This window comes from Salmo salar, chromosome 09 (assembly GCF_965601325.2).
Source record: "Salmo salar chromosome 09, fSalSal1, whole genome shotgun sequence".
NCBI lineage: Eukaryota > Metazoa > Chordata > Actinopteri > Salmoniformes > Salmonidae > Salmo > Salmo salar.
The window spans coordinates 18,478,281-18,622,459 of record NC_138299.1 but is presented as its reverse complement, the minus strand read 5'-3'; the positions used below and the strand labels follow the sequence as shown (position 1 = coordinate 18,622,459).

The window sequence follows — 144,179 nt, the reverse complement described above, 5'->3', positions numbered from 1 at the left end:
TATTTTGATCTTTGGGGAGGATGTGGATGTATCTTTGGGTTTTTATGGAAGTGAAAAGAGCATACTGGATGCAGGAGGATTGGGAGTATTTTTACATCATACAGTGGTTGGTCTGCTCTATGGGGCAAGGTGTTGATGATGGGTCTGGGACACACAATTCAGTGAACTGAGGTTGTCATCCTCGCAAGTCATTCAGCTCTACCGCCATCGAGTCTACATACCTCTCTCTCTCTCTCTCTCTCTCTCTCTCTCTCTCTCTCTCTCTCTCTCTCTCTCTCTCTCTCTCTCTCTCTCTCTCTCTCTCTCTCTCTCGACAAAATCAGAGTGAATTACACTGGAAGATTTCAGACTCCCCTCTTACAGTTATCACAGTCAGCCAACAAATCAGCCCATCAACCCTGTAGGCCAGAGCAGCGCTCCTCTGAACTGTTCCTCTCTGCATGGCTTTGAGGAGGAGTCATGTTCCCTGGCTGAGAATGTAATTGTGCCAGGCTCCTATGGTATATGAACAGCCCACCGCCCGCTGCCCCCGTCAAGCCAAAGAAAACCCTGTCTCGCTCCCTTCGCCCAGAGACTCATGACTCCTCATCTGATTGCAGATGATTAACATCATTACAGGTCGTTAGCAGGAGTCACTAACTGCTGAGCTGGCCCTGGCCTGGAGGGTGGGGTCTGGGATGGGGAAAGGGGAGCGGGGTCAGAGTAGAGACAAGCACCACTCTCTCATCCCATCCCTGCTGCTTAAATGAAAGCATTATGATCTACGAACGGCCAATCCGCCCACCCACCCCCACACACCCCCACCCACCCACCCACCCACCCAAACACACACCCAAACATACAAACGCACACGGTTCGCTGTAGCTAGTTGATACCATCAGAGAAAGTCTCCAAAGCAAACCCTCAATGTGTGTATTAGCAGGGCCTATGATCACAGGGCCTTTGGGTACTGTAATGGATTAGCACACTAACACACTGAACTCTGAGCCAAGCTGGGCCCACTCTCAGAGAGAACCCCACAGTGAAATTATAACACACACAGTAGGAAAACAACTGATGATTTATATTTCAATAAATGATTCATTTTCTTTTACTGTGTTTAGAGTCCGTTGACTGGGACTGGCTAGGGTTGGGGTTAGGGTTAGGGTTAACCCTACCCTCAGTCAAACAGGTACGCATCATAAAGCCTCAACACACAGGTGCACTAACTCATGCATGAGCCTTTCCACCTGGGTTATGGCTGCCATGTGACAGCTGTAATGTCAGAGGATTTTCTCTCCAAGGCTCTGGACTGTGCTGAATAGCATGCTTTGACAGCCGCTGTAGCTGGTGCAGGAGAGCGGATCTCTTTGCTGTAAGCCATGAATAATAGATGCTGTTTATGAGTGTATGTTTTCAATCTGACCCCTGGGTCTACTGTGAAAACTGCAGCAGGCCTCTTAAGGGGGGCAGAGTGACGAATGACGTCCGCCCGGGGAGGTGACAGGTCGTTTGCTACCCAGGGACCCCCCCCCATCAGCCATCAGTGACATGTTCAATCACAGCTGCTAATGTTACACACATAAAAACACCCCGTGCTGCTGGTAGAGCATGCTCTTAGTGCTGCTTTTACACACACTGACAGACAGACAGACAGACAGACAGACAGACAGACAGACAGACAGACAGACAGACTGACTGACTGACTGACTGACTGACTGACTGACTGACTGACTGACTGACTGACTGACTGACTGACTGACTGACTGACTGACTGACTGACTGACTGACTGACTGACTGACTCACAACATACTGCTGATAGAAAATGCCATCAGGGCTGCTTTGACAGACCTACTGTAAAAACATGACACACACACTAAAACAAGCTCTGAATGCTGGTACTAAACCCTGATATTAGAACATGCTATCGATGGTGCTCTATATCACACAATCCAATTGAAACAACACTGCTGATGAGAGCGGTTGGTTTGGAGTGTATCGTGTCTATGGAAACCCAGGCAAAGTAAGAGAGAGAAGACCGGCGTCGTTGCCTCATAAACACAACGTCGCCATCATTAAAAGCCACAGTGGTCCCCTCCAGTGAGTATCCGGCTGCATTAAGGCCTGGGTGAGAGGCTGCTGCGGTCACTCTAATGATGTTCATAGTCCTGCTGCAGGTTCTGAGGCCCATGCCTGCCCGGTTAACCTGCCTTCCAGACAGAATTAGCCAGCACTGGTTAAGAGACTGCAGGCCCGCAGTACAGGCCCACAGCTAGCTGCATTCAGGGCTCTGGGTCTGGGCCTGGGCCTAGGGTTGGGTCTGGGCCTAGGGTTGGGTCTGGGCCTAGGGTTGGGGCTGGGGCTGGGGGAGGAGAGGCGCGGAGGATGCTTCGCACAGTGTTGTGTTTAATGAAAGCGCCAGAGTACTGTAGGAGTGCATGTGTTTTATGAGGGTGGTCACGGTCTTTGAATCCTGACAGGATTTTCAGATGCCGTTCTGGGGTTTGCGTTCGTGATCAGAGCAGAGTAAGGGATGGAAACAGAGGGGTCGTCATGGGCCTGGTTCACGGAGGAAAGAGGGTTTAACTCATGGTGCTCCACACCCTTATCATTTAGACTTCTATGTCACAACTGAATTCAAAATGTTAACCATTTTAAAAAATGAAGTCATTGTCTTGTCACTGAATGTGATTCTCTAGGTCAGACAATAGAACTAGATGCCAGCTGATAACAAAAGAAACAGCTCAAATACACCTAGAAGAGGTTCTCTTGTTGCTCTGTCTACCACCAGGTGGCGTGGTCACAGGGTAAAACACACACACGCACGCACACACGCACGCACGCACGCACACACGCACGCACACACGCACACACACGGTAAATCACTCAGTTGCAGTGAAGCATCAGAAGGCAACCACAGTAGAATGTTCCATATGAGATGCAGCATTTAGATGGATTATCTTCATACACACATACGCTCACTGAGTAAGCAATTCTGATATGATGGGTATTTTCCTGAACCATGACAAGATAAACAAAACTGATAAGCTTCTTTGAGTCAAACTCAGCACATGAACAAAAAGTCAAGGACATTATGTAAGTGCTTAGCCACATTTGATTGCAAAGCTCAGTAATGAAACATGAATTTCAGGGATTTTTTTCCACTTGTTTTGCGCAATCAACATAATTTGCCCATGTCATATAACGATATGAAAGGACGTGGCATATCCATGCAAAATCCCACTGTCAACAACTCTGGGCCAGTGGCATGTAAAGCTGGGCAGTTTGTCAGTGTGCTGTCTCAATGGTGTTTTTATCAGTGCCTTTTGAGAAGTGTAACTCAGTCAAAAAAATACGCTTGATTTCAACTCATTTTAACACTAGCAAAGATATAAATGATATAGCTGTCGGCTATATTAGCCACGCCTTCTAGTTCTTTGTGCAGCTTCAAATGTCGAACAAAGTTCGAAATTGTTGCGCCTCCGTCTGTAATTTTCTTCCCGCATGTTTTGCAAGTTGCAATCAGTTTTTTGTTGATACAGCGTAGTCTTTATATCCGTAAATAATAATTTGGGGTATCATCTTTCCAAGGGCTCCATCTGAATTCACCCGCCGACGTTCCTCTGCACTGCCACGCGCAACTTTTTCTCAGCTGGCACAATTTAATTGGCTGCTGTCCTATTCAAACTGTAATCTCTTAATTGAAGAGTTGATGCGCTGCACACTTTTTTAATAGCATCATTTTTAATATCTGGGCTTGGGGAGGGTATCAAGTCAGTTCGAGTCAAAAGGCTCAAGTCCAAGTTAAGTCACGAGTCATTGGTGTTAAAGTCAAAGTCGAGTTGCAAGTCATCATATTTGTGACTCGAGTCTGACTCACCGCAGCTGTTCACCCCATGTTAGTAGGCAAATGGGCGTCGTTAAATAAAAACCCAACCTTCAGTTAGCTATTGTGAAGCACGGACGTTCCAAACTCCGTTTAAGACGAGACTGACTTTATGACCAAAATTATCCTATGTACACTTTAGAGTCCATTTTGACACTAGAATAACTGTTTCTGACTCATATCGATGCAACATAGGCCGTTTTCAAAGGCATTTGTTGCTTTTTAAAGGCAGTCGCTCTTTAAAATGAGGGACAGACGTAAATGAATCACTTATATCATGAAATAAATGACATTTTGTGATTAAGTTGGTTAAAATCTGTCAAAATGCAGAATTTTGGCACTTCAGCAAGCCTTTATTCATATTAAAAACTCAGATTTATTGAATTCTCTATGTGGTTTATAATAAAGGGCACTTCATGTTCCAATGGTGGAACAAGCTCCCTCACGACCCCAGGACAGCGGAGTCAATCACCACCTTCCATAGACACCTGAAACCCCACCTCTTTAAGGAATACCTGGGATAGGATAAAGTAATCCTTCTAACCCCCCCCCCCCCCCCCAAAAAAAGATATAGATGTACTATTGTAAGTGGTTGTTCCACTGGATATCATAAGGTGAATGCACCAATTTGTAAGTCGCTCTGGATAAGAGCGTCTGCTAAATGACGTAAATGTAAATGTAAATGTAATATAACAGGCTTTTAAAATTCAATATTGGTGCACAATTTCTACTTAAAATGTCAAAGGGATGCAAAAGGCCCTCTTTTCGTGGAACGACCCAAATGGTATTGAGTGAGAGAAAAGGGCAAAGGTTAAAAGAGAAAGGGAAATTGAGCAGATAGAGAGAGGGGCCACTCAAAGGTCAAAGGCTAAAAGAGAAAGGGAGATTGAGCGTGATAGAGAGAGGGTCACTGAAAGGTCAGGCTCACAGTGTGTGGAGTGTGTGTGATCACAGTTTTAAGTTTGTGAATAATTCAGTGTGTTTTGGACGGTCCCCCTGTGCTAACAATAACACTAACACTAACGGAGAGGGCCATTAAAAATCCATGTGGAGATCATTACAGGCACCCCCGTGCCCCTCACCTCCCCGCTGAAAACTGCACTTCCCTGGGGCAACAGCAGCCCCCTCACCCCCTCTCGGAACACAGCAGGCCGCACCATGATCTCACTGCCACGGCCCATGCTCAGATTGGACTAAGGGTCAGAGGTTAGCCAAGCAAAGACTTGACCCACAGCACTAATGCACTTGTAACACTTTAAAACACATTGGAGAGAGTTAAACAGAACAAGCTCTCAAGGATTACACAGAGGGGCTGCCGTCTAGTTCTCTCTCCTTTTCTCTTCCCCTCTTCTGAACTGCTCCTCAGACCAAGGCCGTTTTATTTCAAATCAAATCAAACTGAAACTCACTTTCTCTCTCTTCAGCATGCCAAGACATAGTCAAATCCTCCCTCAATCTTTACTATAGATTATGGTCACTGTTTTTGATTGTTTGTGAACTGGTATGTACGGTATACTGTACACAATACTTTTCCCACTCAAATGCATGTTTACAGTAAATAACAGAACTGACCCAGTGAGCAACATTTCACATGTCCATTCCCTTCCCTGACCCTCATTCTATCTGAGGACCCCAAGTGTTTCCGTGTCATCTGAAACCACTGGAGTGGACCGGGGCTGGGGCGCCTAACACACTGCTAGTCAGCAATTACCTCACATTTAAGGTCCCCCTGAGCAGCAAATCGAATCACCTCAGGCTATCACTGGCTGTCTTGTCTCACTGCAGCATCGCTCAGTGGAGTAGTGTTCCACAGTTCCCCTTATAAAACACATCTACGACAGATCCAATTTAGATCAGCTGTAATCGGGTTGGGCTCAGAAACTCACTTTTCCATATATTTGTTTGGTAATACAGAGCTCTCTGCTCTCTTTAATGTGTATTGAGATGTGGAGCTGGAAGGAATAGGGAAGGAGAAAACAAAGGGTGTTTCTCAATGTGCATACTACTGTGCTCCACACTCCCATGCTCCAAGTGCATTCTCCGAGGACGTTTTCTTGAGTACGTTCTTGTGAGGATGAGAGCGTGGAGAACGCATAAAACATTACATTTGAGAAGCCCTCACACTCCCCCTACTGTATTACCTCACGCTGCATCTCCCCATTCACTGAACCGTATTCCAGCCACGACAATGGCAACAATAGAGACTAAACAAGATATACACAAAGCAAAAGTTTTACTTCATAACTATCAGCTAGCTACTGTATTTGTGAATAGTAATAATGCTAACCAGATAGTATAACAGGCAAAAATGACCTAAAACCAATGTTATCCAAGGTATACGTCCATTCTTCGTGGGTAGCTAACTAACAATTCTTTGTGGCAAAATGGCTAGCTAACAGTAGTAGCTAGCCAGTTAGCTCTATTGATTTACTATGGGCGTGCAATCTACGCACACTACCGTGGGAATTAAGGGCAGGTAACCATGCCAAAATTAACACAGCATGTATTTATTAACGTATCAGGTTAAAATGTTGTAGTTAGGCAACATATGAGAAGTGAATGGGCATCATTGAATTCATGATTGATACATCATTGAGTGTATTTTCTCTCGCTTCTGCTCAGCCATTGATTTCAAGAAAATGTGTGTAATTTTTGACGTGGCTGCGTCATATTTTTTTGCATACTTTACGTTGAAGCATGCTTCGATATATGCTTCAAATATGTACAAATGGGGACCGCATTCGAGAAGTGCCTTCCGTGCTCCGTTTCGCATACTTGCATAGATTTGGACTTATACTCAGACCCTCCCGTGCTCGGAGCATGGTAGTATGCATTTTAAGAAACACCCAAAGGATGGCCTTTGGTATTTAGACTAGAGTGCCATTGTGACTGACTATGTGAGCAATGTTTCCTTAAATGGCATTCAATGGCATTCTATATGAGTAGGTGCCCTTACAAAAAAACAACATGAAAAAAATCACGAACACTTGTGAACAATTCAAGTGAGGTGAAACATGTTATTCTCCTCACATGTGAAAAGGTGGTGTTAACATATGAACTGAAAATGTAATACATGAGAAAATATGATTTCACGTGAAATTTAAGCTCAACATGTGAAAATAGCTATTTCACATGTGAAACTGCAAATTTGCACATGTTTTTTTTGTAAGGGTGGATTGCAGTTCAGTGAGATATCGAATCAACTCCACAGTCAACGTATATTAGTAGTTCCGTCAACTTGGCCTGAATGCAAGATGATGAGTGGAAGATTGCTGTTCTCCCTGTTCCTCATGTGGAAGTCCTCCAATGGAGGTCAGCGACATTTCCTGTTGGAGATGGGGTTTGGGGTCAGTTCTAGAGTGGCAGCTGTCATCTACGCTGATGATTGATGTCCCTTTTACTATCTGAGTTGCCAGGACAACGGTCATATTTGTGTGTTGGGGGGTGCTGGTAGTGTGGAGTGTGTGGTTTGTGAAAAGGTCATTGGTGGAGTAGTGATCTGGAGCCAGCCACCACGGGGCTCTCAGCCTCATCTCAGCCTCCATGGACAGTCCAACAGCACTGATAGATAGTGGGCATTATAATATGTTAAGTGCCCCCTTTGCCTCTGGTCAGGAACACTTAACATGGCCTGTGGTCACTAAACGGCGGGTGTATTGCCGGTAGCAAGGTAAAATATTCATTGTTGAGGAGTGGTGGTTTTCCTCTGCAGTAACCCTAAAAGCCTGGCCTGGTTTTTGGTGTTTTTAATCAGGCCCTAAAACCAGACCGCATAGGGACTCCATTTTATTGGGCTGGACAGTAATGCATCTCTACAGTATGGGTTTAGTAACCTTATCACCATACCACTGGAACTCACTGACCATATCACCCACAATGCAGATGCAACTACCAAAGCACTAAGTGATAACAAATTCAACAGTATCTATTTATTTTATGTAATTTAATTGAGTATTTTACAGTATTTCACAACATATTTAGAGGAAGTATGTATTTTTATTTTAGAATATGGTCTAGGCAAACATTGTTGTTTATGACATACTTCATTGTGTCAAATTGGAATAGTAAGAAATAAAAGGTCCCAAACAGTCATTTTGATTCCCATGTAAAATAGCCTTTTGAGTGACTAAAACATCACCCATAATATTTTCCCAACATTATCTCGTATAAAACTAGCAGGAAGTCTGAAAAGGCAGGGAGCTCACCTTGATTGGCGGCTCTTTGAAAACACCTATTTCAAGCAACATGGACGCAGTGAGCAGTGTTGCAGTGAGATCACCTCAAGTAAATTTGCTGATCAACAAAGCAACTCAAACATTGAAATTGCATGCACAGGGGGACAAAGATCGTACTTTTTGGAGAAATGTCCTCTGTTCTGATGAAACAAAAATAGAACTGTTTGGCCATAATGACCATCGTTATGTTTGGAGGAAAAAGGGGGAGGCTTGCAAGCCGAAGAACACCATCCCAACCGTGAAACATGGGGGTGGCAGCATCATGTTGTGGGGGTGCTTTGCTGCAGGAGGGACTGATGTACTTCACAAAATAGATGGCATCATGAGGGAGGAAAATTATGTGGATATATTGAAGCAACATCTCAAGACATCAGTCAGGAAGTTAAAGCTTGGTCGCAAATGGGTCTTCCAAATGGAAAATGACCCCAAGCATACTTCCAATGTTGTGTAAAAATGGCTTAAGGACAACAAAGTCAAGGTATTGGAGTGGCCATCACAAAGCCCTGACCTCAATCCTATAGAAAATTTGTGGGCAGAACTGAAAAAGCGTGTGCGAGAAAGGAGGCCTACAAACCTGACTCTGTTACACCAGCTCTGTCAGGAGGAATGGGCCAAAATTCACCCAACTTATTGTGGGAAGCTACCCGAAACGTTTGACCCAAGTTAAACAATTTAAAGACAATGCTACCAAATACTAATTGAGTGTATGTAAACTTCTGACCCACTGGATGAAAGAAATAAAAGCTGAAATAAATAATTATCTCTACTATTATTCTGGCATTTCACATTCTTAAAATAAAATGGTGATCCTAACTGACCTAAGACAGGGAATTTTTACTAGGATTAAATGTCAGGAATTGTGAAACTGAGTTTAAATGTATTTGGCTAAGGTGTATGTAAACTTACGACTTCAACTGTATGTATATATATGTATATATATATATATATATATATATATATATATATATATATATATACATATATATATATATATATACACTACTGTTCAAAAGTTTGTGGTCACTTAGAAATGTCCTTGTTTTTGAAACTAAAGCAAATTTCTTGTCCATTAAAATAACAGCAAATTGATCAGAAATACAGTGTAGACATTGTTAATGTTGTAAATGAAATAAAAATAATCCGTTTCCAGCTAAAATAGTAATTTACAACATTAACAATGTCTACACTGTATTTCTGATCAATTTGATGTTATTTTAATTGACAAAAATGTGCTTTTCTTTCCACAACAAAGACATTTCTAAGTGACCCCAAATTTTTTGAATGGTAGTGTTTATGATTACAGATTTGCACACTCTTGGCATTCTCTCAACCAGCTTCATGAGTTAGTCACTTGGAATACATTTTAATTAACAGGTGTGCCTTCTTAAAAGTTAATTTGTGGAATTTCTTTCCTTCTTAATGTGTTTGAGCCAATCAGTTGTGTTGTGACAAGTTAGGGTGGTATACAGAAGAAAGCCCTATTTGGTAAAAGACCAAGTCCATATTATGGCAAGAACAGCTCAAATAATTAAAGAGAAACGACAGTCCATCATTACTTTAAGACATGAAGGTCAGTCAATACGAAACATTTCAAGAACTTTGAAAGTTTCTTCAAGTGCAGTCGCAAAAACCATCAAGCACGTGGCGGTGCTTTGCTAGTGACACTGTCTGTGATTTATTTAGAATTCAAGGCACACTTAACCAGCATGGCTACCACAGCATTCTGCAGCGATATGCAATCCCATCTGGTTTGCGCTGCGATACGCCATCCCATCTGGTTTGCGCTTAGTGGGACTATAATTTGTTTTTCTATAGGACAACGACCCAACACACCTCCAAGCTGTATAAGGGCTATTTTACCAAGAAGGAGAGTGATGGAGTGCTGCATCAGATGATCTGGCCTCCACAATCCCCCAACCTCAACCAAATTGAGATGGTTTGGGATGAGTCGGACGGCAGAGGGAACGAAAAGCAGCCAACAAGTGCTCAGCGTATGTGGGAACTCCGTTAAGACTGTTGAAAAAGCATTCCAGATGAAGCTGGTTGAGAGAATGCCAAGAATGTGCAAAGCTCTCATCAAGGCAAAGGGTGGCTATTTGAAGAATCATAAATAAGTTTAGGAATAAAAATACGAGTCACATAATAAGTTACATGGACTCACTCTGTGCAATAATAGTGTTTAACATTATTTTTTAATGACTTCCTCATCTCTGTACCCAACATATACAATTATCTGTACTTTTGTTTATCCCACCGGTAACTCTGTGTTGTTGTTTTTTGTCGCACTGCTTTTCTTTATCTCGGCCAGGTTGCAGTTGTAAATGTTCTCAACTGGCATACCTGTTAAATAAAGGTAATTTGTTTTTTAAAAATATTTATTTTTTAAATTATAATAATAATACAAATCTGTAAGGTCCCTCAGTCGAGCAGTGAATGTCAAACATAGATTCAACCACAAAGACCAGCGAGGTGTTCCAATGCCTAGCAAAAAAGGGCACCTATTGGTAGATGGGTAAAAAAAGGAAGAATACTTTGAATATCCCTTTATTATTAATTACACATTGGATGGTGTATGGGGCGGCAGGTAGCCTAGTGGTTAGAGCGTTGGACTAGTAACTGAAAGATTGCAAGATCAAATCCCTGAGCTGACAAGGTAAAAATCTGTTGTTCTGCCCCTAAACAAGGCAGTTAACCCACTATTCCTAGGCTGTCATTGAAAATAAGAATTTGTTCTTAACTGACTTGCCTAATTAAATAAAGGTAAAATAAATTAAGAAATAATAAAATCAATACAGGCATCCTTCCTAACTCATTTCCTGGAGAGGAAGGAAATTGCTCAAGGATTTCACCATGAGGCCAATGGTGACTTTAAAACAGTTTGAGTTTAATGGCTGTGATAGGAGAAAACTGAGGATGAATCAACAATGTTGTAGTTACTCCACATTACCAACCTAAATGACAGAGTGAAAGAAGGAAGCCTGTACAGAATAACAATATTCTAAAACATGCATCCTGTTTGCACTAAAGGTAAAACTGCAAAATAATGTTGCAAAAAAATGAACTTTATGTCCTGAAACACAGCACATTATTGAGTACCACTCTTCATATTTCTAAGCATGTTGGTGGCTGCATCATGTTATGGGTATGCTTGTCATTGGCAAAGACTAGGGAGTGTTTTTTAAATAAAAATACATGGAATAGAGCTAAGCACAGGCAAAATCATAGAGGAAAACCTGGTTCAGTCTGTTTTCCAAAAGTCACTGGGATACAAATGTACCTTTCAGCATGACAGTAACCTAAAACGCAGGGCCAAAAATACACTGGAGTTGTTTACCAAGATGACATTTCATGTTCCTGAGTGGCCTCGTTACAGTTTTAACTTAAATCGGCTTGAAAATCTATAGTAAGACTTCAAAATGGCTATCTAGCAATGATCAACAACCAACTTGACAGAGCTTGAAGAATTTTTTAAAGAATAATTAGCAAATATTGTACAATCCAGCTGTGCAAAGCTCTTAGAGACTTACCCAGAAAGACCCACAGCTGAGAAAGACCCCTCACTGCCAAATGTGATTCTAACATGACTCAGGGGTGTGAATGCTTATTTAAATGAGATATTTCTGTATTTCATTTCCAATAAATTTGAGGATTTTTTTAAAAAACGTTTCCACTTTCACATTATGGGGTATCATGTATAGATAGATGGGTGAGAAAAAAATATATTTAATCCATTTTGAATTCAGGCAGTAACACAACAACATGTGGAATAAGTCAAGTCATATGAATACTTTCTGAAGGGACTGCAACTAGCCAGTTACCAGCTAACACCAGACACAGATGAAAGCGGAAACCTTTAAGTATGTCTGCCTTAGCTGAATAGAGGAACACTCAAACTATATTTGCTGACATGCTGCAGTCAAATTTTGGCACCACTTTGGTAGTTCTACTTTCATCTGTTTTCATTAAAATATCATCAAATTGAATGAAAAACATGATTGTGAATGTTCTGTTTTTTTCACTTTTCTAAAGAAGCCTACATTTGATCTAGAAATCTAGACAATCAGATTTACAAAATCAATTACTCGGAGGGTTGCATGACCATTTTGGGGGAAATTCCTTAGAGCAAGAAAAAAGTCCTGGGAAAACCACTGAATGACTCATCCTCACCTATGGTGCATTCAGTTTGGGAGATGTTGTGCTGCAACCAGTAACCTTTATGGTGATGGTCACATGACAATGGGGGGCTTTCCACAAGACTTAACACCAAACCTGTCACCAAACCACAGGACATCAAAATGAACCTGAATGCTCTGCATGATTTTCAAGCAGAATGCATAGTATTGTCCCGATTAGGGCAGTGAGTGTCTATCATTAAATTGCTGGGTTATGACTGAATCAAACTGGAGTCATACATCAATAATTCATTTCAGTTGTGCCAGAACATCCGGAGCTGTGGTTCCTCGCACTCAGTGTGTTAGCCAGAAGCCTTGCAGCTTCTGCCTAGCTTCTGTTGGAACTTTAAAGATCTATAAATGACAAAGAAATCAAACAAAGACTGGTCCTCCATTTTCTTTTTTATGGGGTCAACAGAGGAGCTCCCACCTGTGGTTAGTCTGGTATTTAGCACATAAACGAAGAGACCTTTTCTCTGTTTCCTCTCTCTCTTCTCTCTTTTGCAAGCACATGCACATACACACTTCTCGCTCTTTATAATCCTGTATTAATGTGTTTGTTTCTGCGTCACCCCTGTTTTGGCTTAATCCGAGAATGGCTGGGCTGTGGGTCTACACCCAGCTAGCACATAACATTCTGAGAACCGTATGTTTCTTAGAGCTTTTGGAGAGTGTGGTTGTCCTATGGTTATTTTGCATATGAATCTTCCCACAAGGTTCTGGGAATGGTCCAGGATACCCAGCTAGCACATAACGTTCTGAGGACCATATGTTTCTTAGGTGGGAATGTCAGTACTTAGCATAACGTTTCCTTATGGTTCTATTAAAAGGCATGTTCTCAGAACATTAAGAAAACCTTCCATGAAACCACAAGAAAACATTAGCACGAGTAAGAATGTTATTTAAAAACATATACATTCCGTTCTCAGCGTCAACAAAAGTCTCTCTATCCTCTATCTTGTTAAGTGTGTTCAGGTGTGTTGGCTGCGACCACTAATTGGCCACACCTGATCTTAATGAGTGCCTGTTTCCTTTGAAATGGGGTCTGTTTGAATAAACTAAAATGAACAGCTTTGTATGAGTTGAAAAAACATGGCATGCTAGCCCCATCCTGGTGGTGCAGTGGACTAATTCCATGGATAGAGAACACAAGATTATAGGTTTGAATCTCACTGATGCTGTACCACAATAAAAAATAAATGTGTTTGCATGATTAATTAATGCATAAATAAATGTCCATGTGTCCTATATGTGCTTGGAGTTCAAAACAGTTAACCTAAGCTAACAGTGTTATTAAAAGTATTTTGACGGGTAAATTCTATATATTAATAATGGCCCTTACAGCATGAGTTCTTTTTGCATGCGGTACCAGAATTCCATGCTGCTGTTCTAGAATTTGATTGTTGCATTTTGCAGCTATTCTCTGCATCAAGACCGCATTGTCTGCTAGGCTAGGCAGTAGGCGTGTATATGAGGTGATAATCTATGAGGTGATAACATTTTATTTGCTTTGTGAATTGTCAAAAACTGTAAACTACATTTTAAGTCATCTGCTCCGGTTCTTGTATACACAGTAACAAGCACATCGAAGATTTGTAATATGCTGAAAAGTGGCAAAACTAAGTTGATTTTATTTGGGCAATGGGCACAGCCATCTTTGACTTTGTTTATTTGCATTTTATAGTGAATGCCATTCTGGGATTAGGGAGTTTTTCCTTGTCAAACATAAACAAACATGGCTGCCATCATAAAGAATTTACCCGCTCATAACTTAGCTGACACGTATCTCTTTTCTGAACAATGTTACATTTCTCCCTTCTGCTCACCAGAGATGTGGTACGTTGTAAACAAGTCTAGCTGTTAGGTCGCTTATTTATGTTTCATTTTTTTGTCAGCGAAACCTGTTATTTGGACTGGTTTATGGAATGAGTTTGGCTGTGGATGTGTTCCATGTGATGCTCGGATGATGAAGTTCGCATTTATCTTTCACAATAAAAGGAGAAATTGAGGAATACAATTGTGATGACCTTATAGTCGTTTAGATGCTTTTCAGACAACACTGCTATTTAGATGCGTTTGTTGCGTCATATGTAGACGTTCTGTTTCTACCGTTCCAATCACCTCATTTTTGATGGTACGCTGCAGGGACCACTCAACAATGATCACAAATATGTGATCGTACATGTCAAAAGGTTAATAAAACCTACCAGGAAAACTTTCAGGGAACCATAGTTAAACATTCTCAGAACCTCCTTGCAACCTAAAGATGTATGTTCCCACAACGTCCAAGGAACTAAATGTGCTAGCTTGGCACCGTGTCAGAGGACCACAGAACCCTACGAGGCACAGAGTGGTTTCCCCCTCAGCTCCTCTTTTTGGTTGCCTTGTCGGGAGAGCTAGACTGGTTGGTGGCATGATAGATCAGCCTGGTCACAGTGATGGAGGAGATGGGTTGAGGGAAACTAAGCTCTAGCCATGCTGTGGCAGGTGTGGCTAAGGGAGATTCACCGCTCTGGAGACGACAGCCACCCCATGCTGCTATCACATGATGAGACAGTCTCTTACACACACATCCATTGTGAAAGTCATGTGCATCAAAATACAGCATAGCCAAAACAAGTTAACACAAATGTACAGCGAAGTTCAACACAATACGGTATATGTAACGCATACTTCTTCAAGATTGACTACTAATACTTCTTTATAATACAAAAGCATGGCAATGGGGGCTGAGCTTATGGAATGAGTAGTAAAGCCTGATTCTCTTTTGGTGGATATGTGTTCTTGAGAGACAGTCAAGGACATCCAGTAGATATGTTACTCGCCTCAATCACGGTCTGACGAGGAGGAAGGATATAGAACACAGAGAGATGGATAGAAATTGAAAGCAGAAACAAGCTCTCGGTATACACTGAAAAAAAGGAGATGCAGAGAGTTGGGATGAAATTCCATCTGTGTTTTAAAAGATACTTTCCCTCCATGAAACCCGGCACTGACCCGACAACCGCGAGAACGCCAGGGTCAGCGAGCGACCGCCATGAGTTTGCAGTTACTTTGTGCTTATTTGCCGAATATTTGTTAATGATCAATTGTCATTAGCTTCTCTCTGCGATGCAGAAACCAAGACCAGACCATTAAAACCTCAGAGTCCATCTAACTGGGGGTCAGAACCTATTAAACCTCTATAACAGGCTGAATCCACAAAAACCTCTGAAGGAGGGAGGGAAGCCTGCCTGGGCTGCAGCCAGTAAAACCTCTATTGTTGTTGTCAGAATCCACCAAACCTGGCTGCTAGTACTGTAAGACTCCACTAAAGCCTCTCTGGTCAGATAACTTGTAAATGTCTGTTTGGAGCATGCCACCCTCTGAGAAGAGACAGAGTAAAAGTGAAGGGTGGAACGGTGGGCTGTCGTAGTCAGGTGAGACCTGCGCCACTGTTTCCATGGTAGCAGACGACAGTAACACAAGTCTCTGTGGTTCGCATATCTCTGGTTGGGTCCCTGCTATTGTTGTTGCTGATGTATGTATTTATGGCCCCAGACGCAGACAGAAAGATGTGACGCCTGTCCGTATCCCTAGCACTTACCACTGATGGCTGTAAGATATGGGGCTTTCACAGACTGGTGCACTGCAGTGTGTGTGATATATTTTGATTGCAGACGAAATCAACAGCAGAAACTGCATCTAAAATGTGATGAGGTCAATAAGGAAGTGAATGAGTCTTAGTGCTTGGATGTAGACATCAGCAGACTGGTCATCTGTGTTGATCGGTGTAATCAATGCTCTTTTCCCACGCCTGCAGACCATGTCCCTCCACTGGTACGGAGTGACATGAAACCACGTTGATTGCCATCAAAAAACCAATGACTTCCTCAGTCGCCTGCTTGCTTCCACTTCTGCGCCTGTAACCTGCCGTCGCCATGGTTCCTGGCCAGCGTTCGCGTGAGAGCTTCTCAGACAGTCGTCTGGGTTCCGTGGTCACAGGAAAGCGTCGGTCGCACTTCTAAACCGTTTTTCACTTCTGCTTTCGAGATTGGGGAAGGCTGGTGAAACAAACACACAATGAGCCGTCTGTGGTTTTCAACTCCCCGAACTATATCGCTGTCTGAACAAAACAAATAATATTAATGCTGATATGTACAGTGTGAAGTCAAATGTGATGATTCATGTCTAAGAGTGCTGTCTGCTGCCACCAATTACAAAGTGAAAACTCTAGAACAACCCCCAAAAAGTACAAATGATATCTGTTCAATTTGAACTTCCCCATTTAAAAAGTTGCCGAAATTATTATTTTGAACTTTTTTTCCTTCTTAAGATTGACTGGCATGACTGCAGTTCAATTATATTCTGAAATCATTTCCAGTCTCATCAGCGCTCATCGTCAGCTCTGATTACGGAAAGATACGTGGATATTGGATATTCTTCTACCACAGAATGACTGTCTACAGAAGCTTGTCACTGAGTCAGTCTGGAGGGATCACATCATAGTGTTTGGAACAGGATCTGTTTTACTCATTAGCATAATGGAAACATGCACCTAAGGACTGAGACATTCAGAAGACCACAAGTGATGGATGGAGTGATTCATCACCGCTCTCTCTCTCTCATCTCGCTGTTGACCGTTTGGTCTTTCAACGGTTATGTAAACCATGAGTCATCCAGCTATACTTGTCAGACAGTGAATAAATCCAAAAGTCGTCAGAAGCTCAATGAATCGCCAATGTAGCTAAATGGCTTTATGACACAAGACATGTTGGTCCAGTAATGTTTTTCTGTAGTTTTCTCAGCTGAAGGGTAAAGACAGGCTAGGACACGGATTGTAATATGTCTGATTCCTGTGAAACGTTGACCTCATGTTCAAATGTTGGTCACCTACAGTATGTGGCTGAGTACCACTGGGAGAGAAATGGGTAGAATCCCTCTGATGACCGTCTTACTAAGGGAAGAGGTCAGTACTGCACGCTGTGGCGAAGAGATGATTGAGAGCACAGCGAGAGACGATTGTGTGTGTGTGTGTGTGCGTGCGTGCGTGCGTGCTTGCGTGTTTGTGTTTGTGTCTGTATGGACGAATCCAAGAGGATATTGTATGACTGAGTGCATAAGTAGTATATAGTGAAAGGTCCATGCAACCATAAAGTGGCCTCTGGTCTTCAGCTGGAGTGAGAAAATACACAGCATGTCTGTTGCATGGTTTTTTCCTTCACAGAGTGTGGTCAAAAAGCAAGAAAGGAACACCATCCACTCATACAGGAACCGGTCTGCGGCCGGGCCGGGGCAAAGCATTCTCATGCCAACCTCTGAATGCACAGATCAAACAAGCAGAAAGATGTATTCTCTATGAACCACAACGCAGAAGAGCGTACAGTAGAACACACAGCAGTAGACCCATGGTGACACATTATTATAACGCAATGGTACAGTAGTGTACTGCACTATAACAAATAATATTATGGCAGGATACTTCACTAATAATGATAACAATAACGTAGTCAACTATGTATTTGACTAGTTAGCGCTCACCTGGTCATGAGCACCATACTGTTTTGTGTCTGTTTTATACCAAGGTCAACTGTTTGACTGATCCCCAGTTTATTATGCAACAGGCTGTATCATTGTCATACCCACATGAATCACAGTGACTGATATATCTGTGGAAGTCTAATGATTTGATGTTGCAGTGGGTTGCACAGGTTATGCTGTGGAAAGTCAATGTGTGTGAACCAGAGTATGTGTGAGTCTCTATGAGTTTAAGCAGGCTGAAGTTCAGTGAGTCAGATCATGAGCAGTGGTTTGTGTGGGGGTGAATGCAGACCTTTTGATACGTCTACATGACTCATCTGAGCAGAACCTGGCCAGGACTTCTGGGTAAGAGGGTTTCTAACCAAACCTGTGTGAAACTCAGAATCTCCACTTCAGATACATGTTGCCGTTATGGCATCTCATTGCAATTCCAATTCATTCCGTTGTGACGCAAAAAATGGTCATCTTCATATCGTCATATTAGCCTGTAAACTACTGTAGTTTAATAGACCCACTATGGGGAATTCATGTCTTTAGATATTGTGCCTTGGTGTATGCCCACAAACCCTGCCTGGGCCCAGCACTCATTCATCTCTGGCATCTGTCGCCATCAGTGGTGGCTCCTCTACCAGAGCAAAGCCCACAGGAAAAACAGACAGGGGCCCTTTAAACCTCCTACTTGCACCAGTAGTTAGCTTTGTAGTGATTCTACAACAACAACAATGCAGCACCAATATTATTATAGTAGCAGATTACAATATGGTTCCAGTGTTCCAGTGTGGGTCCTCAGGACCCCTTGACAGTGTTTGGTCCTATATGTGAAATCAGTTTGTTTCTGTAATGTTTACATCGTCTTGTATCTGTAAAGCCGGTGGTAATACAATAGCTTCACTTCAGAATGGAATCCTGCATATTGAGGAGGCCTTCAGGACTGACATTTAGAAGCCAGTTTTAGAGCACTCTTGTTCTAATGTAGCTACATGCTTAACAGCACATACAAACACACACACACACACACACACAGACACACACACACACACACACACACACACACACACACACACACACACACACACACACACACACACACACACACACACACACACACACACACACACACACACACACACACACACACACACACACACACACACACACACACACACCATTGGCGGAAACTAAACCTCAGAGTCTTGTCACGAAAGCCTCTTGTCTGACAGGCAGGTGATGTGGAATGGTGCTTAGGGTACACTGCAAGCATTCTGTTACTGCCATACACACGCACCAAAAAAGGTTAAGCAGAAAAACAAAAAGAGACAGTTCCCTCTGGGTTGTCTACAGAGCAGTGAAGCCGAGCAGCCAGCAAGCCACTGACCGCAACCACAATCCCCAGTATGTCAGCAAGCACCTGGCTACAATCTCTCCCAGACAGACACACATGCGACATACTGCACGCAAGTTGCACAATTTGGCTCTTTCCTGAAATTATGAGGAAGAAGATGCACCAAGCACCTGCTGCCAGCAAGGCATGAGAATGAGGCATTTGAGAATGAAGTGCTGCATGGATTGTCGTGGCTGTGCTCCAATTTGTGTGTGTGCGTGTCAGCGAGTGTGTCAGTGGAACCCACCGGCTTGTAGGCCTATTTAAAGCAGTGAGCGTGGGAAACTACCCTAAACATGATGCTTGAAGTTAGAAGTGTTGTGAAGCACATTACCCTGCATGCGCTGTTGCTTAAATGTACATACAGTATATCTGTTCCTTATCAAAGTTTACATTAACAATTTAGATGCTATTTTGATAAGCTGAATAGGTGCTTCACACACACACACACACACACACACACACACACACACACACACACACACACACACACACACACACACACACACACACACACACACACACACACACACACACACACACACACACACACACACACACACACACCTAACTGTATAGCTAACCTTGTTGGGACACACAATTCAGTTCAATTCAAAATCATATTTTACCTAACCCCTAACTCTAACCCTTACCCTAACCCTTACCCTAACCTTAACCCTAACCTTAACCCCAAAACCTAACCTTAACCCTAAACCTAACCCAAGCTCCTAACCTAATTCTAACCCTAACTCTTACCTTAACCCTAAACCCCCTAGAAAAAACAGAATGTCCCCACAAGTATAGTTAAACACACACACACACACACACACACACACACACACACACACACACACACACACACACACACACACACACACACACACACACACACACACACACACACACACACACACACACACACAGAGAGAGAGAGAACTCTAAGGAAAGAGTTTGGGCAGACAGATAGGATTTGGGCAGAGATTCAGAGGAAGCGTTGTACTTTGGTAGCGTGGAGATAAGAAAGGACAGAGGCCCACACATCAATGCTAGGGACGGTAGACCCCTTCCTTATTGTTTATATCTAGATTTGGATATGTAGGTTTTCTGTTGTCCCATATGCCCTACAAACCATGAACCCCACCACCAATACCCACGTGATTTTGTCATCAGTTAAATGAAACAAACTCAGAAACCATTATCTTTGCTACTGCCCATGCAATAACTGTGTCTGATATTAATACTGTATAGTAAACAGTAGCAAACAGTCTCGAAGGTGTGAATTTCAGTCTTGGTCTGTACTGTACAACCCACTACAGCACTGAAGACCTAGGTGTTAAAACCACACTCACACTCAGTGCTCTGTAGCTGTCTCCTTTTCCTGTAAAGCAGTTGCAGTTAGACACACTGAAACACAAGGGACCTGTCAATCACTACAGTACTGTATGTCTCAAGGTCAATGGTAAACTGTTACCCCTTCTTCCCTTTTACATTGTGCTCCTATGTCCCGGCTAATCCCTTCTACCAGCCCCCAGCCCCCCACCAGCCCCTCGTTGACTGACAGATCATAGTCAGTCCAGTCCTCTCCCAGAGCCCCCTGACACCCAGAGAGCCCATCCACTTCAAACAGTCGTCTGAGGAGGAAAGGCATTAGGGGCCATCTCAAGGCGGTATTTGACACCCGGCAAAGTGTTTATGTCTCTAAGTTGAAAAAGAGAGGTGGAGGGAGGTGGTTTCTCTACACTGTTCCAACACCATGCGTACATGTATATATCTGAGCACCCCATCCGTCCAGGGGGGTTGGAACGCATTAGAGGCCAAGTGAAAACCTGCCCTGAGTGGTCTTCATTAGGGGCAGGCCCTGCCTCCCTCTACCTCCCTTCCTCCTCCAGGGTCACAAAGGCAGCGCTGTCTCCCATGCAGAATAAAAGACAGCCGAGGTCCATACATCAGCCGCACCGTCTGGAACTACAAGCAATGAAGGACCGTATGAGCCAGGGGATTCAGGATCGTACAAATCTGTATCAAGGTTGACAAAGAGCGATGAGCTCCAATATTACAGAGCAGAGGAATAGAGAAGAGAGAGAGAGAGAGAGAGAGAGAGAGAGAGAGAGAGAGAGAGAGAGAGAGAGAGAGAGAGAGAGAGAGAGAGAGAGAGAGAGAGAGAGAGAGAACCATACAGGGGGTATTAGAAATGGGAGTCTGGGGAGTTGAAAGGCCTCAAAGAGCCGTTAGGGGCCATAGAGCGCCCCGTGTCACCATCACCTCATAAAACATCCTAATGGACGCTGCTCTCATTTGTCAGAGAGAAATGAAAGAGAGAGAGAAAGAGAAAGAGTGTGAGGGGGTGAAAGTGAGAGCGACATTCAGAGAACAACCAGTCATATTGTTGGTTCTCAAATGGGTGCACGTCCCCTGATCTTAGGGTTCAATCACAAAAACACAAATGTGCATACGTACACACACACACACACACACACACACACACGCACACACACACACACACACGCACACACGCACGCACACACGCACGCACGCACACACACACACACAGTGCATTCGGAAATTATTCAGACCTCTTGACTATTTCCACATTTTGTTATGTTACAGCCTTATTCTAAAATGTATAATATAGTTTTTTCCCCCCATTCATCTACACACAATACCCCATAATGACAAAGCAAAAACTGTTTTTTAGAAATGTATCACATTTACATAAGTAGTCAGACCTTTTGCTCAGTACTTTGTTAAAGTACCTTTGCCAGCGATTACAGCCTCCAGTCTTCTTGGGTACGACGCTACAAGCTTGGCACACCTGTATTTGGGGAGTTTCTCTCATTCCTCTCTGCAGATCCTCTCAAGCTCTGTCAGGCTGGATGGGGAGCGTCGCAGCACAGCTATTTTCAGGACTCTCTAGAGTTGTTCGATTAGGTTCAAGACCAGGCTCTGGCTGGACCACTTAAGAACATTCAGAGGCTTGTACCAAAGCCAGTCCTGTGCTGTCTTGGCTGTGTGCTTAGGGTCATTGTCCTGTTGTAAGGTATATGTAAGCCCCAGTCTGAGGTCCTGGAGCTGGTTTTCATCAAGGATCTCTCTTTACTTAGCCCACTGTTCCCCGATAGGCTGTCATTTTAAATAATTATTTGTTCTTAACTGACTTGTCGAGTTAAGGGATGGAATAAGAATATGTACATATAAATATATGGATGAGTGATAACTGAGCGGCATAGGCAAGATGGTACAGAATACAGTATATGAGATGAGTAATGCAAGATATCTAAACATTATTAAAGTGACTAGTGATCCATTTATTAAAGTGATTTTGAGTCTGTATGTAGGCAGCAGCCTCTCTGTGTCAGTGATGGCTGTTTAACAGTTCTGATGGCCTTGAGATGGAAACTGTTTTTCAGTCTCTCGGTCCCAGCTTTGATGCACCTGTACTGACCTCACCTTCTGGATGATAGCGGGGTGAACAAGCAGTGGCTCGGGTGGTTGCTGTCCTTGATGATCTTTTTGGCCTTCCTGTGACATCGAGTGCTGTAGGTATCCTGGAGGGCAGGTAGTCTGCCTCCGGTGATGTGTTGTGCAGACTGCACCACCCTCTGGAGAGCCTTGCGGTTGTGGGAGGTGCAGTTGCCGTACCAGGCGGTGATACAGCCCAACAGGATGCTCTCAATTGTGCATCTGTAAAGATTTTTGAGGGTTTTAGGTGACAAGTCAAATTTATTCAGTCTCCTAAGGTTGAAGAGGCGCTGTTATGCCTTCTTCACCACACTGTCTGTGTGGGTGGACCATTTCAGTTTGTCCGTGATATATATGCCGAGGAACTTAAAACTTTCCACCTTCTCCACTGCTGTCCCTTCGATGTGGATAAGGGGGTGCTCCCTCTGCTGTTTCCTGAAGTCCACGATCATCTCCTTTGTTTTGTTGACGTTGAGTGAGAGGATGTTTTCCTGACACCACACTCCGAGTGCCCTCACCTCCTCCCTGTAGGCTGTCTCGTCGTTGTTGGTAATCAAGCCCACTACTGTCGTGTGGTCTGAAAACTTGATGATTGAGTTGGAGGCGTGTATGGCCACGCAGTCATGGGAGAACAGAGAGTACAGGAGGGGGCTGAGCACACACCCTTGTGGGGCCCCAGTGTTGAGGATCAGCGAAGTGGAGATGTTGTTTCCTACCCTCACCACCTGGGGGCGGCCCGTCAGAAAGTCCAGGACCCAACTGCACAGGGCGGGGTTGAGACCCAGGGACTCAAGCTTAATGACGAGCTTGGAGGGTACTATGGTGTTGAATGCTGCGCATTCTTACATATGTATTCCTCTTGTCTAGATGGGATAGGGCAGTGTGCAGTGTGATGGCGATTGCATTGTCTGTGGACCTATTGGGGCAGTATGCAAATTGAAGTGGGTCTATGGTGGCAGGTAAGGTGGAGGAGATATGATCCTTGACTTGTCTCTCAAAGCACTTCATGATGACAGAAGTGAGTGCTACGGGGCGAAAGTCATTTAGTTCAGTTATCTTTGCCTTCTTGGGTACAGGAACAATGGTGGCCATATTGAAACATGTGGGGACAGCAGACTGGGATAGGGAGAGATTGAATATGTCTGTTAACACACCAGCCAGCTGGTCTGCGCATGCTCTGAGGACACGGCTAGGGATGTTGTCTGGGACGGCAGCCTTGCGAGGGTTAACACGTTTAAATGTCTTACTCACATCGGCCACGGAGAAGGAGAGGGGGGGCCCGCAGTCCTTGGTAGCCATGTCGGTGGCACTGTATTATCCTCAAAGCGGGCAAAGAAGGTGTTCAGTTTGTCTGGAAGCAAGACGTCGGTGTCCGTTTTCTTTTTGTAGTCCATAATTGCCTGTAGACCCTGCCACATACGTCTCGTGTCCGAGCAGTTGAATTGTGACTCCCCTTTGTCCCTATACGGACATTTCGCTTGTTTGATTGCCTTGCGGAGGGAATAACTCCACTGTTTATATTCAGCCATACTCCCAGTTACCTTTCCATGGTTAAATGCAGTGGATCGCGCTTTCAGTTTTGTGCAAATACCGCCATCTATCCACAGTTTCTGGTTAGGGTAGGTTTTAATAGTCACAGTGGGTACAACATCTCCAATGCACTTCCTTATAAACTCACTCACGTAATCAGCGTATAAATCAATGTTATTTTCTGAGGCTGCCCGGAACATTTCCCAGTCCACTTGATCAAAACAATCTTCAATTCCGATTAGTCAGACCAGCGTTGAATAGTTCTAGTCACGGGTACATCCTGTTTGAGTTTCTGCCTATAGGACGGTAGGAGCAAAATGGAGTCATGGTTGGATTTCCCGAAGGGAGGGCGGGGTGGGCTTTGTATGCATCGTGGAAGTTAGAGTAGGAGTGATCTAGTGTATTCCCCACACAAGTGTTTGGCCGGCAGGGATGTCCTTGTCCCATCGTGCTCTAGGACTCCTGTGGCGGGCCGGGCGCATGCACACTGACACGGTCACCAGGTGTACGTTGTTTCCTCCGACACATTGGTGTGGCTGGCTTCCGGGTAAAGCAGGCATTGTGTCAAGAAGCAGTGTGGCTTGGTTGGGTCGTGTTTCGGAGGACGCAAGGCCCCCTTTAAGTCTATCAAAAGTGTGCAAGTTTGAACATGTGTCCATTAGGCCTATGGATGTTTTTGTTTTATCCGCATAAATTAGATTGAGCAATAAATGCCCCACTTTTATTCCATAGGCTGAGATCTGCACTGTGCAGCTGTTGCGAGAGCGCATTTTTCACTGGCTGTCCACTGGTTTCAAAAACATTGATTGATAGGCAGCTTAAACTTCTTGAATTCAACCATTATTGGGTTCAAATATATATTTAGATTTGTCAACAGCCATCCAGAACAACCACAATCCGTAAGGAGCAAATAGCTAAATGAGAGAGCAGCAGTGTGATTCACATCAATGCGTGATATCAATAATAAGTGATATCCGTATCGCCGTAGACTACACCGCTGATGTCATCCTTACCGCCAAGCGTTTATTCAAGTTGGATAATCTTTGGATACCGACAGCAGTCGCACTATTGGAAGACATAGTTTGGTCTGTAGCCTACAAAAGCCAATTCTTGCTCTTTTCCCGCGATTGATCAAACACATTTGGTGTGTCATCATAGTGGTCTCTGACTTGTGGTCAGACTCGTTCAGGTGGAACAAACTTAAACTTGCGCCTTTTTTCAATGCTCATTTGAATGTCATTGAGAAAACAGAGACGTGTCAAAAAAATGTTTTCGCAAACGTCCTTTCTGAATTTAAAAGTAATCCTCGAAGGAATCGTCACATTTTTCTGAAGTATATGTAATATGATTACAATATTTTAGCTGGTATTATAACGGATTACAGTCACCATTTTTTTCTAATCCCTTACAATGAAGGGGAGTCCTCATTTCTGTTGAAACCTCAAACGCCATTGTCATTCTGGGTTGTCACTTCCAAAGGTGTGCGTTTCGACATTGTATACTGTGGACTTTCTCACAACGCAAAATGCATCCCATTTAGACTATAGACTCAACATGTGCAGCTGTAGACCAGTCTATGAACACCGCTCCTGGACTAGAAGAATGTTTATCATTTCAAACCCTGCTGAATACTCATTTAAATAAGGTATCTGTTTTTATTTGCATTATGTCAGAAAATCTGTTTTTGCTTTGTTATTATGGGGTATTGTGTGTAGATTGATGAGCAAAATGTTTTATTTAATCTATTTTAGAATAAGGCTGTAACGCAACAAAATGTGGAAAAGGGGAAGGGATCTGAATACCTTACCGAATGCACAATACATCTGAGTCCCTCCACCAGTTGTAGGTCAGTAAAACCATCCTGAGTACAGAGATGAGTGTGGTGACACAGTTCTGACAGGTGGGGTGGGGGGGGGGGGCTGTCCTAAAAGTAGGTCGTGCCCACATACTCTACCACAGAACACACACTCTGCCATAGAACACACACTCTACCATAGAACACACACTCTACCATAGAACACACACTCTACCACAGAACACACACTCTACCATAGAACACACACTCTACCATAGAACACACACTCTGCCACAGAACACACACTCTACCATAGAACACACACTCTACCATAGAACACACACTACCACAGAACACACACTACCACAGAACACACAATCTACCATAGAACACACAATCTACCATATTACACACACTCTGCCACAAAACACACACTCTGCCATAGAACACACACTCTGCCATAGAACACACACTCTACCATAGAACACACACTCTGCCATAGAACACACACTCTGCCATAGAACACACACTCTGCCATAGAACACACACTCTACCATAGAACACACACTCTGCCATAGAACACACACTCTACCATAGAACACACACTCTGCCATAGAACACACACTCTGCCATAGAACACACACTCTACCACAAAACACACGCTCTACCACAGAACACACACTCTACCACAGAACATACACTCTATAGTGGAAAACAGATCCAGAGAAGTTTGACCATTGTGGTGACAACATGACTCACCTTTCTGAGAAACAAAAGAAAGTAGTACCAAAACACCTTTCCTCTGAACAGCTACTTTATCGAAAATGCTGCTTTTTCTTTTCATGTCAATGCATGTGGGTGCGACAACAATAACAAAAAAGATGCTAAACAATTTTTCTTTAGAATCAGAGAGTGATTGCAATATCTAAAATATTCTCAGGGTAGGCTATGCTAAATGCACACAGTGCCTGTGATTTTTAAACTGTTTCTACATAGCAAAACATGTATTTTTCTGTATGTCTGTTCTCCAAATCAAACCATGTGCAGTGCAGGGAGAGTTAGGGTGGCTCAGGGTAAGGCAGGGACAGGCCTGGTTTTAATAGTGAGAAAACATCAGTGGTCCTGTAACAGAGACCTACAGACGATTAAGCGTTATTGTGCTTTGAAATGATAAACATTCTGCTAGTCCAGGAGCGGTGTTCATAGACTGGTCTACAGCTGCACATGTTGAGTCTATAGTCTAAATGGGATGCATTTTGCTTTGTGAGAAAGTCCACTGTATACAATGTCGAAACGCACACCTTTGGAAGTGACAACCCAGAATGATAATTCTGTTTGAGGTTTCAACAGAAATGAGGACTCCCTGCAATAAAAGAGAAAAAGACAAAAGCCAACTGCCTCCACTTGAAACTGGGAGGAGAAACTGATTCTCTCTAAGAAGCACACACACACACACACACACACACACACACACACACACACACACACACACACACACACACACACACACACACACACACACACGCGAGCTGTGTGTGCAGTGGCCCTTGGCACATAGCTACATGCAATGCCACTGCAACAGTTTCCTGGTGTTATCACCTCTCTATCTTTCTCACAGACGCTGGTACAATGATCCTCTCACACCAGCCTGTCTTCTTATCAGCCCTGCCTGAGTCTGAACCACTATCAGATCTCTGCTGAGAGATGGAGAAACTGCCAACCAACTGATTATGCTGTTTGTTTACACATGTTGTATAATCCACATCCACATCACATCTAATAAAGGGAATTAAGGCAGTGTAGTATTCCGGAGTGGGCTGCAAGTTTAAAGAACGACAGGTTATTCCCAGAGGATTTAGAATGATGGGTATTAGACTATATAAACTCAGCAAAAAAAAGAAACGCCCCTTTTTCAGGACCCTGTCTTTCAAAGATAATTCGTAAAAATCCAAATAACTTCACAGATCTTCATTGTAAAGGGTTTAAACACTGTTCCCATGCTTGTTCAACGAACCATAAACAATTAATGAACATGCACCTGTGGAACGGTCGTTAAGACACTAACAGCTTACAGACGGTAGGCAATTAAGGTCACAGTTATGAAAACTTAGGACACTAAAGAAGCCTTTCTACTGACTCCGAAAAACACCAAAAGAAAGATACCCAGGGTCCCTGCTCATCTGCGTGAACGTGCCTTAGGCATGCTGCAAGGAGGCATGAGGACTACAGATGTGGCCTGGGCAATAAATTGCAATGTCCGTACTGTGAGACGCTTTACACAGCGCTACAGGGAGACAGGACAGACAGCTGATCGTCCAAACAGTGGCAGACTACATGTAACAACACCTGCACAGGATCGGTACATCTGAACATCACACCTGCGGGACAGGTACAGGATGGCAACAACAACTGCCCGAGTTACACCAGGAACGCACAATCCCTCCATCAGTGATCAGACTGTCCGCAATAGGCTGAGAGAGGCTGGACTGAGGGCTTGTAGGCCTGTTGTAAGGCAGGTCCTCACCAGACATCACTGGCAACAACGTTGCCTATGGGCACAAACCCACCGTCACTGGACTAGACAGGACTGGCAAAAAGTGCTCTTCACTGACGAATCGTGGTTTTGTCTCACCAGGGGTGATGGTCGGATTCGCGTTTATGGTCAAAGGAATGAGCGTTACACCGAGGCCTGTACTCTGGAGTGGGATCGATTTGGAGGTGGAGGATCCGTCATGGTCTGGGGCGGTATGTCACAGCATCATCGGACTGAGCTTGTTGTCATTGCAGGCAATCTCAATGCTGTGCGTTACAGGGAAGACATCCTCCTCCCTCATGTGGTACCCTTCCTGTAGGCTCATCCTAACATGACCCTCCAGCATGACAATGCCACCAGCCATACTGCTCGTTCTGTGCGTGATTTCCTGCAAGACAGGAATGTCAGTGTTCTGCCATGTCCAGCGAAGAGCCCGGATCTCAATCCCATTGAGCACATCTGGGAAATGTTGGATTGGAGGGTGAGGGCTAGGGCGATTCCCCCCAGAAATGTCCAGGAACTTGCAGGTGCCTTTGTGGAAGAGTGGGGTAACATCTCACAGCAAGAACTGGCTATTCTGGTGCAGACCATGAGGAGGAGATGCACTGCAGTACTTAATGCAGCTGGTGGCCACACCAGATACTGACTGTTACTTTTGATTTTGACCCCCCTTTGTTCAGGGACACATTATTCCATTTCTGTTAGTCACATGTCTGTGGAACTTGTTCAGTTTGTGTCTCAGTTGTTGAATCTTGTTATGGTCATTCAAATATTTACACATGTTAAGTTTGCTGAAAATAAACGCAGTTGACAGTGAGAAGACGTTTCTTTTTTTGCTGAGTTTAGTTATATGGGCGATTCCAGCGTTATGGACATTACATTCGCACGCAAATTCACAACTTTAATGTCTTACAGAATGGACCCTTTACTCAGTACTTTGTTGAAGCACCTTTGGCAGAGATTACAGCCTCCAGTCTTATTGGGTGTGACGCTACAAGCTTGGCACACATGAATTTGGGGAGTTTCTCCCATTCTTCTCTGCAGATCCTCTCAAGCTCTGTAAGGTTAGATGTGGAGCGCCGCTGCACAGCTATTTTCAGGACTCTCCGGGTTGTTAGATCGGGTTCAGGTCCGGGCTCTGGCTGGACCTCTTAAGGACATTCAGAGGCTTGTGCCGAAGCCGCTCCTGCGTTGTCTTGGCTGTGTACTTAGGGTCGTTGTCCTGTTGGAAGGTATGCCTTCGCCCCAGTCTGAGCGCTCTGGAGCAGGTTTTCATCAAGGATCTCTCTTTACTTTGCTCCGTTCACCTTTCCCTCGATCCTTGTCTCCCAGTCCCTGCTGCTGAAAAACATCCCCACAGCATGATGCTGCTACCACCATGCTTCACCGTAGGGATGGCTTCCAGGTTTCCTCCAGAAGTGATGCTTGGCATTCAGGCCAAAGAGTTCAATCTTGGTGTCATCAGACCAGAGAATCTTGTTTCACATGGTCTGAGAGTCTTTAAGTGTCTCTTGGCAAGCTCCAAGTGGGCTGTCATCTGCCTTTTACTGAGAAGTGTCTTCCGTCTGGCCACTCTACCATAAAGGCCTGATTGGTGGAGTGCTGCAAAGATGGTTGTCCTTCTGGAAGGTTCTCCCATCTCCACAGAGGAACTCTGGAGCTCTGTCAGAGTGACCATCGGGTTCTTGGTCACCTCCCTGACCAAGGCCCTTCTCCCCCGATTGGTCAGTTTTGCCGGGCGGCCAGCTATAAGAAGAGTCTTGGAGGTTCCAAACTTCTTTGATTTAAGAATGATGGAGGCCACTGTGTTCTTGGGAACCTTCAATGCTGCAGAAATTTTTTGGTACAGTCCTAGATCTGTGCCTCGACACAATCCTGTCTCGGATCTCTACGGACAATTCCTTCGACCTCATGGCTTATTTTAGGTCTGACATACACTGTCAAATGGGGAACCTTATATAAACAGGTGTGTGCCTTTCCAAATCATGTCCAATCAATTTAATTTACCACAGGTTGACTTCAATCAAGTTGTATAAACATCTTAAAGATGATCAATGGAAACAGGATGCACCTGAGCTCAATTTCGAGTCTCATAACATAGGGTCTGAATACCAGGGTTGGGTAGGTTACTTTCTAAATATAATCTGTTACAGTTACTAGTTACCTGTCCAAAATTGTAATCAGTAACGTAACTTTCGGATTACACAAACTCAGTAACGTAATCTGATTTCATTTAGTTACTTTAGATGACTTTCCCATTAAGAGGCATTAGAAAAAGACAAAAATGTATGTTACCAATTGAACGACATCTATTGCAGGATAAATCAATGTTAAAGTTTACATAGCTGGCCATATATGGATGTAACATTTTCCTTTATGGGTTGGTTATGTAGGCTTCTTCTAACCCATCGCTTTCTACTACATATAATAAGACGATTAAAGTATAGCTTTACATTAAAAACCAAAGTATATCAGAATTCCAATCAATGTTATACCCCTTGATCTTCAAGAATAGGACTTTGAAATATGGAAGTATAGATTAGCCAAATTGTGTTACCTGAGCATAACCCCAAAACTAAGGACTTATTAGCTAACCCTACTCTGTTGTTAATGGTTTGTTGTCATGGAGGACTGATTGGGTTCACTGATTTGAGTTGAAAAATAAATGCTGCGCTCATGGAATGACATGCTTTGAGCACTACCTAAAAGTGATATTTACATGTGAAAAATGAATGCCATAAACTGCATTTGCTAAAGGCCTATTGTTTACCTTTTGGTTGGTGACACTGATATCTTGATAATATGCAGCTGTTTAAAGAGCAAATCCACAAATGAAACAATAACTCAATCATCGCCCCGTCTCTGTTTGGCAAAAAGGTGAGGGATGGACATGGAGAAATGTAACCACTAAATGTAACCACTAACGGATTACAGTTACCATTTCTTTGTAATCCCTTACAATGAAGGGGAGTCCTCATTTCTGTTGAAACCTCAAACACCATTATCATTCTGGGTTGTCACTTCCAAAGGTGTGAGTTTCGACATTGTATACAGGAGCTTTCCATCACACATAAACAAACCATTAGCTCATTTACAGTGGACTTTCTCACAAAACAAAATGCATCCCATTTAGACTATAGACTCAACATGTGCAGCTGTAGACCAGTCTATGAACACCGCTCCTGGACTAGAAGAATGTTTATCATTTCAAAGCACAATAACGCAATAATACTCCTCAACCCTGCTGAATACTCATTTAAAAAAGGTATCTGTTTTTATTTACATAAATGTCAAAAAATATGTTTTTGCTTTGTTATTATGGGATATTGTGTGTAGATTGATGAGCTAAAAGTTTTATTTAATCTATTTTAGAATAAGGCTGTAACGCAACAAAATGTGGAAAAGGGAAGGGGTCTGAATACCTTACCGAATGCACAATACATCTGAGTCCCTCCACCAGTTGTAGGTCAGTAAAACCATCCTAAAAGCAGGTCGTGACCACACACTCTACCATAGAACACACACTCTAACATAGAACACACACTCTACCATAGAACACACACTCTACCATAGAACACACACTCTACCATAGAACACACACTCTACCATAAAACACACACTCTGCCATAGAACACACACTCTAACATAGAACACACACTCTACCATAGAACACACACTCCACCATAGAACACACACTCTACCATAGAACACACACTCTACCATAAAACACACACTCTACCATAGAACACACACTCTGCCATAGAACACACACTCTACCATAGAACACACACTCTGCCACAAAACACACACTCTGCCATAGAACACACACTCTGCCATAGAACACACACTCTACCATAGAACACACACTCTGCCATAAAACACACACTCTGCCATAGAACACACACTCTGCCATAGAACACACACTCTACCACAAAACACACACTCTACCATAGAACACACACTCTACCATAGAACACACACTCTGCCATAGAACACACACTCTACCATAGAACACACACTCTACCACAAAACACACGCTCTACCACAGAACACACACTCTACCACAGAACATACACTCTATAGTGGAAAACAGATCCAGAGAAGTTTGACCATTGTGGTGACAACATGACTCACCTTTCTGAGAAACAAAAGAAAGAAGTACCAAAACACCTTTCCTCTGAACAGCTACTTTATCGAAAATGCTGCTTTTTCTTTTCATGTCAATGCATGTGGGTGCGACAACAATAACAAAAAAGATGCTAAACAATTTTTCTTTAGAATCAGAGAGTGATTGCAATATCTAAAATATTCTCAGGGTAGGCTATGCTAAATGCACACAGTGCCTGTGATTTTTAAACTGTTTCTACATAGCAAAACATGTATTTTTCTGTATGTCTGTTCTCCAAATCAAACCATGTGCAGTGCAGGGAGAGTTAGGGTGGCTCAGGGTAAGGCAGGGACAGGCCTGGTTTTAATAGTGAGAAAACATCAGTGGTCCTGTAACAGAGACCTACAGACGATTAAGCGTTATTGTGCTTTGAAATGATAAACATTCTGCTAGTCCAGGAGCGGTGTTCATAGACTGGTCTACAGCTGCACATGTTGAGTCTATAGTCTAAATGGGATGCATTTTGCTTTGTGAGAAAGTCCACTGTATACAATGTCGAAACGCACACCTTTGGAAGTGACAACCCAGAATGATAATTCTGTTTGAGGTTTCAACAGAAATGAGGACTCCCTGCAATAAAAGAGAAAAAGACAAAAGCCAACTGCCTCCACTTGAAACTGGGAGGAGAAACTGATTCTCTCTAAGACACACACACACACACACACACACACACACACACACACACACACACACACACACACACACACACACACACACACACACACACCCCCCCCCCCCCCCCCCCCCCCCCCCCTTTCAACACCCCTCATTATCACATGTATACACGTGACCACTCACACTACAGACTACTGAATAAACACACACCATTGTTAATTGTATTTACTTTACATCAGTTAATAAGTATGTTTTGTTATTCTTTATCTCCACGTTGTCTCCCTTTTTGTTACGGGCTTCGAGCCGGTTCATGACATTGGGGTCATTGTCCAATTTGAAGACCCATTTGCGACCAAGCTTTAACTTCCTGACTGATGTCTTGAGATGTTGCTTCAATTTATCCACATAATTTTCCTATCTCATGATGCCATCTATTTTGTGAAGTACACCAGTCCCTCCTGCAGCAAAGCACCCCCACAACATGATGCTGCCACCCCCGTGGTGTTCTTCGGCTTGCAAGCCTCCCCCTTTTTCCTCCAAACATAACGATGGTCATTATGTCCAAACAGTTCTATTTTTGTTTCATCAGACCAGAGGACAATTCTCCAAAAAGTACGATCTTTGTCCCCATGAGCAGTTGCGAACAGTAGTCTGGCTTTTTTATGGCGGTTTTGGAGCAGTGGCTTCTTCCTTGCTGATTATATCGATATAGGACTCGTTTTACTGTGGATATAGATACTTTTGGACCCGTTTCCTCCAGCATCTTCACAAGGTCCTTTGCTGTTGTTCTGGGATTGATTTGAACTTTTCGCACCAAAATACATTAATCTCTAGGAGACAGAACGCGTCTCCTTCCTGAGCGGTATGACGGCTGCGTGTTTATACTTGCATACAATTTTTTGTACACATGAACGTGGTACCTTCAGGCGTTTGGAAATTTTTCCCAAGGATGAACCAGACTTGTGGAGATCTACCATTTTTTTTCTGATGTCTTGGCTGATTTCTTTTGATTTCCCCATGATGTCAAGCAAAGAGGCACTGAGTTTGAAGGTAGGCCTTGAAATACATCCAGAGGTACACCTCCAATTGACTCAAATGATGTCAATTAGCCTATCAGAAGCTTCTAAAGCCATGAGATCATTTTCTGGAATTGTCCAAGCTGTTTAAAGGCACAGTCAACTTAGTGTATGTAAACTTCTGACCCACTGGATTTGTGATACAGTGAATTATGAGTGAAATAATCTCTGTTAACAATTGTTGGAAAAATTACTTGTGTCATGCACAAAGTAGATGTCCTAACCGACTGGGCAAAACTATAGTTTGTTAACAAGAAATTTGTGGAGTGGTTGAAAAGTTTTAATGACTCCAACATAACTGTATGTAAACTTCCGACTTCAACTGTAGGTATATGGGCGATTCCAGCGTTATGGACATTACATTCGCATGCAAATTCACAACTTTAATTTCTTACAGAATGGTCAAACAAAATAGAAATGATACTTTGGATGTGTGTGTGTCTATAGTACCCTTGGGGGGGTAAATTCAAGAAATCGGACTTCAAAATATTGGCATGTAGGAGAGAACGCAAATAAGAAGAGTGATGTATGGTAGATGAACTGGACAATCTTTGTGGTGAGATTGATTTAAAGGTCAGCAGAAGGCTGAATAGTATAGAAGGCACGTGTAATGAGTGCGCTGAGAGTCGGGAAGCAAGTTCAGGGAGTGAGTGTTTTAATAAATAAAAGAAACAATGAACATGAAACACAAACAACGCACCGACATGAAACAGAGTCAATAACACCTGAGGAAAGAACCAAGGGGAGTGACAGATATAGGGAAGATAATCAAGGAGGTGATGGAGTCCAGGTGAGTGTCAAGAGGTGCAGGTGCGCGAGACGATGTGACAGGTGTGCGGGATAATCAGCAGCCTGATGACCTAGAGGCCGGAGAGGGAGTATACGTGACAGCAAGGCACCGCACCCTAAACATTATTTTTTTTCACTTTATGTATCAAAATTAACATTTACCAGTTGAATGTAGACACAAATAAAAGAGTTTTTTGTAATACAATTTTTCGGAAATATTGTAACAAAATTTCGCAAATGATACAATGTGCCTATATTGCCAATCCACTTGTCTGGACACTGGATGAAGTTGGTATACAGTGCAATCTGAAAGTTTTCAGACACCTTCCTGTTTTACACATTTTGTTACGTTACAGCCGTGTTCAAAAAAATGTATTAAAACTAAAAGAATCCTCATCAATCTACGCCATAATGACAAAGCGAAACATTTGTCAGCGACAGGGACTGGGAGACTAGTCAGGATTGAGGGAAAGATGAACGGAGCAAAGTACAGAGAGATCCTTGATGAAAACCTGCTCCAGAGCACTCAGGACCTCAGACTGGGGCGAAGGTTCACCTTCCAACAGGACAACAACCCTAAGCACACAGCCATGATAACGCAGGAGTGGCTTCGGGACAAGTCTCTGAATGTCATTGAGTTGCCCAGCCAGAGCCCGGACTTGAACTTGATCTAACATCTCTGGAGAGACCTGAAAATAGCTGTGCAGCGGCGCTCCCCATCCAACCTGACAGAGCTTGAGAGGATCTGCAGAGAAGAATGGGAGAAACTCCACAAATACAGGTGTGCCAAGCTTGTAGCGTCATACCCAAGAAGACTCAAGGCTGTGATCGCTGCCAAAGGTGCTTCTACGAAGTACTGAGTAAAGTGTCTGAATACTTATGTAAATGTGATATTTCAGAGTTTAATATGTTATGAATTATCAAACATTTCTAAAAAGGAAATAAAACAATTTAATCAATTTTAAAATAATGCTGTAACCTAACAAAATGTGGAAAAGTTGAGGGGTCTGAATACTTTCCGAATGTACTGTATATCCTAATCTGTCTTTGGTTCAGGTCACGTTGTTCTTCACAATAACTGTCTCTGGTGAACACACACTATATCAAATAAAATCTATGTTTATTTGTCACATGCACAGGATACAGAAGGTGTAAATGGTACAGTGAAATGGATACTTGCATAGTAGCAATATCAAAAAAAGAAAATGTCCAGATAAAAATATTTTATAATTATTAGATCACGTTTACCCAGACACACTTGTCTAAATTGATGGGTCATGTGAAGGAAATGCTATAACCCCCGGGAACATCTAACTGAGTGGCTGGGTCACTATTTTCTAGACATATTCATGAACTACAATAGATGGGCGTAATCACCCCCAGACACACCTGGCTAACTTGATGGGTCATGTAATCATCTGGCAAGGTGGATTCTTTTGTTTAGACATGTAGCTAGCTAAACAATGAACCAGCATAATCCCAACTCACACTAATACCAATACAAACATTGTCATAGCTGTAGTATAAATCTGCAGTTAGCTAAAGCTAACCAACTAGGTTCAATGTTAGCTAGCTAACATTAGGCTATAACTAGCAAATGCAAATTGATTTCTGATTCAAATAATAGTACTACACAGATCATACACGTAATGTTAGCTAGCGAGCCAGCGAGCTAACGTTCGTTAGCTAGCGAACAATACACTTTAACTTGCATTGAAAACGACTTTCTGACAAAATTAGAAATGTATAATATCTGAACATTTAGCTAGACTCTTACCTGTATATATGGATGAACGCTTCACGGCAGACTGGAACAATTTAACTCCGTTTTGTTTCTAGCTACATCTTGTTTGGCTAGCATTGTGTCAAGTCACTCCGGTTCACACTGACCGTTGCGTGTGCAGAAAGTAGCCCATTACAACTTTTTCCAACTGATCTGTCGATAGCACCTGCTAAATTCGGGGCATCAATGTTGTTGAGAAAAGTAGCAAAACTTTTGTAGTTCTCGATGGCTAATGTTATATCTTTCAAAAATGCCAAGGTAGAAAGGACACATGCTGAGCAGCTCACGTTATAGACAGAAGCATACTACATGGCAGACCAATCCAAACTCATCGACCGGCATGTCCAGCCCATCCATTAACTCAGCCAATCATGGCTAGAGGTAAGGTTCCTGCTTTTTTCCGTGACTAAACCAACTAGGCACGTCATTTAACAATTTTATTTGTATATACAGATGTAATACAAGTTTGTTATTAAGGCACATGAAAGTTTACATGTTCCAGAAGGCATTTCTGCCAAAAAACACATTTAAAAAAGAAGAAAAAAGATGCTCAAATGACGTGCGACATATGCCTAGCTTCCTGAAACGGGTCACATATGGTCATAATTTGAACTGGCTAGTCAGATAGCTAGCTAGCGAACGTTAAGTTAACAAGCTAGAAACGAACCAAAACATTGTTTAGAAAGTTGCTTTTAGTTGCCTAGTTTGCAAGATTGACACATACTAAATTAATTTTTAAACGGATGGGTTTATTTTGGACCATCAGGCTACTGATGTCATGCAGCCTGTAGATTTTGTGTTTATTCTTTTTCATAAGGACAATGATAAGTTTGATCATGACGTCCCTGTGACAACTGTCTACAGACATGTCGATAGACCTAGTTTAAACCAGCCTTTAGTGTTGAAATCTTTGGTTGTTTAGTACACTACCATACTCACTCTGTTTAGCACATGGCCTCACATGTGAATCCTTAAAGAAATGGGTGGGGCTAAGACAAGAGGGTGTGAACGATGCTGAATGGGTGTAGACAAAGAAGAGCTCTGCAGTAGGTGTTCCAAAACAGGGACATTTTCTCAAGATTGGGGTTAAAGGTTTATCAACTTTCAAAGCAGAATGACTTTCCCATTGTTCCTCAGCTGTAGTGTATGATATACCATTCTCTAACTTTGAGTCTCTACTTTTATCGAACGTAAAAAACATAATTTCAGATTTTGCTACATAAGACCGAATCGAGCCGGTTGGTCACATATGATTGACTGAAAAGCCATTTTTGAGACTTGGCCTCCTACTCTGAAATGGCCAAAATTCATGCAATTTCCTCCTTAAACTTTTCATATAAAGCATGAACTCCAGCATATAGACCTTAAGGATAAATGTAAACATGGTTACATTTTGGAAATGACCAATTACTAAATGACTTTATTTGGGCATGCTCAGGTTGACCTTCCCACAGAAAATCCCACATCTGATCATGACAGTTTTCTGTAACTGCAACTGAAAGTGACACCTGAAGTTTATTCTGTTTTACACATCACCGTTGTTTGTGTGAATGGCACCAGGCTCTGCCATACATGCAGAGCTTGACTTGGGCAGGAGCTCACCGGAGCTGAGTACCGGCACCTCAAATGTTCTACTGCTCGGGCTCCTGTTCCTCTTACAGAATATTAGAGCAAAAGTATTGTGGAGCTCCTGCACCTGAATATAAACAGTACCAGCACCCAAAATGAGTACCAGAACCTATTTCAGTCCAAGTCAAGCACTGTATACATATGAAAGAGTACAGGCAGTACGTGCACACACACGCACGTACACACACACGCACGCACACACACACACGCACGCACGCACACACACACGCACAGACACAGAAAGTAAGTCACCGTGCAGCTGTCTGTGCACTAATAGAGTAGCTAGCGTGGAGCAGCATCCTGCCTCCACAGACAGACGAGCGTGTGAGCAGACCAGTCTATCACATCCAAACCTCTGTCTGAACCACAGGAAACACACACACACACAGAAACACACACAGGTAATAAAACATGGTCGGCCTAAATGACTTAGTAACTGTGTAAAACAAACGCTCTGCCAAAACCTCCCTGCAAACAGACATACAGTGTGCAATTGACATGAGTTACATGCAGCTGGAAAGACAGAAACAACAATCATGTAGAAGAAGTGTTTTGATGCAAGTGCGCAACGTCGCAGCAATGTTTCCTCTGTGTTTCCTGGCAGCATTGTGAGGTTGGTGGGAGAGCAGCTGGGTTGATGGTAGACCGTAGTCTGGTCTGGGTTAGGTCTGATCTGGGCTGGGCCTGGCCTGGCCTGGTTTGGTTTAGGGAATGTGTGCTTGGTGTTTAGGGTGTTTGAGGTCTTGGGGTTGCTGGTGATTTTTGAGAGGCTCCGGTGCTTATCGACTGTAAGAGATGGAAACCTCACAGAAGGCAGCTCCACCCCCTCAGCGCCCATCAATCAATGTTGCCGCCAGTGAAGAGAAACCGACGCTGACACACACACAGCCATTTTCTGTCCCACGTACAGCTGCAGTATCACCGTGGCACCCATAGTATGGTACCCCACGGTGTCGTTACCATCACACTGATGGTTAAACCAAAACAAATCAAACTCTTTCCAAATACACGTGCGATAGCACAACTTCATACAATGACACCCGTTTTATATTTTTTAAGTCACAATCCAAAGTGTATGCATACTGTGAATGCTTTGGCGGCTCGTGAGAAGCAGAGAGTTTAGTGTCTCGGTTGGCACGTTGTGTCTGAAAAACAGGAAGAGTTAGGGTAAAGCAAGCGAGGAGGGGGGGTGCACCACAGAACCAGAAAATAGTAAAGAAAAGAGATTGTAACACAACTAATCTTCAAAACTCTGTTTTATAATTCCACCATCAGTATTGTACTTTATCATACCTATTTTCAACACAAACTATATCAGAGTGTATTAGTTTGGATCCTCTAAAGTTCCCCTCTGCTAAGTCCTACTGCTCCACCACAACATAAAAACCTGGCTTGTCTTTAAAGAGTTTCTCCTTCTATCCCTACAGTATGTTCCCCTGACAGTGGTCTCCCAGAGTTCCGGCCCTGCCTGCAGGGTCTGCTGTGCAGGCCTGGCTGCCACAGGGCAGAGCTCCCCTACGGTGTGCAATAGAGTGTAGCGACACGACGGCCTGCTCTGCTCTCTGTGGGCTCACCACAGTCTCTATGTCTGCTAGAGCCAATAAATAAATAATGGGCAGAGTGATCACTTCCAACCATGATACTGAATTCTCAACCACTGCACTGCATCTGGGAGTGCCTTGCTTTAGCAAAAACACACTAGGCCTGGTGGCCTAGGGCTTCTGCTCAGTTTGGGATGGTATAACTGCAGTCACAGTGCTTCACAAGGCTCTCAATGAGTTCAGGAAATGACTGGGTCTGACAGTTTGGCTGTGTTTTTAACAGTATGTTATTTTCGAATTTTCACACGTTATCATTCTTTTACACATGGTGGCACACCAACTTCCACCAACTTCCTCCTGGTGAGGGTTCTGGAGGTGCCACAACTGGGAAAAATAGAGAGAGGGAGAGAAAGTTTAGAATTTCCAAGAAAGTGTCTGCTTTACAAAAGGTCAAAATAACTGATTCCAAATGGTATTTTGGATTGTACATCATTTGCAGTGTTAAAATGTGTCCCAGATCAATCCTTAATAACAACCTGTGTACAAACTTTATATGCACAGAAACATATAAAAGTAACATGCACTCACATCTATTTTCTACAATTCCAAATGGGCAGTATTGGTATAGCAAGAGAAGACAAGGTGGTTGTGAACAGTAAGGATACTAAGGCTGACTATTGTCCAAATCCAATCCAAGCCCAGGACCAGTGGACAAAAGGGCGGCCCATATCCCCGCCGGCGTTTGATGCAATGACGGCCACTTCATTATAAAAGCCTCCTCAAGTCCCACACTGCATTCCACGTTTATGGGGAACATATGGGGAAGCCTGCAATTTTTAGACCACAAAATAAGACCCTTTGCAGCTGGACGCACGACCGCACTCGGCCCTTTTTGCCTCCCGAGCCACACCCGAAAGGCGTAGGACCACTGACAGTGATTAAACCACCACAGTTTTCTCAGCAAAACAGGAGTTATATTGAGCTTAAATACAGGGGCTTGATAAACAAGGCATGGGCAGCAGAAAAAATGATCCAAAAGACCACAATGATCTTCTGACCATTTCTCTCACGGTCATGGGCAGTGCAGCCGGGATGCATTTCAAAACATGAAACAGATGTTTACCTAGACAAAGAGCAAATACAGAGAGAAGAGAGGACAAAGACAAAGCCTTGAATCCACTCAGTTGAATTCCTGATTTAGCTGGGGCAACTAGATGGACAGAGCCAATGATATTTATTGCTCAGCAACAATAATGGTCACATGTTGTATAACTACTGTAAGAAAAAGGCTGGGGATGATTTTCTATGTCCCCCCACGGAAAATCCAGATGCAATTTCTTCACACACAGCAACAGCAGAAAAGGAAACTGTTGATTGTCTGAAGCGCTTTTCTTCTTGTAAACTTCCAAAATACCAAAATATATTTGAAAAGGAATCAATTAAATGTGAATAAGTAATATATCATTGACATGCCACCAACAACAATATTTCAGTTATGCATAGAAACCACATACACTGTTGTTCCGATGGAAAGCTTCAACATTGTACACCACTTCTGCTACACCCAACCGTATTGCCACAGACCTAGCCGGCAAAGCCCCTGCTGTCAGACCAATGATCCTGTTACGATTCTCCACTACTGATCTCTGGTCTCCCCCACCATAAACACATACAGATGAAAAAAAACAGGAAGCCACAGAGGCCCTCCATTCCAACACCTCAGGAAAAGAGGAGAGTAGTAGAGGAGAGTAGTAGAGGAGAGTAGTGGAGGAGAGTAGTGGAGGAGAGTAGTGGAGGAGAGTAGTGGAGGAGAGAAGTAGTGGAGAGTAGTGGAGGAGAGTAGTGGAGGAGAGTAGTAGAGGAGAGTAGGTGAGGAGAGTAGTGGAGGAGAGTAGTGGAGGAGAGTAGTTGAGGAGAGTAGTAGAGGAGAGTAGTGGAGGAGAGTAGTAGAGGAGAGTAGTAGAGGAGGGTAGTGGAGGAGAGTAGTGGAGGAGAGCAGTGGAGGAGAGCAGTGGAGGAGAGCAGTAGAGGAGAGCAGTAGAGGAGAGCAGTGGAGGAGACTAGTGGAGGAGAGTAGTGGATGAAAGAAGTGGAGGAGAGTAGTGGAGGAGAGTAGTAGAGGAGAGTAGTAGAGGAGAGTAGTGAAGAGTAGTAGAGGAGAGTAGTAGTGGAGAGTAGTAGTGGAGAGTAGTAGTGGAGAGTAGTGGAGGAGAGTAGTGGAGGAGAGTAGTGGAGGAGAGTAGTGGAGGAGAGTAGTAGAGGAGAGTAGTAGTGGAGAGTAGTGGAGGAGAGTAGTGGAGGAGAGTAGTAGAGGAGAGTAGTGGAGGAGAGTAGTGGAGGAGAGTAGTAGAGGAGAGTAGTGGTGGAGAGTAGTGGAGGAGAGTAGTGTAGGAGAGTAGTGGAGGAGAGTAGTAGAGGAGAGTAGTGGAGGAGAGTAGTGGAGGAGAGTAGTGGAGGAGAGTAGTGGAGGAGAGTATTGGAGGAGAGAAGTGGAGGAGAATAGTAGAGGAGAGTAGTAGAGGAGAGTAGTAGAGAGTAGTGGAGGAGAGTAGTGGAGGAGAGTAGTGGAGGAGAGTAGTGGAGGAGAGTAGAGTAGGAGAGTAGTAGAGGAGAGTAGTGGAGGAGAGTAGTGGAGGAGAGTAGTGGAGGAGAGTAGTGGAGGAGAATAGTATAGGAGAATAGTAGAGGAGAGTAGTAGAGGAGAGTAGTGGAGGAGAGTAGTGGAGGAGAGTAGTGGAGGAGAGTAGTAGAGGAGAGTAGTGGAGGAGAGTAGTAGAGGAGAGTAGTGGAGGAGAGTAGTGGAGGAGAGTAGTGGAGGAGAGTAGTGGAGGAGAGTAGTGGAGGAGAGTAGTAGAGGAGAGTAGTAGAGGAGAGTAGTAGAGGAGAGTAGTGGAGGAGAGTAGTGGAGGAGAGTAGTGGAGGAGAGTAGTAGAGGAGAGTAGTGGAGGAGAGTAGTGGAGGAGAGTAGTGGAGGAGAGTAGTGGAGGAGAGTAGTAGAGGAGAGTAGTAGAGGAGAGTAGTGGAGGAGAGTAGTAGAGGAGAGTAGTGGAGGAGAGAAGTGGAGGAGAGTAGTGGAGGAGAGTAGTGAGGAGAGTAGTGGAGGAGAGTAGTGGAGGAGAGTAGTGGAGGAGAGTAGTGGAGGAGAGTAGTAGAGGAGAGTAGTAGGGGAGAGTAGTGGAGGAGAGTAGTGGAGGAGAGTAGTGGAGGAGAGTAGTGGAGGAGAGTAGTGGAGGAGAGTAGTGGAGGAGAGTAGTGGAGGAGAGTAGTGGAGGAGAGTAGTGGAGGAGAGTAGTGGAGGAGAGTAGTGGAGGAGAGTAGTGGAGGAGAGTAGTGGAGGAGAGCAGTGGAGGAGAGCAGTGGAGGAGAGCAGTGGAGGAGAGCAGTGGAGGAGAGTAGTGGAGGAGAGTAGTGGAGGAGAGTAGTGGAGGAGAGTAGTGGAGGAGAGTAGTGGAGGAGAGTAGTGGAGGAGAGTAGTGGAGGAGAGTAGTGGAGGAGAGTAGTGGAGGAGAGTAGTGGAGGAGAGTAGTGGAGGAGAGTAGTGGAGGAGAGTAGTGGAGGAGAGTAGTGGAGGAGAGTAGTGGAGGAGAGTAGTGGAGGAGAGTAGTGGAGGAGAGTAGTGGAGGAGAGTAGTGGAGGAGAGTAGTGGAGGAGAGTAGTGGAGGAGAGTAGTGGAGGAGAGTAGTAGAGGAGAGTAGTAGAGGAGAGTAGTGGAGGAGAGTAGTGGAGGAGAGTAGTGGAGGAGGAGGAGTAGGTGGAGGAGAGTAGTGGAGGAGAGTAGTGGAGGAGAGTAGTAGAGGAGAGTAGTGGAGGAGAGTAGTGGAGGAGAGTAGTGGAGGAGAGTAGTGGAGGAGAGTAGTGGAGGAGAGTAGTGGAGGAGAGTAGTGGAGGAGAGTAGTGGAGGAGAGTAGTAGAGGAGAGTAGTAGAGGAGAGTAGTAGAGGAGAGTAGTAGAGGAGAGTAGTGGAGGAGAGTAGTGGAGGAGAGTAGTAGAGGAGAGTAGTGGAGGAGAGTAGTAGAGGAGAGTAGTGGAGGAGAGTAGTGGAGGAGAGTAGTAGAGGAGAGTAGTAGAGGAGAGTAGTAGAGGAGAGTAGTGGAGGAGAGTAGTGGAGGAGAGTAGTGGAGGAGAGTAGTGGAGGAGAGTAGTGGAGGAGAGTAGTAGAGGAGAGTAGTGGAGGAGAGTAGTGGAGGAGAGTAGTGTAGGAGAGTAGTGGAGGAGAGTAGTAGAGGAGAGTAGTAGAGGAGAGTAGTGGAGGAGAGTATTGGAGGAGAGAAGTGGAGGAGAGTAGTAGAGGAGAGTAGTAGAGAGTAGTGGAGGAGAGTAGTGGAGGAGAGTAGTGGAGGAGAGTAGTGGAGGAGAGTAGTGGAGGAGAGTAGTGGAGGAGAGTAGTGGAGGAGAGTAGTGGAGGAGAGTAGTGGAGGAGAGTAGTAGAGGAGAGTAGTAGAGGAGAGTAGTGGAGGAGAGTAGTGGAGGAGAGTAGTGGAGGAGAGTAGTGGAGGAGAGTAGTGGAGGAGAGTAGTGGAGGAGAGTAGTAGAGGAGAGTAGTGGAGGAGAGTAGTGGAGGAGAGTAGTGGAGGAGAGTAGTGGAGGAGAGTAGTGGGGAGAGTAGTGAGGAGAGTAGTGGAGGAGAGCAGTGGAGGAGAGTAGTGGAGGAGAGTAGTGGAGGAGAGTAGTGGAGGAGGTAGTGGAGGAGAGTAGTGGAGGAGAGTAGTGGAGGAGAGTAGTAGAGGAGAGTAGTGGAGGAGAGTAGTGGAGGAGAGTAGTGGAGGAGAGTAGTAGAGGAGAGTAGTGGAGGAGAGTAGTGGAGGAGAGTAGTAGAGGAGAGTAGTGGAGGAGAGTAGTGGAGGAGAGTAGTGGAGGAGAGTAGTGGAGGAGAGTAGTGGAGGAGAGTAGTAGAGGAGAGTAGTGGAGGAGAGTAGTGGAGGAGAGTAGTGGAGGAGAGTAGTGGAGGAGAGTAGTAGAGGAGAGTAGTGGAGGAGAGTAGTGGAGGAGAGTAGTGGAGGAGAGTAGTGGAGGAGAGTAGTGGAGGAGAGTAGTAGAGGAGAGTAGTGGAGGAGAGTAGTGGAGGAGAGTAGTAGAGGAGAGTAGTGGAGGGAGTAGTGGAGGAGAGTAGTAGAGGAGAGTAGTGGAGGAGAGTAGTGGAGGAGGTACTGGAGAGTAGTGGAGGAGAGTAGTAGAGGAGAGTAGTGGAGGAGAGTAGTGAAGGAGAGTAGTGGAGGAGAGTAGTAGAGGAGAGTAGTGGAGGAGAGTAGTAGAGGAGAGTAGTGGAGGAGAGTAGTGGAGGAGAGTAGTGGAGGAGAGTAGTAGAGGAGAGTAGTGGAGGAGAGTAGTGGAGGAGAGTAGTAGAGGAGAGAAGTAGAGGAGAGTAGTGGAGGTGAGTAGTGGAGGAGAGTAGTAGAGGAGAGTAGTGGAGGAGAGTAGCAGTGGAGAGTAGTGGAGGAAAGAAGTAGAGGAGAGTAGTGGAGGAGAGTAGTAGAGGAGAGTAGTGGTGGAGAGTAGTGGAGGAGAGTAGTGTAGGAGAGTAGTGGAGGAGAGTAGTAGAGGAGAGTAGTAGAGGAGAGTAGTGGAGGAGAGTAGTGGAGGAGAGTAGTGGAGGAGAGTAGTGGAGGAGAGTAGTGGAGGAGAGTAGTAGAGGAGAGTAGTAGAGAGAGTGGAGGAGAGTAGTGGAGGAGAGCAGTGGAGGAGAGTAGTAGAGGAGAGTAGTGGAGGAGAGTAGTGGAGGAGAGTAGTGGAGGAGAGTAGTAGAGGAGAGTAGTGGAGGAGAGTAGTGGAGGAGAGTAGTGGAGGAGAGTAGTAGAGGAGAGTAGTGGAGGAGAGTAGTGGAGGAGAGTAGTGGAGGAGAGTAGTGGAGGAGAGAGTGAGGAGAGTAGTGGAGGAGAGTAGTGGAGGAGAGTAGTGGAGGAGAGTAGTGGAGGAGAGTAGTAGAGGAGAGTAGTAGAGGAGAGTAGTGGAGGAGAGTAGTGGAGGAGAGTAGTAGAGGAGAGTAGTAGAGGAGAGTAGTGGAGGAGAGTAGTGGAGGAGAGTAGTGGAGGAGAGTAGTGGAGGAGAGTAGTGGAGGAGAGTAGTGGAGGAGAGTAGTGGAGGAGAGTAGTGGAGGAGAGTAGTGGAGGAGAGTAGTGGAGGAGAGTAGTGGAGGAGAGTAGTGGAGGAGAGTAGTAGAGGAGAGTAGTGGAGGAGAGTAGTGGAGGAGAGTAGTGGAGGAGAGTAGTGGAGGAGAGTAGTGGAGGAGAGTAGTAGAGGAGAGTAGTGGAGGAGAGTAGTGGAGGAGAGTAGTGGAGGAGAGTAGTGGAGGAGAGTAGTGGAGGAGAGTAGTGGAGGAGAGTAGTAGAGGAGAGTAGTGGAGGAGAGTAGTGGAGGAGAGTAGTGGAGGAGAGTAGTGGAGGAGAGTAGTGGAGGAGAGTAGTGGAGGAGAGTAGTGGAGGAGAGTAGTGGAGGAGAGTAGTGGAGGAGAGTAGTAGAGGAGAGTAGTGGAGGAGAGTAGTGGAGGAGAGTAGTGAGGAGAGTAGTGGAGGAGAGTAGTAGAGGAGAGTAGTGGAGGAGAGTAGTGGAGGAGAGTAGTGGAGGAGAGTAGTGGAGGAGAGTAGTGGAGGAGAGTAGTGGAGGAGAGTAGTAGAGGAGAGTAGTGGAGGAGAGTAGTGGAGGAGAGTAGTGGAGGAGAGTAGTAGAGGAGAGTAGTGGAGGAGAGTAGTGAGGAGAGTAGTGAGGAGAGTAGTGGAGGAGAGTAGTAGAGGAGAGTAGTGGAGGAGAGTAGTGGAGGAGAGTAGTGGAGGAGAGTAGTAGAGGAGAGTAGTGGAGGAGAGTAGTGGAGGAGAGTAGTGGAGGAGAGTAGTGGAGGAGAGTAGTAGAGGAGAGTAGTAGAGGAGAGTAGTGGAGGAGAGTAGTGGAGGAGAGTAGTGGAGGAGAGTAGTAGAGGAGAGTAGTAGAGGAGAGTAGTGGAGGAGAGTAGTGGAGGAGAGTAGTGGAGGAGAGTAGTAGAGGAGAGTAGTAGAGGAGAGTAGTAGAGGAGAGTAGTGGAGGAGAGTAGTGGAGGAGAGTAGTGGAGGAGAGTAGTGGAGGAGAGTAGTAGAGGAGAGTAGTAGAGGAGAGTAGTGGAGGAGAGTAGTGGAGGAGAGTAGTGGAGGAGAGTAGTGGAGGAGAGTAGTGGAGGAGAGTAGTGGAGGAGAGTAGTGGAGGAGAGTAGTGGAGGAGAGTAGTAGAGGAGAGTAGTAGAGGAGAGTAGTAGAGGAGAGTAGTGGAGGAGAGTAGTGGAGGAGAGTAGTGGAGGAGAGTAGTGGAGGAGAGTAGTAGAGGAGAGTAGTAGTGGAGAGTAGTGGAGGAGAGTAGTAGAGGAGAGTAGTAGAGGAGAGTAGTGGAGGAGAGTAGTGGAGGAGAGTAGTAGAGGAGAGTAGTAGAGGAGAGTAGTGGAGGAGAGTAGTAGAGGAGAGTAGTGGAGGAGAGTAGTGGAGGAGAGTAGTAGAGGAGAGTAGTGGAGGAGAGTAGTGGAGGAGAGTAGTGGAGGAGAGTAGTAGAGGAGAGTAGTGGAGGAGAGTAGTGGAGGAGAGTAGTGGAGGAGAGTAGTGGAGGAGAGTAGTAGAGGAGAGTAGTGGGAGAGTAGTGGAGGAGAGTAGTGGAGGAGAGTAGTGGAGGAGAGTAGTGGAGGAGAGTAGTGGAGGAGAGTAGTAGAGGAGAGTAGTGGTGGAGAGTAGTGGAGGAGAGTAGTAGAGGAGAGTAGTGGAGGAGAGTAGTAGAGGAGAGTAGTAGAGGAGAGTAGTAGAGGAGAGTAGTAGAGGAGAGTAGTAGAGGAGAGTAGTAGAGGAGAGTAGTGGAGGGTAGTGGAGGAGAGTAGTGGAGGAGAGTAGTGGAGGAGAGTAGTAGAGGAGAGTAGTGGAGGAGAGTAGTGGAGGAGAGTAGTGGAGGAGAGTAGTGGAGGGAGAGTGAGGAGAGTAGGAGGAGAGTAGTGGAGAGAGTAGTGAGTAGTGAGGAGAGTAGTGGAGGAGAGTAGTGGAGGAGAGTAGTGGAGGAGAGTAGTAGAGAGGAGAGTAGTGGAGGAGAGTAGTGGAGGAGAGTAGTAGAGAGGAGAGTAGTAGAGGAGAGTAGTGGAGGAGAGTAGTAGAGGAGAGTAGTGGAGGAGAGTAGTGGAGGAGAGTAGTGGAGGAGAGTAGTGGAGGAGAGTAGTAGAGGAGAGTAGTGGAGGAGAGTAGTGGAGGAGAGTAGTGGAGGAGAGTAGTGGAGGAGAGTAGTGGAGGAGAGTAGTGGAGGAGAGTAGTGGAGGAGAGTAGTGGAGGAGAGTAGTGGAGGAGAGTAGTAGAGGAGAGTAGTGGAGGAGAGTAGTAGAGGAGAGTAGTAGAGGAGAGTAGTGGAGGAGAGTAGTGGAGGAGAGTAGTGGAGGAGAGTAGTGGAGGAGAGTAGTGAGGAGAGAGTGGAGAGTAGTGGAGGAGAGTAGTAGAGGAGAGTAGTGGAGGAGAGTAGTGGAGGAGAGTAGTGGAGGAGAGTAGTGGAGGAGAGTAGTGGAGGAGAGTAGTGGAGGAGAGTAGTAGAGGAGAGAGTGGAGTAGGAGGAGAGTAGTAGAGGAGAGTAGTGGAGGAGAGTAGTGGAGGAGAGTAGTGGAGGAGAGTAGTAGAGGAGAGTAGTGGAGGAGAGTAGTGGAGGAGAGTAGTGGAGGAGAGTAGTGGAGGAGAGTAGTGGAGGAGAGTAGTGGAGGAGAGTAGTAGAGGAGAGTAGTAGAGGAGAGTAGTGGAGGAGAGTAGTGGAGGAGAGTAGTGGAGGAGAGTAGTGGAGGAGAGTAGTGGAGGAGAGTAGTGGAGGAGAGTAGTGGAGGAGAGTAGTGGAGGAGAGTAGTGGAGGAGAGTAGTGGAGGAGAGTAGTAGAGGAGAGTAGTAGAGGAGAGTAGTGGAGGAGAGTAGTGGAGGAGAGTAGTAGAGGAGAGTAGTAGAGGAGAGTAGTAGAGGAGAGTAGTGGAGGAGAGTAGTGGAGGAGAGTAGTGGAGGAGAGTAGTAGAGGAGAGTAGTGGAGGAGAGTAGTGGAGGAGAGTAGTGGAGGAGAGTAGTAGAGGAGAGTAGTGGAGGAGAGTAGTGGAGGAGAGTAGTAGAGGAGAGTAGTGAGGAGAGTAGTAGAGGAGAGTAGTGGAGGAGAGTAGTGGAGGAGAGTAGTGGAGGAGAGTAGTGGAGGAGAGTAGTGGAGGAGAGTAGTAGAGGAGAGTAGTGGAGGAGAGTAGTGGAGGAGAGTAGTGGAGGAGAGTAGTGGAGGAGAGTAGTGGAGGAGAGTAGTGGAGGAGAGTAGTGGAGGAGAGTAGTGGAGGAGAGTAGTAGAGGAGAGTAGTGGAGGAGAGTAGTGGAGGAGAGTAGTGGAGGAGAGTAGTGGAGGAGAGTAGTAGAGGAGAGTAGTGGAGGAGAGTAGTGGAGGAGAGTAGTGGAGGAGAGTAGTGGAGGAGAGTAGTGGAGGAGAGTAGTGGAGGAGAGTAGTGGAGGAGAGTAGTGGAGGAGAGTAGTAGAGGAGAGTAGTGGAGGAGAGTAGTGGAGGAGAGTAGTGGAGGAGGAGTAGTGAGGAGAGTAGTGAGGAGAGTAGTGGAGGAGAGTAGTGGAGGAGAGTAGTGGAGGAGAGTAGTAGAGGAGAGTAGTAGAGGAGAGTAGTGGAGGAGAGTAGTGGAGGAGAGTAGTGGAGGAGAGTAGTGGAGGAGAGTAGTAGAGGAGAGTAGTGGAGGAGAGTAGTGGAGGAGAGTAGTGGAGGAGAGTAGTGGAGGAGAGTAGTGGAGGAGAGTAGTGGAGGAGAGTAGTGGAGGAGAGTAGTAGAGGAGAGTAGTAGAGGAGAGTAGTGGAGGAGAGTAGTGAGGAGAGTAGTGGAGGAGAGTAGTGGAGAGTAGTGGAGGAGAGTAGTGGAGGAGAGTAGTGGAGGAGAGTAGTAGAGGAGAGTAGTGGAGGAGAGTAGTGGAGGAGAGTAGTGGAGGAGAGTAGTGGAGGAGAGTAGTGGAGGAGAGTAGTGGAGGAGAGTAGTGGAGGAGAGTAGTGGAGGAGAGTAGTGGAGGAGAGTAGTAGAGGAGAGTAGTAGAGGAGAGTAGTAGAGGAGAGTAGTGGAGGAGAGTAGTGGAGGAGAGTAGTGGAGGAGAGTAGTGGAGGAGAGTAGTGGAGGAGAGTAGTAGAGGAGAGTAGTAGAGGAGAGTAGTGGAGGAGAGTAGTGGAGGAGAGTAGTGGAGGAGAGTAGTAGAGGAGAGTAGTGGAGGAGAGTAGTGGAGGAGAGTAGTGGAGGAGAGTAGTGGAGGAGAGTAGTGGAGGAGAGTAGTGGAGGAGAGTAGTAGAGGAGAGTAGTGGAGGAGAGTAGTGGAGGAGAGTAGTGAGGAGAGTAGTAGAGGAGAGTAGTGGAGGAGAGTAGTGGAGGAGAGTAGTGGAGGAGAGTAGTGGAGGAGAGTAGTGGAGGAGAGTAGTGGAGGAGAGTAGTGAGGAGAGTAGTGGAGGAGAGTAGTGGAGGAGAGTAGTAGAGGAGAGTAGTGGAGGAGAGTAGTGGAGGAGAGTAGTGGAGGAGAGTAGTGGAGGAGAGTAGTGGAGGAGAGTAGTGAGGAGAGTAGTGGAGGAGAGTAGTGGAGGAGAGTAGTGAGAGAGTAGGAGAGTAGTGGAGGAGAGTAGTAGAGGAGAGTAGTGAGGAGAGTAGTGGAGGAGAGTAGTGGAGGAGAGTAGTGGAGGAGAGTAGTGGAGGAGAGTAGTGGAGGAGAGTAGTGGAGGAGAGTAGTGGAGGAGAGTAGTGGAGGAGAGTAGTGGAGGAGAGTAGTGGAGGAGAGTAGTGGAGGAGAGTAGTGGAGGAGAGTAGTAGAGGAGAGTAGTGGAGGAGAGTAGTGGAGGAGAGTAGTAGAGGAGAGTAGTGGAGGAGAGTAGTGGAGGAGAGTAGTGGAGGAGAGTAGTAGAGGAGAGTAGTGGAGGAGAGTAGTAGAGGAGAGTAGTGGAGGAGAGTAGTGGAGGAGAGTAGTGGAGGAGAGTAGTAGAGGAGAGTAGTGGAGGAGAGTAGTAGAGGAGAGTAGTGGAGGAGAGTAGTGGAGGAGAGTAGTAGAGGAGAGTAGTGGAGGAGAGTAGTAGAGGAGAGTAGTAGAGGAGAGTAGTGGAGGAGAGTAGTGGAGGAGAGTAGTGGAGGAGAGTAGTAGAGGAGAGTAGTGGAGGAGAGTAGTGGAGGAGAGTAGTGGAGGAGAGTAGTGGAGGAGAGTAGTGGAGGAGAGTAGTGGAGGAGAGTAGTGGAGGAGAGTAGTAGAGGAGAGTAGTGGTGGAGAGTAGTGGAGGAGAGTAGTGGAGGAGAGTAGTGGAGGAGAGTAGTAGAGGAGAGTAGTAGAGGAGAGTAGTAGAGGAGAGTAGTGGAGGAGAGTAGTGGAGGAGAGTAGTAGAGGAGAGTAGTGGAGTAGTGGAGGAGAGTAGTGGAGGAGAGTAGTGGAGGAGAGTAGTGGAGGAGAGTAGTAGAGGAGAGTAGTGGAGGAGAGTAGTGGAGGAGAGTAGTGGAGGAGAGTAGTGGAGGAGAGTAGTAGAGGAGAGTAGTGGAGGAGAGTAGTGGAGGAGAGTAGTGGAGGAGAGTAGTAGAGGAGAGTAGTGGAGGAGAGTAGTGGAGGAGAGTAGTGGAGGAGAGTAGTGGAGGAGAGTAGTAGAGGAGAGTAGTGGAGGAGAGTAGTGGAGGAGAGTAGTGGAGGAGAGTAGTGGAGGAGAGTAGTGGAGGAGAGTAGTAGAGGAGAGTAGTAGAGGAGAGTAGTGGAGGAGAGTAGTGGAGGAGAGTAGTGGAGGAGAGTAGTAGAGGAGAGTAGTGGAGGAGAGTAGTGGAGGAGAGTAGTGGAGGAGAGTAGTAGAGGAGAGTAGTAGAGGAGAGTAGTGGAGGAGAGTAGTGGAGGAGAGTAGTGGAGGAGAGTAGTGGAGGAGAGTAGTAGAGGAGAGTAGTGGAGGAGAGTAGTAGAGGAGAGTAGTGGAGGAGAGTAGTAGAGGAGAGTAGTGGAGGAGAGTAGTGGAGGAGAATAGTAGAGGAGAGTAGTGGAGGAGAGCAGTGAGGAGAGTAGTAGAGGAGAGTAGTGGAGGAGAGTAGTGGAGGAGATTAGTAGAGGAGAGTAGTGGAGGAGAGTAGTAGAGGAGAGTAGTAGAGGAGAGTAGTGGAGGAGAGTAGTGGAGGAGAGTAGTGGAGGAGAGTAGTGGAGGAGAGTAGTGGAGGAGAGTAGTGGAGGAGAGTAGTGGAGGAGAGTAGTAGAGGAGAGTAGTGGAGGAGAGTAGTGGAGGAGAGTAGTGGAGGAGAGTAGTGGAGGAGAGTAGTGGAGGAGAGTAGTGGAGGAGAGTAGTGGAGGAGAGTAGTGGAGGAGAGTAGTGGAGGAGAGTAGTGGAGGAGAGTAGTAGAGGAGAGTAGTAGAGGAGAGTAGTGGAGGAGAGTAGTGGAGGAGAGTAGTGGAGGAGAGTAGTGGAGGAGAGTAGTGGAGGAGAGTAGTGGAGGAGAGTAGTGGAGGAGAGTAGTGGAGGAGAGTAGTGGAGGAGAGTAGTGGAGGAGAGTAGTGGAGGAGAGTAGTAGAGGAGAGTAGTGGAGGAGAGTAGTGGAGGAGAGTAGTGGAGGAGAGTAGTGGAGGAGAGTAGTGGAGGAGAGTAGTGGAGGAGAGTAGTGGAGGAGAGTAGTGGAGGAGAGTAGTGGAGGAGAGTAGTAGAGGAGAGTAGTGGAGGAGAGTAGTGGAGGAGAGTAGTGGAGGAGAGTAGTGGAGGAGAGTAGTGGAGGAGAGTAGTGGAGGAGAGTAGTGGAGGAGAGTAGTGGAGGAGAGTAGTGGAGGAGAGTAGTGGAGGAGAGTAGTGGAGGAGAGTAGTGGAGGAGAGTAGTGGAGGAGAGTAGTGGAGGAGAGTAGTGGAGGAGAGTAGTGGAGGAGAGTAGTGGAGGAGAGTAGTGGAGGAGAGTAGTAGAGGAGAGTAGTAGAGGAGAGTAGTAGAGAGTAGTGGAGGAGAGTAGTGGAGGAGAGCAGTGGAGGAGAGCAGTGGAGGAGAGCAGTGGAGGAGAGCGGAGGAGAGTAGTGGAGGAGAGTAGTAGAGGAGAGTAGTAGAGGAGAGTAGTATAGGAGAGTAGTGGAGAGTAGTGGAGGAGAGCAGTGGAGGAGAGTAGTAGAGGAGAGTAGTGGAGGAGAGTAGTAGAGGAGAGTAGTGGAGAGTAGTGGAGGAGAGCAGTAGAGGAGAGTAGTAGAGGAGAGTAGTGGAGGAGAGTAGTGGAGGAGAGTAGTAGAGGAGAGTAGTGGAGGAGAGTAGTGGAGGAGAGTAGTAGAGGAGAGTAGTGGAGGAGAGTAGTGGAGGAGAGTAGTGGAGGAGAGTAGTAGAGGAGAGTAGTAGAGGAGAGTAGTGGAGGAGAGTAGTGGAGGAGAGTAGTGGAGGAGAGTAGTGGAGGAGAGTAGTGGAGGAGAGTAGTAGAGGAGAGTAGTGGAGGAGAGTAGTGGAGGAGAGTAGTGGAGGAGAGTAGTGGAGGAGAGTAGTGGAGGAGAGTAGTGGAGGAGAGTAGTAGAGGAGAGTAGTAGAGGAGAGTAGTGGAGGAGAGTAGTGGAGGAGAGTAGTGGAGGAGAGTAGTGGAGGAGAGTAGTAGAGGAGAGTAGTAGAGGAGAGTAGTGGAGGAGAGTAGTGGAGGAGAGTAGTAGAGGAGAGTAGTGGAGGAGAGTAGTGGAGGAGAGTAGTGGAGGAGAGTAGTAGAGGAGAGTAGTAGAGGAGAGTAGTAGAGGAGAGTAGTGGAGGAGAGTAGTGGAGGAGAGTAGTAGAGGAGAGTAGTGGAGGAGAGTAGTGGAGGAGAGTAGTGGAGGAGAGTAGTGGAGGAGAGTAGTGGAGGAGAGTAGTAGAGGAGAGTAGTAGAGGAGAGTAGTGGAGGAGAGTAGTGGAGGAGAGTAGTGGAGGAGAGTAGTGGAGGAGAGTAGTAGAGGAGAGTAGTAGAGGAGAGTAGTAGAGGAGAGTAGTGGAGGAGAGTAGTGGAGGAGAGTAGTGGAGGAGAGTAGTAGAGGAGAGTAGTAGAGGAGAGTAGTGGAGGAGAGTAGTGGAGGAGAGTAGTGGAGGAGAGTAGTAGATGGAGAGAGTGGAGGAGAGTAGTGAGGAGAGTAGTGGAGGAGAGAGTAGAGGAGAGTAGTGGAGGAGAGTAGTGGAGGAGAGTGTGGAGGAGAGTAGTAGAGGAGAGTAGTAGAGGAGAGTAGTATAGGAGAGTAGTGGAGAGTAGTGGAGGAGAGCAGTGGAGGAGAGCAGTGGAGGAGAGTAGTAGAGGAGAGTAGTAGAGGAGAGTAGTGGAGGAGAGTAGTGGAGGAGAGTAGTGGAGGAGAGTAGTAGAGGAGAGTAGTGGAGGAGAGTAGTGGAGGAGAGTAGTGGAGGAGAGTAGTAGAGGAGAGTAGTGGTGGAGAGTAGTGGAGGAGAGTAGTGGAGGAGAGCAGTGGAGGAGAGCAGTAGAGGAGAGTAGTGGAGGAGAGTAGTGGAGGAGAGTAGTGGAGGAGAGTAGTGGAGGAGAGTAGTGGAGGAGAGTAGTAGAGGAGAGTAGTGGAGAGTAGTGGAGGAGAGTAGTAGAGGAGAGTAGTAGAGAGTAGTGGAGGAGTAGTGGAGGAGAGTAGTGGAGGAGAGTAGTAGAGGAGAGTAGTGGAGGAGAGTAGTGGAGGAGAGTAGTGGAGGAGAGTAGTAGAGGAGAGTAGTAGAGGAGAGTAGTGGAGGAGAGTAGTGGAGGAGAGTAGTAGAGGAGAGTAGTGGAGGAGAGTAGTGGAGGAGAGTAGTGGAGGAGAGTAGTAGAGGAGAGTAGTGGAGGAGAGTAGTAGAGGAGAGTAGTAGAGGAGAGTAGTAGAGGAGAGTAGTGGAGGAGAGTAGTGGAGGAGAGTAGTGGGGAGAGGGGAGAGTAGTGGAGGAGAGTAGTGGAGGAGAGTAGTAGAGGAGAGTAGTAGAGGAGAGTAGTAGAGAGTAGTGGAGGAGAGTAGTGGAGGAGAGCAGTGGAGGAGAGTAGTGGAGGAGAGTAGTGGAGGAGAGTAGTGGAGGAGAGTAGTAGAGGAGAGTAGTGGAGGAGAGTAGTGGAGGAGAGTAGTGGAGGAGAGTAGTGGAGGAGAGTAGTGGAGGAGAGTAGTAGAGGAGAGTAGTGGAGGAGAGTAGTAGAGGAGAGTAGTAGAGGAGAGTAGTAGAGAGTAGTGGAGGAGAGTAGTGGAGGAGAGCAGTGGAGGAGAGCAGTGGAGGAGAGCAGTGGAGGAGAGCAGTGGAGGAGAGCAGTAGAGGAGAGTAGTGGAGGAGAGTAGTGGAGGAGAGTAGTGGAGGAGAGTAGTAGAGGAGAGTAGTAGAGGAGAGTAGTATAGGAGAGTAGTGGAGAGTAGTGGAGGAGAGTAGTGGAGGAGAGTAGTGGAGGAGAGTAGTAGAGGAGAGTAGTAGAGGAGAGTAGTGGAGGAGAGTAGTGGAGGAGAGTAGTGGAGGAGAGTAGTAGAGGAGAGTAGTGGAGGAGAGTAGTGGAGGAGAGTAGTGGAGGAGAGTAGTGGAGGAGAGTAGTAGAGGAGAGTAGTGGAGGAGAGTAGTGGAGGAGAGTAGTGGAGGAGAGTAGTGGAGGAGAGTAGTAGAGGAGAGTAGTGGAGGAGAGTAGTGGAGGAGAGTAGTGGAGGAGAGTAGTGGAGGAGAGTAGTGGAGGAGAGTAGTAGAGGAGAGTAGTGGAGAGTAGTGGAGGAGAGTAGTAGAGGAGAGTAGTAGAGAGTAGTGGAGGAGAGTAGTGGAGGAGAGTAGTGGAGGAGAGTAGTAGAGGAGAGTAGTGGAGGAGAGTAGTGGAGGAGAGTAGTGGAGGAGAGTAGTGGAGGAGAGTAGTGGAGGAGAGTAGTAGAGGAGAGTAGTGGAGGAGAGTAGTGGAGGAGAGTAGTGGAGGAGAGTAGTGGAGGAGAGTAGTGGAGGAGAGTAGTAGAGGAGAGTAGTGGAGGAGAGTAGTGGAGGAGAGTAGTAGAGGAGAGTAGTGGAGGAGAGTAGTGGAGGAGAGTAGTGGAGGAGAGTAGTGGAGGAGAGTAGTAGAGGAGAGTAGTGGAGGAGAGTAGTAGAGGAGAGTAGTGGAGGAGAGTAGTGGAGGAGAGTAGTGGAGGAGAGTAGTAGAGGAGAGTAGTGGAGGAGAGTAGTGGAGGAGAGTAGTGGAGGAGAGTAGTGGAGGAGAGTAGTAGAGGAGAGTAGTAGAGGAGAGTAGTAGAGAGTAGTGGAGGAGAGTAGTGGAGGAGAGCAGTGGAGGAGAGCAGTGGAGGAGAGCAGTGGAGGAGAGCAGTGGAGGAGAGTAGTGGAGGAGAGTAGTGGAGGAGAGTAGTGGAGGAGAGTAGTGGAGGAGAGTATTGGAGGAGAGAAGTGGAGGAGAGTAGTAGAGGAGAGTAGTAGAGGAGAGTAGTAGAGAGTAGTGGAGGAGAGTAGTGGAGGAGAGCAGTGGAGGAGAGCAGTGGAGGAGAGCAGTGGAGGAGAGCAGTGGAGGAGAGTAGTGGAGGAGAGTAGTAGAGGAGAGTAGTGGAGGAGAGTAGTGGAGGAGAGTAGTGGAGGAGAGTAGTAGAGGAGAGTAGTAGAGGAGAGTAGTGGAGGAGAGTAGTGGAGGAGAGTAGTGGAGGAGAGTAGTGGAGGAGAGTAGTAGAGGAGAGTAGTGGAGGAGAGTAGTGGAGGAGAGTAGTGGAGGAGAGTAGTAGAGGAGAGTAGTGGAGGAGAGTAGTGGAGGAGAGTAGTGGAGGAGAGTAGTAGAGGAGAGTAGTAGAGGAGAGTAGTGGAGGAGAGTAGTGGAGGAGAGTAGTGGAGGAGAGTAGTAGAGGAGAGTAGTGGAGGAGAGTAGTAGAGGAGAGTAGTGGAGGAGAGTAGTAGAGGAGAGTAGTGGAGGAGAGTAGTAGAGGAGAGTAGTAGAGGAGAGTAGTGGAGGAGAGTAGTAGAGGAGAGTAGTGGAGGAGAGTAGTGGAGGAGAGTAGTAGAGGAGAGTAGTGAGGAGGTAGTGGGAGTAGTAGAGGAGAGTAGTGGAGGAGAGTAGTGGAGGAGAGTAGTAGAGGAGAGTAGTAGAGGAGAGTAGTGGAGGAGAGTAGTGGAGGAGAGTAGTGGAGGAGAGTAGTAGAGGAGAGTAGTAGAGGAGAGTAGTGGAGGAGAGTAGTGGAGGAGAGTAGTGGAGGAGAGTAGTAGGAGAGTAGTGAGGAGAGTAGTAGAGGAGAGTAGTGGAGAGTAGTGGGAGAGTAGTGGAGGAGAGTAGTAGAGGAGAGTAGTAGAGGAGAGTAGTGGAGGAGAGTAGTGGAGGAGAGTAGTAGAGGAGAGTAGTGGAGGAGGGTAGTGGAGGAGAGTAGTGGAGGAGAGTAGTAGAGGAGAGTAGTGGTGGAGAGTAGTGGAGGAGAGTAGTGTAGGAGAGTAGTGGAGGAGAGTAGTGGAGGAGAGTAGTGGAGGAGAGTAGTGGAGGAGAGTATTGGAGGAGAGAAGTGGAGGAGAGTAGTAGTGGAGAGTAGTAGAGGAGAGTAGTAGAGAGTAGTGGAGGAGAGTAGTGGAGGAGAGCAGTGGAGGAGAGCAGTGGAGGAGAGCAGTGGAGGAGAGCAGTGGAGGAGAGCAGTGGAGGAGAGCAGTGGAGGAGAGTAGTGGAGGAGAGTAGTGGAGGAGAGTAGTGGAGGAGAGTAGTGGAGGAGAGTAGTGGAGGAGAGTAGTGGAGGAGAGTAGTAGAGGAGAGTAGTAGAGGAGAGTAGTAGAGGAGAGTAGTAGGAGGAGAGTAGTGGAGGAGAGTATGTGGAGGAGAGTAGTAGAGGAGAGTAGTAGAGGAGAGTAGTATAGGAGAGTAGTGGACAGTAGTGGAGGAGAGTAGTGGAGGAGAGTAGTGGAGGAGAGTAGTAGAGGAGAGTAGTGGAGGAGAGTAGTGGAGGAGAGTAGTGGAGGAGAGTAGTAGAGGAGAGTAGTTGAGGAGAGTAGTAGAGGAGAGTAGTGGAGGAGAGTAGTGGAGGAGAATAGTAGAGGAGAGTAGTAGAGGAGAGTAGTAGAGGAGAGTAGTAGAGGAGAGTAGTGGAGGAGAGTAGTGGAGGAGATTAGTAGAGGAGAGTAGTAGAGGAGAGTAGTGGAGGAGAGTAGTGGAGGAGAGTAGTAGAGGAGAGTAGTGGAGGAGAGTAGTAGAGGAGAGTAGTAGAGGAGAGTAGTAGAGGAGAGTAGTAGTGGAGAGTAGTGGAGGAGAGTAGTGGAGGAGAGTAGTAGAGGAGAGTAGTAGAGGAGAGTAGTATAGGAGAGTAGTGGAGAGTAGTGGAGGAGAGTAGTGGAGGAGAGTAGTGGTGGAGAGTAGTGGAGGAGAGTAGTAGAGGAGAGTAGTAGAGGAGAGTAGTAGAGGAGAGTAGTGGAGGAGAGTAGTGGAGGAGAGTAGTGGAGGAGAGTAGTGGAGGAGAGTAGTAGAGGAGAGTAGTGGAGGAGAGTAGTAGAGGAGAGTAGTAGAGGAGAGTAGTGGAGGAGAGTAGTGGAGGAGAGTAGTGGAGGAGAGTAGTGGAGGAGAGTAGTGGAGGAGAGTAGTAGAGGAGAGTAGTGGAGGAGAGTAGTGGAGGAGAGTAGTGGAGGAGAGTAGTGGAGGAGAGTAGTGGAGGAGAGTAGTGGAGGAGAGTAGTAGAGGAGAGTAGTGGAGGAGAGTAGTGGAGGAGAGTAGTGGAGGAGAGTAGTAGAGGAGAGTAGTGGAGGAGGGTAGTGGAGGAGAGTAGTGGAGGAGAGTAGTAGAGGAGAGTAGTGGAGGAGAGTAGTGGAGGAGAGTAGTGGAGGAGAGTAGTGGAGGAGAGTAGTAGAGGAGAGTAGTGGAGGAGAGTAGTGGAGGAGAGTAGTGGAGGAGAGTAGTGGAGGAGAGTAGTGGAGGAGAGTAGTAGAGGAGAGTAGTGGAGGAGAGTAGTGGAGGAGAGTAGTGGAGGAGAGTAGTGGAGGAGAGTAGTAGAGGAGAGTAGTAGAGGAGAGTAGTGAGGAGAGTAGTGGAGGAGAGTAGTGGAGGAGAGTAGTGGAGGAGAGCAGTGGAGGAGAGCAGTGGAGGAGAGCAGTGGAGGAGAGCAGTGGAGGAGAGCAGTGGAGGAGAGTAGTGGAGGAGAGTAGTGGAGGAGAGTAGTAGAGGAGAGTAGTGGAGGAGAGTAGTGGAGGAGAGTAGTGGAGGAGAGTAGTAGAGGAGAGTAGTAGAGGAGAGTAGTGGAGGAGAGTAGTGGAGGAGAGTAGTGGAGGAGAGTAGTGGAGGAGAGTAGTGGAGGAGAGTAGTGGAGGAGAGTAGTGGAGGAGAGTAGTGGAGGAGAGTAGTAGAGGAGAGTAGTGGAGGAGAGTAGTGGAGGAGAGTAGTGGAGGAGAGTAGTGGAGGAGAGTAGTAGAGGAGAGTAGTGGAGGAGAGTAGTGGAGGAGAGTAGTGGAGGAGAGTAGTGGAGGAGAGTAGTGGAGGAGAGTAGTGGAGGAGAGTAGTGGAGGAGAGTAGTAGAGGAGAGTAGTAGAGGAGAGTAGTGGAGGAGAGTAGTGGAGGAGAGTAGTGGAGGAGAGTAGTAGAGGAGAGTAGTAGAGGAGAGTAGTGGAGGAGAGTAGTGGAGGAGAGTAGTGGAGGAGAGTAGTAGAGGAGAGTAGTAGAGGAGAGTAGTAGAGGAGAGTAGTGGAGGAGAGTAGTGGAGGAGAGTAGTGGAGGAGAGTAGTAGAGGAGAGTAGTGGAGGAGAGTAGTGGAGGAGAGTAGTGGAGGAGAGTAGTAGAGGAGAGTAGTGGGAGAGTAGTGGAGGAGAGTAGTGTAGGAGAGTAGTGGAGGAGAGTAGTAGAGGAGAGTAGTAGAGGAGAGTAGTGGAGGAGAGTAGTGGAGGAGAGTAGTGGAGGAGAGTAGTGGAGGAGAGTAGTGGAGGAGAGTAGTAGAGGAGAGTAGTGGAGGAGAGTAGTGGAGGAGAGTAGTGGAGGAGAGTAGTAGAGGAGAGTAGTAGAGGAGAGTAGTATAGGAGAGTAGTGGAGAGTAGTGGAGGAGAGTAGTGGAGGAGAGTAGTAGAGGAGAGTAGTGGAGGAGAGTAGTGGAGGAGAGTAGTGGAGGAGAGTAGTGGAGGAGAGTAGTAGAGGAGAGTAGTGGAGGAGAGTAGTGGAGGAGAGTAGTGGAGGAGAGTAGTGGAGGAGAGTAGTGGAGGAGAGTAGTGGAGGAGAGTAGTGGAGGAGAGTAGTGGAGGAGAGTAGTGGAGGAGAGTAGTGGAGGAGAGTAGTAGAGGAGAGTAGTAGAGGAGAGTAGTGGAGGAGAGTAGTGGAGGAGAGTAGTGGAGGAGAGTATTGGAGGAGAGAAGTGGAGGAGAGTAGTAGAGGAGAGAAGTGGAGGAGAGTAGTAGAGGAGAGTAGTAGAGGAGAGTAGTAGAGAGTAGTGGAGGAGAGTAGTGGAGGAGAGTAGTGGAGGAGAGCAGTGGAGGAGAGCAGTGGAGGAGAGCAGTGGAGGAGAGCAGTGGAGGAGAGCAGTAGAGGAGAGTAGTGGAGGAGAGTAGTGGAGGAGAGTAGTGGAGGAGAGTAGTAGAGGAGAGTAGTGGAGGAGAGTAGTGGAGGAGAGTAGTAGAGGAGAGTAGTGGAGGAGAGTAGTGGAGGAGAGTAGTGGAGGAGAGTAGTGGAGGAGAGTAGTAGAGGAGAGTAGTGGAGGAGAGTAGTGGAGGAGAGTAGTAGAGGAGAGTAGTGGAGGAGAGTAGTGGAGGAGAGTAGTAGAGGAGAGTAGTGGAGGAGAGTAGTGGAGGAGAGCAGTGGAGGAGAGCAGTGGAGTAGAGCAGTGGAGGAGAGCAGTGGAGGAGAGTAGTAGAGGAGAGTACTAGAGGAGAGTAGTGGAGGAGAGTAGTGGAGGAGAGTAGTGGAGGAGAGTAGTGGAGGAGAGTAGTGGAGGAGAGTAGTGGAGGAGAGTAGTGGAGGAGAGTAGTGGAGGAGAATAGTAGAGGAGAGTAGTGGAGGAGAGTAGTAGAGGAGAGTAGTAGAGGAGAGTAGTAGAGGAGAGTAGTGGAGGAGAGTAGTGAGGAGAGTAGTGGAGGAGAGTAGTGGAGGAGAGTAGTAGAGGAGAGTAGTAGAGGAGAGTAGTAGAGGAGAGTAGTGGAGGAGAGTAGTGGAGGAGAGTAGTAGAGGAGAGTAGTAGAGGAGAGTAGTGGAGGAGGAGTAGTGGAGGAGAGTAGTAGAGGAGAGTAGTAGAGGAGAGTAGTGGAGGAGAGTAGTGGAGGAGAGTAGTAGAGGAGAGTAGTGGAGGAGAGTAGTAGGAGGAGAGTAGTGGAGGAGAGTAGTGGAGGAGAGTAGTGGAGGAGAGTAGTAGAGGAGAGTAGTGGAGGAGAGTAGTGGAGGAGAGTAGTGGAGGAGAGTAGTGGAGGAGAGTAGTAGAGGAGAGTAGTGGAGGAGAGTAGTGGAGGAGAGTAGTGGAGGAGAGTAGTGGAGGAGAGTAGTGGAGGAGAGTAGTGGAGGAGAGTAGTGGAGGAGAGTAGTGGAGGAGAGTAGTGGAGGAGAGTAGTGGAGGAGAGTAGTGGAGGAGAGTAGTGGAGGAGAGTAGTGGAGGAGAGTAGTGGAGGAGAGTAGTGGAGGAGAGTAGTGGAGGAGAGTAGTGGAGGAGAGTAGTGGAGGAGAGTAGTGGAGGAGAGTAGTGAGGAGAGTAGTGGAGGAGAGTAGTGGAGGAGAGTAGTGGAGGAGAGTAGTGGAGGAGAGTAGTGGAGGAGAGTAGTGGAGGAGAGTAGTGGAGGAGAGTAGTGGAGGAGAGTAGTGGAGGAGAGTAGTGGAGGAGAGTAGTAGAGGAGAGTAGTAGAGGAGAGTAGTGGAGGAGAGTAGTGGAGGAGAGTAGTGGAGGAGAGTAGTGGAGGAGAGTAGTGGAGGAGAGTAGTAGAGGAGAGTAGTGGAGGAGAGTAGTGGAGGAGAGTAGTAGAGGAGAGTAGTAGAGGAGAGTAGTAGAGGAGAGTAGTGGAGGAGAGTAGTGGAGGAGAGTAGTAGAGGAGAGTAGTAGAGGAGAGTAGTGGAGGAGAGTAGTGGAGGAGAGTAGTGGAGGAGAGTAGTGGAGGAGAGTAGTGGAGGAGAGTAGTAGAGGAGAGTAGTAGAGGAGAGTAGTAGAGGAGAGTAGTGGAGGAGAGTAGTGGAGGAGAGTAGTGGAGGAGAGTAGTAGAGGAGAGTAGTGGAGGAGAGTAGTGGAGGAGTTAGTGGAGGAGAGTAGTAGAGGAGAGTAGTAGAGGAGAGTAGTAGAGGAGAGTAGTGGAGGAGAGTAGTGGAGGAGAGTAGTAGAGGAGAGTAGTGGAGGAGAGTAGTGGAGGAGAATAGTAGAGGAGAGTAGTAGAGGAGAGTAGTAGAGGAGAGTAGTGGAGGAGAGTAGTGGAGGAGAGTAGTGGAGGAGATTAGTAGAGGAGAGTAGTAGAGGAGAGTAGTGGAGGAGAGTAGTGGAGGAGAGTAGTAGAGGAGAGTAGTGGAGGAGAGTAGTAGAGGAGAGTAGTAGAGGAGAGTAGTAGAGGAGAGTAGTAGTGGAGAGTAGTGGAGGAGAGTAGTGGAGGAGAGTAGTAGAGGAGAGTAGTAGAGGAGAGTAGTATAGGAGAGTAGTGGAGGAGAGTAGTGGAGGAGAGTAGTGGAGGAGAGTAGTGGAGGAGAGTAGTGGAGGAGAGTAGTGGAGGAGAGTAGTGGAGGAGAGTAGTAGAGGAGAGTAGTGGTGGAGAGTAGTGGAGGAGAGTAGTGGAGGAGAGCAGTGGAGGAGAGCAGTAGAGGAGAGTAGTGGAGGAGAGAAGTGGAGGAGAGTAGTGGAGGAGAGTAGTGGAGGAGAGTAGTGGAGGAGAGTAGTGGAGGAGAGTAGTGGAGGAGAGTAGTGGAGGAGAGTAGTAGAGGAGAGTAGTGGAGGAGAGTAGTGGAGGAGAGTAGTAGAGGAGAGTAGTAGAGGAGAGTAGTGGAGGAGAGTAGTGGAGGAGAGTAGTGGAGGAGAGTAGTGGAGGAGAGTAGTGGAGGAGAGTAGTAGAGGAGAGTAGTGGAGGAGAGTAGTGGAGGAGAGTAGTGGAGGAGAGTAGTGGAGGAGAGTAGTGGAGGAGAGTAGTAGAGGAGAGTAGTGGACGAGAGTAGTGGAGGAGAGTAGTGGAGGAGAGTAGTGGAGGAGAGTAGTGGAGGAGAGTAGTGGAGGAGGGTAGTGGAGGAGAGTAGTGGAGGAGAGTAGTAGAGGAGAGTAGTGGTGGAGAGTAGTGGAGGAGAGTAGTGTAGGAGAGTAGTGGAGGAGAGTAGTACAGGAGAGTATTGGAGGAGAGAAGTGGAGGAGAGTAGTAGAGGAGAGTAGTAGAGGAGAGTAGTGGAGGAGAGTAGTGGAGGAGAGTAGTGGAGGAGAGTAGTGGAGGAGAGTAGTGGAGGAGAGTAGTGGAGGAGAGTAGTAGAGGAGAGTAGTAGAGGAGAGTAGTAGAGGAGAGTAGTGGAGGAGAGTAGTGGAGGAGAGTAGTGGAGGAGATTAGTAGAGGAGAGTAGTAGAGGAGAGTAGTAGAGGAGAGTAGTAGAGGAGAGTAGTGGAGGAGAGTAGTGGAGGAGAGTAGTGGAGGAGAGTAGTAGAGGAGAGTAGTAGAGGAGAGTAGTGGGAGAGTAGTGGAGGAGAGTAGTGGAGGAGAGTAGTGGAGGAGAGTAGTGGAGGAGAGTAGTAGAGGAGAGTAGTGGAGGAGAGTAGTGGAGGAGAGTAGTGGAGGAGAGTAGTGGAGGAGAGTAGTAGAGGAGAGTAGTGGAGGAGAGTAGTGGAGGAGAGTAGTAGAGGAGAGTGGAGGAGAGTAGTGGAGGAGAGTAGTGGAGGAGAGTAGTGGAGGAGAGTAGTAGAGGAGAGTATTAGAGGAGAGTAGTAGAGGAGAGTAGTGGAGGAGAGTAGTGGAGGAGAGTAGTGGAGGAGAGTAGTGGAGGAGAGTAGTGGAGGAGAGTAGTGGAGGAGAGTAGTAGAGGAGAGTAGTGGAGGAGAGTAGTGGAGGAGAGTAGTGGAGGAGAGTAGTGGAGGAGAGTAGAGTAGTAGAGGAGAGTAGTGGAGGAGAGTAGTAGGTAGTGGAGAGTAGTGGAGGAGAGTAGAGTAGTAGAGGAGAGTAGTGGAGGAGAGTAGTGGAGGAGAGTAGTAGAGGAGAGTAGTGGAGGAGAGTAGTAGAGGAGAGTAGTGGAGGAGAGTAGTGGAGGAGAGTAGTGGAGGAGAGTAGTGGAGGAGAGTAGTAGAGGAGAGTAGTGGAGGAGAGTAGTAGAGGAGAGTAGTGGAGGAGAGTAGTGGAGGAGAGTAGTAGAGGAGAGTAGTAGAGGAGAGTAGTGGAGGAGAGTAGTGGAGAGAGTAGTGGAGAGTAGTGGAGGAGAGTAGTGGAGGAGAGTAGTGGAGGAGAGTAGTGGAGGAGAGTAGTAGAGGAGAGTAGTAGAGGAGAGTAGTAGAGGAGAGTAGTGGAGGAGAGTAGTAGAGGAGAGTAGTGGAGGAGAGTAGTGGAGGAGAGTAGTGGAGGAGAGTAGTAGAGGAGAGTAGTGGAGGAGAGTAGTGGAGGAGAGTAGTAGAGGAGAGTAGTAGAGGAGAGTAGTGGAGGAGAGTAGTGGAGGAGAGTAGTGGAGGAGAGTAGTGGAGGAGAGTAGTGGAGGAGAGTAGTAGAGGAGAGTAGTGGAGGAGAGTAGTGGAGGAGAGTAGTGGAGGAGAGTAGTGGAGGAGAGTAGTAGAGGAGAGTAGTGGAGGAGAGTAGTGGAGGAGAGTAGTGGAGGAGAGTAGTAGAGGAGAGTAGTGGAGGAGAGTAGTGGAGGAGAGTAGTGGAGGAGAGTAGTAGAGGAGAGTAGTGGAGGAGAGTAGTGGAGGAGAGTAGTGGAGGAGAGTAGTGGAGGAGAGTAGTGGAGGAGAGTAGTGGAGGAGAGTAGTGGAGGAGAGTAGTGGAGGAGAGTAGTGGAGGAGAGTAGTGGAGGAGAGTAGTGGAGGAGAGTAGTGGAGGAGAGTAGTGGAGGAGAGTAGTAGAGGAGAGTAGTGGAGGAGAGTAGTGGAGGAGAGTAGTGGAGGAGAGTAGTGGAGGAGAGTAGTGGAGGAGAGTAGTAGAGGAGAGTAGTGGAGGAGAGTAGTGGAGGAGAGTAGTGGAGGAGAGTAGTGGAGGAGAGTAGTAGAGGAGAGTAGTGGAGGAGAGTAGTGGAGGAGAGTAGAGGAGGAGAGTAGTGGAGGAGAGTAGTGGAGGAGAGTAGTAGAGGAGAGTAGTGGAGGAGAGTAGTGGAGGAGAGTAGTGGAGGAGAGTAGTGGAGGAGAGTAGAGGAGGAGAGTAGTGGAGGAGAGTAGTGGAGGAGAGTAGTAGAGGAGAGTAGTGGAGGAGAGTAGTGGAGGAGAGTAGTGGAGGAGATTAGTAGAGGAGAGTAGTAGAGGAGAGTAGTAGAGGAGAGTAGTGGAGGAGAGTAGTGGAGGAGAGTAGTGGAGGAGATTAGTAGTGGAGAGTAGTAGAGGAGAGTAGTAGAGGAGAGTAGTAGTGGAGAGTAGTGGAGGAGAGTTGTGGAGGAGAGTAGTGGAGGAGAGTAGTGGAGGAGAGTAGTGGAGGAGAGTAGTAGAGGAGAGTAGTGGAGGAGAGTAGTAGAGGAGAGTAGTAGAGGAGAGTAGTAGAGGAGATTAGTGGAGGAGAGTAGTGGAGGAGAGTAGTACAGGAGAGTAGTGGAGAGTAGTAGAGGAGAGTAGTGGATGAAAGTAGTAGTGGAGAGTAGTGGAGGAGAGTAGTAGAGGAGAGTACTGGAGGAGAGTAGTGGAGGAGAGTAGTGGAGGAGAGTAGTAGAGGAGAGTAGTAGAGGAGAGTAGTGGAGGAGAGTAGTGGAGGAGAGTAGTGGAGGAGAGTAGTGGAGGAGAGTAGTGGAGGAGAGTAGTGGAGGAGAGTAGTGGAGGAGAGTAGTGGAGGAGAGTAGTGGAGGAGAGTAGTGGAGAGTAGTAGAGGAGATTAGTAGAGGAGAGTAGTAGAGGAGAGTAGTGGAGGAGAGTAGTGGAGGAGAGTAGTGGAGGAGAGTAGTAGAGGAGAGTAGTGGAGGAGAGTAGTAGAGGAGAGTAGTGGAGGAGAGTAGTGGAGGAGAGTAGAGGAGGAGAGTAGTGGAGGAGAGTAGTGGAGGAGAGTAGTAGAGGAGAGTAGTGGAGGAGAGTAGTGGAGGAGAGTAGTGGAGGAGATTAGTAGAGGAGAGTAGTAGAGGAGAGTAGTAGAGGAGAGTAGTGGAGGAGAGTAGTGGAGGAGAGTAGTGGAGGAGATTAGTAGTGGAGAGTAGTAGAGGAGAGTAGTAGAGGAGAGTAGTAGTGGAGAGTAGTGGAGGAGAGTTGTGGAGGAGAGTAGTGGAGGAGAGTAGTGGAGGAGAGTAGTGGAGGAGAGTAGTAGAGGAGAGTAGTGGAGGAGAGTAGTAGAGGAGAGTAGTAGAGGAGAGTAGTAGAGGAGATTAGTGGAGGAGAGTAGTGGAGGAGAGTAGTACAGGAGAGTAGTGGAGAGTAGTAGAGGAGAGTAGTGGATGAAAGTAGTAGTGGAGAGTAGTGGAGGAGAGTAGTAGAGGAGAGTACTGGAGGAGAGTAGTGGAGGAGAGTAGTGGAGGAGAGTAGTAGAGGAGAGTAGTAGAGGAGAGTAGTGGAGGAGAGTAGTGGAGGAGAGTAGTGGAGGAGAGTAGTGGAGGAGAGTAGTGGAGGAGAGTAGTAGAGGAGAGTAGTGGAGGAGAGTAGTGGAGGAGAGTAGTTGGAGGAGAGTAGTAGAGGAGAGTAGTGGAGGAGAGTAGTGGAGGAGAGTAGTGGAGAGTAGTAGAGGAGAGTAGTAGAGGAGAGTAGTAGAGGAGAGTAGTGGAGAGTAGTATTTGGTATTGTATTAGGATCCCCTTTAGCTGTTGCAAAAGCAGCAGCTACTCTTCCTGGGGTCCACACAGAACATTAAATATAATACAGAACATCAATAGACAAAAACAGCTCAAGGACTGAACTACATACATTTTTTTTAAAGGCATACGTAGCCTACATATCAATGTTCACACGCAAACTATCTATGTCAAATAGGGGGAGAGACGTTGTGCTGCGAGGTGTTGCTTTATCTGTTTTTTTAAACCAGGTTTGCTGTTTAAATGAGCAATATGAGATGGAAGGAAGTTCCATGCAATAATTGCTCTATATAATACTGGACACTTTCTTGAATTTGTTCTGTTTTTGGGGACTATGAAAAGACCCCTGGTGGCATGTCTGGTGGGATAAGTGTGTGTGTCACAGCTGTGTGTAAATTGACCTATGCAAACAATTTGGGATTTTCAACACATTCATGTTTCTTCTAAAAAGAAGAAGAAGTGATGCAGTCAGTCACTCCTCAGAGTGGATCAGGCCTGACTGAACACCTCTGTGTTGAGGGCTGTGTGTACAACACAGAAAGGGTCTTCCCTAGAGTTGGAATCCATATAGCATACAACCTCTTCACATAACATGTCAAATATGTCAAACTCCTACCCAGGATGTCTTACCCAGGATGTCTTACCCAGGATGTCTTGCCCAGGATGTCTTACCCAGGATGTCTTACCCAGGTTGTCTTACCCAGGATGTCTTGCCCAGGATGTCTTACCCAGGATGTCTTACCCAGGATGTCTTACCCAGGATGTCTTACCCAGGATGTCTTACCCAGGTTGTCTTACCCAGGATGTCTTACCCAGGATGTCTTGCCCAGGATGTCTTACCCAGGATGTCTTACCCAGGATGTCTTACCCAGGTTGTCTTACCCAGGATGTCTTACCCAGGTTGTCTTACCCAGGATGTCTTACCCAGGATGTCTTACCCAGGTTGTCTTACCCAGGATGTCTTACCCAGGATGTCTTACCCAGGATGTCTTACCCAGGATGTCTTGCCCAGGATGTCTTACCCAGGTTGTCTTACCCAGGATGTCTTACCCAGGATGTCTTACCCAGGATGTCTTACCCAGGATGTATTACCCAGATTGTCTTACCCAGGATGTCTTACCCAGGTTGTCTTACCCAGGATGTCTTGCCCAGGATGTCTTACCCAGGATGTCTTACCCAGGATGTCTTACCCAGGATGTCTTGCCCAGGATGTCTTACCCAGGATGTCTTGCCCAGGATGTCTTACCCAGGATGTCTTACCCAGGTTGTCTTACCCAGGATGTCTTGCCCAGGATGTCTTACCCAGGATGTCTTACCCAGGTTGTTTTACCCAGGATGTCTTACCCAGGTTGTCTTACCCAGGATGTCTTACCCAGGATGTCTTACCCAGGATGTCTTACCCAGGATGTCTTACCCAGGTTGTCTTACCCAGGATGTCTTACCCAGGTTGTCTTACCCAGGCTCTCTGGTCCAGTACATAACAGTTCCACCGGGCTGTAATCCCCTGGTGGCCTGGCACAGCGCGGGCTGCAGAGGTGTGAGAAGGGGAGCCTGTGCTGTGGGTGTGAGGTTTTGTCGGAGGCCTGTAGTGGCCCGAGGAGAAGTACTGAATAAAGCCCTGGAGCCGTGCTGTGACCTCAGCCTTCGGCCACAGTCCCCGACGCCGTGTCATTTTCCCGTCCCCGCGTTGCCGCCTAACCAACGACAACTGCTCATTTACAGGGCAGTGTGGGCTCTGAGGCGCACAGACACACTAACACACAGACCAGAGCATGGAGCGTTACAGCCCTGTCCAGCAATTAGCACATGAGCACGTGCAGGTCACGAGTCATACATCACACATAAACAAACATGGCTATGAGTCAGACACCCAAAATGTTGCAAATCATAAAATGATATACAACAATACTCACATACGCATACAAACTCACAAGTACCATATATAGATACATGTGCGGACACACACAAACAAACACTGGTTGCCCAGGGTAACCGTAGGTCACATGACTGTCCAGACAGTGGTTGTGGGTCCTGTTGTCCAGACATGGTTAGCGTGACTGAGAGCGAGAGAGAGCGAGAGAGAGCGAGAGAGAGAGAGAGAGAGAGAGAGAGAGAGAGAGAGAGAGAGAGAGAGAAAGAGAGCGAGAGAGAGAAAGAGAGCGAGAGAGAGAGAGAGAGAGAGCGAGAGAAAGAGAGCGAGAGAGAGAGAGCGAGAGAGAGCGAGAGAAAGAGAGAGAGAGAGAGCGAGAGAGAGCGAGAGAGAGAGAGAAAGAGAGAGAGAGAGAGCGAGAGAGAGAGAGAGAGAGAGAGAGGAAGTTTGGGCAGCTTGGCTAGCTAAGGCACACCCAATTACAGTATGACTCGCACATGCAGTGTCTAGTACTTCAGAGGACACTGTCTGTCTGTCTGTCTGTCTGTCTGTCTGTCTGTCTGTCTGTCTGTCTGTCTGTCTGTCTGTCTGTCTGTCTGTCTGTCTGTCTGTCTGTCTGTCTGTCTGTCTGTCTGTCTGTCTGTCTGTCTGTCTGTCTGTCTGTCTGTCTGTCTGTCTGTCTGGTTTGCATCTTGTATTCCTCCATTTTAGATTATAAATGATAAATTAACATACACTGAGTGTACAAAATATTAAGAACACCTTCCTAATATTGAGTTGCACCCCTTTTGCCCTCAGAACAGTCTCAATTTGTCAGGGCATGGACTCGCGTTCCACAGGGATGCTGGCCCATGTTGACTCCAATGCTTCCCACATTTGTGTCAAGACGGCTGGATGTCCTTTGGGTGGTGGACCATTCATGATACATATACACTGTTGATGGAGAAAAACTCAGCAGCATTGCAGTTCTTGACACAAACCGGTGCGCCTGGCACCTACTATCATACTCCGTTCAAAGACACTTCAATATTTCATCTTGCCCATTCACCCTCTGAATGGCACACATACACAATCCATGTCTCAATTGTCTCAAGGCTTAAAAATCCTTCTTTAACCTGTCTCCTCTTCATCTACACTGATTGAAGTGGATTTAACAAGTGACATCAATAAGGGATCATAGCTTTCACCTGGAAGTAAGCATTTCATGGTAAGGTTGTATTCGGCGCAGGTGACATAAAATTTGATTTGATATGATTCACCTGGTCAGTCTACGTCATGGAAAGAGCAGGTGTTCTTAATGTTTTTTATTTTTATATTTTTTAAAACCTTTATTTAACTAGGCAAGTCAGTTAAGAACAAATTCTTATTTACAATGACGGCCTACCAAAAGGCAAAAGGCCTCCTGCAGGGACGGGGGCCTGGGATTAAAAATAAAACAATATATAAAATATAAATATAGGACAAAACACACATCACAACAAGACAGACAACACAACACTACATAAAGAGAGGCCTAAGACAACAACATAGCAAGGCAGCAACACATGTTTCGTACACTTGTGTAGTTATGCAATATATCAAATGTAGGGCTCTACAGGCTTCTCTTTTTAGAGCCCTGACCAGATTGTGTTTTCTGAAAGTGTCAAAACCACAATCAGGTTAAATCCGGTTGAGATATTTGATGGGGGGAAACTCTGACATACCCACAACACACTGGAAAATATGCAATTCACTGTCAGGCTGTGCTTAAAGCCAAAATGCTTTTTAGTTATGTAGTAGTGGATCTAGGTTTATATACTGTATTTTCTACATATTTCATCAACTTTTGTGTATTGCTCATTTGTCCCGTATTACAGGTGTGAAATAAATATTCCCAAATAATTGTATTGTGTGATAGGAAAGAATAGACTTGGTGAGAAGCAGAGTGAAAGGGACAGTGTGTGAGAGAGAGGTAGTAAGAATAGAGGGGACAGCAGAGCAGAGCAGAGCAGCACTGCAACTAAGATTACGATACTATCAAGCGGTAAGTGAGGGTGGAGGGTTGGTTTTCCAGGCCCAAAACCACCAGCTCTTACAAACACAGATGCGCAGTGAGTCAGACATACACACACAAACACATACATACACACAGTCTCTCTCTGAAAGCGCTCAGAGACAGAACTCTCTCTACTCTGCTCTGCTCCTTTCCACTCTCTGTGCGGCGGCAAGCCCCCGTCTCCACAGTCAACTCTCTCTCTCTCTCTCTCTCTCGGTCTCTCTCTCTCTCTCTCTCTCTCACTCTTCCTTCTCTCATTTCTATTTCTCTTAATGCGTGTTCAATTCTTTTCTGGTTGTTCGCATTGGGTTTCGGCGCCCTCTGAAAGCCTCACAGACTTTGAATGGCGTAGGCCACTGCCTGGTTTGAACTTAAAGAAAACAGAACATTTCCAAAACTTGGCCGACCAATCAAAAGAGAGAGAGAAAAGAGAGAGGGAAGCAGAGCTGAAAAAGTAAAAGCAAAGAGGAAAAAACAAGCTACACCGAGTAAGAGCGAAAAGAGAGAGGGGAGGGGAGGAGAGGCCCTGTGACCTCATGTGACATGTGACGTGGTCTCCTCCACTCACGGAGGGGAGTTGGAGGATGGCGAGGACGCAAAGAGAGCTGTGGCTTTAGCCGGCGCTAGCTAACACTGACGCTCCATTCAGGCCACCACCGTGGGACACCACGTCTCCTGACAGAGAGAGAGAGAACCTGGCTAATCTCAGAGCCCCTGCCCACTGACGGACCGGACCAGCACCACACCTCCCTGCCACCCCACCCTGGCCTGCTGACAAGACGTCCAGACCCGATACAACAACGGTGAGTCCATTGGAAGGCCAGAGTCCTGGAGAGGGATGGTACCACTGCATCTCAGTGTAGCCACACTCTCCCTCTCCCTCCCAACCTGCCATTCTCTCTCCCTCTCCCTCACCCTCCCAGCCTACCATTCTCTCTCCCTCTCCCTCACCCTCCCAGCCTACCATTCTCTCTCCCTCTCCCTCACCCTCCCAGCCTGCCATTCTCTCTCCCTCTCCCTCCCAGCCTGCCATTCTCTCTCCCTCTCCCTCACCCTCTCAGCCTGCCATTCTCTCTCCCTCTCCCTCTCCCTCTCCCTCTCCCTCCCAGCCTGCCATTCTCTCTCCCTCTCCCTCACCCTCCCAGCCTACCATTCCCTCTCCCTCTCCCTCACCCTCCCAGCCTACCATTCTCTCTCCCTCTCCCTCACTCTCCCAGCCCACCATTCCCTCTCCCTCTCCCTCACCCTCCCAGCCTACCATTCTCTCTCCCTCTCCCTCACTCTCCCAGCCCACCATTCTCTCTCCCTCTCCCTCACCCTCCCAGCCCACCATTCTCTCTCCCTCTCCCTCACCCTCCCAGCCTTTCCATTCTCTCTGCCTCTCCCTCTCCCTCACCCTCCCAGCCTACCATTCCCTCTCCCTCTCTTTCACTCCCTCTCCCCTATCATTCCCTCTTCCTCTCTTTCTTTCTGAATGTCTCATACCCCTGGTGCTGCATACTTATTCTGCTCTCTTTGCAGGCTTGTGGCAAGGGATTCCTGCGGTAGTTACAAACCCCAAATTCTTGGTTGCAAATGGGCTCCGAGTTCCAGGATCTATCCTTCTCCCTCGCTCTCCTCTCTCTCACTCTTTCGTTCTCTATTTCAACCACCGTTTCTCTCCAAGGTTGGTCGTTATCGACTGTAGAGAGGGCTGACGACGGCTCTGGCACCACTTCAGCCACGAGGACATGGCTTCCAACAGCATCTTTGACTGCTTCGGAAACTACGGCCCCACTCTACTGAGAGGTAAGCACTCTCTCCTCCCCTCTATACTCTCTCTCTCTCTCCCTCTCTCTCCTCTGTCATGTCTGTGGCTCGAGGCGTCAGAGAGAGAATGATATTGGCGGCTCTGGCGGTCCACTCGCTCCCAGTTGTTTAAAATGTGTGGCCTCGTCTGTTTGGCAACACGAAGGAGTGTGAGGGTGTGTGCGTGTTCCAAAACAGCAGGGACAGCAACACTTCTAAAAGAGAGACTTTGTTTTGGTGTTTGAGTAGACCCTCTCTGAAAGGATCGTACCACACACGCTGAATGCCCTAATGTTCCTATTAAATGGGTAAAAGGAGGCATGGGTCCATACAGTAGCCGAGGCCGTTAGTGACAGGGCCCTTACAGCTGTGGGCCTCAGGGCTGCATCTGATGTAGTCTTGATGGAGCACACCCATAATGGGCTTCTCACCACAGCCATCAAGAGGGAGTTTTTCTAGCTCTCTGGGAGAATAGAAGGAAGGAAGGCTCCATCGGACCGGCCTTTACTGGAACACAGTGATACGATAAAACAAAAAGAGAAAAAACATTGGTCTGTCTCCTTCACTACTTACAGGAGGTACTCTTGGCCTGTGTGGTGAGGTGAGTGCATTACACTCAGGCTAAAGACTGCTCTTAATGAAGGAGCCATTTTCTTCCATGGTTACCTCAATCCTGCAGTACTTGGATTAAAGCCTAGATTGAATTCAAGTTTAGAGAGAATTTTCCCGCTGATATAATAAAACAATAAATTATAAGATTATGAAATAACAATGTACTAAATTAGATTACATAAAGTGATAGAAGCTTCAATTGTGTTCAATTTAGATTAATAGCAAAATGATACAAACAAATTTTCAAGCAGCTAGAAAGTGAAGAAACCATGTAAAACTTCTGTTCTGTTTGTCACAGCGGAATATCAGACTTCCACTCTAAATCTAACTGTTGAAAACTCTGAATGAACTGTATAAACTGTTGGCTAAGTTTAGAGAGAATTTTCCCGCTGATATAATGAAACAATAAATTATAAGATTATGAAATAACAATGTACTAAATTAGATTACATATAGTGATAGAAGCTTCAATTGTGTTCAATTGCAAAAGGCCTTAGCCAACAGTTTATACAGTTCATTCAGAGTTTTCAACAATTAGATTTAGAGTGGAAGTCAGATATTCTGCTGTGACAAACAGAACAGAAGTTTTACATGGTTTCTTCACTTTCTAGCTGTTTGAAAATGTGTTTGTATCATTTTGCTACTAATCTAAAAAGTCCCCAACATGTCATTTTATCGAGAGCATGTTGCTGTGAGAGTATTAATCTGAGGAGGTCTGGGAGATTGGTTCCCTACTACATAAAAAAAAAACGGCACAGAAAATCTACCCTCGATTACGGCCTGGTTGCTGTGGTAATTAGAGAGCCACAGGATAAGCACTACCAGCTCCTAATTGTCTGCAGAATAAATCTTAAAATCTCTGGAGCCCAGTTTCCCCCTCTATAAACATGCGCCCACACACATCTGCCGCTCATATGAGAACACGACTCTGATATCCCTACGGGAACCACAGTGAGCAGAGTGACAGAGGACGGTGTTTCAGTGTTCTCACAGCTCAGACAGATACTCAGTCATTTAGAGTTTCCTCTCGACAAAGCCGCATCTCTGCACTATATCTTTCTCTCACTCTCATTCTTACGCATCACTAAATGCTTCTCTCCCGCTCTCTTATTCATCCTTCGTTGGTTATTATCATTCAGACTGGAGCACGAGGTCTGGCTGCTGGTTGATTATTCTCCTTTAAAGCACTACGGCCTTATTTAGTGTGCAACCCTCTAATGTCTGACTAAGAACTGAGTTGGGATCAGATCTTACACTTTGCGGGCCTCTTATGTAAAGCGCTTCGGATGCTTGAATTTGTATTTTGACTGTTGCGAGAAGGGAAAACCAACGTGCATGCCAAAAAAATAGGATGGAAAAATAGAAGAGTGTTTAAAGCTGTAATCGCCATTGGAAATCATTAATGAATATGCAATATCCTTTTACAATTTATTCAGTCGAGAAAATGAATGCAAACTGCAACAGAACAAAGGCCAAAAGTAATTCAATCCTCCAGTTCAATTTGAAAGCATTTCAAATAGACTACCTCACGTGAGTGAAATACTCTGGCCGTTAGTTTAACAACTTGCATTACACAGGCAAAGCAGTTTGGAAAAGAGAAGAAAAAAAATGTGACCGAAATTAAGAGGTACGGGTCGAAAGAAAATCAAAGAGGCCGTTTAATGTTTGTGGATATTGTATGTTTCCAATTCCTGAATTTAATGCTATGGAAATGTGGATGTATAAATGTCATAGTGTTACAGTTAAACTCTGCCTACAGATTGTGCTTCTAAAGTACATTTACATTTTATTTAGCTGGTAAAAAAAAAAGTTAAATCCCAAACATCTATATCTAATGATTAGCAACTCAAGAGAGATAGGCTACCCATAGATGAATATGCATTCAGACACAATCATCTGAATACATAAATACAAGTAGACAGGAGCCCTGTCCATTAGCAAGTATAGAATGATATTCTTAGCTCCATCACATTAAGCAGCAGTATATCTCATGCTGAGATGTGAACACACGCGTGCACGTGATGTGCAACACCTGACACGCTTTCTGTGAGAAAAGAATGTGCTTCGCCTCAAAAACCTCACTCCTGTAGCACAGAGAAGAGGAGAGAGAAAAGAGAGAAGAGAGAAGAGAAGCGAGAGAGGGACACTGAAGCTCTCACGCTATTTGTAATGAGAAAGAGAGCACCTCCAAAAACAGTTGCGAGGCCCTGACAGTTAGCACACTAGGGCAGGCCGTATGTGAGATGGAGATGCTCTCTAAAGGCGCTAATCTGATGCAGACTAAGAGAGCTCCTGCCTTTCCCCGATAACCACAATGAGGTTACACCTGCTCCTCTCTCACAACAGACCAATTATCCAGACACACACACACACACACACACACACACACATCTGAGGTACGCTAAATACTCACAGAACTAACATTAGCAGCTTGGTATCCCAAATTCTTGATACGAGTGAAATACCAGGTGATACGAGTGAAAATAGCAACTATTTCACTCTGTGGAGAAAAATGTCTAAACTTTTATTGGGTTACAAACCTGCCACTTTTGCTGTCTTCAGCGTTAGAGTCAGGTGAGGATCCTGGTTTACAGTGAGTCTGATTGGGCATGGGTACTGGGTCATATCCTTGGCTTGGTTCCCTGACCGCTTTTCCTCATAGCTGGGGGGGGGGGGGGGGGGGGCATTTTAGAGTGTAACGCTCATGGGAGCCAGTTCCCTTTGTGGCAGAAAAAAGGCCCCACTTTATTAGGGTGGGAATGGTTTTATATGTTTGGCTTGTTGCACTGTATGAATGAAAGTTAGGGTTTCTGTGTGAGAAACACGCCATGCTTCGCCACAGTAGTAGTGAGTTTATTTTTGGTGGATTCTGGGAGGTGGTCTGGTTAGTTCTACAACTCGGAAATAAAAAGCTAAAAGACTCACAACTGTTAGAATTGTATGAGAAAAATAAACTTTGGGTAAAACCCTCAAATGAATTCTCTCACATTACAGATAAGCCTCAAGATGAATTTAACAAAAGGATCAGATCTTTGATGTTAAAACATATATTACAACAAAGTTGTTGTCACAAAGTCAAGTTAATATACAGTAGCTTGTGATCAAAAGTTTTGAAATTCACCCAAAAATTCACCCTCCTAAATTAATCAAATACTTAATTGGAAGCCAGTCAAAGCCCGATGCCAAACCATGGAGATTGGCTGAAATCTGTAACCAGATATTGAGTTTCGATATTCAAAAAGAAAGGGAAATAATACAAAACTCATGACAGCCACGGAGTAGCGGAATCCTGTCTCCAATTTAGCAGAGTATAATATCTATTTATAAAACTCTGAGGGCACATTGGATGGTAGCAACGCTCTGGACTTTATTAGCATTGTAAACGTTTGAGGTACTTATTTGGTCCGCCTCGTCGTTTTCACCGTCTGTCAACACCTGTTGATGGGTAACACCTTCAGGGGTCGCCAACAAGATGGCTTCCAGGTAGAGGAAGGGAGGTGGCATATGCTGATTATGTGGTCAACCTATTTCCAAACCCTGTCTCCCATAAATCGTTTGGCTGAGCACGCTAAACTCTATGAAACGTTGGTCAAGGTTAAAGTTGTGCTAAGTGTTGTAGTAAATAAAATGTTCTGGTGGTCGACCGGCAACCACAAGAGCCAGATTCTCTGGAGCTGGTCTCCAATCTGATAATGTGGGTATTTCCTGTATTGGTCCCTTGGTACAAATTTAGTTTGGACAAGTAATTGTTTCGGAAGGGCGGACAACTTTCTATCGACAAACAGCACTGGACAGGTGATCAACATATGTTTCTGAAATTCATCTTGAAAACAAACTAAAGGTAGACTTTGCGTAGTATGGCATGGCTGGTGTGTATAGTGAATATGATCTGATGCTGGTTCTGAGGCAGTAGGCATTGTGCCAGACTGGATGAAGCATTAAGAAAGCTCTGTGTGGTGTCTCAGCCCCTCTAGCACAGTTCATCAAGAGTTAGACTTCACATTAAGAGCAGCTCTCTGATTGCCTATGGCAGTTCTGAGGGGACTGAACTCTGTGAATTTATGGTAAATACAGTACCACTGTCACGCCCTGACCATGGAGAGCCCTTGGGGTTCTCTATGGTGCAATAGGTCAGAGCGTGAATAGGGGGTGTTCTAGTCTAGAATTTCTATGTTGGTGTGAGTATGGTTCCCAATTGGACCAGCTGATGATTGTTGCCTCTAATTGGGGATCATACTTAATGTGGTCCTTTTCCCACCTGCATTTGTGGGATATTGTTTCGCTTTGGTTTAGTGCTATGTGCGCTACGAACTTCACGTTAGTTTATTCTTTGTTGTTTTTTGAAGGTTCACTTTAATAAATATGTGGAACTCTACTCACGATGCGCCTTAGTCCGCTCATTATGTATACGACGAACGTGACAACCACACCTCCCTCAGACAAGCAAAAAGGAGAAAATACATATTATGCCCTTACTTAATAATTACGGAGTGGCAGAATGAAATAATTGGTATGGTGAGAGACACAAATCCAAGTTTGTCATGATACAATGCACTGGGATGTCAGCGGAATTCATAACGTCTAGACAAGCTATTTTAACTGGGACCCTCCGATGTGGAAAATAAATATCGGAACAGGAACGCTAGCATGCAGGCAGGAAAGTACTCAGACGACAAAAGTATTTGGATAACTGGACAAGGAGATGGAAATGATCACAATATAATTATTATTATTTTTATTTTTTTTAACGTCTTACATCTACTGTTTATAGTTACAATATTCCGATGAGTCATTTCTTTACGCTTAATTACGTTCTCTTATGAGATGATCATATTTCATTAGGCCCTTACTGTGGTATTGATTAAATCACTGCTATCATGCTTTTAATAACCTCATCCCTTTTGTCTGAGAGAATTGAATTATGAACAAACCCAGGCTTGTAATGTTTTCAATCACTTATCATGCAGTTGTATAACAGCTGCCCCTGAACCACAGCTAGTTTCATACACTGAGGCAGCTGACAATTAGGGACAAGCAACAGTCTAATACCACCAGTGATTATGCATGGTGACCTAAGTTTGGCAATAATTAAGTTACAGGAAGCTTATATAAGTGTTATTAAGTAATTTTGCCATGCCATAAAGTGTTAATTACCATGTGATTAATTAACTAAATGAGACTCTAGTTGTACTAATGAAGGAGATAATAGATCAGATTACAACCAACAACGAATTTACGGGAAATTAAAGAATGAAAATGAAGATCCTTCTTGAAAAGAAATGAATTATATATTCTTTTTTTTAACTATCTTGTCTATCAAAAGAAGCCAACACTAGACAAACAGAGTCCATTTGAAGTGAATTTGAAACTTCGACAGAATGTTGTTGTTTTTCATAAGGCATGACCCCTCCCTGCTTAGTAATACCGTTAAACAGATGTTTCGAACAACATCCGATCTGTAGACACAACATAAAGAAGAATCATCCCATTTTTAGCATAGCGTATGAAAACTATTTCAGCATAGTTTTATTTTCACATGCAGCTAATTTCAGTTGCCTATATACAGTATGGCACATCTGGTTTTCAACGTGGAGACATCGAACAATTCAACAGCAAAACAGCTCAACAAGCCAGAATGTGAAACTGAACTAAAGACTGAAGCCTCTTCTTCCTTCATTACGATAAATCTTTAATCATGCTCAAAACGTCCATAGCCCATCCCTCTTCCCAAAAGCAATAAAGAAAAAAGTTAATTACGGTGGAGGAAAAATGCAGATAATGATAGGATATATAAGCTGCAGGCTATGAAATTGTTTTTGATACTAATTTTTCTCAGTTTTTCCCCGAAAAATCTCAAGTTGTTTGCATTAGTTAATTATCTTTGGTGCAATAAAACACGTTTTAGGGACGAGACAACCTTCCCAAAAAGTAGAAAAAGTTATTTCAAGAGATGATCATTTCAGAAATGGGAAATGACTACTTGACTTTTTTTACAACTTGACTTTTTGGACATAGGCAATTTTATGAGATCACGTTTTCGAAAAACATTTTAAAAATCTGCTCCAAATTATGATTGAAAGATGTCTGCAGAAAGAATAAGGTGTCAGCTATGACATGACACCCTGGGTTTACCCTGGGTTTATTATTTTGGTTATTGAACTACAGTAAGTGAAGTGGATTAACACCTGGATTACGGTAAAGGAATTTCATCATGGGTCCCTTATCTGTGCTACTCAGAAATGCATAGTTATGGAGATGAATGCCATTCTCTTCATGGTCTTTTTGTTGTATGTGTGATGTAAGTGCCTTAATGTGTTTGGACCCCAGGAAGAGTAGTTGCTGCCTTGGCAGGAACTAACGGGGATCCCTAATAGATACAAATGGGGATGTATCCTAAATAGGTACACAAATATAGAAATATGCAATATCCTCCTTTGCATACTTGGGTATTATTCTACACACTGGCTATTATTTTAATGAGCTCTTCCCCCAAACAAGACCACATTTGGTTGGTCCGGACCAAATCTGAACGAATCATAGACATATCTATGTTTCACAGATTTGGACATCAAAGTACAGCACAGTAGAGTACATTATAGTAAAGTAGATTATAGTTCAGTACAGTACAATACAGTACATTACAGTAAAGTAGTTTATAGTTCAGTACAGTACATTACAGTAAAGTAGATTATAGTTCAGTACAATACAGTCAATTACAGTAAAGTAGATTAAAGTTCAGTACAGTACAATACAGTACATTACAGTAAAGTAGATTATAGTTCAGTACAGTACAATACTGTACATTACAGTAAAGTAGATTATAGTTCAGTACAATACAGTCAATTACAGTAAAGTAGATTATAGTTCAGTACAGTACAATACAGTACATTACAGTAAAGTAGATTATAGTTCAGTACAGTACAATACAGTACATTACAGTAAAGTAGATGCTTTTTTCAATCTTTACTAACAACATGCCACTGGCTTTGAGTAAGGCCAGTGTGTCTATGTATGCAGATGACTCAACACTATACACGTCAGCTACTACAGCGACTGAAATGACTGCAACACTTAACAAAGAGCTGCAGTTAGTTTCAGAATGGGTGAAAAGGAATAAGTTAGTCCTAAATATTTCTAAAACTAAAAGCATTGTATTTGGGACAAATCATTCACTAAACCCTAAACCTCAACTACATCTCGTCATGAATGATGTGTAAATTGAGCAAGTTGAGGTGACTAAACTGCTTGTAGTAACCCTGGATTGTAAACTGTCATGGTCAAAACATGTTGATACAACAGTAGCTAAAATGGGGAGAAGTCTGTCCATAATAATGCACTGATCTGCCTTCTTAACAGCACTATCAACAAGGCAGGTCCTACAGGCCCCGGTTTTGTCGCACCTGGACTACTGTTCAGTAGTGTGGTCAGGTGCCACAAAGAGGGACTTGGGAAAATTGCAGCTGGCTCAGAACAGGGCAGCATGGCTGGCCCTTAAAAGTACACGGAGAGCTAACATTAATGACATGCATGTCAATCTCTCCATGGCTCAAAGTGGAAGAGAGATTGACTTCATCATTACTTGTTTATGTAAGAGGTATTGACAAGCTGAATGTACCGAGCTGTGTGTACTACACACAGCTCGGACACCCATGCATACCCCACAAGACATGCCACCAGAGATCTCTTCACAGTCCCCAAGTCCAGAACAGACTATGGGAGGCACACAGTACTACATAGAGCCATGACTACATGGAACTCTATTCCACATCAGGTAACTGATGCAAGCAGTAGAATCAGATTTAAAAAGCAGGTAAAAATACACCTTATGGAACAACGGGGACTGTGAAGAGACACACACACAAAGGTACAGACACATGCATATACACACATTGTGATATTGTTGTATGGTGGTATTGAACATTTTGTGTTGTGGATATGTGGTGGTGTAGGGATGTTACAGTTGAAGTCGGAAGTTTACATACACTTAGGTTGGAGTCATTAAAACTCGTTTTTCAACCACTCCACAAATTTCTTGTTAACAAATTATAGTTTTGGCAAGTCGGTTAGGACATCTACTTTGTGCATGACACAAGTCATTTTTCCATCAATTGTTTACAGACAGATTATTTCACTGTATCACAATTCCAGTGGGTCAGAAGTTTACATCCACTAAGTTGACTGTGACTTTAAACAGCTTGGAAAATTCCAGAAAAGGATGTCATGGCTTTAGAAGCTTCTGATAGGCTAATTGACATAATTTGAGCCAATTGGAGGTGTACCTGTGGATGTATTTCAAGGCCTACCTTCAAACTCAGTGCCTCTTTACTTGACATCATGGGAAAATCAAAAAGAAATCAGCCAGCTTTACCAGCCACAGGATTTTAGAAATTTTTACATGCATAGTATGTATACTGAACAAAAATATAAATGCAACATGTAAAGTGTTGGTCCCATGTTTAATGAGCTGAAATAAAAGATCCCAGAAATGTTCCATACGCACGAAAAGCTTACATCCCTGTTAGTGAGAATTTATCCTTAACCAAGATAATTATTTCACCTGACAGGTGTGGCATATCAAGAAGCTGATTAAACAGCATGATCATTACACAGATTTGTCATACAACACAATGCCACAGATGTCTCAAGTTTTGAGGGAGCGTGCAGTTGGCATGCTGACCAGAGCTGTTGCCAGATAATTGAATGTTAATTTCTCTACCATAAGCCACCTCCAACACGTCCAACCAGCCTCACAACCGCAGACCATGTGTAACCCGCCAGCCCAGGACCTCCACATCCGGCTTCTTCACCTGCGGGATCATCCAGGATGAAACTGTGGGTTTGCACAACCGAAGAATTTCTGCACAAACTGTCAGAAACCGTCTCAGGGAAGCTCATCTGTGTGCTAGTCATCCTCACCGGGGTCTTGACCTGACTGCATTTTGGCGTCGTAACCGACTTCAGTGGGCAAATGCTCACCTTTGATGGCCACTGGCACGCTAGAGAAGATTCACGGGTGTATCAGCGTGTATGGCGTCGTGTGGGGGCAAGCAGTTTGCTGATGTCAATGTTGTGAACAGATTGCCCCATGGTTGCGGTGGGGTTATGGTACGGGCAGGCATAAGCTATGGACAACGAACACAATTGCATTTTATCCATGGCAATTTGAATGCAATTTGAAAACACAGAGATACCGTGACGAGATCCTGATGCCCATTGTCATGCCATTCATCCACCGCCATCACCTCACGTTTCAGCATGTCGCAAGGATCTGTACACAATTCCTGGAAGCTGAAAATGTCCCAGTTCTTCCATGGCCTACATACTCACCAGACATGTGACCCATTGAACATGTTTGAGATGCTCTGGATCGATGTGCACAACAGCATGTTCCAGTTCCCGCCAATATCCAGCAACTTCGCACAGCCATTGAAGAGGAGTGGGACAACATTCCACAGGCCACAATTAATAGCCCAATCAACTCCATGCGAAGGAGATGTGTCACACTGCTTGAAGAAAATGGTGGTCACACCAAATACTGACGGGTTTTCTGATCCACGCCCCTACTTTTTAAATTATTTATACTTTACCTCCTTTTTCCCCCAATTTCGTGATATCCAATTGTTAGTTACGATCTTGTCTCATCGCTGCAACTACCCTACAGACTCGGGAGAGGCGAAGGTGGAGAGTCATCCAAAACACGACCCTGCCAAGCCGCACAGCTTCTTGACACACTGCTCGCTTAACCTCGAAGCCAGCCGCAACAATGTGTCGGAGGAAACACCGTACACCTGGCGACCGAAGTCATTTGTATTTGTGACCAACAGATGCATATCTGTATTGCCGGTCATGTGGAATCCATAGATAAGGGCCTAATGAATTTATTTCATTTGTCTGATTTCCTTAGATGACCTGTAACTCACTAAAATCTTTGAAATTGTTGCATGTTGCGTTATATTTTTGTTCAGTGTAGTTACCATGGCAAGGCACAGTTTTTGTTAAAAGGGTAGTTAAAAATGAACAACAATGCTTGCATACTGAAACATAATACTGAAATGCCCATTGACAGTAAACATGACAAGATTACTACGAATGACAAGAATTCTAAAAAACAATGTAATATGAGTTGTGCAGAATGAAATATATGAATACATTTCCCCCCCTAAAAGACTGACCTAAGGTAACCTTAGTGTGGATCTGTTGCTGTACTTTCTCTCCAGCTGCTCAGTTCTGTAAAAACTCAGCAGAAAGCCCTACACGAGGGAATCCCCTCTCGGCTATGGAGCAGAAGTGGTCTCTCTATCCCTTCCCATTCTCTCTCCCTTCTCTGTCTGGTTCTAGGTCACTCCGTCTGGCTCTGAAAGTCTTCTCACGGACACACACACACACACACACACACACACACACACACACACACACACACACACACACACACACACACACACACACACACACACACACACACACACACACACACACACACACACACACACACACATACATACACAACATACAGACACACACACATACAGACTGTGAGTCAGAGAGGAGTGCTGTACAGTGTGTCAACGTGATGACCATATCATTCTCTCTCTCTCTCAATCCCGTCTGACCTCAGTGTAATAGTCTGTAAGAGATCACAGATGGCCTCCTGCTGCTTTTATCACAGTCAAGGACAACCAACAATTGGAGTAAACGCAGACTTGAAATGACTAATACTGGTGTAGTAAATTTACAAACAGAATTTTTTAAAACCTTAATTATAACAGAGACTTGATTGTACATGCATATTTATTTCGTTTTGTTTGCATTGGAAAAATACAGGTTGTATTAATGTGATGGAAACCGTCCTCCCTGGCAGTGGTGAGAAATCAGGTACCTCTTATATGCTGTCATACACAAACCAGACCATCACCAGAGAGTTAAACCACTGAGATGTAAAGCCTCACAAACCAGACCATCACCAGAGAGTTAAACCACTGAGACGTAAAGCCTCACAAACCAGACCATCACCAGAGAGTTAAACCACTGAGATGTAAAGCCTCACAAACCAGACCATCACCAGAGAGTTAAACCACTGAGACGTAAAGCCTCACAAACCAGACCATCACCAGAGAGTTAAACCACTGAGACGTAAAGCCTCACAAACCAGACCATCACCAGAGAGTTAAACCACTGAGATGTACAGCCTCACAAACCAGACCATCACCAAAGAGTTAAACCACTGAGACGTAAAGCCTCACAAACCAGACCATCACCAGAGAGTTAAACCACTGAGATGTAAAGCCTCACAAACCAGACCATCACCAGAGAGTTAAACCACTGAGACGTAAAGCCTCACAAACCAGACCATCACCAGAGAGTTAAACCACTGAGATGTAAAGCCTCACAAACCAGACTCCTCTTTTTGCGACCACACAACCTACACTGAACCTTAATTTCACCATCAACACAAAACCTCTTATCTTCACACCATCTCATCCACCATCCCCTTGGCTTTCACGCACGATAAAGACTACTGCAGGGTTACCTCTGCTAACTTAACCAACCCAGCAGAAAGACGTGTGTTACATGTAGCTAGGGACCGACCGAGGCTCCTTTAATCAGCATAATGACACAGCGAACAATCAACCAGTCAGTCAGCGGACTAGAAGGCTGTTAGCGAGCGTTTGATCAGGCTAATCACCACACGACAAGCCAGACTCTAGCCTCCTGATTTGGTTTATAAACGCTCCTTGTCGTCGTCGTTAGCCTGTCGTTAGCCTGGCCCGCCCTGGCGCTGAGGAGCCCGAGGGGCCAAACACAGCAATCAGAGGATTAGTGAGCAGTTAGGGCTCCTCAGAGGCTCTGAGTCACAGAGAGAGTGAGGAAAGTACGCTACATTGCACTGCATGGGGCAGGGTGCTAACCACTCATGGGCAACATCACTAGTGATTAGTCACAAAGATTATGAGAGGAAACATTCAGCCACATGGACACATGGAACTCATAGAGAGACAGAGAGAGCTGCATGCAATGGAGAGAGATAGTGTCCGTCTGTCCGGACACAGTAAAAGTTCAGAGAAGAGACGAGAGTTCAAGTAAAATCACAGTGATGACAGCTGGTCTCGTCTCTTCTCATGATTTCCTTCAAACTCAATTGGGCTCAATTTGATGATTGACAGTAATGATTTTGTGTTCAAAAGAGTGGTTTTATTGCAGGTGATGAAAATAATTTCTGTCTGTGAGACTCTTTAAACTCTCTGACTGAGAGGAGCCACGCCCTTCCTGCATCGGAATGAAAGCCTTCAGGCGCAGTGCAGTCGCTCGCTGCTTTCAGAGTTGTCTCACGTCTGCAGTGGAAAGTACCATGGACAGTTGTCTGGAAACAGGCGCTGGGTCACTGTTTTATTCTAGTCTCGCTCTCCAGTGAGCCAGACAGGGCCGAGGAGATTGAACTCCAGTGAAGAGAAATACATGCGACTTCAATATCTAGAAATGCTTTGAGGCGTCTTTACACTTGAATGTGTGACAGAACCTGGGATGACCGCCGTTAAAAACCCAAACAAGGATGAAGGAGTTTAACAGGGCAGGGTAGCTGCATAGACAACGAACGAGCGAGCGAGCGTGCGTGCGTGCGTATGCGCGTGCGTGCGTGTGCGTGTGTGTGTAGACAGTACAGTCAGTGGTGGAAAAAGTACCCAATTGTCATACTTGAGTAAAAGTAAAGATACTTGACTCTAGTGAAATTGAAAGTCACCTAGTAAAATACTACTTGATTAAGAGTCTAAAAGTATTTGGTTTTAAATATATTTAAGTATTAAAAATAAATATCATTGCTTCAAATATAAAAAAAACCTTATATTAGGCAAACCAGAATGCATTTTTATTTGTTTATTTGCAGATAGCCAAGGGCACATTCCAACACTCAGACATAATTTACATTACTTAAGTTATACTTTTAAGTATTTTTACTTAAGTATTTTACAGTAGGCAACAATGCGTGAGTGTGTTCTGAAGGCAAAGGGGGGGGTGGCCAGTTTATGGTCCAAAATGTATTTAACAACGTGAACCAAAGATGATCATATTGGCACAGTCAGGATTGTTTGGTGAATTCCTCACCAGATAGCCTTTTTCTTCTTAGCAGTCATACCACTCATACGTGACATACCTTGTCTTGTTCCTTCATATTTCCATGGGGACAGCCTATACGCTACAAAAAAATAAAAACATGTGGCTTTTGTTGCAGGAAGGAATGAACAACAGCATTCCGTGAGTAACCACATGAAAGGTTCCTCTGGCCATGAAGGCAGGCTCCCCTGCCTCCTGCTGACACGACTGTGACTAATTAACTAGAGAACAGAACTGACACTCCACTCTATACATCCTCTTTCCTCTCCACCTCTCCTCCCCTTTCTTCTGCTCTCCTCTCCCCAATCTCCATCTTTCTTCTCATCTCCTCTCCTCTGCTCCCCTCTCCTCATCCACACTGTTTAATTGTACAGGGCTCCTCTCTGGGTTCCGGCAGAGGGGACAGCCACACACGAGCACAAAGGGGCATTGTCTGCTGGTGAAAATGTGGTTAACAGGCCCAGCTATAATGGCTTGGCGGCTGTTGGCAGCCATGCACACTTCCTAATATTCGGTTCACATGCGATTTCATTTGGGAAAACACTGAGTTATGGGGCTTTGCCTTTGTGCGAGAGGGACGCCTCAACTTATTTTCAGAGCCGGCGGGCTAGGGTTCACCCCTTGCTGGGTCTCTCATTGCGCTTCTATATTTGTGTGCGATGTCGAGCTACAGGATCACAGACAGACTCCCATTTTGGCAGGGGGAAGGGAAAAAATGTCTCTGTTTGCCAGTCAAACGTGTTTGGCTGTCAGACTGAAAGGCTTCCAGAGCTCCGAGCTGTCTCCTCTTCTCGTCAGGGTGACACGTTTGATCTCTCAGAGACCATTTAATACACAGAGGGAAGTTCAACTGCTGGGTGGTTTGATAGGCAGTGCTGTGCAGCAGGGCACCAGGCAGCAGTTCAGAGAGGAAAGGGTTGCTCACCTCACTGTGGATAGTCTGGATGTAATCACAGTGTCTGTACACTGAATCTATAAATGTCTCATGGCATTACTTTTGTCCCTGCCCACCATAGGTGTGTGGTTACCCAGTGTGGAGTGTGAGGAAGTGCAGCATCAGTGAGCTAACATGTCTTGGGGCTGTGTTGGGTACAGGGGTGGTGATGCAGTGCGTAATGACTTCGCAAACATGGGCCACAGTCGAGCCACAGTTACACATCGAGAAGCTGTTTGTTGGATTGGTGAAATGGTGGCCAATCACACATAGCAAACCAGCGTGGTGGAGTGTCAGAGTGGTGGAGTGTTAGAGTGGTGGAGTGTTAGAGTGGTGGAGTGTTATTGTGGTGGAGTGTTAGAGTGGTGGAGATTTTGAGTGGTGGAGTGTTCGAATGTTAGTGGTGGAGTGTTATTGTGGTGGAGTGTTAGAGTGGTGGAGTGTTAGAGTGGTGGAATGTTAGAGTGGTGGAGTGTCAGTGGTGGAGTGTCAGAGTGGTGGAGTTTTAGAGTGGTGGAGTTTTAGAGTGGTGGAGTGTTAGAATGGTGGAGTGTTAGAGTGGTGGAGTGTCAGAGTGGTGGAGATTTAAAGTGGTGGAGTGTCAGAGGGGTGGAGTGTCCGAGTGGTGGAGTTTTAGAGTGGTGGAGTGTTAGAGTGGTGGAGTGTCAGAGTGGTGGAGTTTTAGAGTGGTGGAGTGGTAGTGGTGGAGTGTTAGAGTGGTGGAGTGTTAGAGTGGTGGAGTGCTAGTGGTGGAGTGTTAAGAGTGGTGGAGTTTTAGAGTGGTGGAGTTTTAGAGTGGTGGAGTGTTAGAGTGGTGGAGTGTTTGTGGTGGAGTGTTTGTGGTGGAGTTTTAGAGTGGTGGAGTGTTAGAGTGGTGGAGTGTTAGAGTGGTGGAGTGTTAGAGTGGTGGAGTGTTAAGAGTGGTGGAGTGTTAAGAGTGGTGGAGTTTTAGAGTGGTGGAGTTTTAGAGTGGTGGAGTTTTAGAATGGTGGAGTGTTAGAATGTTAGTGGTGGAGTGTTAGAGTGGTGGAGTGTTAGAATGTTAGTGGTGGAGTGTTAGAGTGGTGGAGTGTTAGAATGTTAGTGGTGGAGTGTTAGACTGGTGGTGTGTTAGAATGTTAGTGGTGGAGTGTTAGAGTGGAGTAGTGTTAGAATGTTAGTGGTGGAGTGTTAGAGTGGTGGAGTGTTAGAGTGATGGAGTGATAGAGTGGTGGAGTGTTTGTGGTGGAGTGTTAGAGTGGTGGAGTTTTAGAGTGGTGGAGTGTTAGAGTGGTGGAGTGTTAAGAGTGGTGGAGTTTTAGAGTGGTGGAGTTTTAGAATGGTGGAGTGTTAGAATGTTAGTGGTGGAGTGTTAGAGTGGTAGAGTGTTAGAATGTTAGTGGTGGAGTGTTAGAGTGGTAGAGTGTTAGAATGTTAGTGGTGGAGTGTTAGACTGGTGGTGTGTTAGAATGTTAGTGGTGGAGTGTTAGAGTGGTGGAGTGTTAGAATGTTAGTGGTGACGTGTTAGAGTGGTGGAGTGTCAGAGTGGTGGAGTGTCAGAGTGGTGGAGTGTCAGAGTGGTGGAGTGTTAGTGGTGGAGTGTTAGTGGTGGAGTGTTAGAGTGGTGGAGTGTTAGTGTTGGAGTTTTAGAGTGGTAGAGTGGTGGAGTGTTGGAGTTTTAGAGTGGTAGAGTGGTGGAGTGTTGGAGTTTTAGAGTGGTAGAGTGTTGGAGTGTTAGAGTGTTGGAGTGTTAGTGGTGGAGTGTTGGAGTTTTAGAGTGTTGGATTGTTAGTGGTGGAGTGTTGGAGTTTTAGAGTGGTAGTGTTGTGGAGTGTTGGAGTGTTAGAGTGTTGGATTGTTAGTGGTGGAGTGTTGGAGTTTTAGAGTGGTAGTGTGGTGGAGTGTTGGAGTGTTAGAGTGTTGGAGTGTTAGTTGTGGAGTGTTGGAGTTTTAGAGTGGTAGTGTTGTGGAGTGTTGGAGTTTTAGAGTGTTGGATTGTTAGTGGTGGAGTGTTGGAGTGTTAGAGTGTTGGATTGTTAGTGGTGGAGTGTTAGAGTGTTGGATTGTTAGTGGTGGAGTGTTGGAGTTTTAGAGTGGTAGTGTTGTGGAGTGTTGGAGTGTTAGAGTGTTGGATTGTTAGTGGTGGAGTGTTGGAGTTTTAGAGTGGTAGTGTTGTGGAGTGTTGGAGTTTTAGAGTGTTGGATTGTTAGTGGTGGAGTGTTGGAGTTTTAGAGTGGTAGTGTTGTGGAGTGTTGGAGTGTTAGAGTGTTGGATTGTTAGTGGTGGAGTGTTGGAGTTTTAGAGTGGTAGTGTTGTGGAGTGTTGGAGTTTTAGAGTGTTGGATTGTTAGTGGTGGAGTGTTGGAGTTTTAGAGTGGTAGTGTGGTGGAGTGGTGGACGATGGCTTGATAAACATGCATCAACAGCCCAGCCACATCCCGAAGCAGCAGACATATCTACCTTTATCTGACCTTAGCTCGATTCACAGAATTCCTCACCAGTGGCTCAATTATGCCTATTAACAATAATTAAGCAAAGCAAATTTTAAGGAAAATAACAAAAGGGAATCCGTTCGCAAGAATAACTATCAAAGAAACAGAAAATCGGTATGTTCATAATATCCTTTTAGCCTATTTGTGCGATGCGCAACAAAACACATTCTGAATACTCTACCACACAGACATAGAATTGGAGCTGCCTCCCTGTCCCTGGCCTCAGCCTGCGTGTGGTAGCTGAGGCTAGCTAGAGCTGTGATCTGGCTCTGGCAGGGCTCTGGCAGTGGTGTGGTATGGCAGTTAAACTGTCACTGGGAGGAACTATAAATCTGCTGCTGAAGGTGAATGTAGCGTGATGCTGCTGCTGCTGCCACAGGTGTGCTGCCTGCCAGTTAGTTCCTCTGTATTCTACAGCCGTCTGTCTACCGTATCTCCCCCATCCAGAGGAGGCTGGGATCACGGCTCCTGTAGCCGGACACAGTTGGCTGAGGCTAGCCGGAGTGAGTCAGCCAGTCGGGTGTGTGGGTGTGTGTGTGTGTGTGTGTGTGTGTGTGTGTGTGTGTGTGTGTGTGTGTGTGTGTGTGTGTGTGTGTGTGTGTGTGTGTGTGTGTGTGTCTGTGTGTTGGGGGTGGGGGTGGGGGTGGGGCTGCTGTCATTTTGGCAATGCCGAGGCACATATTGCAGCGATTACCACAGCGGAAAAATGTTTTTCTGCAACATGCAATTACTACAGATTACAGATTGCCTTCCTTGCATCAGAAGAACTCACCAGAGAGAGGAAGAAACACTGGGATGGGGTGCCTGCACAGACAGACAAACTTATAGACAGACAAAGAGACAAAGAAAGAAGAGAAATGATTACACGTCATACTAAAAACCTCAGAGGCGGATGAGTTGGTGCATTCATGAGACACATTTAGAGACTAAGGTCATGGACAGTTAGGGCCAAGTAAGGATCACTCTAAATACAATCAGCTACTTCACCATGAAGCAAAATATTCCTATTGGAGGATAAACAAGTCTCTTCAAGTTTGCAGAGTGCACAAGTTGAAGTGTATGATTTACCAATTACAAAATGACGTCAATGTATACCAAACATGGTTCAAAGCCTAATCAGACGTGGCAGCATAAGGGAGTTGATGAGGCAACCTTCAGGTCAGGTCAACAGTCTACTGCCCTCAACAATACATCATACTGGATCCGCTCGCTCGGCAAGAAAGGGCCCACAACTCACACGCAACCAACTAGAACAAAACTCAACCAAACATGCTCCTAAAATAACACAGCTCTTTTTGTGACTTTCTCATCCAATGGTACTCTTAGTGGCTTTCCAATGAATAAACACCACGCATAACCACATCACAGCCTTCTAACTGTCATCGTGGAGCGAGTGTACCCGACAGATGATGTGTGAGGGCGGACCAATGGTGACATGAGAGTTCACAGAGAGAGTCCTCAGGGCAGGCCTGGAGTTGTCCCCTTGAACTGCTACTAAGGACAGGGGTGACAGGGGTGACAGGGGTGACAGGGGTGGGGTCTAACCACGGAGTAAACCCTACACCCTCATCTAAACCTTTAAATCAAACACGCACGACTTGAAACTATTTCTTACACATCATCTTTGATCTGCTATTGATAAAGCATGTCAATTTGAGGTCACACTACCAACAAATCAATTGATCTTTGTATACCTATAAATTTCATGCTACCTAATTGAATTATTATGCAATAGTTATGGTGTAGTACTTTTTTGTCTGGTTTAGTGCAGCCTTTAGAAGAATTGGACACATACTAGGGCATATCAGAAGGAGAGTATATGAGTACTACTACAGGAGAACATACAGTACAGTCACCTCACCCCGAGTCACGTCTGCAGCAGCCCCCTCTAGAGGAGAGGCTCTCTCTCTCCCTCTCAATTCAATTTAAGGGCTTTATTGACATGGGAAACATATGTTAACATTGTCAAAGCAAGTGAACTAGATAATAAACAAAAGTGAAATAAACAATACAAATTCATAGTAAACATAACACTCACAAAAGTTCCAAAAGAATAAAGACATTACAAATGTCATATTATGTGCAAATAGTTAAAGTACAAAAGGCCAAATAAATAAACATAAATATGGGTTGTATTTACAATGGAGTTTGTTCTTCACTGGTTGCCCTTTTCTTGTGGCAACAGGTCACAAATATTGCTGCTATGATGGCACACTGTGGTATTTCACTCCCATAAATATGTGAGTTTATCCAAATTTGTTTTGTTTTTATAATTCTTTGTGGATCTGTGTAATCTGAGGGAAATATGTGTCTATAATATTGTCATACATTTGGCAAGAGGTTAGGAAGTGCAGCTCAGATTCCACCTCATTTTGTGGGCAGTGTGCATATAGCCTGTCTTATCTTGAGAGCCAGGTCTGCCTACAGCGGTCTTTCTTAATAGCAAGGCTATGCTCACTGAGTCTGTACATAGTCCAAACTTTCCTTAAGTTTGGGTCAGTCACAGTGGTCAGGTATTCTGCCACTGTGTACTCTCTGATTAGGGCCAAATAGCATTCTAGTTTGCTCTGTTTTTTGTTAATTCTTGCTAATGTATCAAGTAATTATCTTTTTGTTTTTCACATGATTTGGTTGGGTCTAATTGTGTTGCTGTCCTGGGGCTCTGTGGAGTCTGTTTGTGTTTGTGAACAAAGCCCCAGGACCAGCTTGCTTAGGGGACTCTTCTCCAGGTTAATCTCTCTGTAGATGATGGCTTTGTTATGAAAGGTTTGGGAATCATTTCCTTTTAAGTGGTTGCAGAATTTAACGTCTCTTTTCTGTATTTTGATAATTAGTAGGTATCGGCCTAATTCTGCTCTGCATGCATTATTTGGTGTTTTACGTTGTACACCGAGGATATTTTTTCAGAATTCTACATGCAGAGTCTCAATTTGGTGTTTGTCCTATTTCTCTCTCAAGTGCTGAAAGTTAAATGTCAAATGTCTCAGAGAATGTTGATAACAGTGATCTGATTGGCCTCTTCATTGCGACCAATGTCTTCACTCAGTTACTGTAGCTAGCTGTAGCGCCCAGAGACAAGACAGAGACAACCCCAACCGCCATTATTTGACTTTAATAAGCCCTTGGCTACACTCCGCACCTTTTAAAACATGTAGGCTGTGGATTAAAGATGCATGAGCTGAATGTGCTGGTTGTCTACCTCTGTGACTGCACTATTTCAGCTCGTCATGGTTACATAGTAATTAGCTGCTGGTTTTGGAGATGTTACAGACTCATTCATCATTTTATGGGATATATATTCTGACTGCCTAAACGAATCCCCAATAAGACCGTGACTTTCTCATGCATCACATGCATATACTCAAGTGAAGGCCTACAGTATTCAATTTGTGATTTACCCCAAATTAGTTTAAAGTCACTAGCAAAGAAAGATTGTGTAATCTCAATAAAGGAGTTGTGGTGCTCGTATCTGAAGCAGCTAAATGGAACATCATATGATGAAGTAGTAATTGGCTAACACTTTAGATCTGAGAAGGTATGATAAAAAACTAGAAACGTGGCTCCTATTTGCTGGTCTACATCATAATGGACAACAATGACCACCAACTGCAATGTGCTGACACATTATTTAATCATCATTTGAGAAAACATCAGCAATCGGAGCTCAGAATCCCCATACAAAATGAAACAATCCTTACCCAGTTTCTCTGTGAAGGATTACTTCTAAAAGTCTCTCTATAGTCTGTGTGTAAACATCCAAATGCTACAATATGATTTGGCTTTGGGACGAGGGACAGAATGCTTTGATGACTTACGTCATGCTTGGAAAACTAATCCCTGACGCTCTTGTCATATCAAGCAGCAGAAGTCCATTTCATAGCAAACTGCGTTTCAAAAACGACAGCTCTGGCATTTCAAGTATACCACAGAATTCATTATTGGTCCCAAAAAATACCCTGATCCCAAATGTAGAGCTCATTTAATCCGAGAGGAATAAATCGCCATTTCATAGGAGTCGTCCATTCAGAACACTCATATTTCCACTGAGCAGAAAACCCCCGGCTGAAATTCGAGCAGTCACTTTTCGGAAGGAATGCATTCGGTGGGTTGAGGGCCAGACTCGCCCTGTAATTTGTGAATGTACAGAAATGTGCGACCGCCACAGCCGCTAAAGATAGAAATCTTTGTCTTATGTCATCATTTAACCTCAAACTATTTCTAATTGCCCCATAGCCCACTTTTTCAAAAGAAAAGATCCCCTCCAATGGCACATGTGCACACGCCTGAAAATAGCTCATGTGTTTATGTGGTTATTCATATACATATTTAGAATGAACATTTCACTTTTGTATCTCCTCACATATCTGAAAGTGTCTCCCCATCAAAGCCTCTTTAAAGTGACATCAGCCATGGGAGATATGGCTGGGTGGCGGGCATGATAGCATCGGGTATAGGTTTACACCTCAAAGGCTTGTATGGGTTTCTCAGCTAATGGGGATGATATTCAAACTATTAGCTTTTACATTCTGTCTCATTATTAGCCAAACCATATGAAAATGGAGAGGAAGAAAACTTTGCCACTCCCCTTGATCTTCCATGGTTTCGGGGTGTTGGTTGGCGACTGCAGGGCAAGGCAGGCCTGAGTACGCTCGTTTGAAACCATGCCTCAAGTGGGAATGAAAGGGCTGAAAGTGTGTGATGCTTTCAAAGGCTTGTGCTTTCTCTTTTGAAAACCTTGAAGGTAATTTGGTCCTAAGTTCTTGAAAACAAAGGGGGACAGAAGGGCTGGAGGTTTATATGCCAGTGCACAGTAAGAGTTAATATGATTTAAAGGAGGAAACTTAAATAGGAATCTATTCATTTTGGTTGGAGCTCTCGCTAACCTTTCTTACTCTAACCCCCAAAACTCTTTCCAAACTGGAGGCATGTAGTGTTTTGACTGGGCCTATAGAGGCTAGTGCTGAAAACTCTGGGTTTTAAAAGTAGAGGGTAAAAACGAGTCTATCTTCTGTGTGAGGTGGGTCTGGGGTTAGACATCCTCCAGGAGTTCTGCGTTCGGTTGAGCTGAACCCACTTAAAACTATAGAAACTGAGTGTTGCAATGCAGGAGTATAAATATGACGGGAACCCGAAGCGCATGTTACCACTGCGCAGGGTAGCTGGTCGTGTGGTCATATATTAATAATAAACAGAGGCAGGAGGACGACTGAAATGACGCCAATGTCATTGTCCCACTTTAGTTCTTTCATTGGCTCAAAATAGCGGACAATGATAGGCAGACATGAGGTCCTGAAATATGCACCCTGCAGCTTCAGCTAATAGCATTTAGCCTACATTGTAAGATCATATAGCATTTACATTTTAAGATCATATTATTATAGTTATTATTATATTCAACAGTTGGTTGAATAGTTACTTTCTAATTACTCAGATATAAACTCAGAAGATATTAGGCATATGACTTTAGAATTAGAAGAAAGACCTGTTTTAGACAAAATGTCCCTTGTTCTCCAAAAGCCACACGCCTTGATCTTTGAGGTCATTTAGCGTGGTTGTGGCAATTAAGACTTTTCTCTCTTCGTAAAGAAACAGGTTTGCTGACAGCTCACCCGGTTGAGGTCTCACATCACTATGCAGTCTGCACTCTAGACAACCGCCTAGCAGAAGTGCCTTCAGAAAGTATTCAAACCCCATTTTGTTGTGTTACAAAGTGGGATTCAAATGGATTTAATTGTCATTCTAACATTTGTAAAAAAAATATATATGAAAAATAAAACACTAATATATCTTGATTAGACAAGTATTCAACCCACTGAGTCAATACATGTTAGAATCAGTCTTGCTGGGCAAGTCTCGAAGAGATGTACAATGTACAATATTTGCACATTATTCTTACAAAAATTCTTCAAGCTCTGTCAAGTTAGTTGTTTATCATAGCTAGACAGCCATTTTCAAGTCTTGCCATAGATTTTCAAGACAATTTTTTTTTTTAAACGAGTCCACTCAGGAACATTCAATGTCATCTTGGTAATCAATTCTATTATATATTTGGCCTTGTGTTTTAGGTTATTGTCCTGCTGAAAGAGGAATTTGTCTCCCAGTGTCTGTTAGAAAGCAGACTGAACCAGGTTTTCCTCTAGGATTTTGCCTGTGATTAGTTCTATACCGTACATTTTTATCCTAAAAAACTCCCTAGTCCTTGCAAATGACAAGCAGACCTATAACATGATGCATACACCACCATATTTGAAAACATGAGCAGTGGTACTTAGTTATGTGTTGTATTTGCCACAAACATAATGCTTTGTATTCAGGACATAAAGTAAACTTATTTGACACATTTTTTTGCAGTTTTACCTTAGTGCATGTTTTGAATATTTTTATTCTGTACGCAACGTTTCCCAAACTCGCTCCTGGGGACTCCAAAGGGTGCACGTTTTGGTTTTTGCCCTAGTATTACACAGCTGATTCAAATAATCAAAGCTTGATGATGAGTTCATTATTTGAATCAGCTGTGTAGTGATAGGGAAAAAAACTATACGTGCACCCCTTGGGGTCCTGAGGACCGAGTTTGGGAAACACTGCTGTCCAGGCTTCCTTCTTTTCACTGTCATTTAGGTTAGTATTGTGGAGTAACTACAATGTTGTTGATCCATCCTCAGTTTTCTCCTTTCACAGCCATTAAACTGTATCTGTTTTAAAGTCACCATTGGCCTCATGGTGAAATCCCTGAGCTGTTTCCTTCCTCTCTGGCAACTGAGTTAGGAAGGACACCTGTATCTTTGTAGTGACTGGGTGTATTGATACACCAGCCAACGTGTAATTAATAACTTCACCATGCTCAAAGGGATATTCAATGTCTGCTTTATTTTTTACCCATTACCAATAGGTGGCCTTCTTTGCAAGGCATTGGAAAACCACCCTGGAATTTGTGGTTGAATCTGTGTTTGAAATTCACTGCTTGACTGAGGGACCTTACAGTTAATTGTATGTGTGGGGTACAGAGTAGCAGAGATGAGGTAGTCATTTAAAATATCATGTTAAACACTATTATTGCACACTGAGTGAGTCCAAACAACTTACTATGTGACTTGTTAAGCACATTTTTACTCCTGAACTTATTCAGGCTTGCCATAACAAAGGGGTTGAATACTTATTGACTCAAGACATTTCAGCTTTTCATTTTATATTAATTTGTACAATTTTCGAAAAACATAATTACATTTTGACATTATGGGGTATTGTGTGTAGGCCAGTGATAAAAAAAATCTAAATGCAATCCATTTTAAATTCAGGCAGTATGTAACACAACGAAATGTGGAAAAATTCAAGGGGTGTGAATACTTTCTGAAGGCACTGTATAGACAGGCTATGGCTGTGTGATAATTGTTATCAATGTGTTTGACGCCAATTCGTGTTGTTAAAATATGATTTAAATGGCTTCCCTCCTAACGGTCTCGGCCTTGGCAGGCGTGAAGAGTGTATAATTTTCTCATCCCATCTCCCTCGCCACTCTACCCGCAATACTTTGGCTTCGTATCTGTCTGACTGACATCAGTATAATGAAGAAAATGAAGGGTACATCTAAACCCACTCCCATCCCTTCCTTACCACAATTTCCTTACTATCTAAAATAAACAACAACAGAAGAAACGTACACGCGCGCGCGCACACACACACACTTAGTATATTGAACATAAGTGTGAAAAATACATTTAAATGTATATTTAAATAGTGTAATTATGAGTAGTCAAATTATTGTCATGCATAATTATATATCAAACACTATTAACCTACATTAGTAATCGCATTGGGAATTAACTTCAATAACGCAATAATATATAGCCTACTGCCTGCAACTAAACAGTATTTGAAAAAATTGAAGGCGAATAAATTGACCTTAGATCCCCACTTTGATAGGTAAATTGACCTTAGATCCCCACTTTGATAGGTAAATTGACCTTAGATCCCCACTTTGATAGGTAAATTGACCTTAGATCCCCACTTTGGTAGGTAAATTGACCTTAGATCCCCACTTTGGTAGGTAAATTGACCTTAGATCCACACTTTGGTAGATAAATTGTAACAGCCTGCATCAATGAATCGTTGCAAAGCATTATTCCATCCCTGGATGTGTTTTGTGTTATTCATTTCTGACATAATTCTGATGGGAGCGGTTTTTAATATCTTTGTGGTTGGTGTGCATCTATGGATCATTTAACACCACAAAGTAGCCCCAACAATCAAATACCTCTTGATTTAATAAACAAGTTATCCACAAATATTTGACATTTAATTTTAATTTTGGATTTGGATTAATATGTACTCTAGGGCTATATCGAATGTAATTGTAGGTAATCGCCATAATGTTTTTTGCTTACTTTTGTATGCTTACTAAATAACTGTTATTTGATATGTGGGCTATACAGTCATATCTTTGTTTATTCCACCATTTATTGTGCGTTGGACAAAATGGTAAATATCCCTCCATACACCTGCGGTGGAAAAAAAGTCAAATTTCTAAAACAAAATCCACGTCCTTAATCGAAATGATAGGCTATGGGAGTAAAACAACACATTTATTCATAACTTGATTAGAAAGAATAAGATGACATTAAACGAATAAAGCTTGAGTGATTTTTACTTCCCCCTAGAAGCCTATAATTCAATTCAGAAAATAATGTAAATATCATTATTTGGGATCCCGAGTACAATTTCTGATGAATTTTCAACAACTAAAAAAAGTTCGACACAGGTGATAATAGGTCGTCTATGACTCACATTTTCTCGTCTCGGTGCAGGTATATAGTATATATGTTGTTATTTCTAATTTCTCTGATGGTATAAATGCCGTTTCTCTCTCCAGACCCCCTCTGTACTGAAGGCAGGTCCACTTGACAAAGACAAATTGCGCCAACTAGCGCCTGAGAGCCATCATTGCCTGAGAAGGAGAGAACAGGGTGTCGTTTCTTGTGCAGTACATAGTAACCTTGATGGAATTCCAATTAACAATTGCCTGTGGTTACTGTACTTGGCACAATTGTAGTTGTTATGTAAGCCTATAAGTTTCAATTTGGCGTGATCGAATGAAAGTGATAAGACAATGATATATAATTATATAGGCTATATTTACAAAGATCCACCTACTATGCATATTGTGTAAAATGGAGGCCAATATTATTTATTTATAGTACTCATCATTAGCCTAATTCAGCCCATTTCCTTGGATATGGTAGTAACAAATAATATTTTAAAAGGAAAAGAACGAGAACAAAAAGTATATTGCTAATTCCACATATTATGTCAATAGGTCTCTAACCCTAGCAGCACTACGGTTCATTTAATCTAGCCCAAGTCTATTACTTTATATTACATAATACTAAACAAAAAACATTTATCCATAGAACACTTTGATGTTCTCTGAAAAAGCAGGAGTGAATTGCAGGGACAAGGATGGGAAAATCATATCAAATTCACAATTCATATTGATCAATAAACCATATGTCATTTGAAAGGTGCATGAACTCCTGACATGATAAATAGCACATTGCAGTTGATTGACAATTCTGCATTCAGAAGTAGCAGCCTATTCATTTTATTAAAACCACATTTTGCTAATAGTGAGTATAGGCCCATAAAAATACCATAAGTAGGCCTACGCTACATTATATGACTGGCCTACTTCTCATGAAATATTAATGGTATATGTTTCCCTAAATGTCTCTTCTGCAGTCACCAAATAAATGCGCCAGATTGAATTATTGTTTTCTTTTCACACTGTATGTAAACACACTGCGGTGATGTGCTAATATAATCATAATGCATTATGTGATTCTATTTCTTCGAAGGTAGTAGCTTATGTCATTTTGCATGTGTCATATATATATAGGCATAAAGAAGGAAGACTGATCAATCATAACACGACGTGTTTAAATCTTCAATTAACAAACAGGCCTAACTTTTATTTAGCATTATAACTTCACCATTCAGCCGCGATGCCGGATGTAATTCCAGCACTCTAATGAATGCATGAGAAGAGTTGCTGTAATTTTAAGTATACATGTAGCCTAACTAAGCACAAGATACGTAGCCTGTCAACAACATCGTGTGCGTATGACAGAGTAAGGAGAGAGCGCTTTCACTTCGCTTATATTCCGGAGACGTTGATTGGTCTAATGAAAGAAAGCCCAACCCAGGCGACTCATTGGTCGAAGTCATCCGCACACTCCAACCACTAAACAGTAAAATGACTTGAGTAAATAATACCACGGCAGTCTTCACTCTCGCACCACCACTCAGTCAAGCGCCTATTTCAACCTAGAGAGAGAATAGTTCACAAGAAAATAGTTTTGGGATCTCGACTTACTTTTTTAGCTTCATTAAGGATAATATGTGGCAAGTGGCAGGACATTTGATACCGAGGAACAAAAATCATTGAATATAAAGTCAGTTCTTCACTTGACGTCCGCGTGTAACCATCGGACTTCTGCGTCGAGAACTCTGCGTCGAGAACTGTGAATTACTGAGTACACTGTAGCCTACTTTGGCGAGACTCGGTGAGCATAATTCAATTGAAGGAGCTCATTCAGTCACCGAGGGTGAAACAAGATTGAGAAAATTCTGCTGTGAAGTTGAAGCGCAAACAAGCAGCACTCGAATCGTCAGCTTCCGTGAATATTGCAAAAACGACTGGATTTTATAGTTTGCCTTAGACCTTTATTTTCTAATATGCGGCCAAAGTTGTAGTGTGGAGGGGCGTCGCATCAAGTGCTGAATAGTGCAGAATAGAAAGTGAGCCATAGCATAGGCAACCAGAACAGAGCACAGTGAGAAAGAGGTTAGAATCGGAGTTTGCGGTTTCTTTTTTTTTTTTTGTAGTCCGTGAGAAACAGAAACCAACTTGATGTTTGTCAGGTAGCTACATCCTGAGCAGATGATATAACACGCAACCATTAAACTTTATCGTCTCTGCAAGGTACATCTTCTATACACACTGGACAGTCCAGGACTCATCGTGATAGATTAACCGGGGGCTGCGTACACTCAGCTCCATCATCGCGTAAACCGCTGGACTTCGCCGAGAGCAAAGGAGCAAGTGTCAGAGAACGAGAAAATACACATATTCTTTTAAAAAAAAAAAAGAGCCCCGAACACTCGTCAAAACCCATTGAGAAGTGGCCGTGACCCAAGCTGTTGTGATGCATATTCCCGTAGACCCTACCACCACCAGACGGTTCACACCGCCCTCCACGTCGTTCCCCTGCAGCAAGATTGGAGACGGCAGCGGGACCATGGGCACCCCTGGACCACTGAGGACACGACCCGAGGCCAGGAATGTGGTGGACGTCCTGTCAGACCACGCTGGCGAACTGGTCCGGACGGACAGCCCAAACTTCCTCTGCTCTGTCCTGCCCTCACACTGGAGATGCAACAAGACACTCCCTGTGGCTTTCAAGGTAAGGCAAATTACTAATTACACATGGGCACTTATAAAATAATGAACGACCTAATGATGTATTACTGTAGGCTACCGCAGAATAATTTGGGCTCAAGTGTCAAATGCCATTTTTAAGCTTTCTTGAGCTTCATGTAGCCAACAGGGCATAAACTGGTATTAGTATCACAACGTTTACGCAGAGCCATGTTATGTAATATAAATAATTTCATTAAATCAAGTTGTCAAAATCCTAGTGGCCTACCGAAGTGATATTTTTTTTTGTTTGTTTTTTGTTGTTGTTGCATTTGACCCAATTGAATATGACATTTACATAGCCTAGTGTTTGGATTTGCACGAACTGCAAATAGGCCTGCATACAATGAAGGAACAATTAGCATACAACATAATACAAATAATTATAATTTAGTAATAATAATGATAATAATACAATTAATTAATTATAGTTGGTAAGCTAGTTATTATTAAATTGCTATTTTGAAAGGCCTTTCAGTGCAGAATAAAATCTGCATATTTCGAAGCAATGAAACGATGCTTCACTGCACGTTATCAATTATATTTATACACCAGTAAGTGATAGAATTCGTGGGCTAAAAGTGTAATGTTTTGTAAAATAGCCTAAATATATTTTATTGTATCACATCCAAATGTAAAAAAGCTTGTTGAGATCGTATTCTTATTTATTAAAATGTGCTAACATTCTTTTTGAAAGCGATTTGGATATAGGCCGATCAAATGTAAAAGTAATTTCCATAGCTTCAAATATTAAGTGTTTCAATTGCAAGCTTGCTTCAAGGAAGCATCTTACCATGTAATTTAACCCCCCTATAGCACAATAGGCCTTTGTATTTGGACCCAAATATTTTCTAACTAAATATAAAATTCATTTTTTAATGGATTGGAAATCAGGTCTAATATTTTAGTTTTATGGTTCGTTTTCTTTTCTTCCACCGGATGTGGTTTGGTGTAGTCTGTGTTTGTTCAGCATGGTGATCCAGGTTGACCGCGTTGTGTTCTCACAGGTTGTCGCACTCGGTGATGTGCCCGACGGGACATTGGTCACAGTGATGGCGGGGAACGACGAGAACTACTCAGCGGAGCTTAGAAACGCGTCTGCGGTGATGAAGAACCAGGTCGCCCGCTTTAACGACCTGCGGTTCGTGGGCAGGAGCGGACGAGGTGAGCGGAAGGAGACACGCACCTCTATCTTACATCATTAATAATGAAGAGTTTACTTCACATACAAAACACCTCCCTGCATGCGTCATTGCACTGACTTGCAAAACTATAGCCTGAGTACACCTCATTTTGGTAATCGATTTTAAACAAAGAAAGTGATCAAATAAATTAATGGATAAAATAAAAAGGTCAGGGGACGTGAGAATCAGATGAAAACCACGTCGAAATTCATCTCCTGGTGTAATAGCTTTAAAGAGCGCACCACCATTACCAGTGTTTATTGGAAGAGAGGAAATCCAGAGCACAATATAATTATTCCAAATGTTAATATTTCGTTTGATAATGCTTAATGGACAAAGAGCGAAGTCCAATTTCAAACTACAGCCTAATGCTGAGGCATTACCACAGTTCTTTCTATAATTGACCATCACGCACGTCCCTCTCAATAGATGATCTGGTTGGTAGCCGCAGCCTGTATATTATATGAACATTTTACCATTGTCTTTACATGTCCAAATCACTAAAATGCCTGGACCAGAATATTCAATTCAAGGCTTGGGACTTGCTTGTTTACACACCTTTAAAAACTAGCGCTCACATAACTGACATTCCACCAGAACCGTCTCTCTTCCCTCTCCTTCCTCCTGGCCCGCGCATTCCCACTTTAAAAGGTTGCCGACTGATGAATGCAAAACGCTCTAGTAGTTTCTTTCATTTTTGTAGTCAATTATCCCACCCCAGGATTCCTTTTTCCCCAACAGTCTCTTTAACAAGATAGGCCATGCCTTGTTTTTATTAAAGCGCCGCTTCATAGCCTGAGATGAAAAACGGACCGTTGCATGATCCAGCGCTCTCCCCACGCCTTTCATGCAGATGGAGAGCTCAAGGATGCTCGTGCAACAATCGGCCTCGTTGAACAATAAACTGTTGCTGTAAGCCTTTCGGAGAATCTGGAACACATTCTCTCAATAATTCAAATCATGCCAACATTTCAGCTCATCAAAGAGGTGGTCCCTTTAATTCACAAACTTAAAAGGGAGGCATATCAGAAGGCAATTTTAATTCAGCAAGTTGACTGTGGTGGTTATTACCAAAGTGTTTGTTCCACAAAAATCTGTTTATTTCCACAATGAATTAACCAAGCCTATAAACCCTCACACGATGTTCCTCCTGAATCTATGTCCTACTGATGCATTTCACTTACCAAGTCCCTCTCTATTCTGTCTAACCCAGGAAAGAGCTTCACTCTGACCATCACCGTCTTCACCGGTCCCCCTCAGGTGGCCACCTACCACCGTGCCATTAAAGTGACTGTGGATGGGCCCAGGGAACCCAGACGTGAGTACTTACAGGGTACATGAGAATATTTGTCTTGTCAGAAGTCTAATGTACTGCTATATCAGGAGCTGTGTGTAGAGGGATTCACAGAGAGAGAGAGAGAGAGAGGCTATTCTTGGTGTAGGGGATGAGAGAACAGGGTGCCATCATTGGAGACTAAAAGAGATACATGAGTCATATGCAGATGATACAAGAAAATATAGCCGTGTGAGTGCGTGTCCATGAGTGTGTGTGTGTGTGTGTGTGTGTACGGTCAGTGTGTGGGAGGATCAACAACAGACGACCAGCAATTGCAGTCAATGGGAGACAACGCTGTGTGTTGGATGGTGCAGCAGTGTTCGTGTCTGTGTGGTATTAGGGTGTGGGGAGTGGCACTGTCAGAGGAAACAGTAAAGTGTATTAGTGCGTAATCAGAGACCGCTAAGAAGAGCTGTGTGTAAACGCTTATGGCCTCACCCTGCTGCCTCTGGTCAGATGGTCATACCTGGGTGACCACATAAGTGGCTCCTTGACTTAATACTCTTAAAGAGATGGTTTATGCTAACAGATTTAGCCCAATATGCTAAAGCCGTTAGAGCCATCATTCTGTAGTGATGCATATCAAAGTGGTTTAATGTGTGATCATGTGAAAGACTGGAGGATTGTGTTACAAGGATGAGTCAACCGCTAAAGCCTGCTGGTGTGTGTGTGTGTGACCATGCATGGCTGACACCAGTCAGATCAGATGGGTATAGGGTTTAATGACCCTTCCTGTTGAGAAATCGTGTTTATTATGGTTCTACTGTACAGGTTTTTCGTGGCTGCCCCGGATGGGTGAATTTGCTACGCTTATTTGGGATAGGGTGGATTCAGCCCAGTCAAAACCGACCAGCTGGCCAATGCAGGGAGCCAGGAGGTTCTGTATGCCACATAGAGGGGACATGGGGATCCTAGCAAGGGGCGAGGGGGTGAAGGGCGAGGGGTGGCGCATCGCCTGCCAGGCTGGAGGCTATTTGAGGAGGCGTTGAAAATGGAGGAGAACAGTGTGGAGAAAGGGAAGGGGGAGGAATAGATAATAATATCCTTTGTGTTTGTGTGAAATGTGATAGAGTTGCTGGCTATGTCTGTATGTAGTAAATTATATGTACTGCATTTTGTTTGTGTCTGCGTGCATGCACTGCTGAAGAAAAACAGGCTGTGTGTTGGCTTCCTGTAGTTAGAAACAAGCGTGCACATACGATAAAGCAGTCTCCTCTCTGTCTACATGTCATGTCTGCACTCAAGGCATCAGAGTGGACTTTTTATTCACTATACACCCTGGTGGCCAGGCCCCATCCTGCTATACAGTGACATGGTTTAATTTAGGGAAGGGGAATTTTGTGTTAAGGTTTAAAAGGATGATATGAGTGGACTCAAATAGAGAATGGCACCACCCCATTTGTCCTTTATAATGACAATCCTTACAGTATTCCTTCCTAAATATTTCAGTGTAAAAAAAAAAATACATCAAAAATTCTAAACACACACAGACTTTATGATATCCTCAGTTAACCAGCTGTCTGCATATGAGTTTAAGTATACTATCACAGCAGATGACCATCCCTCTATCCCATTGTGTGATGAATGAGAGCCTGTACCCTGGTTGGTTGGCTGGCTAGCAGAGTAGAGCGGGTCGGGCTTCTCAGGGCTTTACTGTGTGTTTCTGTAGGGCCTGCATTTCCATGGCTGCCAGCAAAGAGGCTGGTACAGGGGGAGGGAGGCGTTTTATTAACGTTTACAGATCCAGCTAGGAAACCTGACGGACAGGAAGGAAGCTCCCCTGCGGCAATGATCTGCCAAACACACAACGCTCACCTCACACAGCATGATCCAAAACCCATACACACAAACACACACACACAAATGCTTTGCAGGCACACATCATTTTTTCCAACTAATGTTGAAAGTATTAGACGTTTTCCTCCCTTCTCCCCTTCCCCTCAAATACACTATGTTGCTTTTGTGTCACTTCGTCCCAAAATCTCTTCACTTGTTGTACAGTAGGCCTATGAGCAACATTTTACTAAGTGAACCGTACAGCACAGTCTCTTTCATTAGAGCCACCCTGTGCTTTCTGAGAAGCAGCTTTGTGTACGTCAATGTTCTGCTGATGATCAGAGAGAGAGAAGGAAGACGTGCGATAGGAAGAGAGATATGACTGAAGTGTTGAGACCCTCCCTGTCGCTGCTCGCATGCAGTTGCCCCCCCACCCACCTTTCCCTCCCCCCCTTTCCTCTCTCTCTCCCCTCTCCTCCCCACCGAGTTCAGCTGAATTAATCCCCTAACCGTATTTAGCCTCCGTCTTCTCTCTCTGTGTGATGACATCACCCGTCACATATCCTCAGAGGGGAAGGGCTGTTAGTACTTTATGTATCTCACCCAGAGTTAATCAGTTCCTGAGAAAGAGGAACTCACCAGAGACGAGGGACGCAGGGCTGGGCTGAGAACATACATGACTATGAGAAAAACAGAGGAAGAGGACCATTTGTTTTTCGTAGCTCAACCCTAGGTGAGAGGCAACAGAGGCAGCCATGGTGCACTACACTGTGTGTACAGTTCATCAACTTGCATACATGCAAACAGAGACATGTGTATGCACATGCATGCATTCAGTCATAGCAGGCCCTTTACTGCTCTCTATCCTGATACTACCACACTCTTTCCCACACACAGCATTGTACTTCTACAGAATTCACTTGATCATTGCTGTGTTTTGTTGCCAATATTTATTCTGTTGGGTGTGTTCACACAGCTTCAGAAGGTTGAGGAGAGTATGGGGAGGGTGGGCAGGTAGATTCTATTTGCATTTGGCACACAGACTGTACAAAGAATGCAAATGGACAAAGACATTTGCGTTGCTATTTTTCTTGACAGTGCAGTCTCTCTTCATAGTAAACAAAGAGAGGCGAGTGGTAATGTGTTCATGTGCACACAGCTGTGTGTGTGTGTGTGTGTGTGTGTGTGTGTGTGTGTGTGTGTGTGCACCTGCCAGGTGTGTCCATACCCTAAGTCAGCAGCTCGGCCACGCCTATGCTCCACAAATCACATGAAAGGTTCGCCCTCGGTGCCAATTGCTATCTCAAAGGCCACTTTGATGTTGAAATGGAGATGGGTGTTTTTGAAAAAGCCTACAGGTGTATCAGTGCCAGGAGAGAAAAAAGTGTCACGTCTGTCTGACATTGGGTGCTTTCCTGCCTAACTACCTCGCCAGCCCAGCCATCCTCACTAAAACTCCCAGATGCACAACCTGCAGACACAGTGACATAGCAGCAGCACTTATGTCAAAGAGGAAAAACACCTCATTTAAGAGGCCCGTGATGTCATCTGATGTGGAATTGGACATGGGCTGCTAAAGACATAAAAGACATAAAGGACACACATTTCTAAGGCCAGTCAAGCCGGAGGTATGGAGAGAGTCTGTTGTTTGGAATGACGTGAGGCGATGGCGAGCGCTCTCTCTGGGCTCAGTCTCTTCATCACACTTGGCTTCTGCGATTAGAAACAGAGCAAATATTGACTGACTGACTGATAAATCCGCTGGAATGCAGTCTGTAAATTGAATATGTTCGATTGGTTTCAGAAGAAACCTATGTTCTGGGACAAACATTCACATCATTCACTCTGACTAGGTACAGGAGTGGGGCAAGAGGGAGCTGGCATATGCCATGTATACAGTGACTCTGCTATAATACTTCCATCTGCTAGTGTCCTCAGCCATCCAGTTAGAGGCCCGAGGTGAGGCCTGTAGAGCCATGGCTTGATTAAGTTCCTTCATTAGTGGAGAGCTACGGCTGACAGGGTAGAGGTGATGCTTCTTTGACCCTGGCTGATGCGACCTATACACCCATCAGCATCGAGTACAACCTCCTAAAGGGAAACACTCGGCCTCAGCTACCCCCAAACCTCTCAGCTACCCCCAAACCTCTCAGCTACCCCCAAACCCTCCATACACACAAACACACACTAAGAGAGAAAAACAGGCAGACAAAACAGACACGCACACCACTGTAGATAATTCTACTAAAGCTCCCTTGTGAAAGCACTGCAAATGAGCCTAAATACCTCAGCCTGGTCCAGACGGAGAGAAAGAGCCAATCACAGGCTCTTTTTCCTCCGTTCTCCCCATCTGTGTTTCTCTGTTTGCTTTTCTGAAAGTCGTTGTGACATGACTGCAGGAGTTTCTATCATGGAGGAAAAAAGGACGAACATAGCATTGTCTGCTGCTTTGTTATGCCCCCTTTCTACTCCTCAGGTTAGTTATATAGGCTCAAGTCTGCTCCTGTCTGGGTGGACACACACCTCGCGATGTGCACACACATGCCCCGGGGGGGGGTTTCCTCCAACAACATTTTCACTTTGTATTCGCTGACGTCATACGCAGCAAGTGGACACGCAAAGAATTACAGAATTATTTACAGAGGCCTCTGCCCGTACTTTTAATTCTGCCTGATGGTGCAAGTGAGGCAACCTAGGCGCTTTTTCTCAGAAACACAGAGAAGCACGGCAAATTGCATACCCAAACTCAGCCCCCTTTCATCCCCAAACGTCTTTCCTGTTTACCTACCAATGGAGGGAAGTATAAGCCCACTCTGTTTACCGCTTCTTCCTTATTTACACTCACCCATACAGGAGGGAGTCATTACGACCTTTTAGACCTAATTTAATAAAAGTTCAGATCTCGATTTAGACAAATAAATAGCCCATGATTTGGAATGTTTTTCCCCTTACTGCATTATGACAAACAGTTTTTCTACAGAGAGGGGAGGGGGTGAATAGTGTGAAGGAGTACCTGTGGCTTACTGGAAAACGCTGTGGATGACTGCGGTTGACATATTTATTTTTCTGGGACTTAATGGTAAGGAACAGTCAGCAAATAATAGGTGTTTGGAGATGTTGGTTCCAGAGCTGGAGGAGTCAGTAATCCCTTGGGTAAACATGGGGGAGAGAAGCCTTGGCTCTTCAGCCTGTGGTTCAAACATCACTTTAACAAAGGCAGCAAATACTAACCACTGGCCAGCCTGTTATAGCATATTAATGTCTGATCTGGACTATGGGCCCGATTCAGACTTAGGAAATCTATTCCTTTTTTACGCGTTTTGATTTAAGCACTTCTCAGTAGTTGGTATTCAGACTTAACATATACAAATGCGTAATGGGCTTTGCAGGCATGATTCCCTTGCGCACGCTGAATACATTTAATTAAACAGCTGAAAACCCTCCCACTTGCTGGCCAACAGATTTTCTTGTGGAGTTTTCATTCAATAGTGTGTTCAGTATGTACATTTATCTAAAGCCATCCTCTTTAAATATGGTGCGCCTTTAAAAATACATTTTTCGATAGACAGGTTCAGAATAGGGATCAATGACAGAAAGCCATCTAAATACACGCATATTCATCTCCTTTCAGCACCAATCGGTAGATTAAAAAAATACTCTGATCTTGTACATTATTTCGGAAAATATTTATGAATCATACATAAACAGGGTTGGAGAGCCTTCATGGACAAAATACATTGTTGAATAAAAAATACAGGGGTTTGATTCATCCTGAAATTTGCCATATTCAATTGTTCAATCCATGAAATATTGGAATAGAAAAGTGTACAACAGGGGTTGAACAACAGTCTACCCTAATCCTCATTAATCACGGAACTGTGAGACTCCAGGTTTAAACTGCTAGGTATGGTCTGTGTTCCATAATTATTCAAATAGGCTACACGCCCTTAATTATTGCACATCATGTAATACGCCATAAGGCACAACCACACAGACGTGACGGAGGAAAGAAAGGTCAATGGAATGGAATGATGCAAAAAGTAGGCTACAAATTGAAGAAAACTAACAGTCATTGCACACTGTATGTGGGTATACTGACGGTGGCTACCGATAGTGTTTCATTATTCATATGATAGAAATGGTCATTAAAAAAAAGTCTGGGCATATAATGAAAACATTCTACATTGCATAAATCAACTCTGTAGGTTCAACGCTACTGTCAGTGTGAACATGTTTCCATAGGCTACAGCCTGGGCTTGGGTCTCCAAATTTCATCCCCCAAAAATGATGAAGCCATAGGCCTGCAATTCAAATTCTGAATAAATACAGCTATTTATACTTTCCTGTGGAAAAGAGGCCGAAATTCACTTTCAGTGATCATAAGGTAAAATAGATATGAAATAATTGTAATTTATATTTCCAATCCCCTTATCCAAACGGATTACTCATTTACCCAGGTCTTATCAATACAGTAGCTCTTATCAATGTATAAATTACAGTGCATAGAGATTGGTGTTATTTCTATCGTAAAAAAAAAAGTTTGCGTTTTTCCACAACCTACAGGTTGCTCGACCTTATTCATGGTGTCCTCTCACGTAAAGGTGGTGGAATTATGAGGGCATTAAGTCAAGATCAGAATACGGCATATCTGTAGACACACCTCTGCCAAACCTTCAATTCTTAGATCTTCAACCCAAACGAATAGCGGGTGAATAGCATGCTTTTCTCATGCTTAAGTTCGAGGTCAGAATATGTGTAGAGAGAAAAGGGCATAAAAAAGGAATTACGTTCCATTTACGCACGCTTAACTTGGGTTGGAATTTCCCCCTATGAGAATGTGGACAGGGCTTTTTCCTGTGGCACTCTGCTGACTTTGATCGGAGTCAAGATTAAAGTGTAGAACAACATGATATTGCAACAATAAAACAAACTCGTGCTTGTAAACATTCATATGCACTTACACACACGCAAATACACAAGAAAATTCACACCTCCCATTTGACACATCTGGAGTCTACTTTCCTGTCATTTGTCACTGAGCAGTGTGTGTGCGACCCATGCGCGCATGTGTGCAGACGGGCCTTGTGTGTGTGCAGACGGGCCTTGTGTGTGTGCAGACGGGTCTTGTGTGTGCTCGTAGCTAAGTTCATGCGCACCGAGGTGTGAATAAGAAACCGTTTGACACATCTGCTAGCATTGCGTTGACGCATGTGACAACGATGGTTGCTTTCCTTTCACACAGATCTGCGAGGACACCTTCCCTCCCTCCTACCAACACCTCACTGCTTAGCAAGCCCTGGCTACCCCTGCACACACATCCCTGCAACCCCTACAGCCTCGCACCTCCAGAGCTAAAACAACACTCTCAGTGCAGCTTATTTCTTTAATAGGATCTGTCACCTGGGCAAAAAAGGGCCCTCTCTGTTCTGCAGCAGAAGTGCTGAAAAACAACCCCCCTCATCTACCTTTACTGCCTCCGCCCTACTGACACACATCACCCCTCCCCAGAGGAGAGACACACATACAGTAGTGTAGTGGGACAAAAGAGGGCTGATTGCTCAGTGCTACAGGCCTCTCTTTATTGTTAGTGGATCCGGCTGTATGGGGCCTAGCCTACACCCCTCCACTCATACTGCCTGCCCTGACCTGCGCCACTGTAGGGCTGTCCCTGTGTGGCATAGCCCCTATTCCTCACTAATCACACACACACACACACACACACACACACACACACACACACACACACACACACACACACACACACACACACACACACACACACACACACACACACACACACACACACACACACACACACACACACTTCTAACTACACTTCTAACTACACTACCAACACACTCACAGCCTTATCCCTTCATCAAGACGGGAAGACTCGATCACGGTCTCACATTCTCTCTTATGCAGTGAGTGTGTTTTCAGCCCTGCTTTAGACGGGAGGATTTCAGGCTGAGGATGGTCCCCAGGGGAAGCATAGCTAGCATCTGCTCGGAGACAGACAGACAGACAGCAGTAACAGGCTGGGAAGAGAGCCAGGCTTAGCTAAGCTTCCCCTGATAGATTGGTGTAGGCTGTGGAAATCCCACCAGTACACAGACCTCAGTGTGCAACATGGCCAGAGTGACATTCGACTAGTCACAGCCACGTAAGTATCATGGAATCCCATGGTGGAATTTACTACTTGCTAAAGGCCCTCCGTCTCATGGTGATAGTTTACAGTCTGAAATAATGCATCCATTCAGTTCATGACGTGGACACCAGACGTCAATATATATAACAAGAGACATTAAAAGAGTTCATTGTGTGTGTGTGTGTGTGTTTACGTGTCTCTGTGTGTGTCTGTAAAACTCATTTAGCCAGACTAGACAGCCACAAACACTACTAAGAAATAAACCTCACATCCTTCTGGGTCAGCCTCAAACTGATCTATGATTGGACAGCCTCTAAAACCCAACTCTGTCATTGATTTGAGTTGTAGGGACAGTGTGATCGCTAAAGCCTCAGGCGTCTCGATGGCACCAGTAATAGAGTGAAAGGGGAAGTCAGAGGGGGTAGGGAAAGGCGGGAGGCAAAATAGTCAAGAGAGGAGGAAGAGGAAGACAGGTGCGCAATGCTTCGCTCAACAGATGTTGAAACGTCTTCGAGCTCCAACACAAAGCGGAAGTTTGCTAGCGGCCCGACTGACGCCACTTCAACACCCTCTCAACTGTCATTCTGAGGCAGGTTGACGTTTCTGACTGACGAAGAAACCGTTTGAGAGAGTTTATAGTTCAGGATAGAAAGTACAAGGCCTGCTGCCTTGAAAGGTTCCTCCCTAATACACGCATATTCAGACACATCACTGAACACAGTCAACAGCAGCATGTTAGTTGTATGTGTTGTTTTTGTGACTCTATGAATCATCTCAGCAGCTGTATCCACACACTACAGACAGGGAGAGGCTGACCTCAACATGTCAGAACAATAGAGCGACAAACACAAAACTCTGCTCTACAGCTATTGGTACAGTGCCAACATATAATGTACCTAACTTACTATGAACACCTATACTGTATAAAGGCAGAGCTCTGGTCCTTCTGTGGACGCTAATATCAAGGCCAGGGTGGAATGACTAAATTTCAACGTCCGGTGTCGGTCGGTGCCCAGTGGGTGAGGATGCTGTTTATAGTAAATGGAAAGAGAGGGGGCTCATGGGTAGGTGTCAGTAAGAGATGGGGGAGGTGACAGAGTGAGAGAGAGAGAGGCAGAGAGAGAGGCAGAGAGAGAGAGAGAGGGAGAGAGAGAGAGAGAGAGGGAGAGAGAGAGAGAGAGGTTGTCCAGACTCAGACTTTTAACTCTTGGTTTGACAGAAAGAGAAATAAAACAGCTATTAGCTGAACATGCCAGTGGAAGGACAGATAGTAGCAGGTGACCTAACTGTGGTTTGTGGCTATCATGACTTCCCATTGTAGCCAATTCAGTTGCAGTAATTCTATTACAGATTATTTGGTAATTCCGTTACCAATTTGGTAATGGAATTACGAGTTTTAATCACTTAATAATTCATAAACAAAATGTATATCAGTAAAACACTATAACCAATTAATAGGCCTACCTTTACTTGTTACTTCTGTGAACTTTTATTATCCTCCCTCATGAGGGACAGAAATTAGAAAATATGTTGGTTTATGGTAAGACCCCTTTTCAATCTGTTTATCCAGAAATCAAAGCCTTTACTTATGCATATGTTTTTTCTAAATGTAACTATGCCTTACTTTCCCCAAAATATAGACTCTTAGCTTTCATTTGACACCCAATTTTATATGCTCCTATGAACTTGGGTCCATTTACATGGAAATGCCCATAGTCCTTATAGAGGTGCACTAAACGTTTTCAATCTGATATAGGCACTCAACCAATTCTAGTCTGTTATCAAGTGCCTTTCAAGTCCATTTATATGACGAATACAAATATTTACACTTCAAATATATTCAGCACAGCCCTGGGTCCAGGCCAAGGCACGTATTGCCCTTTGCAGTCCAGATAGAGTTTCACTTTGCCCCTGAAAACTTGCCCAGCCCTTTACTAAAAAAAGCTTGTGTTTAATGTGTCTCTCTTTGGAAGGGAACATATGTTTCTTTCTTTCAATGTTAGAAAAAAAGCTGTATCGGGTGATCATTCAGCTGGACCCGGCCGTGTTTATGAGCTGTCATTAGCACTCTCTGAGCAAACACTGTCTATGTGTTCCACTGATATGGGCTTTAGAGGGTTAGGGCGGGACTTGCTGAGATTGGCTCGTCTGAAGGGGTTGTGAGCTCTGAGTAAGAGTTGCATAGGCACAGCTCTAGAATTCCCAAATACTAACCTTAATCATCCTGCTCCTTGTGGCTCAATGCAATTTGTAGGCGATCAGGGTTGATCATTTTGCTCTTCAGTGTTTCAATTCAAAAGGACCAGTCACAGGGTCAGTTTCCCACACTGATGTATCTTATCTGTTATACTTGAACCTATCAACATGTTCTGAAGAACACTAAAAACATTGGGGACATCAAGGCCCTATGCCTTTAGTTAATCTGCTGATAAAATGGTATTGTATTGGGCCCAACAACCAAAAAAACACAAACGCTGGGTGGGAAGGGCACAGCCATTATTTCTAAAGAGATTTTCAGTGAAATGGATTTTCAGTACATCATTAATACCAGACATTTTATATCAACCTTTTTATGTGTTCCTCACAGTCCTCATAATGCTGTAAGATGATGCAACAGCCATCTAGAGAGGAAGCTAGTAAATCTACAGCTTCTGGCATCCATTTTACTTCTTCCATGTATTGAGCGCTGGTGTGTGAACCACATCATCCCTGCCTCCTCGTTGTTCTCCATCTCCCAGCTCTATCTTGTGGTTATGATATCATAGAGAAAAAAACGGTGCATTCTCTCCTAAGTGCACCCTGACACATAAAATATTCATCCACCACAGAATCCCCTCCGAAACGGGTCTGTGGTACACAGAGACCCATGGTCAAGACCCTGCAAAGTGGGAGTCAACTTCTGGCAATCTACCAGACACACTCATGGAAAAGCTGGGGTCAGACCTGAAAAGAGGTTTAAACACTGCGTTGAACAGCAAGCAGGCCATGGGCTCTGTCGGTCTCTTAACCAAGGCCAAGACAGGGACTAGAAAAGCCAATCATCCATTCTCCCTCCATCGCACCAATCCATTTCCTCTCTCTGAGGCGTATAGTGGTGATGATATCTAACAGAAGAAAACAGGAGGAAGGTTGTGTATACTGTATAAACTGTGTTAGCTTCCAGATGGGAAACTGCTGAAGTTTTCTCTTCTATAAAAAAAATGTAAATGAGAGGGAGAGAGAGAAAAGGAGAAAGAGGGGACAGACATAGAGGAAGTTGGGACTGAAGAGGGGGAAGAGAGGAGAGCTAGAGTCGACCATGTGAGTTGATTAGTGGTGTTAACAGTAACTGTGGGGTTTGGGGTAATGAGCACCAGGCATGGTCCTAATGAAGCCTCAGCTCTGCTCCTATAGTTCTCTCTCATGGCTGGCCAAACCCTCTACTGGAAGTACAGTACAGTGTGTCGCCACACACTCCCTGCCAGCTGGACCTGAGCCACTAGATCCACTGCTGTGTGTGTGTGTGTGTGTGTGTGTGTGTGTGTGTGTGTGTGTGTGTGTGTGTGTGTGTGTGTGTGTGTGTGTGTGTGTGTGTGTGTGTGTGTGTGTGTGTGTGTGTGTGTGTGTGTGTGTGTGTGTGTGTGTGTGTGTGTGTGTGTGTGTGATCATGCGGTACAATCACTTTCATCCCCAAAGCGCCAACCAATTCATCCCAGACCACCACAGGCCACAGAAAAAGTGACCAATTCTACATTTTTCCCCCTGGTTGTTTTTTTCTTATTCCACAGAGCTGGATGTATCATTTCCCTGACCTCAGCCGTTTGAGGTGGTGTAAATCTCTTAATAACTGCACTAACTGCACTGTACATGGGTCTATATTTGGAGGGCCGTTTCTCCTGGCCTCCCCTGCTCTGGGGCGGAGCAGACAGTAGCCACAGTGTCTGTGTGGGAGATGGAGCCAGCTAGGCTCTGTAGCTGCCTGTGTGTGTCCCATTTTCCCTCTCGATGGTGTGGGGACTGGGAGGGGGACTGGGTTCAGAAATGTGGGAATAACAAGATACTAGTTGTAAAAGTGTGTGAGTATAAGTGTGTTTAAGCGGGTGTGTCTCGAGTAGACTGTGTCCGGAGTAGACTGTGTCCCTGTGTCATAGTGAGATGGTGGGTGTATAGGTGGGGGTCACTCACTTTTACTGCATCCTTCTACATGTCTGACTACATGTCTGACTTCCAACACAGGGATCGCAAACTGCTGGAGATGTCCAACAGCCCTGGTCTCCGCATTCTCACACATTTCTCATCCATATACACACACACACACACACACACACACACACACACACACACACACACACACACACACACACACACCACAGTTGGGTAGGTTACTTTTTTAATTTAATCCGTTACAGTTACCTGTCCAAAATTGTAATCAGTAATGTAACTTTTGGATTGCCCAAACTCAGTAATCTGATTAGTTTCCGTTACTTTTAGATTACTTTCCCCCGAAAGAGGCATTAGAAGACAAACATTTATATTACCAATTGAAAGACATCTATTGCAGGATAAATCAATATTAGAGTTCACATAGCTGGGCATAAATAGGTGTTGCATTTTACCTTATGGGTTGGTTATGCAGGCTTCTTCTAACCCATTGCTTTCTCCGAATACCTGGGACAGGATAAAGTAATCCTTCTAACACCCCCCCCCCCCACACACAAAAAAAAAGATATAGATATACTATTGTAAAGTGGTTGTTCCACTGGATATCATAAGGTGAATGCACCAATTTGTAAGTCGCTCTGGATAAGAGCGTCTGCTAAATGACGTAAATGTAAATGTACATATAATAATAATAATAATAATAATAATAAAAATAATAATGCAATTGTATATTTACATTAAATTCCAAAGTCTGTCAGATTTCCAGTCATTCCAATTAATGTAATACCCCTTCCAAAATAGGACTTGGGAATATAGATTAGCCAAATTGTGTTACCTGAGCATGACCCCAAAACTAACGACGTATTAGACAGCCCTACTCTGTTGTTAATGGTTTGTTGTCATGGAGGACTGATTGGGCTCATTGCCTCGAGTTGAAAAATAAATGCTGCTCTCATGGAATGGCTTGCTTTGAGCACTACCTAAAAGTGATATGTGAATGTGAAAAATGAATGCCATATACTGCATTTGCTAAAGGCCTATTGTTTACCTTTTTGTTGGTGACACTTTGATATCTTGATAATATATGCAGATATTTAAGTCTATCAAAAGGGTGCAAGTTTGAGCATTTGTCCGTTAGGCCTATGTGTTTTTTATCAGCACACATTAGATTTAACAATAAACGCCCCACTAGTCTTCTGAAATGAAACTAGTAGTTGACGGTATGGAACACAATACCTCAGAGGGCTTTAGAAGGAGGAAGCCCATCAAACCTTTATTTCATAGGCTTGGATCCACACTGGTTGCAAAAACAGTGATGTATAGGCAGTTTAAACGTCATCAATTCAACCATTATTGGGTTCAAATACACATTTAGATTTGTGAACAGCCATCCAGAACAACCACAATCCGTAAGGAGCAAATAGGTAAATGAGAGAGCAGCAGTGTGAATCACATCAATGGGCTATGTAGATACCAATAATAAGTGATATCCGTATCGCCATAGACTCCACCACTACTGTCATCCTTACCTCTTACCTTTATTCAAGTTGGATAATCATTGGTCGCATCATTGGAAGACATAGCTTGGACTGTAGCCTACTAAAGCCTATGCTTTTTTCCTGTGATCCATCAAACACATGTGGTGTGTCATCATAGTGGTCTCTGACTTGTGGTCAGACTCGCTCAGGCGGAAACAAACGTGCGTCTTTTTTCAATGCTCATTTGAATGTCATTGAGAAAACAGAAAGGTGTCAAATAAACATCCTTTCTGAATTTAAAAGTAATCCTAGAAGTAATCATCTAGTTTTTCAAAAGTATCTGTAATCGGATTAAAATATTTTAGCTGGTAACGGAATGGATTAGTTCGTTTTTGGTCATCCTTTACATGTAACGGATTACACACACACACACACACACACAGCACGCACGCACGCACACGCACACACACGGGGGAGGGTGTTGATCCCAGTGTGAGTATGTGAGTAAACATGTGTGGGTGTTTTTTTTTTACTGGCAAGAGAAAATGTGTTGGTGTGTGTGATGGGGAGGTGATTGTGCGGGTTCTGGGTATTTATCTATGTTTTGTTATGTGCATGCATGTGAGTGTTGATTTGAATGTGTCTGCATCTAGTCATTGGAAGCATTGTATACTGTTCTATGCTATTTGGGAGTCAAGCTCAGTCCACATCATTGGTGTGTGTATGTCTGTGTGTGTGGGAAGGGGGGCAGCGGCGAGATAGAGAATTCTATATTGTATGAAAAGAGAAGAGGGAGTGGTAAACGGGAGGATACATTACCCATGGGTCAAGTCGCAGGGAGGGAGGATATATTACCCATGGGTCAAGTCGCAGGGTGGGAAGATATATTACCCATGGGTCAAGTTGCAAGGAGGGAGGATATATTACCCATGGGTCAAGTCGCAGGGAGGGAGGATATATTACCCATGGGTCAAGTCGCAGGGAGGGAATATATATTACCCTTGGGTCAAGTCGCAGGGAGGGAATATATATATTACCCTTGGGTAAAGTCGCAGGGAGGAAGGATATATTACCCATGGGTCAAGTCGCAGGGAGGGAATATATATTACCCATGGGTCAAGTTGCAGGGAGGGAGGATATATTACCCATGGGTCAAGTTGCAGGGTGGGAGGATATATTACCCATGGGTCAAGTTGCAGGGAGGGAGGATATATTACCCATGGGTCAAGTCGCAGGGAGGGAGGATATATTACCCATGGGTCAAGTGCGGGGGGGGCCCAGGGCGGCAGGGAGGGAGGATATATTACCCATGGGTCAAGTCGCAGGGAGGGAGGATATATTACCCATGGGTCAAGTCGCAGGGAGGGAGGATATATTACCCATGGGTCAAGTCGCAGGGAGGGAGGATATATTACCCATGGGTCAAGTCGCAGGGAGGGAGGATATATTACCCATGGGTCAAGTCGCAGGGAGGGAGGATATATTACCCATGGGTCAAGTCGCAGGGGGGAGCCCGGGCAGGCAGGGGGGGTATATTACCCATGGGTCAAGTCGCAGGGGGGGGCCCGGGCGCGCAGGGAGGGATATTACCCATGGGTCAAGTCGCAGGGAGGGAGGATATATTACCCATGGGTCAAGTCGCAGGGAGGGAGGATATATTACCCATGTGTCAAGTCGCAGGGAGGGAGGATATTACCCTTGGGTCAAGTCGCAGGGAGGGAGGATATATTACCCATGTGTCAAGTCGCAGGGAGGGAGGATATTACCCATGGGTCAAGTCGCAGGGAGGGAGGATATATTACCCATGGATCAAGTCTGGAGAGAGGAAGGGTAAAATCCATATCAGTCTGTCTGCTGGCCCCCTTTATATAGTGATAAAATATAAAATCCAGCCATTACTTCACATTACAGATGCCAGGGTTTGAGTGTAGTGTTTTGTCTTTCCAAGTCTTGTTCAGATCAAATGTATTCGAGGTGCCAAATATGCTTTTTCTCGTACATTCCCACCTCTCTCGTCACACACACACACATGCACATACGCGTAACCGTCCACACAGTGTGTTCCATTCTGATGAGTAATATAGTCTAGGAGCAATTCCTGGGTGTTTCCCTCACTGAGTAACTGCTTGGTCAGACCTGAGTCGCTGTATGACGTATAGTCACTATTTCGCCAAGCAGACCCAGTCTGGGGTTGTACTGGGGTTGTACTGGGGTTGTACTGGGGTTGTACTTCTGAGTGGACAAGTAGGGGATAAGGGGATTGATTAGCAGAATTGTAGGAATTTTAAGTTAAACAATTTCATACTATTATTATCATACTATAATTATATTATTTTGCTAGTACTATTGTTATTCACCGGAGTATTAGTGCTATTCCTATATGAATGTGCTATTAGGAGCATGCAGCCATTTATCTGATTTTAACGCAAAGGCAAGTGCAAGTTTAGCTCAACCAACAGTCCAGTGCCTGTCAACATTCTATGAATAATGTTATATTTCTAAGAAAGCTTTTATATAATCTGACTGAATCAGATTAGTTGGTGGAGGACAGTGGCCTTTATTCATGTATATAATTCTGTCACTTTACTATTTGTTTTCACACTAATTATGTCTTAGAATAGAATGGGATGCCATTGCCAATATAACCATTCCACTTCTAAACAAACCCTCACAAAACCTAATAAGCTGTAAACTGTTGGTGCCCATGGACAGACCTGAGGAAATAAAACTCAAATATTACAGCAGACCTAACATTTGGATGTGTTATTGCTTTTACTATTTTTGACCATTTGGTACTGCTGGGAAAAAATAATAAAGAGCCATGATTTCCCGGCTGTGTAGGTGGTAACTTGGCTCTCCTTTCTCTCTCTTTTTCTCTCCCTCTCTCGCTCTCTTTCAGGACACAGGGTGAAGATGGAGGACCCCCAGAAGATGCAGTTCTCTGATAGGCTGACAGAGATTGAGCGCTACCAGCGGGCCAGCCTGAGGATGGGGCCTGGTAACCCTCAGCCCCGGCCCATGCACCAGAGCCACCTGGGGCCCTCCACCCAGTCCCAGATACAAGGTAGGGCCGCTGACCAGACAGGAACAACTATCACACTGACTCACTCACACTGTCTGTCCCAAATCAGTGTTGCTCACTCATCACAAAACACTCTACCTTCTGCTACAGTACTGTATATAGGGGTTAGCGGTACAAATGCTTCTTTCTCCCTGCCTACAGCGAGAGATGACTTTGCTATTAGTTTCAAGTTTTATTAGTCATATGTACAGGATACACATAGTATACACTGCAAGTAAATGCTTACTTGCAGCTTCCTTCTGGACAATGAAACAACATTAAGAAATAATAAAAGATAAGAATAGGAACATAAAGTAAATGGCTCAGTAGAATAAACATTTTGGAATAAGTATAATACAGGAGTAGCCTGTATGTGTCAGGCTGAAGCCCCAGGTTGAGTACAACCCTTCCTACTGATATGAGAGCCCAGACCTGGGGGAGGGTCCAGTACATTTACTGGCAGGGGCCGCTCACTCATGCCAGCTCTGTCCCCGGATGCCCTGCATCGGTCACAGGGTCCAGTCTGGGGCCAGGTGGCAAACTGATCACTGCCAAACAGCCTGGCCAAGGCACTGGGGCTGAAGCTGGTTCACCACACCACTCTACAGCCTCAGGAATCTCACAGCCGCCCGCTTCCTCCGCAATCACGTCAGTCTCAGACTGACTGGCACAACAGGGCAGATCTGCAATGGAGACAGGGGGAAGGAGGTGTGTGTGTCTTAGGGGAGAGGGGGTACGTGGGTGGAAGTTCGCTCTCAGACATACAGTACCTGTCAAAAGTTTGGACACACCTACTCATTCAAGGGTTTCTTTATTTGTACTATTTTCTACATTGTAGAATAATAGTGAAGACATCAAAACTTTGAATTAACACATATGGAATCATGTAGTAACCAAATATTTTTAAACAAATTAAAATATATTTAATATTTTAGATTCTTCAAAGTAGCCACCCTTTGCCTTGATGACAGCTTTGCACACTCTTAGCATGCTCTCAACCAGCTTCACCTGGAATGCTTTTCCAACAGCCTTGAAGGAGTTCCCACATATGCTGAGCACTTGTTGGCTGTTTTTCCTTCACTCTGTGGTCCAACTCATCCCAAACCATCTCAATCGGGTTGAGGTCGGGTGATTGTGGAAGCCAGGTCATCTGATGCAGCACTCCATCACTCTCCTTGGTCAAATAGCCCTTACATAGCCTGGAGGTGTGTTTTGGGTCATTGTCCTGTTGAAAAACAAATGATAGTCCCACTAAGCGCAAACCAAATGGGATGGCGTATCGCTGCAGAATGCTGTGGTAACCATGCTGGTTAAGTGTGCCTTGAATTCTAAATAAATCACTGACAGTGTCACCATCAAAGCAGCCCCACACTATCCCACCTCCTCCTCCATGCTTCATGGTGGGAACCACACATGCGGAGATCATCTGTTCACCTACTCTGCGTCTCACCAAGAAACGGCGGTTGGAACCAAAAATCTCACATTTTGACTCATCAGACCAAAGGACAGATTTCCACCGGTCTAATGTCCATTGCTCGTGTTTCTTGGCCCAAGAAAGTCTCTTCTTATTGGTGTCCTTTAGTAGTGGTTTCTTTGCAGCAATTTGACCATTAAGGCCTGATTCACGCAGTCTCCTCTGAACAGTTGATGTTGAGATATGTCTGATACTTGAACTCTGAAGCATTTATTTGGGCTGCAATCTGAGGTGCAGTTAACTCTAATGAACTTATCCTCTGCAGCAGAGGTAACTCTGGGTCTTCCTTTCCTGTGGCAGTCCTCATGAGAGCCAGTTTCATAATAGCGCTTAATGGTTTTTGCGACTGCACTTGAGGAAACTTTCAAAGTTCTTGAACTTTTCCATATTGAATGACCTTCATGTCTTAAAGTAATGATGGACTGTCATTTCTCTTTGCTTATTTGAGCTGTTCTTGCCATAAATAGGGCTATCTTCTGTATACCACCCCTACCTTGTTACAACACAACTGATTGGCCCAAACACATTGAGGAAAGAAATTCCTCAAATTAACTTTAAACAAGGCACACTTGTTAATTGAAATGCATTCCAGGTGACTACGTCATGAAGCTGGTTGAGAGAATGCCAACATTGTGCAAAGCTGTCATCAAGGCAAAGGGTGACTACTTTGAAGAATCTCAAATATAAAATATATTTTGATTTGTTTATCACTTTTTTGGTTACTACATGATTTCATATGTGTTATTTCATCGTTTTGATGTCTTCACTTTACAATGTAGAAAATAGTAAAAATAAAGAACCCCTGGAATGAGTAGGTGTGTTAACTTTTGACTGGTACTGTGTGTCAGAGCTTCTTAACGTGATGGCATGTCTGGATGTGTGCAGACAAAACACGAACAGACACAAACACACACGAGGCACACACACACGCTGTCCTTTCCCACCCACTCCCTAGTTCTCAAGCAGGGGGTTAGGGCTGACAGACAGAGTAAGTAAGGCTCCTTCCCAGTTAATGAGTCTCTATCAGTGTGTTTAGGAGTGTTTTTCTATCTGTGGGTGGAAGTGTATCTCTCATGGGGTTTAGCCTTGTGCTCCTGACTCACCACTGTGGACCTACCTATCGTACAGCTCAGCTTACACAACTGTGGTTATCAGCACCAGCTTTGACTTAGTTTAACTGATGTTGTTGTTCCTCCATAAGTACCATGTAATGTACTGAACATGGCCAAGGAAAATCATCTGCCAGTGCTGTGGACCAGTAGGACCAGGATTAGTTGGCATTTAGACAGAGATACAATATATATTTCATGGTTTAAAGTTTGGGTTCTGTCCTTTACTGCGTGTTGTCTGCCAATGTAAAGGCCAAGGCAGGTAAGCTTATCCAGAGGGACTTATCCATATCCTTAATATCTCCAAACTGCGCCCGTCTAGCAGGAGAGGTGTACAGACAATGCTGGGATGGCATGTGAAGAAAGGCTCTGTACTTGTCTGCATAGCTGCAGGAGGATTAGGGCAGGAATTACCTCTTCATAGGCCTGTCAGATCTCAAAGACCTGCACCAGTAGAACACACACACACACACACACGGCACGCTCACAAACACGTGGGGCGCATATATATGCACAACCCCCACACACAAAAACACATGCACACACACCTCCAGCATAGACACAACACATTAATGTGGCTCAGAGCCGCCAGGGATGAGAGGTATAAAGCTCCAAACTGATTCCACACAACACCCGCAGGTGCTAGGGGCCCTCTCTGAAGAGTGTGTGTCTGTCTGTCTCTGTGTGTGTGTGTGTGTGTGTGTGTGTGTTGTGTGTGTGTGTGTGTGTGTGTGAGGAGGACTGTAAAACCACTCACCTTAATCTCTGATATTACCATCATGACTTTGTAGCTCAGGGCTAGTGCTAAAATAATTCAATAACAATGAAGATACATTCGCCCTCTTCTCAGCTACCCAGTGACATATATCACTGGGCATCTCCATGCATATATGGCAGCTTAGACAACACGCAACTACAAACCCAGCTCAAACTAAAATAGTACCTTTTGTAAAAAATACATTTGGAAACAGGGATATATTTACTTATAAACATGACACACGCCTCTGCTTTTGGCAGCCGTCCCAGGCAGAGTTGTATTTTGCGGAGGATCACAGGGTAATAGATGAGCCATCAACACTTTATAATTAAATTGATTCTCATCTTGCTATTGCAAAAACAAAATGTTTTCCATTATCCACACATAAACCTGGACTTTCCAGCTGACGACAACGTGAGAAAGTACAATATCATCGCCTAATGAAGCCCTTTGCTTCATATTGTTGTCTGAGCCATGAAACAGAGACAGAGTTTTGTCGTCAACACAACGCTTTTGACACGTCTGCTAAACGCTGCCCGGGATTCTCAGACGTACACACACACACACACACACACACACACACACACACACACACACACACACACACACACACACACACACACACACACACACACACACACACACACACACACACACACACACACACACACACACACACACACACACAGTATGTGCTAACAAACACACACCACACACAGTTACGTGCCGATGTTGCAAGCTCTGCTAGCGCTCTAGACAGCCAGGATAATTAAGAGCTCATTACAGAGCATGCAGTGACAGGATTCAAGCCCTGGCAGACACTGCGCTTGCTCGGTTAGCCGCTTGTTTTTGTTCAGCCGTGACCACAGGTGAGGCTGCCGTGAGGAATGATCCTACGGGAGGGGCGTGTGGGGAGCTGTGTGTGTGGCTCTGCCAGGGCAGTCAAGCAAATCTCACACTCAGACAATCGACTACAAAATTGTTATTCTGGTTTACTAAATGTCAGGTGTGTGGTGTGTGTATGTGTGTTTTAATGATTTTCAGAGAATCCCGTCCATCTCCTTAATGCACCCTGGGTATAAAGTCTACAGCTCATACCAGTCTTACCAGCCAGACAAAGATGTTAAGATGAAATGGAAAAAATATTTGATCTCAACGGGACACTACAGAAATAATCCTGATTTCAGTTTTCCTCTTTCCCTTTTCAAAAGGAGACTAAACAAGTTAGCCAGAACAAAGCTGCTCTTTTAACTTAAATATGTTTTAAGAAAAAAAAGACAGCAGCAATTGAATCATCCAAAAGAAAGTATTTTGCCTTTTGAGGTGGGATCATTTAACATGCTATTTGTTCCAACACCTGTGTTTTTCTGACGAGATGAACATCAGATACTAGCATACCTTTCGGCCATCTAGTCAAGTGCTCCACTGCTTTGATGAGGGCCCAAAAAACCTGTGGTGTGGAGGAATGTGTGTGGTGTGTGTGTGTGTGTGTGTGTGTGTGTGTGTGTGTGTGTGTGTGTGTGTGTGTGTGTGTGTGTGTGTGTGTGTGTGTGTGTGTGTGTGTGTGTGTGTGTGTGTGTTGGCTGTGAGTGAGAAAACACACTCTAGTTGTATTAATGATATAATACTGTTCACAAGGTCGCATGCTAAGCCGTGGCACCTGTATGGTATAGGTTACAAAATAGCAGGGGTCAAAATAAAACAATTTACTGGTGGTTACCGTAGATACTCCACCAATAAACCACAACTCTTCCAATGGCATACATCTGCAGCAGTTCTGCTGTGCTGAAAGGTCAAACAGGTGACTCTATCCTGGATTCTCTCTGGTTGTGAAAGTCCTGCTAGCTAGAGGGAGGTCCTACCCCTCCTCTCCTGTCCACAGTGACCACACTGTTTACTCCACATAAACAAGCCGGCTGGCCCCCCAAGCGAATGCCTGCTCCAGTCTACCACTAACAGCCCTGATCAGACCCAGAGCCCCTAACCGCTAGTCCAGGGTCAGATATTATTTAATCCTCCTAATGGTAAATGTTAGGATGTGGAGTTGGGTAATCTGATCCTGGATCTGTGTCTACCTCAAACCTCAAACCCACTCTAACACCCAGTAGGACATTATCAACCAATTATAACCAACAAAGAGTCACTGTAAGACACAAGTATGCCAGTCCCTGGAACATGCAGCCGGGCACATAGCACATGCTTATAGAGGGAAAGGTCAAAGCATCGTGCCTCCATGTCTCTGTTCAGTACCAGATGTGCTTACTAGGTTATTGTGTTGGTTTGTGGGTCATTGACTGTCTGTCAGGACAAGACCAGAGAGAGGTGGCCATGCTGTAAGCCTGGTAGAGATGCTGTTGGCTCCAAGCTCCATTTGGGCAGCAATGCATGCTGGTCCGTGCCAAACCCATACAGGAAAGGAGCTCTCAGGCCAAATGCAACCAAAACTAGCGGGAATCCAGACCAGTGACGAGGGATTCTGTTTTACTTCTCCAGCGCTGTATTTACATAATATATCAATGGTCGCCATGGGGTTTATTTGTTATGGTGCCTAAGAGCTGCACTTGTGGTTACTCTCTTTTTGTGACCTTAGTTAGATCTGAATTATTCAAACTGAAAATGTTTTTGTTCTCCAATAAAAAAAAAATCTCTTTTGAAGCCATCTCTAAACAGTAAGCTGGAAAAAGAGAAAAAGAGAGCTTTTTTTTTCCAGACCTAACTGTTTATGTTAGTTATAACTTAACATCAGAGCCGGGTCGAGCTTTACATTTCAGCAATTACAGAAACTACATGTGCGCAATGAACAGTCTCTATTGAGTCTGAGGAGAGGGGAAAGGGAGGCAGGGCAGGGGGCTCTCAAATAGAACATAGGATTTTTCAGTCGATGTGTTTGTTTTTACTCATGTTTAAGTGAGGGCTCAAAAGACATATCAAATGTCCCACATAGCTAAGCCAAGGCCATGTTCCACCCCTCTCACTCGCTCTCTAACACGCTCTCTCCCTCTCCCTTCCTCGCTGGCGTCTTTCTCTCTCTCTCTCTCTCTCTCTCTCTCTCTCTCCTCTCTCTCTCTCTCTCTCTCTCTCTCTCTCTCTCTCTCTCTCTCTCTCTCTCTCTCTCTCTCTCTCGCTCTCTCTCTCTCTCTCCGTGGTGACGCCTAGGGCCTAAGCGAAACAGGAAGCCAGCACAAGGCCCAGCATTCACTGTGTCTCAATGACACGCTTCATTACGACAGGCGCATTACATGTCTCTGAGGCGCTGCCGAATCCGGAGTCACGAGGACAGACGCCATCTTGGCCCTTTCATCTCCAACTGCACTTCAAAAGCAGAGCATGTGTTTATTTGTGTCCTCCTAGCCATCACTGACGCCACCCCAAAAACGTTCATATTTGTGACGCAGCCGTTGTCTTCTACCCCTAATGCACCTACCCCCTTCCCCCAATCTCTAGCCCCGCCCAGGGGGCTGAGACTCATATTAACAGGGGTAATCTGTGCCGCTGGTATTGACGTTGTCCACCAGCCAATCAAAATATTTGAAGGAAATGTTTATTTTCTTGAGCGGATCGCACCAGCTGCTTCGAAACCTTTCTGAATAACCCCATTTATGTGTAAGAATTTCCCATTGTGGGGCGAAGCGCGGGACCTCTCAGAGGCTAAGTGCTGATCCGGGCCTTTGGAGAGGAAGTAGAGTAGCTCCGGGGGTGAGAGAGCTTTTACACACCCCAACCCCAGCCAGACTGGGCCCAGTGTGGGCATAGGTGAACGTCCCCCTCCACCTCCTCCCCCCTGTTCCTGGCCCCTCTCAAGGTCAGGATCACTACTGCTAATATAGCGGTTAGGATGTTGTTCCTCAGCTCATACTATAGTGTACTGTTATTGTAGCCTGGCTAGGGACAGGGCCATGACCCGGGACTCTCCAGGCCTTAGTTACTGTATGTTCATGTCAAAACTGCAATATAAATATACTGAACAAAAATATAAATGCAACATGCAATAATTTCAACGATTTTACTGAGTTACAGTTAATATAAGGAAATCAGTCAATTGGAATAAATAGATATGCATCTGCATCTGTTGGTCACAGATACAGTACTTTTAGAAAAAGGTTTGGGCATGGATCAGAAAACCAGTCAGTATCTGGTGTGACCACCATTTGCTTAATGCAGCGCGACACATCTCCTTCTCATAGAGTTGATCAGGCTGTTGATTGTGGCCTGTGGAATGTTGTCCCACTCCTCTTCAATGGCTGTGCAAAGTTGCTGGATATTGGCGGGAACTGTAACACGCTGTTGTACAAGTCGATCCAGAGCATCCCAAACATGCTCAATGGGTGACATGTCTGGTGAGTATGCAGGCCATGGAAGAGCTGGGACATTTTTCAGCTCACAGGAATTGTGTAAATATTCTTGCGACATAAGGCCGTGCATTATCATGCTGAAACATGAAGTGATGGCAGCAGATGAATAGCATGACAATGGGCCTCAGCATCTGATCACGGTATCTCTGTGTATTCAAATTGCCATAGATAAAATGCAATTGTGTTTGTTGTCCATAGCTTATGCCTGCACATACCATAACACCACTGCCACCATAGGGCACTCTGTTCACAACATTGACATCCCCAAACCGGTCGCCCACATGACGCCATACACGTGGTCTGGTTGGATGTACTGCCAAATTCTCTAAAACAACGTTGGAGGCAGCTTATGGTAGAGAAATTAACATTCAGTTATCTGGCAACAGCTCTGGGGGACATTCCTGCAGTCGGCATGACAATTGCACGCTCTCTCAAAACTTGAGACATCTGTGGCATTGTGTTATGTGAAAAAACTGCACATTTTAGAGTGGCAGTGTATATACTGAACAAAAATACAAGCGCAACATATAAAGTGTTGGTCCCATGTTTCATGAGCTGAAATAAAAGATCCCAGAAATTGTCCATACGCACAACAAGCTTATTTCTCTCACATTCTGTGCACAAATGTTACATCCCTGTTAGTGAGCATTTCTCTTTTGCCAAGATAATCCATCCTCCTTACAGGTGTGGCATATCAAGTAGCTGACTAAACAGTATGATCCTTACACAGGTGCACCTTGTGCTGGGGACAATAAAAGGCCACTTTAAAATGTGCAGTTTTGTCACAGATGTCTCAAGTTTTGAGGGAGCGGCAATTGGCATGCTGACTGCAGGAATGTCCACCAGCGATGTTGCCAGAGAATTATATGTCCATTTCTCTACCATAAGCCGCCTCCAACGTTGCTTTAGAGAATTTGGCAGTACGTCCAACCGGCCTCACAACCGCAGACCGCGTGTCACCACGCCAGCCTAGGACCTCCACATCCGGCTTCTTCACTTGCGGGATCGTCTGAGACCAGCCACCCGGACAGCTGATGAAACTGACGAGTATTTCAGTCTGTAATTCTGATTGGCTGAGCCTGGCTCCCCAGTGGGTGTGCCTGGCTCCCAAGTGGGTGGGCCTGCTCAGTCATGTGAAATCAATAGATTAGGACCTAATTCATTTATTTCAATTGACTGATTTCCTCATATGAACTGTAACTCAGTAAAATCGGTGAAATTGTTGCATGTTGCATTTATATTTTTGTTCATAACAGGAGATACAGTATATGACTGCCAACATTCTACAGTTTCTCTGCTATCAGTATGTCTGAATCTGTATATGAACTAGTGGTTTTTTGAGAATGTGTGGGCATGTGTGTGCGTGTACAGGTAAAAGCATGTGTGTTTGAGGTCCACGGTTCATTCGTGCAGTTTGGCTTGTAACAACTGCCCTGTCTCAGTCCGAGGGCAAACTAACACTCTTTGCATGTCAAATTGTCAGCTTCCTGCGGTGTGGCCATTGAGTGTGAACCAGGGTCTCACGCGCTGCGCTTGTAAGGATTCTTCTCTCCCTGACAGGCTGACTGGACAGGCCAACAAAGGCCTCACACCTCCTCCTCCCAGCCCCCTGAGAAACCAAAATATCTCTGTTAGCTCCATCAGCCCCTCAGCCCTGTTTTCCCAAGCCCTCTCTCTAGTCTCACTCCAGTGAGAGCTCCTCCTCTGCCCTCCTCTCTGCTCAGTCAGCACAGGCAGGCCTGTCACAGGTAGACAGCCAAACCACCACACTCAGATAGCTTTGACATGTTGCTGGCTTTTTTTAGGGCATTGAAGAGATCTGCACTCCCCTCACTTGAACACAGTACATGCACAGAACCTACAGAATCATAACCGGAAACAATTCTCTCTAATCATCTGGCACTTCTACTGTGCTTCAGAACTAGAAACACTCATGTAATGAGGTCGTTGTCATACCTGCCCAGACTACAGTAGTGTCAGGCTAGTGTCATGTCTAAATTCTCCTTAATTAACACATACTATCTATGTCCATTGCAGCCCTGTGGTCTGACCAGATTGACCCACCAACTCTGAAGACATGCAAGGTGGAGGACGACCTCAGATGGTCAAGTAAGAGAGATATTATATCTACTCTACCTGGGGCCCCTATCCCAAACTGCTCTACGTCGCCTTACTTCTCACTTGTGCTTTCTCTCTATTGTTGTCGCTCGTTATTTTTTTTTTCTCTCTTTCTTTCGGCCTCTCTCATTCACACACCCTCGCACAGCAGTAGGAAGTGAACAAGTATCCTGCTCTGCTTATATGACCCCGGTTTTAGGTGCATTTCTGCGTGAGTCATATCTCTGTTTGTGTGTGCAGGCCTATATGGGAAAGATGTTTGCTTGTGTTGTTTGTTTGTTTCTGAGGCTTAATCATAACATGCAAGGCCCAATCACTGAGCAGTACGAGAGGCGTGGTGAGCAATAAGAGATGGCCATAATTACTAGTCTGACAAAAACAGGCATGAAATGTACAGAGAGGGGATGATTGAGGAGGCTTGGACTCCATACACAACATCACCCTAGCCAATTCACACTATCCAAACATCTTCAAGAGTAGCTGAGAACAACAATTAAGACACTCTGCTTCATATCAATAGTCAGTCAATCATCTCTTTGACAAGGTGGAATGAATATAGAGATAGTGGAAGAGCTGGAACTAAGGGTATGCAATGGGCGTTCCACTCGTTGTGACATTTTGGGGAATGCGTTTTGGTTTGCCTTCAGAGCTCTGGATCCCAGAACATTCCAAAACACCCCCTTCCTCCCTCCCTCCCTTCCTCCCTCCCTCCCTCCCTCCCTGGTGTTTTGGCACTCTTCTTCGCCTGCCCCACAGCCACTCAGCCACCCACCCGTTCTCTTCCCAGAAACCACCGAAGCACACTGCACTAGACCTGCTGAGTCATCTGCTTACACACCATTCAATGTTACTCCTCGATGATCCTCATACTAAGCCCCTTCTGTATGACTCATCAATTAGGCTTGTTGGAAATTCATGGTTTTCAAAAGGTTTGATAAGGGAAAGGCCCCCGTTGTAAAACAGACTTTAGATGTGACTGTCAGTGGTTTCCATACACAATGCAGCAGTTTCATTATTTTTCAATGACTAGAAGATGGAATGTACGCAGAGCTGGAATGCATAGATTGACATATTTACTTTTGACACTACGCGAGAACAAAATACTCACTAGGGTGTGAAATGTTGAATTGGCGTTTGTTGGGGACTAACGGTAGTGGGGAGAAGTCCTAATGTCTAATCATGAAATTCCTATCCAATTCCAGAGAGACAGAGATTATTAAACTATTACGATCAATAATAATATCGAAGAGTGCACATGTCACCTGGTCAGAACTCATTGGCCAGCAGCATACCACTCTGCATTCCACTGCTGGCTTGCTTCTGAAGCTAAGCAGGTTTGGTCCTGAATGGGAGACCAGATGCTGCTGGAAGTGGTTTTGGAGGGCCTGTAGGAGGCACCCTTTCCTCTTGTCTTAAAAAATGCCCCAGGGTGTTGATTGGGGACATTGCCCTGTGGTAGGGTGCTGTCTTTCAGATGGGATGTTAAATGGGTGTCCTGACTCTCTGTGGTCACTAAAGATCCCAAGGCACTTATTGTAAGAGTAGGGGTGGTAACTCTGGTGTCCTGGCTAAATTCCCAATCTGACCATCATGGTCACCTAATCATCCCCAGCTTACAATTGGCTCATTCCTCTCCACTGTAACTATTCCCCAGGTTGTTGCTGTAAATGAGAATGTGTTCTCAGTCAATTTACCTGGTAAAATAATAATAAGTCATAGTAGGAAACAACAGTTGATTTAGTTAACAAATCCAAACTCATAAATCACATCTGGTTCATTGATACATTAGGAAAATCTTGGTGTTTTATCATCACAAACTCCCTAATGCCTGAATTGTGTTGCTAGTGATAGGTAGAGCCATGCAAAACCTGCTGGGCTCACATGCTACAGTGGCTGCAATGGAGAGGGCTTTGGGGTTGTTGACCGTGTTGTTCTAGTTCAGAAGAGCCACGGTAAGAGGTGAAGGCTATTTGCATCAGATGCGAAGCTCCAACCCCAAGGCCTAAGCGCTTAAACAAACATCTAAGGATCATTTGTGTCTCCTATTCTTTGGCTTGTGGACCAACGTTATTTCCCTGGCAATGTATTTCTTGGCTGAACTTTGACTATTCTTGCGGCGTTTGGTCAAGATCTCACTCAGCATTCGTAACATAACTTTTCATTCTCACAACTCATCACAAAAAAATCTAATCTACTCTCAAATCAGTGATGGTCTGGGAAGCATGGGACAGTCATTCCTCTCTGGCTGCGGTCTGAGGGAAGGAGATGAAAGGAGAAGAGATCTCTCTCTCCATCTCTCTGGGCCAGCCTGGTCTGAGGTTTTCTCCCTCTTTCCCACCCCTCCACTTATTTGCCTGAGACACCATTCCCTGGGCGCTGCTCGTCACAGTTTGCATTCAGCCTGAGTAAACATTTCACAGGTGAGGGCCTGGATTTGCATCCCTCACCCCCCCAACCCTCCACATACACACACCTCGCTGGCGACCTCAGCTCGCCCTTATGTTAACAACCAAAATCAGTTTCTCCCGTAAGCAAATGAGGCAAACCTCCCTCCATATCTGGGTTACACGCTTGACTGTGGACTAGTGGACCTCAGAGAGCAAGCGAGAGAGACAGAGAGAAAGAGATTTCCCCCGCTCCTGCGGTGTGGCAGAACTCAATATGGGAACGCGCACACAAGCAAGGGAGCGAGGGACAGAGAGGAGAGTGAAGGGAAAAAAAGGAGCGCGCTAGAACAATGTGTTCTCTATTAAAAAAAAACTTGATTCCCAGCCGCCACCCCTTTTAGAGTGGGAACATCACAGACGGCGGGCCGCACCAACTAGCCCTCTGGGGTCCATCCCCTCTCCTGTCCCTGCAATTTAGTCAACACGTTTCAGCTGAGCCTAATGGAGATCATGTGTTGGGTGGGCCGCGGCTACCAGCTAGGCCGCATCAGGACCAAAGATCCAACACTCCTCCTCCCCTGTACCCACAGCCCCGCTGTTACCACAGCCCCGGATCCGCAGAGCCTCAGCCTATAATTAGCTGGCAGACAGATGAGGAGGGGGCTATGTGTGGATCAGGGTAGCTAACAGAAGATTGCAAAACTGTGGTTCTGTGTGTGAGTAGAGAGTTGCTGATCTACCCATCTCCTCTAGAGGGAGCAGCTGAGCTGCTGAGAGGTGAACAGTGGTGGTGACTCTGGCTGGCCCACCGCCAAGGTTGTGACGGGACACAACCCCATTAAGGTGTTGTGATAAGTGTCCAGTTGAGTTTCCCCTGACAAAATACAGGAGCCTCTCCCCGCCGCAATTTAGTCAACACGTTTCCACTGGCGACAATTAAATAGAGATCATGTGTGGGGTGGGCCAAAGCCGCCAGAGCCATCAAGTCCCCGTGCCACAGATACAGGCTCCACCCTGAAGCCTATATTTATCAGGGAGACAGAGACGGGGGAGAGAGAGAGAAAGGGAGCTTTTTGGGAGTCCGGTAGGAATTAGTGGCCGACTCCACTTATACTGAATCAACAGCAGCTGAAGGTTTGGATTTTCTTTGCGTGAAATCAGATACGGGGCCCGACTCTGGTGCCTGGTAGACTCTGGAAAAAGAAACAACACCCCCAACCCTCCTCACTAACCCCCCTTCAGAACAAAAAAAGATGAATTCTCCCCCCAAAATAAATGCTGCATGTTTGTATTTTATTTCTCGCGCACTCGCTTCGTACCCTATTCCTAGTTGACCAAAGACATTCACTGTCTGTCAGGATGCCATGGCCAGAAATTGCCTTTATGCAAACCATGGGTATATCCTGCACTGTGACAGGGGCTACTCTCTGAGGCTCTGAAACCATACAAATCTCATGCTTTTCAATTGATGAGTAAGAACTGCAAAATAACTGTAAATAGATGTTATGGTGTTACAACAAAAAAACCATAGTAATATATCAGGATCTTTTGAAAAACAGGTACATGCATACCAAAGACTATGAATGGCAAAACCTTCATAGCCATTCACTCTATGCAGCTGATGAACTGAAAAAATGCTAGTGCTATTGTGGCTAACTAGCCAACACGACCAAAATGATCCTTTTCCCTCAGATGACAGTACCTTTCTTGGCATTACAAGCTAAGCATCCAGACCAGTGACTGTACTGCCTCAACGGCCTTTCACTGTCAGGTGATAACAGAGGTCAAATATGATGTTTGCTTCACGAGTGTCTCAGAACCTGCCCTAGATGGCTTGTGGCTGTATTGCTAATGTAACATAACAGTTGATTCTGAAGCTTTTATTTGGTGTGAGGTTTGGAGATTCACCCTTCAGTCCATGAAAACATCATTAAAAACAATACATGGTCTCAAAGTAATTCTGCATTGCTTGACAATTTAATGTACTATCTGTACTGATGTCTGAGTGAAGCTCCCCTGTAAAGTTGTTAATGTATTGATAAGCTATGCAGTAGAATAGCTGATATTTTGAAGACTGTCCAGGACATTAGCAGATTTAAAAAACAAAAATTTAAGCAGGAATTTTATGGATTCCTGTTGTTTTAGTTTCTTGGGCTGTTTTCTTTATTTTTACTTATGATATATACACTGAGTGTACAAAACATTAAGAACACCTGCTCTTTCCATGACAGACTGACCAGCTGAATCCAGGTGAAAGCTATGATCCCTTATTGATGTCACTTGTTAAATCCACTTCAATCAGTGTAGATGAAGGGGAGGAGGCAGGTTAAAGAAGGATTTTTAAGCCTTGAGACAATTGAGACATGGATTGTGTATGTGTGCCATTCAGAGGGTGAAAGGGCAAGACAAAAGATTAAAGTGCCTTTGAAAGGGGTATGGTAGTAGGCTCATCGGTTTGTGTCAAGAACTGCAACATTGCTGGGTTTTTCACGCTCAACAGTTTCCCGTGTGTATCAAGAATGGTCCACCACCCAACGGACATCCAGCCAACTTCACAAAACTGTGGGAAGCATTGGCGCCAACATGGGTCCAGAATCCCTGTGGAACGCTTTCAACACCTTGTAGAGTCCATGCCCCCGACGAATTGAGGCTGTTCTGAGGGCAAAAGGGGGGGGGGGGGGGTGCAACTCAATATTAGGAAGGTGTTGTTAATGTTTTGTACACTCATTGTATTTTTATGCAAACTGTTTTAGTATAGTATGTTTGAACTGGATAATACAGTTTACTTTTTTATATTTATTTGAGCCAAATTTAAGGAAATGTTCACTTATGCCCAAAATCATTTAGCATTCTCTCCAACTTCTCTTTTTATATAACTTTTGCTCATTTGTTGTTTAATATAAAAATTTGAATCTGTGTAATATATTGCTCCTAAATTATGAAAAAATACACGTCTAATGTTATTATTTTGTATTCCAATGTAGCGTAGATGCACTAAAAACTTTCATGATATTCCACCATTAGAACCACAGATCTCAGAATTCATGTCACCAATCACATTACTTATAAAGATTAAAGATCGCCCCAGCCTCCTTGACGTCCCAAAGGCATCGCAAAAACTTTTTTTTTGCACTGTTCTAAACATTCAATTATCATAATAAACTTTTATGTACACAGATTTTCCTTTCAGAGAGAGAGAAAAAAGTATTAAATACCTAAGGCACAAAGTTGTCAATCCAACCCACATTATGTGGCTATGCAGATCTTGTTTCTTTGTATATCAGACAAAGATACTAACCTGTACGAAGAACGACTGAAACCTCAGACTTTAATTGGCTTCATCTCAAACCATATTGGCATGTCTGAATAAACCGACTAACAAAACATTGGAGACGAAGTGAGCTCATTTTCAAACACACATACACACGCTGCTCATATGAGAACAAGCCTCTGATATCCTTACTGGAACCACAGTAGTGACAGAGGTAAAGGTACAGGTCTGCACATTCTCATAGTCTCAAGGGCCTTTCCCATGCTGTCACAGCCATGATCCCTGTACCCCAGGGGGACACCTAGAGTAGGGATGAAGATAGTAGAGGGAAGGGAGGTCAGTGGGGGATCCTCTTACCAACAACATGGGCAATCCTAACAAAAAAACAAGCCCCTTTGTTCTTCATGAGCTGTGAGTCCTTTGAAGCCTTTATGAACGGGATTTCTCTCCATCCTATTGTGATTTACTGACCATTAGTGCCAGCAGCTCAGGGCTCTGCCCAGGATTAAGATGTTGTCAGGACAGAGCATCTTTGTATGAGCTGTGTTAAAGCCACTTAATTAAGTCATGGTGTCAGGTGTCTCATGTTACAAACTGGCAGAGGTTTTTTTGGGGTGAAAAGCAGGAGAATGAGACTTGTCGGGGCTTCTTGGGAGCCCATGTTCTACCATTTAGGGATGGTTAATTGCATACAGTATCGACTTCCCTATGCCTTATTCTTGTTCAAGACCATCAATAATATCAATATTCATTCCTATCTCCTGGTGAGTGGAGGGAAAACATTGGATGTCCTAGACTGTGTTCCTACTCATCCCTTTGGGTTTGAAGGTCTAACTTTAGATTGGGCAAAATTCATGCAGCTATGAGAAACCAAAGATGTACCTGATATCATGTGGCTATATCAAAACCAAAGAAATGCCTGTAATATTGTTCCATTGCAAGTTTGGATTTGTTGTTTTACACAAATTGTTTGTGGTAACTTTTGTAAAGCCTTGGTAGGTTTCCAAGATCTGTAGACAAAATGTCCACAACTCTTATGAAAGAGGTTGTGTGTATATCATATGACATTTGCAAAACAGGGAGGCCAAATGATACAATTTAATTGTATTTTATTTTCTGTTGGATCTTTTGATGTTTATTTTAAAGAAGCTCCTCTTCATTTTGTTATACCATAATGTTAATTCATTTTGCTCTCTTTACTTTTTCTTAATGCTCAAAGCATGTACGTCTGAAGCTGATATGTTAATTTAATTTTCATCCATGTAATATCCTTAAAGACTGTATTAAGTGCTTGTAAAGTGTGCGGATAATGTAGTTTTTAAAAATTTTCATTAAAAAAAACCCAGCGATATCAGCTTTTTCTCACGATCGTTGTTTTTATTCTAATTATAATATGACAAAATGATACATGTATTTCAGTTACCCCTAATGAGGAGAAAAGCTATGTCAACACTAGTTATAACATTATAGCACAATAGAACCATTGAGTAATACTGGAGGGGTCTCAAATATTTAAGACCAAATTCTTCAACATGATTAGCTTCACTGCAAAGACATTCCACTGGATAATACTTCTTCAATTCTAACATTCAATATTGAAAAGTCTGGATTGTAAATACCTCTATGGTTAGTAAAGGGAAGGTGCTGAAAGTGAACAGGGTAACACGTAGGCAAAGGTTATAATTCAACCCCTAGAAATACAAACAGGATCACCTCAGCAGACTAACGGGTACAGTATAATGGGAACAAAGCGGAAAAACATCTCAAAACTCAATGCATTCTAATTCATTACTTTCAGGCAAATTCTGTTCTCATCCAATGCCCTCTTAGGCTTAGACCCAGAAATACAAATGATACCGTGTTCCTCAAAACCCTTCTCTCTGTGTTGTCATCTCATCATCTCAATGGTGGTGCATTACCCAAGCCTTCCCTCTTAATTATCCCCCAGCCTACCATCAGTACGCCTCTCACTGGCAAATTACCCACACTCCTCAGTGCCTCACAAACGCCACAGCTGTCAACACGGCAGTACCCAGGGCGTAAATAAAGCACGTCCCAGGAATCCGACACCACCCTGGCAATCTCAGCACAGTGCACCTTGGCAAGTTGTCACTTGTTAAAAAACAAAAGAGTCAAAGTTAGGAATGTCGGCGTTCTTTTCCACTGTAAGGTTGGGTGTTAATTTATGCAGTGCTGATGGCATCTATTTGGCCTATTTGAAGTCTGCCCACAGGATTAAACAGAATCTCTCATAGGGTGGTCTGATATCAGTTCTGTGGTTAACCTGAAATACAATACGCACAATCCCTAACTCTTAAACTAGTTTTACCTTTTGAGATGCCATGAAAAGGTCCGCTGCTTCCTTCACTCCCTTGTTTCATTCTCCCTCCCTGGTATGCTACTTTCTCTCTCTTCCTTTTTACCTTTAAACTCTTTCTTCTCCTCCCAAGCTACTCTTTTCTCTCATCTCTTTTATTCTCTCCTTTCTTTTCACCGTACAGATGTAGGATCTTCATTTGATCACCATGTTGAGGGAGAACTTTCCTGATATGCGGGAAATTAAAAACTTTGTGTATTTGAGGTTTAAAAAGTGTTCTGAAGTTTATAATTTCCAATTTGAAATTTCAGACTTGATTTTCCCTTACAAAAAAATTATCAAACCCTACAAAAATATCCATTACTTACTCCCCATAATAATTCATATTTCCTGTTGCTGCAGGATAATTTTCCTGCTGTAGCAAACTGGCTCAAATTAAGATCCTACATCTGTATGGGTTTAGCTCTGTCAGGCCTTCTGTGGGCAACAAAGCCTCAGGATGCGCACACACAGGCTCCGACACCACTGCATTCAATTAACATTTACACACACACACACACACACACACACACACACACACACACACCACACACACACACACACACACACACACACACACACACACACACACACACACACACACACACACACACACACACACACACACACACACACACACACACACAGAGAGAGAGAGAGAGTATCCCCGCTGACAGATCTCACACCGGTTAGATTCTCACACAGAAAGAGTGGCGCTCCACTTCACAGTGTATGACAAATCTGTGCTGTCTTAAACACTCCCATCCATTTCCTTTAGTCTCATCACAGAGCCAGTGTCCCTCCACGCCGCTCCCCCACGGCTCAGGAAATACAAAGAGAAGACGGTAAGCTTTCAATTAGCTAGAGCTCTGGGGAATTTTACAGCTGTTTTCACACACTCTGTGAGCATGTGCTTCACATGTGAGGGCCAGAAGAACTCCCATCTGGCTTTGGCTTTGTCATAGACATACGACGAGAAGAGTTCAGTGTTTTTAATGTTCCCTCTGTTCCCTCGTTGTTGTCCTTTTCCTAAAACTGTAGCTCTCCATGAAGACGGGAAACACACTCAAAGTTGAATGGATGTGATAGAAGTCAGACGGCTTGATGAATGGTCTTACAATATGAGGAGATTGGGAGATTTATTCTTCAGTGAGCAATCCCACAGACACATGGCAATCAAACATACCGGTACACAAACACCAAAATGCATGTGAGCAAACACACAACTCATCAGCTAGATGACAGTAATACAACATAAAACTTTGGATTACGGTATGTAACCCCGGTTCTCTGAAGGAGACATCTCACCATTGGACACGCCCTCTTTTGCGGGTCATTGGTTGAAGCCTTATTCAATCACGCCTAACAGGCCAATCAGGCCCCGCATGTCTATATAACACCCTGCACTGCTCTAGTTTCCTCATTCTAAGAACTACCTCTTAAACGAGTTGTGCAAGAGGGGCAATCTTGTGAGATGTCTCGCTCATCTCCTTCACAGAACCAGGGTTAAATACCGTAACCCAAAGTTCTCTTTCAGTCGACTAAGTTCGACATCTCACTATGAGACACTTGCAAAACGTCCCGATTGCCAATAGCCCATTTCCTGAAAAGCCTGTTGTGGTACATCATAATGTACTTAATCCATCCTACTCAGCTCCAGCGCCAAGGACTGTGTGTACCAGGGAGGGCGCAGTAACGTCCAGGCGAAAGAACCTCACAAAAGTGTGAGGGGAAGCCCAACTAGCCGCAGCACATATCTCCAAGACAGAGATGCCTCTGAACAGTGCCCTTGACATGGCAATTCCTCTAGTGGAATGTGCCTGGACAACCAGGGGAGACTGCAATCCCCAACAACTGTACGCCTTGGCGATAGCCTCCACTACCCAATGGGACTCCAGAATGGCCTAGTCCTGTCCATGTAGACGTGGAGGGCGAGTACCGGACACAACGTGTTAATGCGTCGCTGCTCTGGAGAAGGGAACGGTGGAAGAGAAAGAGGTCAGTGGCTTGACTACTATAAGTCATGGGAATGACCTTAGGAATGAACGCAGCGTTAGGACAAATCATAACCTTGGAGTAGTCAGGGGCAAACTGAGTGCATGAAGGATGAACCGAGAGCGCATGAAGGTCGCTAACGCACTTGGCCGTAGCCAAGGCGAGCAACAGGGCTGTCTTATAAGACAGAGTCTTAAGATCCACTGTCTCCAGGGGTTCAAAGTGATCGCCTGTAAGTGCATCCTGAACCAGTCCCAAGTCCCATGAAGGGACAAGTGGCTTGGAGACTGGACGGAGACGGCACGCTCCCTTCATAAAATGCCAAACCAGGGGGTGTGCCCCAATCGTCGTCTCAGCTAGTCCTACATAGCAGGCTGAGATCGCCACCAAGTAGACCTTAATGACAAAGGCCTTGCCCTTGTCAAGCATTTCCTGTAGGAAGAAGAGAACAGCAGGGATGGAACACTGAAAGGAGACCAACTCGCGCCTCTCACACTGCCTCTCGAATACCCTCCACTTCAGGTCGTAAAGACGTAATGTAGAAGGGGCTCTGGCACTCTGAATTGTGGCAACCACGCTCGGAGGCAAGCCCACCGTATGCCGTTTGTGGACTGCCCCCATCCCTTGTCACTACTTTGCGCATGAAGGCTCTCCCAGTAGGGCAAACCTGCCTCAAAAGGTATGGGTCTCTCCAGCATTGAAGTGCCAATAGACACTTTGCAGAGAGAAGCACGCGCCTGTGCCGGTGGAGAGACAGGTCCAAGCAGAGTGAGGTCCCCCAAAGCTCCTCATGAGGAGAAGACCAAGCAGAACTACTACAATCACGGAGGCCATGAGCCCAAGAAGACTCAGACACATCCAGTACATGACTGATGTTGCCAGGCAAATTCAGAGGCAGTGACGAAAAGCCATCGCTCTCGCCACGTTGAAGGCATACCTTAGATATCTCCTGTGTGCAGGATAAACTCTGATGCGGAAATAAGCATCCTTGAGGTCTAATGTGGTGAACCACTCATTTGGCAGAATTGACTCTAACAGCATGCGATGTGTTAGCATCGAAGCCCTGGGAGCTTCCTCCCTCAGAACCATTCAAACGGCTCTCTGAGGACTCAACCGGCTTACCCTGTGGACTGCACTATTCCCATGAAACGTGGGGGGCCCCTGCGAATTGTAGTCTGTACTCCTGGTCTACGGTGCGTAGGACTGCACACTCGTGCCACTGCTATCTGTGAGGAGGGAACCCGCCTGTCCACTGGGGGGACAGGGAAGCCTTGTGGCAGTTGTCCCACAGGGGGCCTTGCCAGGCCTGGTGGCCAAACAAGGACGCCCTCGAGAGGTTGATTGTTCAGAATGTTCCTATGCAAAACAATCACCCTCGGCCCGTGGGCCTGGATGTAATGGAAACGCTTTATTTGAGAACTGAACTTGGGGAACAGTGGTGCTGACCCGCCCCAACGAGGGTTTATGGGTCTTGAGGTGGGGGGCTTCCGTGCTACACCTCTGCCGTGTGTGACCTGTCGCATGACTCCCGAGGAGACTGGTCGTCGAAGTCAGAGGAGCTCTGCCGGCTCCTCGAGCCGCCACGCCTTGTGCTAGGTGTGCTGCTTCTTCCCCTTCCCTCCGGATGGAGGGGATCTCGCTGCTCGTTGCTTGGAGGGACGCCTGTGCCCTGAGGCACCGGGTTGCTGGTGAGCGGACTGAGTCTGTCCCTGGGTCGGACCTGCCAGAGAAGGCTGCTGAGGCTTCTTAGGGATCCTCCAGTTCTGTGAGGGAGGCCTCATGGTGACGACCTGGGAGAACGTGGGCTTCTGGGGCTTTGTTTCTGTGGTATCAGGAAGCCCCGAGCCTCAGTCTCCTTTTTCTTAGACTCGAACCTGGTGGGATCGATCTGTCCATTCAGCATCTTCCCCTTCTCAGACACCCTTGCGTTGTTCAACCAGAGGGCTCTCTGGCCGACGGTCGTGTGCGCAACGACCCCCCCCAGAAGCCTCAGCGGTACACTTGAGGGTCCGGGTGGTATGGTCGGCAAGGTGACTTTGCTCCATTAGCTTCTCCTGGGTGATGGTGCGACCATTTGCCAGGGAGTTGCACAGCTCCTTAGACTGCACCGCCATATAGATGGACAGGAGGGCAGCTGCGTTCACGGAACACCCCGCCTGAGCTGCAGATCGGTAGATCCTCTCATACATAGACGCGGTGAAGCAGTCATTGGGATGAGTGAGCTTGGGGCAGAGGAAGTAGAGCTCAAAGCTTTCGGGTCGAAGTGCTCAGCCAGGGAAGGCTCCACAGAAGGCGGGCTGAGCCATCCCGACAACTCCATGCCGTTCATATTCAAGTGGGGGTAGCCAGTCACAGGAAAAGGTGCCTTGAGTGGCTCCGCCCAGGAAGACTCCAACAATCCCAGACAGTCTGGGAAGGCTGGTACACACTGTCGGACGGATGTAGAATTACTCTGAGAGGAGATGGTATCCATCCTAGTCTTCTTAGAAGTTGGGGAGGCGTGGGATTCTCAATATCAAGTTGGGTGGCAGCGTCTGATTGCCTTGAATAAGGGGAGGTCAGTTTTGACTCCTGCCCTACCTCTTCAGTCTGGCTGGTGTAGCACAAACTGAGCAGACAGGATCAATTCTTCAAGGGCGTATTCCATCTCCTGGTCAGAGAGGGCACTGCCTGATGCGGCAAGAGACATGCCGTGGTCCTCACTTTTGGATTCGTTGGAATTAAGGTCCGCCCCCTGGGAAAGGTGAGGGTTCTCCAAAACAGCCTGAAGCACAGACAGAGGGGATGCCTGAGTAGCTTCTCCCTCCTCTGGGACTTCGTTGTCAACAGAGTCGCCCTCGAGCAAGGATGAGGCCTGGGCAATACTTTCCGTGTACTTCACTCTAAGGACACCGGAGCCCATACGAGCACAATGCAAACAACTTGTGTGGTCGACGAGGGCCTCCATAGCGTGTTCAACGCCGAGGCAAGTAGTACAGAGTAGATGGGAATCCGTACCGGACATGTGATGCCCACAATTGCCAGAGCAAGCTTTGCTAGGCTTGTGCTGCTTTTTCTCCCCCTTCCCTGACAACTTGGCCGGTAAGCCTGTCGACATCTCGTTTCACCCGGACAGACTAAAGCAAATCGAGTTACCGGGGGGCTATCTAGCTACACCATGCACTGCCACTACAACTACAACGCGAAGTCGGAAGAAACACAGGTTAACGTGAGCTTGAGTCAGGTAAGTAGAAACCAAAAACTTTATTTAACAGGGTGGTGGGAAACAAAATGCCGTATTTATACTTTCAGTGTAGTGAAAGTAGAGCCAACAGCAACGCTAGCTAATTAGCTGGCTATCTTCACCTGAGTGATGATAGCCAGCTAGCCGAGCCGCCGCTTGAGATACCAAGTGCCGACTCTGTGTGTAAACCAAGTATCTCGAGGTAGAACGAACGGCTGGGTTATCTTTCACAGGAGAATGTAAAAGGGATGGTGCTTCAATGGTGTGGTAACACACTGAAGAAACAACACCGCTCGTGCTAGCCAAACACACCGAATGGGGGTTTTGCCCAGAGATTGCTAGCTGAAACACCAGTGGTGCTCAAGACACTCAAAAGTTCAGGTAGCTAACTCTGAACGATGGGAACCGACGGAGAGCTAGAGACCCCGGGTAGAAGTAGCTAAAATGTGTGGGAACCTGTTATTAGCAGGATGATAAAGCAGTGGAGCTAGCTAGCTAACAATGCCAATTGTGAGTAGGCCAGGCAAAAGGTGAACTGTAGCTGGCTAACGACAAAAAGCGCTGCTAACAAGCTAACCCAGGTAACTTCACTCTGTAAAGTGAAGCTGAATTCCTGAAAATATAAAAATTTGCCACTCAACACTCCGTGGTGGGGTAGTAACCTACACCGAAAGGAACAGTTAAGTTGAGAGCTAGTTTTCTGAAGAAAGCTGCTTAACGGGCTAGTAACCAAAGACACGTGAAGAACCCAAAAATGTGGAAACCAGAGCAGTGCAAGGTGTTATATAAACATATGGGGCGTACATCCACAAAGCTCTGATTGGACTGTTAGGCGTGATTGAATAAGGCTTCAACCAATGACCCGCAAAAGAAGGTGTGTCCGATATTGAGATGTCAAACCGAGTCAATTGAAAGAGAAAATAAAAATGTTCAGTTAGAGAAGAAGAAAAGATGAGAAACGCTATTTATAAATACAAACTGGGAAGAAGTAAGGAGAAGAAATACGTTGTTTTTTTT

General features: G+C 45.1%; 1 protein-coding gene across 2 annotated transcripts; it reads left to right on the top strand.

The window, feature by feature from the left end:
- The first annotated feature begins 70,727 nt into the window (after positions 1–70,727).
- On the top strand, positions 70,728–133,552 carry LOC106610817 (runt-related transcription factor 3-like). Of its 2 annotated transcripts, none has more exons than XM_082955641.1 (7): positions 70,728–71,419; positions 72,283–72,404; positions 100,742–100,983; positions 102,005–102,161; positions 103,395–103,514; positions 119,959–120,123; positions 129,850–133,552. In XM_082955641.1, the coding sequence occupies exons 2-7, from the start codon at positions 72,347–72,349 to the stop codon at positions 130,089–130,091; spliced, it is 984 nt and encodes a 327-aa protein (XP_082811767.1). In that variant the 5' UTR covers positions 70,728–71,419; positions 72,283–72,346; the 3' UTR covers positions 130,092–133,552. The 2 variants fall into 2 exon arrangements, with proteins under 2 accessions (XP_082811767.1, XP_082811768.1); XM_082955642.1 differs by having other exon boundaries at positions 70,730–71,419; positions 103,395–103,499.
- Positions 133,553–144,179: the final 10,627 nt, after the last annotated feature.

Bases quoted from the DNA above. Each gene is read 5' to 3' on its own strand.
- LOC106610817 (XM_082955641.1), top strand. From the start codon at position 72,347: ATGGCTTCCAACAGCATCTTTGACTGCTTCGGAAACTACGGCCCCACT. The intron at 100,984-102,004 runs GTAAGGCAAATT...GTGTTCTCACAG, and splicing joins CACTCCCTGTGGCTTTCAAG to GTTGTCGCACTCGGTGATGT. The intron at 103,515-119,958 runs GTACATGAGAAT...GCTCTCTTTCAG, and splicing joins CAGACGTGAGTACTTACAGG to GACACAGGGTGAAGATGGAG.